General features: G+C 35.9%; 6 protein-coding genes across 7 annotated transcripts in view; 4 read left to right on the forward strand and 2 right to left on the reverse strand.

Moving 5' to 3' along the window:
- The first annotated feature begins 5217 nt into the window (after window positions 1–5217).
- Window positions 5218–34683, forward strand: LOC129278008 (mitochondrial adenyl nucleotide antiporter SLC25A24-B-like). 2 transcript variants are annotated; one of them, XM_064110535.1, is made up of 11 exons: window positions 5218–5512; window positions 7630–7844; window positions 12349–12426; window positions 20806–20917; window positions 21804–21881; window positions 24112–24270; window positions 27937–28089; window positions 28637–28744; window positions 30497–30664; window positions 32513–32660; window positions 33250–33505. In XM_064110535.1, the coding sequence occupies exons 1-11, from the start codon at window positions 5321–5323 to the stop codon at window positions 33420–33422; spliced, it is 1584 nt and encodes a 527-aa protein (XP_063966605.1). In that variant the 5' UTR covers window positions 5218–5320; the 3' UTR covers window positions 33423–33505. The 2 variants fall into 2 exon arrangements, with proteins under 2 accessions (XP_063966605.1, XP_063966606.1); XM_064110536.1 differs by lacking the exon at window positions 21804–21881 and having other exon boundaries at window positions 33250–34683.
- Window positions 34684–42280: 7597 nt separating this feature from the next.
- On the reverse strand, window positions 42281–50492 carry LOC129277633 (DNA-directed RNA polymerase I subunit RPA12-like). The gene is made up of 4 exons (XM_054913786.2): window positions 50310–50492; window positions 46760–46860; window positions 45418–45527; window positions 42281–43999 (listed from the first exon to the last, which is right to left on the reverse strand). Exons 1-4 carry the CDS (start codon window positions 50437–50439, stop codon window positions 43975–43977), a joined length of 366 nt encoding a protein of 121 aa, XP_054769761.1. The 5' UTR covers window positions 50440–50492; the 3' UTR covers window positions 42281–43974.
- Window positions 50230–67135, forward strand: LOC129277634 (3-keto-steroid reductase/17-beta-hydroxysteroid dehydrogenase 7-like). The gene is made up of 10 exons (XM_054913787.2): window positions 50230–50468; window positions 55226–55491; window positions 59268–59471; window positions 59870–59962; window positions 61088–61205; window positions 61597–61712; window positions 62441–62621; window positions 63356–63412; window positions 64549–64647; window positions 65187–67135. Exons 2-10 carry the CDS (start codon window positions 55436–55438, stop codon window positions 65298–65300), a joined length of 1038 nt encoding a protein of 345 aa, XP_054769762.2. The 5' UTR covers window positions 50230–50468; window positions 55226–55435; the 3' UTR covers window positions 65301–67135.
- Window positions 67136–68615: 1480 nt separating this feature from the next.
- Window positions 68616–73843, reverse strand: LOC129277635 (uncharacterized). The gene is made up of 2 exons (XM_054913789.2): window positions 73282–73843; window positions 68616–72967 (listed from the first exon to the last, which is right to left on the reverse strand). The coding sequence occupies exons 1-2, from the start codon at window positions 73829–73831 to the stop codon at window positions 71721–71723; spliced, it is 1797 nt and encodes a 598-aa protein (XP_054769764.2). The 5' UTR covers window positions 73832–73843; the 3' UTR covers window positions 68616–71720.
- A 22508-nt stretch (window positions 73844–96351) lies between these two features.
- Window positions 96352–113139, forward strand: LOC129277521 (peroxiredoxin-6-like). Its single transcript, XM_064110715.1, has 6 exons — window positions 96352–96790; window positions 99776–99932; window positions 100535–100675; window positions 109806–109879; window positions 110844–110916; window positions 111746–113139. Exons 1-6 carry the CDS (start codon window positions 96705–96707, stop codon window positions 111869–111871), a joined length of 657 nt encoding a protein of 218 aa, XP_063966785.1. The 5' UTR covers window positions 96352–96704; the 3' UTR covers window positions 111872–113139.
- A 2162-nt stretch (window positions 113140–115301) lies between these two features.
- Window positions 115302–144179, forward strand: part of LOC129278009 (serine/threonine-protein kinase TNNI3K-like) — a 30575-nt gene continuing 1697 nt past the window's right edge. The window contains exons 1-22 of the mRNA XM_064110248.1: window positions 115302–115348; window positions 120338–120475; window positions 121896–122007; window positions 122863–122966; window positions 123548–123645; window positions 124581–124691; window positions 125373–125471; window positions 126064–126208; window positions 126725–126869; window positions 127357–127461; window positions 128204–128298; window positions 128913–129062; window positions 130738–130818; window positions 133402–133458; window positions 133737–133829; window positions 136134–136191; window positions 136449–136575; window positions 137577–137644; window positions 138091–138195; window positions 139606–139711; window positions 140388–140630; window positions 142938–143048. Coding sequence (XP_063966318.1) covers window positions 120436–120475; window positions 121896–122007; window positions 122863–122966; window positions 123548–123645; window positions 124581–124691; window positions 125373–125471; window positions 126064–126208; window positions 126725–126869; window positions 127357–127461; window positions 128204–128298; window positions 128913–129062; window positions 130738–130818; window positions 133402–133458; window positions 133737–133829; window positions 136134–136191; window positions 136449–136575; window positions 137577–137644; window positions 138091–138195; window positions 139606–139711; window positions 140388–140630; window positions 142938–143048 — 2253 coding nt within the window. The 5' untranslated portion in view covers window positions 115302–115348; window positions 120338–120435. The remainder of the gene's footprint in view (window positions 115349–120337; window positions 120476–121895; window positions 122008–122862; window positions 122967–123547; window positions 123646–124580; window positions 124692–125372; window positions 125472–126063; window positions 126209–126724; window positions 126870–127356; window positions 127462–128203; window positions 128299–128912; window positions 129063–130737; window positions 130819–133401; window positions 133459–133736; window positions 133830–136133; window positions 136192–136448; window positions 136576–137576; window positions 137645–138090; window positions 138196–139605; window positions 139712–140387; window positions 140631–142937; window positions 143049–144179) is intronic.

The raw sequence follows: 144179 nt of genomic DNA on the forward strand, positions 1-144179 counted from the left end.
ATAGAGTTATCTTTACAACGTCGTTAGCCTAATTACTGCGAGTGGATTATATTTATAAAATGAGTTGGAATGTGAACGAGACGCCCCAAAGCCGATGGCACGTGGTCTAATTAGTATTCACTTTCTGGGTTGAGCCAATCATTGTGCTTGAAAACGGGTTTCCCCGAATTCCCGCCCTTGGAATGACTGTGTACCATGTGCGTGACCTGTTAACCTGTTGTATGAATGCGAATCAGCTGGTTTCGTGACCTCAAATATTCTTCATGTTGTTTACGCTGGATGGGGGCTATAAAAAGATCTTTCTGACTCTTTTTTTTTTCAATTTTAATAATCTGTTCGTGAATTTCTGTAACTTGAAAACTGATGCAATTTATTGAATCACGTACCTCGATCTTCCCACTCATGGTGCAAGAAAATATTTAAAAATTTAAAATCGCCAAAATATACATGTAAAGAAAGATTATTCAGCCGTCATCATCAGTAGTAGTATAGACATGTCTATAAATATGCATTCGCTTCGAATATTGACTTCTTCACCAATCCCACACACACGTACGATCTCAACATCCCCTTGTCATTGTCCACGCCACGACCCCTCCCCTTTCGCGCTCCCCCTTCGACCATCCTAGCTACAACCCTCCCCCCCCCCCCCCTCTTCCTCTCTTTCACACACGCTGTATTTGTAGGCCTACATAGTGCATTATTTAAAAATACAAATCTGCTTTCCTGTCAATTAAGCTTTACTTTCAAAACATTTTAAATCGCAATTAATTATAATAAGAACAAAATCGTAATATTAAAGTATGATGAATGACTAAAAATATTTCTCCCGCTCGTGATGGACGCATTCATTATTTTATAGGCGAGTATAGAACAATACAAATGAACATAGCAATAATTGACAGTGATAAACGAATCTTGATTGGATATTATTAGTATAAACATCATCAGCAGAAGTCTTAATTATGAGAGTCATAGTTTCAGTGAGTATCTGAAAACAAAACAAACATGCAAATTATATCGTCTCATGAATACCGATGCCCATTATTTGGAAGCCTCGGAAGTTTTCTTCCGAGGCTTCCAAACAAAGTCGGAACAATCTTTGGATTGAGTAAGGGCGTGGCGTGGCGCGGCGCGCATGCGGTCCGTAGATGTAGTCGGTCATTGACACGCATTCACAAAATGAGGACGAAGCGATCTAGACATTGGAAAGTATGGAGTACATTATCGATGTCATTGATGTGAATAAATCTATAAACTGTAAGTATAAAATGAGATTGAATTTAAATCTTTTCTTTTGACCTTTTTCATCAGTACTTGCCTTTCTGCTTCAATCGATCGCAATTCGCGCAACCGTTACGGCTGTGTGGCCGGAGAAGCATTAAATAGACATAAAATGTGGTGCATTTAGCAGCAATCTAAGCTCGTCCTCGTCGATATTGATATTTTCGATAGCTACCGCGCTCCGCGCGGGAGGGGGGACACCCCCCTCCCGCGACCCTCCCCCCGTGCGTGCTTCGCACGCACCAAGGCCGCTGCGCGGCTTGCGTATCATCGCTTCGCGCCGCCAAGCGTCAGAATGAACCTGGCGAGAACGTTGAGACAACAATATATATAAAATGAATAAACCTATAAAGCAAGAACCTCGAGAATGAACGACTTCAAAATCTTAAAAGTGGTTGTTGGTTAGAATGAGGGGATCGGGTCTGTGCCAGATTATTTTTTCGAGAGGGCAGGATGACTTAGAGGTGATATTTGTTCTGGATTAAATAACGGGGGTAATATACACCCGGATTCCTATTCTTTACTTTCCCTCTTCTTTTTTCTCACAACTTAATAAAAAAAAATGGGATGGTTGCCCCCAATAGCTACGCCACTGGAAACATCTCCAGATTTAAAAGGGAAGTTCATATTATATAATATAACGTGAATGTCATAAGCACATGCATTTCATGCAGAGATTTGCTTGACTGTAAACATTTATTAGTTTGCTCTCTTTTAAAAGTACAATATTTGCATGGCACAACATGTGTTATTGCATATACTGAAGCAAGAGGCTGGATATATTTACAAAGTTTATATATTCATCATATTGTCTTATTTACAAATGGGAATGCAACCATCAATATTTTCCCTAAATTCATATTTGATGATAAAACACGAATATATAAGCCATATATAAATGACTTAATCTACCGTCACACTTCCATTTTATTTCTCAAGAATTTTTTACTGGACTTTAAAGTCTTGGGTTTTAGTAAACATCTAAAAATAATTCAGTTGAAATTTCGACTTTATTGTAAGATTAAGAATAGGTTTATCAAGAAAAAAATGTCCAATTGAATCCAGGGGCGGGGACGGCTCTATAGGTAATTGGCTGTGATGCGACTGCATGCTCCTGTAATATTTCAAGGAGTGGAATAAAGATTGTTTTTATACAAAGAGTGAAAGGAAGTAGGGCGGCGACAGAAAGGGGGAGGGGGTTCTGGGTTGTATTACTCTACTATGACCTGATTATTTTGAATGCTTACCATGCACTGCACGTCAGAAGCGAGACGAAAGTTGAGTCAAGAATGGCACTCAAAGTATGTCATCTCCATGGCCCCGGTAACGATTTTTTACTTTTTGGGGTACTTTTTTTAGCACGGCCCTCGCTTCAAGGGGCCATGGTCACCTCTTCACCGTGAAATAAACTTTTGATAAATATCATGTAGGCCTACTTATCATGATTATGATTATGTCTTTTTATTATGTTAAATCTATTAACACCTCTGTAAAATGCTTAATAGAGATAAATTTGTATATAAGCACTTTATCATTTACCCGGGGGCCAGTCAAATATATTGCTGTATACCTGAGTGAACGAATTATTTCCAAACACCCCTTAAACGAGTTTTTCTCTGTGTGCAAAATAACCCCCTAAACAAGTTTTTTGTGGGCTCCATGCATTTACACATTTTGGCCCCAGAATATGACCCCTACACAAGTTTTCCCGTTTCCCAGGGTAGTTGATTACAATCGGGAAGAACCCGAACACTTTTCAGAAACGACGGGAGGAAAAATCCCGGGAAAAAGCTTTGGAAAAAGGTCAAGTCCACGACAGGAAAATGTTTATTTTGATAAATTGAGAAAAATCAATCTTGCAAAACGCTGAAAATTTCATGAGAATCTGGCTTAAAATAAGAAAGTTGTGACATTTAATAGTTTTGCTTATTTTTTCTCAAAACAGTGATATGCACAACTCAAATGAGACAGTCGATGATGTCCTTCACTAACTATTTCTTTTGTTTTTTATTGTTTGAATTATACAATATTTCATATTTTACAGATTTGTCAATAAAAAGGGACCAACTTAACTGAATCGTATAGTATTAAACTATGTTCATTCCACATGTTCAGGGAGGAATTAATCGTTGTTCCACTTGATAATAACACAGAAAAATATAACATTCCCTATTTCATATAATAAAATACAAAAGAAATAGTGAGTGGATGACGTCATCAGTCTCTTCATTTGCATAACCACCAGGATGTGCATATAACTGTTTTGTGAAATTAAGCAAAACTTTAAAATGTCATAACTTTCTTATTTTACATCCGATTTTAATGAAATTTTCAGTGTTATGCTTATTAGATTTTTATCATTCAAATCAACTTTTTGTTGGGGTGGACTAGGCTTGTCCTTTAACTTTAAATACGTTTGACCCCGCGATTGACCATTTACCAGTCTTTCAAAACCACGTACCTCTTTGTTTTTAAATCGATGTTTTTTGTTTGGCCCGCGTCCAAAACTGAAAAAAAAACACTACCCCTTTAAACGCGTTTTTTTTTTGTCACGCATATGTGTACAGCAATGAAACGTGTTTGAGAGACATGACAGGTCTTGTACTATTCGAGATACCCACAATGAAAATAAGAAGAAAAAATAGTCGTGCCTTTAATTTGGTTATTATTTTTATTGGTACAAAATCACTTCATAAGCATCAAAGTATTTTTTAAAGCTTCCTTATATAGAATCACGAAACTTTTCAGATAGGTAATTTATATGGGCAATTCTATATAATAAGCAAACCTTTACAATAGAGGGAGCAACTCAAAATCCAAATCAAAATTTTTAAAAGGAATGAATCCCCCGCATGAATTCCATATTCGGGATTGAAAAATATATAACGGTCATGTGTTTATAAGACTGGAAAGGTAGGTGATAAAGACATAGGATTACAGAACTTTAGTTTAGGAAAAATAAAAGAATAGTTACAGATTACACCCCGACCCTAATATATTATTTTGGAAGGAAAGACATCAGCCTGAAAATGATGCCACTTAATACAGCTTTTTGGGAGAGAGCTCGCAATTTAATCCCAATTGATAGTCGGGAACATGATTTTGTAAACCACCTAGAACTACCTGTAAAATATATCTTAAAAAAGGTAACCCCCTCCTATTTCCAGTGGACATTATGAGCCCAAACATTTAAAAAAATCATGGGACCAAAAAAAAAAAATCTATAGGCCGTGAATGCGCAAAAATTTAGACTTTTTTTTCATGAAGATCTAATTTTGTGATAGATTTTGACATTAAACTAATATTATTTCACGTGGGCTTTTCTATTTCCTTTTCTTTCAATTTCTCCTTTTTCCTTGGTTGTGGAACTTTTTTGCTTTGGCCCCAAAGTAACCCTCATGACGATATGCAAAAAATCACAATCATACATATGGTAATTTTTACTTTTTTTTTTACACGGTTTTGAAAAAAGGGGGCATGATGCATATATTTCAATGCTGTATTTTTTAAAGGATTTTTTTAACCCAATTTTTTTAACAGGATGAGTTGACCACTCTACTCTTTTGTAGGCCTATCATAGGGTCTGGGGATTTTGTCGCTGGCACGGATTGAAAAGTCCGGCTTTGATTTTTAATTAAAACAATTTCTTGAACTCATGAAGTGGCTCTTATATAAGAACTTTTATCGACCTCAAAATAATTTCCATATACAGGCACCGAGTTCAGCAAAACAAAGAATCCCTCTTGCTAGGGAAAGTCCTATAGAGGTGATAAAATACATCTGTGTATAATATCTTGATTGATTGCTTTAAATAAACTTGAACTTGAAAGTAAAAAAAAATACGGAAGTCAATTTGCTCTCGATCCGATATCCGTACGCGCGCGCGCGCTGATTATTAAAAAAAGAACGTGCAGCTAGCTAGCTAACTACGCTGATGTTGCGCTGCAGTTTACACCGGCCGGCTTAACGTGGATTTTAACCAAATTTTAAAATCACTTTGAGATGAACTGAAATTGGAATTTGTAAGATTTTTACAATGAGTGTCATCGACGTAAATGCTAAAGATGGCACTCCACCCGGACATCACGAGTTGTCACCAGAGGAGGAATTACGATACTCGGAGTTGTTTGGAAAACTGGATGTGGACGGCGATGGACGAATCAACGTTGATGATCTGCAGGAGGGTCTTGTGCGTATGGGAGTGCATATGGTTCCCAATCATGCTGAAGTATGTCCTTGCTGGCTTGAGCTCATCATATTCATTCACTAATTCAGTTAGACTTAGAGATCTAACGTTAGATTGGAATTTGTAATTCTCATTGACGATTTTTTGGCATTATCCTGGTTTAAGTCACCACTCCATTCACTGCCGTTTATTTCGTCAGCGGCGGTGTGGTGACTTCTTTCCTCTCCCATTGTTTTTTACTTTTTAATTGTATACCCACTTGTTTGTCCGGACAAGTTGTGTGTCCGGACGATCAATTTTAGAAAGTCATTTGGAAAAATTTACAAGCGAAGTTTCATCAATTTTTAGTACAAAGTGTTAGGAAATATTATAGAGAACAAAATAGAAGATGATTACAACGATTGAAGTCATATTTTTAGTGTAATCCAAAGACAAAAAAGAATGCTTCAAAAATATAAAGTGTCCGGACACCCGACCCCCCATCCTATAAATGGGGGGACCTAGTAAAAAGCTACGCACTTTGTTTACAAACGATAAAAACTATGCCAATTTTAATATTTGAACAAATTATCTTTCACTAATTCGTGGCAAACATTCCAAAGATCATTAACGAAGAAGGAAATATCACAAAACTCACTAATAGTAATACAAAAATCCTGCCATGTTTTCCGAACACCTCTTGATTTCGCCGCCCGATGAAGAAGGGGTCCTAATAAGCTACGCACTCAATTTATCATGCAAAAATATAATATTTCCTGTGCCTCAATTTCTAAAATATTTTCATATTATTATAATATAGGATAATATGAAATTGAAGCGAATATAACTCCAAAATCCCAAACAGTTGTGGGTATTCTTTGTATTTAGAGATACTGCAGCCTCTGTATAAAAAAATGAATAGGAATTGTTCGTCGCTCTGCAGTCACAATTCCACACACAGAGTAGTGAGCATTTGCCATTAAAAACTGCATGCGCGATGAGTGGTGCGTAGCTTTAGGAGCCCCTTCCATACACAATGAGCGCACACATAACCCAGGAGTCATCCGTGTAATACTAGGCAGACATGGGTACTCCAAAATGGGTTAGAATGGGGTCGCAATAGCACTTGAAATAAAAGGGGGGAAAAATAAATTATTCACTTACTCGATATGGATGAAGGTCTATCGTGACACAGAATCCTGACATCGAGGCACAAACTAACTGCTGGACACTCAAAAAAAAAAAAGTTAGACCGCCATGTCGCGTTCGTTCTCGGTATCGATCGGCCATTTTGTTTTCAATTTTGAAAGGAGAACGAACGAGACAGAACTTTTTCTTTTATTGAGGGTCCAATTTTGTGCCTCAATGTCAGGATTCTGTGTCACGATAGACCTTCATCCATATAATCGAGGTAAGTGCATAATTTATTTTGTTCCCTTTTATTTGGGTGCTATTGCGACCCCATTCTACCCCATTTTTGGAGAGTATCCTCTGCCTAATATTACATGGACGAGTCCTGGGCTCCTGCCCGCTCCAGAACACACACTGACACACACGAGAAGAGAGGTGACTTATTTCAGGATAAGGCCGATTTTTTTTTAATTGTGAGGAATATACGGTCTATGTCTGTCCATTGACATTACCAGCATCTGGTTGTCGCGTACGTTTGGGTTTAGGTAGTCACCGTTAGAATCTAACGGTTAGGCCTTAGGGGTTCAAGCGCGAAGGGCTGAATAACTTAGTGACTAGTGTGCTTTTGAGACAAGGGTGTTGATATCCTATCAATCAAAACTATGTATTTCTCTTGACTCACTTGTTAATGTTATACGATGTTATTTTTTTTTTAAGAGAGCATCACTCCGTTAGATCATCTAACGTTAGGCCTACAATGTACATGTATGATCTGTTCTGTCAAGAATTGTGAATCACTGAAATCAGAAATCATAACAGCTTGTGCCATCACATCAGGTTATCATGTTGGGTCGGGTAATACCTGACCATTCGAGAAAAGGGCCTTGTAAATTCTTGAAATGGTGGTCCAGCTCCAGTTTACCTACTGTTTATAGATTTGAAGGAAAAGAAAAATTATGTAAATTGCAATTTCATGTTGTGGAAACAGATACTTGATGGAAATGAAATTGAATTTTTTTCAAATTTTTGTTGTATTTTATTTTTCACAGAAATTCATGTCAAAGAGCGATCAAAATCAAGATGGACTTTTGGACTTTTCAGAATTTGTTCGCTATGTGACAGAGCATGAAAAGCAGCTTCATCTTGTGTTTAAGAGTGTAGACCATAACCAGGATGGAGCAATAGATGTAGATGAGATCCTTCTTTCTCTCAAGAAACTTGGTGTATCTGTCAGCAAAGAGGAGGCAGATAAACTTCTTAAAAGGTAAATATCTAGTGTGCTACATGTATATGTGCTCCATGTATATATATTTTTTTTTTTTTAATGAGGTGGAGGGGGGGGGTTGATGACCGTCTAGCAGTGTTTGCAAAATTGGGTGGTGGCTGTTTTGCATTGTTTGCAATATTGTCCTTGAGAATGGGATGTGAGTTTTAAAAAACTGAAAAAAGAACCCTGCCAAGATGTGCTTAATATTTTTTTTTTTTTTTTTTTGGGGGGGGGAGGTGAGGTGGGGGGGGGGGGTCAGTGACACACCCAAGTGTAATCATTTAGTTTTTCTCATTAAAAACCTTTCACCTGTGTATAATCTGTCACCTTTGCTGTATGTATTCCTGCACATTCTCATTTCTAGATAGAGATACACTGCAGGACAGCGGTATTAGATGACACAGAATTGGATACTAGAGATATTCCAAGATTTGCATTGAGGGCTATTATTGAACAAATCTTAGATGAGCTCAATATTGGCCCTAGCAAGTGAAGTATTTTGGGTATTCCATGAAGAGGTATTCTACAAGTATAAAGGCCAATATTGCACAAATTGTACTTGTAGAAGATTGCAATATTAGCCTAAACAAGTAGAATATTTCTGGTTTTCTATGAAATAAAGACATAATTTATACAACTCCCAAGAATGTTCTGTATTTAAATCTGATTGGTCCAAATCGGATCTCATGATATTCAGGGATTTGCACTATTGCATCCAAAATGCACTATCCTGCACTCTGACGTCATACCAAATGTACTATCCTGCACTCTGACTTCAGAGTGCAGGATAGTGCGAGGTCTGGAATTATCAAGAATTTAGATCAAATATAGCATTTGGGGCAACTCAGTAACATGGGGGGATGGGTGTTGTATCAAACAAACAATGCACGCATTCTTGTGCATTGGGGATCTAGATAATGAACTCTGTGCTCGGCTCGCCAAATCAATATACGGCACTTGGTCCTGCGGACCTCGTTGCGGTATGTCCATTGGCTCTTGTCGCACGTCGTTCATTATTTGGCCCTGCATGCACTTGCTTACGTGCATTATTTGTATACTATATGATTGTTTATCATCTGTACCCCCCTTATCCCCTAAAAGTGATTGAGCAAAGTCAGTTTATAAAGGCCTCACTTCTTCAAGTCATTTTGATAATGAATACATGTAGTTCATACATGTAGTTCAAATGTGCTTGCTTGTGCATTACATTGTCTACTTTTAATAGGAAATTTGTGCATTCATGGAGACCATGCCCTGAGGTATCATATTGAACAGCAAGTTTTGTACTGTACAGCAGTAGCCTATTTGGTTGTCAGAATATTGGGTATCGTGCAATATGCTCTAAAATATATACTGCACACTGTGCACAGGAATATTATGTAGACCTATATTGCATCGTCAAAGCACCAACATTGTGCAATACTTTGCCTTGCTGTCTCCTATATGTACTAAAGGGATTTTCTTTCAGAAAAGAAAGTTTTGATACCTTTATTTGTCTTAAATCTCAGTTAACCTCTTGTCAAAGACATCAATGTTGATTAATGAAATAGACTGAATGTGTATTCTCTAATTTCTCTTGTACCGGTACTGCTTGAAGTTATATGATTCTCTCTACATGTATATTAGGGCCTACAGTTGTATTAATATAGGCCAGCATCAATTGGTCTTCTTTTACCCTTTATACACACGCTAAAATTTCCTTTAATAACCCCGTACTATAGGTGGGGCTAAATTGCCATTTAGCCCCACCTATAGTACGGGGTTAAGCTTAGCCCACTTTCTTTTTACACAGCATTTTTGCAAAGTGGGCTAACCCCACCTTTAGTACGGGATTATTTGGCCCTGCAAAAAAGCAGGGTTATCCCAGCAATTGTGGTGCTAAGAGCGATAGTACGGGGTTAAGATGGCTAGTGTAAAACGAAAGTGGGCTAGGCGCTCCCATTCATGCCCCGCAACAGAGCCGGCCCTGTTGTCCAATCAGAGGTACATGTAAGCATAATGAATATTCATGAACAGCGAACACGGCGATGAGAGGTCTATCGTATAGCCGGTAAACAATTTCGAGTGAAGTACTTTTACTACGAATGATCGACAAATGTATTTAAAGCGCGCGCGATTTTGTATATGACCCAAATGACCCCTCAGTGCGCTCGTGAATATTCATGAGCTACCACTAGTCCGGGGTTAGCGAGTTTCGTGTGTGAAAAGTAAGCATTCCTTATGTGGGTTAGCAATAACAATTTGGTATACATGTGTGAAAAGGAAAAAAAATAGTACGGGGTTAAGGATAGTACGGGGTTAGCGATAGTCCGGGGCTAAGAAAATCCTGTGTAAAAAGGGTATATGTTTGGCTCTATGGCAATTAGATTTCAATACACACCCACAAGTTTACTGTATAATGGAAATATTGTACACAGTATTACATCTGTCTTCTGAATGTAATGCCTCACACTTCTGATCTATTGATTTGTGTTTATTCTATGATTGTCACCACAAGGCCACTGCTTCCCTGGCCTTGATCAAATTGGCTGGCTGGCTACATGTTCAAGTATGTGCCCTCCATTTGAAAATAAATAAAATCTTTTCCCTGTACATGTATTGACCTTCACAAGTCCTTCAGGTTAAAAAAAATCAATGTCAATGGCATGAATAACTTTGAAAGATGATGCAATGGTCATTTTAAACGGTATTAGCATACATGTACATGTAGCTTGGTTACACTTCATGAAAATTTAGCCTTTGTATTTCTTCATGCAATTGCAACCATGTGGTTGAACTATGATATTTGTATTTTGCAAACAGTCACACAACAAAAGGTGAAAGCAGTTTAGGGAACTTTGTGTAAAAAATGTTGTCCTTATGAAAAAATTGTGGCGAAAAAACCCCCCACCTCCCAAAAATCCTTGAAACAAACCAACCCACTTGCAATAATGACTGTTTCTTTTGGAGAAAGGCTATTAAAGCATGTACGGTAATTGAGCTCCTGATGGAAATTGGAGCTGTACACTGTAGTGTACTTATGTGCATTTATGTTTTATGATGTGTAACTTCCCATTCCTGAAAAAAAAAGAAACCTAAAATGAGATTTTTCCAGACAGAAAATGCTCTAGACCTGTACTTTGGAGAGGAGTCTTTTACTTGAAACACATACATACAGTGTATACGTGTATAATGTCCGCCGGTTTGCATTTCCAATTTTGCCCATATTATCAATTTGTTGTGAGACATTTGCTCTGAATTCATGATGATCTTCCAGGGAAAAAGATTTTCTTATTGTATTGTGTAGGTGCATCATACTGTGCAGTAATCTATTGTACCAGAGAAGTGGGTGTTCCCTGATTGTATATACTGTGTATTTTGATACTTCCTCAGAAAATGGCGGTACAGTGTACATTTTAAAATCAGGGGGGGGGGGACTGCTACAGGATGGACACCATGCTTGTACGTGCATGTATGTTCATGGACTTTATTAAGATGGACCCTAAACAACTTAAGCAGTAATCTTGCTTTGATCTCAGAATGCTCTAAATGTCTCATTTTCCCACCCTAAATAATGTCTGAAATTATTTATTTTCTTGGGGAAATACAGTATTCCACTACCCTTTCCACGCATCATGTGCGTAATGTATAGTGTATTGAAAAGTATAGGGCCTATACTCTTCCTGATTACGCAGTTTTTATGTACTCTTTCGCTGTACATGCATACATGTAGATTGCCTGATTAAAAAAAAAAATCCCTTTTTAATGATTTTGTTTAATGAGCATAGAGTCCACTTGTAATTGGCCCCCAGGTAAACCAGCTCTTATCAAATTATTTCCCACTTACATATATTTGAAAAATACATGTACACTGCCAATACTCAGCCTTATTTTCTTGCCCCCTCCCTACCCCCAGTTATATTGCTTTCATGTACTGTATATTAAAGCCTAGGCCTGCATTTTGTTTGGTACACTCCATTGATTCACAGTGTACTTCTGCATTGGACAGTGAAGCAGTATGTTCATTAAAACCTTGAATGGCCATTTACTTTGTATTTTTGTATTTGTATTTTTTTTTTGTATTTTGTGCATTGCAGTTTATTATTGAGTCTTGTAGGCTTACACATCATTAAACTGCATTTATCACTCGTTTTATTTCAAACAGTAAAACGATGGTGATGGTTTCATTTTTTATTAGCCTTTTCATTTTGAGCAGCGCTTAATGTTGTACTTAAACGCATATTCTACATCTACATGTACATACATTAATATATTTTCTGTTGTTTTACATGTATGTCTCCTGTCTGTCCTTCTGTTCGCATATGCTTTTTAATATTGCTTTCTACATATATGTATTTGTCTTTTTTTCCTACTTTGCTAAAGAAATAACCATTGGTTCATTCCATAATTTACCACCATGATATTCATGTATATTGTATATTTTCCATCATTCTCATCGGTGACTGGTAACCATTCTCCCTGCTCTCCTTCAATCTCTCTCCCTATATCTATATCTACGCAGGTTTAAGGGTTGCAAAGGGTGTCGAGACCACATCCCAAATCATGATCCCAGGCATGGGGAATTAGAGTGTGTGTGCTAGTAAGTTTGTATTGTTCGGCAAAACCCTTTTTGTTCCTGTTTAAGTTTTGCTTTATTGTTAGTTTTTGGCTGGTGTTATCATTGTTGTTGTTGTTACAGTTGCTGTTTGTTTCTTGTATTTTGTTCATTCATTACCAATTCCTTTCATTCATATTGCTATGCAAGAGTTCATATTTTTTCGTAGAGTTAAAATACAAGTTTAGTTATACTGTATTTCAACAGGCCAAAATTAATATTATATTTTTTCAGGGGCTGCTTTTGAAAACCTACTGCCTAAATGAGCTTTAACATTACAGTGAACAGGAATTTTTGGGGCTTTTTTTTTAATTTTCCAGGGCTCTTTTGAACATTTCTTGGGCTTGATTGGCCCAAACCCCGAAGAAATTTTTTCATTGATGTGAAATTCAAATTCACCAGTGAGACAGAGTGGAAATAGATTTCACTGGATGCAGATATTGATGTTACAAATTTGTAAAGTGTTGAGATAGGCTGGAGGTATTCGTGCATTAGAGTCATGATGGTGTTTCACAAAAAGTCTATTCCCTGAACTTATACAGCATTTGTGTGTTTTATAGGGGAAATGCAATGCAGTATCCTCAAATACAGGTTATATACCATGTGGAGCTGGCATTAATTTTAAGCATGATTTTTGCGAAACTTTTTGGAATAGTCTCCATTACTTGAAGCGATAAAATTTGGTCGTTGCGAACTTGCGATGTACATGTAAACTCTCCAGAGAAAATCTAGATCCAAATATGAAAAAATTGGGGTATCCAATTTAGCACCCATACATGTATGAAGCCCCCCCCCCCCCCTTTACTACTTTGCCCTCACAGGCTCACATGAATGACTTAATCAGATAATAAGGTCGGATATTATAGCAGACCAAAATTACATTAAAATGCAAAAAAAATGGTTGCATTCTGCCTGAGTCCTTGATGTACAGTGTACAATGTACCACCTGATCCAAATAAAAAATCTTTCTTGAAAAATACAAATCATATTTTTTGTTCATCATACACACCATTTTATGTATGTATATGGGTATGTGTTCATACTAAAATAATGACAAACACAAGATTTACCAAAATGAGCTCTTTATGTGTACACTGTAAATAGTAATCCATTTCAGAATATTTTGCATAGCTGAAAACTTGCACATCTTGGCTTCATCATGTACAATGAAGGATCATTCACATTACTGTGTTGTATTGTATTGTTTGTTATATTTGCTTTGAACAATGTCTTGCCTGGCTTGGTGTACAACTGATAGTGATACCCTTATTTGTATGCATGAAGATAGTGATTAAATAAATTGCTTTTTACATTTTTCCATCATTTTTTGCATTCTGTTCATGTTTGTATTTGTTTTGTCAGGGCCCTGGGAAGGGCCTGTAAGTACATGTAGGGTGTGCTGGGGTTCTGAAAAAGTTTGACGAGCAAAAAAATAAATGGTTATCACAAAAAATTGAAGGGGAGTTTGGTCAGGAAAAAACCTGACAAGCCCCCCCCCCCCCCCCCCCCGGTACCATTATTGCTTCCAAATGACAGAGATTTGGGTAGAATCTCGTCAGTTTAGCATACCAAACTGATTTCCAGGGGGTGCCGCCTATGGTAAATTACATACGTACAGTGTAGCAGCCTTTATAGCAAAAATCTATGGGGGTGCTTCAGCACCACCATCCTCCCTGCTTCCTAGGGCCATACATTTTGTAGAGGTTTGGTTGTCTATTTCATTGTGCTGTCTCTACCTCTTCAGAACACACGGTTTCTTTATAACTGTATGTAATGTAATTTGTTTTTGAACCCCAACACACTAGTATTTCTGGAGGAAATGTCCCACACAAAACTTGATGAATTTCATATTAGATTCATGTGATTGGTAGTAATCAATTTCACCAAATGTACATCTTTCAATTCACAATCAATTTGGTAAAAACAAGGTATGTAAAAACCAAATTGATTATGGAAAGATGAAAATTTGTTGGAACTTGATCAAGTTGTTATTTTGATAGTGAATAGACTGCAACCCATGAAATATGCAAATCTCACTCCGCCAGTGGATTGCAGGGAGCTGGCCAAGTTGCTGCTTTGTCTTGTGTGATCTCTGAAGTGATATTTCTCTGAAATTTTCAATAGTAGGCGCTACAATACTGTATGTGTCATCAGAGAGTAGGCCAGAGTCAAAATAGTTTTTTTTTTATCCTGGTGCCTGCAGGGCCCCGTGACACAAAGGTTAAGTGATTAATCACTAATTTGAAAGGACAAATCTAATTGGTTCCTAGTCTGTCTACTTTAATAGCAAAAAGCATGTACATCAACGATTTTTATAAGCCATTTCATTTAGCTATTGATCGCTAACCTTTGTGTTTCGGACCCCTGGTAATATTTTGTGTACTGTGAAATGAAGAAATTTGTAATATTCAGTGTCACCAATAATAACAAATTACCTGTTTAAGAACTGAATGTTTTCATCTTCTGTATCTATATGCCCTACATGTACATAAGAATAAGCATTTTCACATGAATATTTAAACCTTTGTTCAACAAAGTAGAACTAATGAAAAAATATTGCTGTATACGATTTCTCAGTTTTCTTGGTTGAAAGCGTTTGAATGCATTGTTGGGTTACATACATGTACATGTACACTGCCATACTTATCCTGATTTGTTTGCAAATCATATAAATGAAACCCTTCAAAAATATCAAAGTTTTGTTGTGCAAAAATTAAAATGGTTCCGGTTAATATTCTAGTTCATCCATCTGTGAATGTGAACAGTACCTGTGACCTTTTTAAATTGACAGCGCTGCACTGGATCAGATACATGGCTGGTGGTAGACAGACTTTAGTCAGTCAGGTGGATGTGAGTGAGGTCTGCAATTGATATCATCATATGGGATGCTCTTATCATCACTACTAATAAATTAACAATCCAAACTCTCCCATTCCCAATCCACGTCACTTACCGGAGTGTACAGTGGTGTATTATGTACATATACATCAGCTGCAGTTCAAGTAGCTCATTTTTAAAAATTTCATTGCCATTCAAACATATTACAAATGTACATCATTACAGCAGGGAAGTGTTATAACACTTCCCTGATTACAGTTATCATTTGCATTATCTTTTGGTAATAAAGAGTCCCAAAGTAAATGTATCGACAATTTTCTCAAATTGGAGTCTAGAATGATATGTAAATGTAGCTTTATAATGTTGGCTTATATATCTGATAGTGGGTCTTGTTACGTATGCATCTGGAGTTTTGATATATGTATTATTCAGAATTTTTATTACATACAGTATCTTATTTCAGCAGATGTGTAATAATTAGCTTGATTGGATGAGCCTGCGCCTATGAATGTTTTAACAGAAATATGGAACAATATACATGTAAATGCTGTGGATCATTATCATCTATGGAAATGAAGAGTTCACATCAAGATAATTATATATGTACTGGTATATCATTACATATGTAGGCTCTAATGTGGTAGACTAATGCAGATCTATATTTTTAAATTGATTATATTGGGATAATTACAGTACATGTATCATATAGCATAGGATATGATGTATGAATTTGAAACCAGTTTAGTGCTCAAACAACTTTGTATCACTGTAAAATCACAGATACTATATGTATTAATTTTGAAACATGATGACATTATTGAGTCAGTTTTTTATTGACCATGAAAACAGTCGTTCGAAATGCAAACATGAAACAGTATATTGTGTTGAAATGTGACCTCTACTACAGTGGCATGTTATATAAAAATGATGGAGATTCATCAACATCGATAAAATTAATTTGAATAGTCTGCTGTGTTATTCCTGTTTTGTGTGGGTGTTAGGGTTTAAGATCCATGTTTGTGATTCTAACTTTAGAGAATCGCTTGAACACGCTCTTTGACATTTTATTTGATGGAGATGGAAGCGCTCTATCCCAGGGTAGTTCAACAGAGTGATGAACTGACCTGGATCTTTATTGACAGGCATGCTTACAATAGATAACTGTGAAAACCAGTAGACTGGAACTTACAATGTGATATTGTTATTGTAGGCGAGTTGTAAGTGTATACCCAGCCCCACTGCATTTTGATTTATATTTTCATTTTCACAGCTTCTGCTCTCTTTCTCTCACCCTCGTGCTCCATGTCTCGCTCTCTATACATACATGTACACCCTTTCACCCCCTCTCTCCCCTATACTATCTTATTTATATCTCTCTTTCTCCATCTCTATCTCCCAAGCTCCTTTTATCTTTTCCTCTTCCTTTCCCTCTGTTTATTTCCCAGCATCTACATGTACCACTTTCCCTCTTTTTTTTTTGGGGGGGGGGGGGTCAGTTGTGACTCTTCAGTTCTGGAAGCATTTTATACAAATGTAGTCATGCATAGTGGCAGACTTGCTTTTGAAAATGAATATCATGCACACAAAGCACAATCTACTTCTGAGTTCATGAGTATTTTTCATAATATAATCCAATGTTGATCTTTAGATCAAGATGAATCTCAAACTGCAGAACATATGTAATATAAATGGATATAGCGAAGCAGAGCGCAGCGAGCAAGGGCCTCTTGAAATCTGAGCCTAATTTCACCGACTTTCTTTTGTTTTTTGTTTTTACCAATATTCCGACCAAAAACTGGTCGGTGAAAACCATCCTATGAGAGCGCGGGCTGCTATGACATATTGAATATTCATGAGCTCATTTTGAATGGCGACCCGTGGATTCTTGGCGAAGAGTGACGATAAAATATCAAAGAGCATTGAAAATGCCTCTAAAATGCTGAATATTGACCGATTTAAGGATTTGCAAGTCGATGAAATTAAATCTGCACTGAAAGGACAAGATTTTTTTGTAAATCTACCCACAGGATATAGAAAAAATGTAATCTTTCATGCGATTCCACTCATTCCACTATGCATCGATAATCGATCTCCGCGGTGCAGTGAGGGAATGCTGGAGTCGAGTTGTTCAGTTGGTGCTTCCCCTTGACTCGAGTCTGACCAGGCCAATCTCCCGGGAAGTTTTGGGGTGGTGATGGGTCTGTTACGGCTAACTAGTAGTAGTAGTAGTACCAGTACTTGTAGCATTTTGCTAGTTATATCCCCTTTAGTGTCCCGCAATTAAATGAATCCCCTGCAGAATAGTGGACTTACTAGTATTCCGAACCCCGGACGAAACAGCTTTGACATTTCATTGGTTTACTAGTTGACTGGTAATATTCATGACTCATGCATATTCATTAGGAAGAAGTTCCTCATGAATATATTATTCAGCTCAGATGTCAAGAGGCTGCGCTCGCCAGGCTTCGCTACGCCCGCCAGGCTTCGCGAATTAGGAAATCCCTCGCTTCGCTCGGGAAGCAGCCGCCAGGGCCTCGACAAGAGGCTAGGTTTTGTATGACACAGTCACATTTCCCCTATGGCAGCCGTATGGCGAGTCAAAATAACTGTTTTTAACATTTATTGTACCAGCTACATGTACTTATAGGTGGTTTGAATAAGAATGAATAAAACTGTTTTTTACTAGTGGTACATGTATGGCCGCTGTAGGGGAAATGTGACTGCGGAATAAGTTGTAGGCCTAATCTTTAGTTCTGCATTGCATATTGTTGCTTTGTCATCCCTTTGTGATCAATTAGTTGTTACAATTTTAAAGTTCAGGTAATTACCAAAGAAATTTTTGACTGCTGTGTACAATACTGAAGTCAGATGATCTTTTTTTTCTCCAAAGATGTCACTTATATTCTTGAGCTCTTTGTCGCTCAAATATTTTGATTTTCTTTGACCTGTTTTCTTGAATTATGATAATATAGGATTTGTATAGCACACATATCCAGCTTGCTACAGTGTAGGTGCTCAAGGCGCTCCTATGGTTTACAATGCTGATTTAGTCGGTGTTACAATGTAGAATTCAAGTAATTTTTTTTCTTTTTTTAATTTTGTATGAAATACTCAGGTCTGATGATACTTTTTTCTTCCTTGACTTCTGCATTATTAACTATAATACTAAGTTCATGTGATTTTTTTTTACTTCAGTGTTTAGTTCTGTATTTCAACAGTTATTAATTTTGAATATTGTAGAGTTCTTTTTTTTACAATAATGATTGATTCATCAGGATCTCTCATTTCATTCTGAAGTTGAATTCATGTGATTGGAAAAATTAAACTTTCTTTCTTTAAAAAGTCCTACATGCACATGTACATGTGTGTATGTTTTATTTAATCGGCTTCAAGTTCTAGAATTTCCATACACAGTAAAAATGGTGTTTCAAATTTGATACAACTCTGTTTACTATCGTTCCTTACAATAGTTTAAAGAGTATTAAACACAAGTGTTTAAAAGCTTAAACAACAAAGTTTAATTTTTAATATTAAATTCTCAATTTGTTGGTTGTTTAAACTTTTGAGAATTAATAACTACTGTAAGGGTTATACAGTACTAAACAGTGTTTGATAAAATTGTAAACAGCATATTTAGGAATGCACTGGTCATTAGATACCGGGGGGGGGGGGGGGGCCTGGAAGTTTGGGTTGATGCAATTGTTTTTTTCTTCTTCTTTGAGTTAATTTTTTTTTCCTTATTCCATTGATACAAGTTTTTTTAGCCCCTTTCAGATGATTTGTCAGTGGATCAAGTTATTTTTTTGAAAAACTTCCAGCACCCCCCCCCCCCCCGGATATCTAATGGTGCGTCCCTTACTGTGTACAGACAGTTAATCTTGTTTTTCAAATTGCTACCTAGTTTCAAAGATTAAAAGCTTTTCAGATTATGAGCCTTGAGGCATGAAATTCCTTTCAAAATCTAGCGCAAAATAAGCATTATTCTTGAATGCTTGTGCACATTATCATGGTTAAAGGAGAATAAAACCCTTGAAACCAGCTGAATCCATATCAAAGAGAAAAATCAAAGAAACATATTGTTGAAAGTTTGAGGAAGATTGAATGAATAATAAGAAAGTTATGAGCATTTGAATATTGAGATCACTAATGCCATGTAGATCCTCCCATTGGCAATGCGACCAAGATCTGTGATGTCACACACGTACAACTCCCTCATTACTTTAGTACTTATTTCACTTATATTCTCACTTTTATAGAGTCTTATCACAAGGTGAGGTGTTCTCTTTATGAGAGGACAAGTACAGAGGTTTCACAACATTATGTCATTGATGAATCGTTTGTCATATGATTAGAATGAGCAAAAAGAGATGTTTTGGGGTATATTTTCAGTGTCCAAAAGGGGAGAGTTGTTCATCTGTGACATCATAGATCTTGGTCGCATTGCCAATGGGAGGATCTCCATTGCATTTAGTGATCTCGACTTTCAAATGCTCATAACTCTTCTATTGCTAGTCCTATTTTACTCAAACTTTTGTTGATCTTAATCTTTGATTTTTCTGCTTTCACGAAAGCTAACTTGCTCCAAGAGTTTCATTCTCCTTTAAGCTCTACATGGTTCCTTGTAAAGGCTCATAATAGTCAGTCAGCCCAGTCCTGTCAATAGAAGGGTTTCTTTACTATCAGGGTATACCCAGTGCTTTGTCTGATAAATTAATGTACTAGCAGTTTTGTTTTCCCCCAAATTTCTGTTTATTGTAAACAAGTGAAATTATATTCCAATTTGTGAGACAAGGTCATACATATAACATCAAGAAATCTATATTAGTTTGTTTTCTGTTCAGTACATTAAATCGCTGTGAGGGTTCTAATTTGGAAAAACAAAATGAGATAGTAATTTTGGCCCTAAGATGCCAGATGACCATTTTTTTTCTCTTGCAGGTTGCTCTCAGTACCTAGTAGCTTGCCATCGTATATTTGTAATTACATCTCTTGCGCATGTTTCTTTTTATAAATATAATGCACAGAAGACATTTTTAGACGATGGTAATCCCTGAGTATAAAAAACCCCAAAACATTATAAGCTGCTGTATTTGTTATTTTGATTGTCATGAATTACTTGGACATCATAATGAAATCGTGACATAAAAAGAATGATTACAATGGACAACATTAGTGATGTCTTAGCATTGCACTTTTTTTAAGACTTGAAGCATGGGGTGAGGATCTTACCAGTTCTGGACACTGCAAACAAAATTCAGGGCTTTGTCACATGGGCCCTGTTTCATTAAATTTGTTATAATAACATATTTGGAATAACAGTTTACAGCTACTGAAATCATTCAATTTGATTGGCTGATAGTAAACTTGTTATTGAAACTCTGTATTTGTTATTATAATGAGTATTTGTGAAATGAGCCCAGATCAGAACGAGGCTGAAGTGCATGTTGAAAGACATGGAAAGTCAGTAAAACAAAAACTATTTAATAATTAAATGATTTCTTCTCTTTTTATTTTTATTCTATATAGTATGGATAAGGATGGAACATTAAAAGTTGACTGGAATGAATGGAGGAATTATCTCTTACTGCATCCCAGCTCTGACCTGCGAGATATATATGCTTATTGGAGACATGCAACTGTAAGTACACAATTAATACCATCTTGTTTGGCTCATACAGGTTGGACAATGGTTCAATTCATTTCATTCATTTCTTATACACGTACCTATCAATGCATTATTTGTACTACAACAAATTTTCGAAACAAAAAAAGAAAACATTGGAGTCTCAAGAAGCTTGCGCATGTCAAGTTTAGGTGCTCGCATACTAAAGAAAAAGTAATCTGGACAACTTGATACTTATTCCGTGAATGATACTATATTACCAATTAAATTTGGGTAGTGACTCAACTTTACAGAATACCCCCTCTTTGTACAATCTGTATAATACAGAGCTGTACCCTGTTAATTGGAGCCAAACTTTTATATTGATTGAGATTTAGGTTTTTATGTAGTTGGGATTAATTATTCATGATAATTTTGCTAGTATCTGTGATGATTTTTTTTAGCATGGATATTTAATTTACTACCTGTATTTTTTAACGATTGGATAATTTAAGAATGTGCTGACATACATGTAATGACATTTCATATGAAGTGCATGTAATACTAGAATATGGTCCTGGGCTGTTCAAATTACATGTAGTTAAATTGCATTGTACATGTATTGCAACAGTCCTTTCAGTTTTGTTATTAGCTGCATGTAAATGCATAGTACATTGTAGATATTTTTTTCATTTTATCATGCCTCTCTGTAGAATTTCTGAGAATGGTCATTTTATAGATGATCCTTTAAATTCAGTTGGTAGTTCTAAGTTCTTCCAAAATATTTGATTTTTATGGAAAAGTCATGCCAGATAACATCACAAACAATATCAACATATATGTGTATATATCTTATAATTTTCAATAGGTTATATTTTTTTATAAAAGAGAATTTCTTTCTTTCCTTTTCATTTTCTTGCAGCATTCCTATTATATAAATTTAAATCAATATTTTCATAGACCTCTAGATCTGGAATGCTTTCAAATTCCCCAAAGACTGGTATGGAGAAATCTTTGTCTGTAAACTTTGTTTGATGTTGCATGCCAGTGCACGTGTGGGTGTGTTTTGAAAACTGCGAACATGTACTTCTAAGATTATTTTAATAAGGTGTGTTCAATTGACTTTTCATAAGATACAATCAATATGAATCACAATTCCAAACATGAAGAGTTGAAGGAATTTTTTCCAACTTGAATCACATGCTTCTGAACTACATGTAGAATTTGGTCAGTTTGTAGTTGGCTGGCTGAAGGGCAGGAAATTTCACATTCACAGCTATTTTGAATTTCTGTTTGGTTAGCTCATGTGTGTGCTACATGTACATTGTACCTAAATGTATGATTGGGGAGGGGTGTTATGATATCCCCCTTTTCCTAACCAGCTGTCTTAGACTTTGATGAATTTGTAAATCAAAAGAGCCCAAATCACCCGGCATCAAGCAGAATAATCTGGAATGAAAACAAAAATCCTGAAAAATAAGGGGGGGGGGTGAATTTACCTTATCTCATCACACACTAGTCATAAATCATGAATGGTTAATTGGATACACCTTGTTCTCTTTCACTATGCAAGCTTTAAAGTGCTATTGACTTGTAGAGATATATGAAAAGTTGTATGTCAACATAGCGAGATACGTTATCTCACTAGGTTGACATACATGTATATGTATAACTTTCCATTCATAAAGTCAACTTGGTGAGAAAGCGTACTGGTATCTTCTTCATCTTGCCATCTCAACAAGTCAATGGTATCTTTTAAAGCTTCCTTACTAATTTTGTGTCATATCGTGATTCATACTATAAATATTCATACTTGTAGGGAAATGAAGAACCAATATTATTAGACATCATCCTTTTTTCTATGTAGGCCTACAGTATTGGTGTACATGCATAATTGATTGTTGAATTTCATTCCTTTGAAAAAGTGATATTCCAGTTGTTGGGAAGATTGAAAAGAAAATACTGTGAGCTCCTAAATTGTTTGTATGTTTTAGTATGAATCACTGAAAAATAATATACAGGAAATTTCTCCTAAAATGCATTAAAACATAAATTACAATACCTAAATTGGCTAAATTTTCTTCAGCTTGGAGAACCTTTCCCCATTGAGGAGGTCTGATTACTGTGCTCTATTACATTTACAAACAACAATTTTTCTCTTTATGTAATTGTATATGCCTGCCATTGCCTGGACAGTTACTTCCACATCTTCTTGTTTGTCAAAAGCAATACAGAATAATGAAGATTAAAGTGCATAGAAATGCTAATTTAAGTGTGTGATTTTGACAGTTGAATTTATTTTGCTCTAACTTTCAACCTAACGCTTCAGACAAATATCAAAATACAAATATCAAAATTGATATTTTCTGCAATATTGAAATGAAAAGGATGCCTTTAAATGGAATGGATTGCAAATACTTGCTCAAACATACAGTACGTGCATTGTAAAATGCATGTACACTTCTTACCCCTCCCTTCCACAACAACAACACAACACCAGAACAAACCCAACTCTCTTCCTTCCTCACATTGGGCACTATAACTTCATTATTGTAATAAATATGAAATATGGGGCAAGGGGAAATGATCGTAAATTTTCAGACGACACATGCATGTTCGAATGTGAAGATGTTAATTGGTATTTTCTGCATTTTTCTTTCGGTGTCCATTATACAGACCGTTATATTCCCCCTTTATCTGTCAAATTCAGTATGCAACATTATACATACGTGTACATGGTGTATCGTGTATTTTTATTTGAGATTTTTAATTTTATCAAGTATTCCCAAACTAACATTTTAATTGATACATTTACATCTAAAATCTTGGTACACGGCAATCACTCAATTTGGCAATATTTTTTTTTCACTACCGGTAGTTTTCATTGGAAAGTGTTTCTGTAGGGTGTACATCATGCAGGTATTGTACATGTAGCAGAACATGCCAGGAACAGTTTGTTTTCATCATGTTTATTAAAAATCTTCTGATTATAATAATATTAAAATGCTTTTTTATGTACATGTATGTTGGAAATACACATTGTTAATTACATGTACATGGGAATAAGAATTGTACTTGCTGTTATATCATCAACATCATCAATGCCATCAATATCTACAGTGTACATCATCATCATTATTTTTATTATTGTCATTATCGATATCATCAATCATTATCATCATTAGTGTTGTCTTGGTAATAATAAAGAATTCTATCTGTTTACACAATAGTTCCTTGACATTGGTGAAGATGTGATGGTTCCTGATGAATTCACTGAGCAGGAGAGACAGACTGGGATGTGGTGGAGGATACTAGCAGCTGGAGGAGCAGCCGGAGCAGTGTCAAGAACAGTGACAGCACCCTTAGATAGGTTAAAAGTTATTCTACAGGTAGGTCAAATTTAATTGTCCACCACTTACCTAAAGTTATACAAATGGTCTATGATCCGTGGAGCAAATTGCAATACGTATTCTGAAACTTTTCTTTGGAGGTTCAAAGTAAGAACTTTGCAAAGAAGATGTTCCATGTCTCAATATTTGCAACCAATTAAAAAAAAAATAGGTCACAGTCACAGACCAATTGTAAGGTGTGCAGTGGCCTTTATATTATCACCACTTTTGTTGGTACTGGACAATAACAGCAACAATAACACCATTTACATATTTTTTGTAATGTAGACTGTAATGCTCACCCCCCTTGCCACAACAAAACTGAAGAAGGTTAGTATTACATGTATGTGAGAGGAAGGGGGAAATCCCTTGTAGGAGTCGGGGAATAATGGTTCCCCCAGACCAAAGCTAAATCAAATTTAAAAAGTGCATTATTCCCTGTTAAATGTAATCTTTTTAATAGACTGGCCATACACATGTAGTCATTTGATGAGAATGTACATGTAGTAGTTGTATGAGCTCAGTAATTCATGTATGATATTGATATATTGCATGCACAGTATATCATCATGTACTACCAGTAAAATCATGCAATATTGTATTTGACCAGCAGAGCAATCTTGGATTTTGGATCTAATCAGCACTATGAAATACCTGCTAGTATTTGAGTTCAAAGTCCATCAGCAGATATTTCCTCACAAGATGTTTTCACACCTCCCTGGCCAGGAAATAGCAAAATAGATTATAGAACTTTCTCTGGCCCTTATATATATTATATATAATATTTGCACATTCAAATCTCCTTGAACCCAGTCAAAGTCCTATAGTTAATGGGTCTGCACTGGCAAGAATTTGGCGTCCTGATAGGAAGAGATGTTTTCTTTTCTCACATAAAATTCAAAGGTATCTACACTTTGTTTTCACTTCACGAGCTAGAAGAAATCCTTGAGTATGTTTAAAGCTACCTTCATGTATTACGTTCACATTCTGTAACATATTATCAAGGGGGGGGGGTGATATGATATTACATGTAAAACTACTTGGTTTTTAAATACACCCCCAAATCTGGAGAAATCACTGCTGATATAGTACTGCTGGTAATTTGTAGACATTTATGTTTATATTTCATTTCATTTTATTTTATATTTTTATTTATTAGTTTATTTCATTATTTATTTGTTGTTGTTGTTGATATAATGAATACTTTGTTTTCACCCTCAAAATACAAGTTTTTTTTTTATTATGCAGGTGTAAAAATACCGATATGTGATAGTATACCTTGATAATATAATTTTAATATTAGTTACTGGCTTACTGCTTTGTCATTGTCTAGAGTGGAAGTTCAAGAATACTGAATGTAAATATTTACACCCATAAATAGGCTTCACTACAACAATATAAAGCATGGTTTCCACATGTGCCTTTACCTTATAACCTACTTGTACATATACATGTATACATATACAAATGTGTGAAATTATAAATGTACAACAGCTTTGGCAACTCTTTTATATACATATTTTGTGAAAGAAATGGATAAAGAGAACAATTGTAGGCGTAGCTTAAATCAAGGTTCCCCAGAGCTATCTGCCCTTTGGAAAAATTGGTAATGCCGAAAAAATGTCTCTGCCGGGAATCGAACCCGGGCCCCCAGCTTTGAACGCCGGTGCCTTAACCACTAGACCACAGAGACGGGTTAGTGGCTAGGGCGACCCCGATAGGTGGGTTTTGAACAATGACAAGCCGCCATGGCGGCTTGTCATTGTTCAAAACCCACCTACACCCGACAAAGGAAATTATAATTGGTATAGTGTCGAAAATCTGTCTATCTGACGGTCAATCGGATCGGAGTCGCCCTAGCCACTAACCCGTCTCTGTGGTCTAGTGGTTAACCCTATAGCACCTGAACCGCCCGAGACCGCCCTTCCTATTACACACTGAACCGCCCTTAACCGCCCGTACGTTTTCTTTGCGCTAGTATCTCTTGTCTATGATTTACCGTGGTAATATTGCGTGTGCATACCGTATAGGTTGGCTGCTATATAGATCTGCATAGAAAAGTGTATGCTCCTATTGAGTATAATAGAGAAAAACCGATTGACATGCATCGGTGTGTAGCAAGTTCCAGACTGTTGCGCAGTCGATCTCAGCAAAGATGGCTCCGTCCATGTCTCGGAAAACCACTTACTTCGCCGAAGAAGCTCGGGCGTTGCTATATGTTCATCAAAACGTTGGATATCACACAGAGTGACATCTAGATGTGAGTTGGAATTAATTTTTGACATATTTGATCCAAGATTTGGCGAAAACTTTAGTATTCTGTCAGTGATACTTTACATTTTTTTGAAGGCGTGGGACTGGGGCGGCTGAAACCCGAACTTTTTTTTTTTTTTCTTCTTGCTCTGCAAACGATTGTCAAAGGTAAATATTCGTACATCTGATTGAACTTTGCCATGTACCATTCTATTCAACAGGTCCTATGCTACAAAATAAATATAACTTGTAATGAACAAAAGTAAATTTATAAAAAACTATTTCAATTTGTTTGAAACAATGCCTACTTATTACCAGTTTTATTGTTTCCTCCAGTGAGTAATTGCCATTATGCATAGGAATCTGTAGGTGCTATAGGGTTATGGCACCGGCGTTCGAAGCTGGGGGCCGGGGTTCGATTCCCGGCAGAGACATTTTTTCGGCATTACCAATTTTTCCAAAGGGCAGATAGCTCTGGGGAACCTTGATTTAAGCTACGCCTACCATTGTTCTCTTCATCCATTTCTTTCACAAAATACATATACACTCTATTTAATAGGGCTACACAATGGTATTGAAATAATGTGAGACTGAAAGTGCAATGGAATATTTATAGTACACGATAGATCACGTCTTGGAATAATAATGTTTCAGACAAATAAATTGGTGAGAAAAGCTTATAAAGCGACCAGAGCCGTGATCCTGGGGGGCTTGTTTCATAAAGAATTTGCGATTGTGATATCTTTGCAACAATGGTAAATAACATTGCAACAGGGTTAAGAAGCCAATCAAAATCTGGGTTTTCTTGGCAGTTTAATGTCAAAGCAATGATGTATTCATTCAAGTTCAAAGTTCAATTATACTCCCGTTCAACTCAACAATAATATCAACGTGAATCATTACATACTGTAGTACAGGACAATACAAATGCATAGTCAATACATATGATAATAATAATAATAATCAGCATTTATATAGCGCCATCTATCTAGAAATATTCTATTCCGAGGCGCATTATTATCATTATTATTACCCCGGCTTTAGCTCGAGCTGCCTTTCAGCGCTCATGCATTCAAGGAATTAATCCTGCCGGGTAATCATTCACCTCACCTGGGTTAAGTGCAGCACAATGTGGATACATTTCGTGTTGAAGGAAAGTACGCCATGGCTGGGAATGAACCCACAACCCTCTGTTTCAAAGTCAGAAGACTAATCCACTGGGCCACAACGCTCCACATAATAAACAAGTATAATATGTATTCTTCCATCTATATTTTTATAAAAAGACTGGGTAGGAAATTGAGGGATCCACTAAAACACAGTTGTTGAGTGTGCAACTTTATATTCAGATCCCTATTATATGAAATGTTGTATTAAAGCAGAATACAGTATGGTTCTTAATTTTTCCTGCAGGTCATAGGTTCTAAGAAGCCCAATGTAGGTATATTAGATGGTTTCAAGCACATGTACCGAGAAGGTGGTATTACATCATTCTGGAGAGGAAACGGTATCAATGTTATCAAGATTGCTCCTGAATCAGCCATCAAGTTCTTTGCATATGAGAGGGTAAATAATATCAATATAATAATAATGAAAGTACCTGAATTACGTAATTTGAAGGATTGAGATGAATTGTTCTGTCTCCTGAGTAATATTTAGTTTACAATCAAACCATGGCTTTGAGTTAACTGGAATATTTTTTCCCCAATTATTTTCCTTTTTCACTTTTGTTTTCTTTGAAATATCCTGAACAAAACTTAAAGACAAAACACAATAGTAAATTTTACATTCTCTTTAAAAATGAATAAACCCTTTTGTCCGTATTGATCAATAGTTAAATGTGCTTTATGAGTGTAAATCATGTTTATATAGACTATAATATAAACCTCATTCATTATGGTCTACTGATGAAAAAGAAAAGCAAACAGTTGGAATAGGTTTGTTATTTGATGAAAGTAATATAGATTTATTTTTTTCAGACATTTAATTTTTTTTATAATAAGATTTTATTTTGAAAAATTGTGAAAAAAAAAACATTCAAGTTTTTATGCAGTTAACAAGATCTATTTCATTTCCTTTTTTCAATGATTATTATTTTTCATTTATATCTCAGATAAAACGGTTATTACACACAGAAGGCAAAGAATTGAAGGTGTATGAGAGGTTTGTGGCAGGAGCATTAGCTGGAGTAGTAGCACAAACTTCAATATATCCTATGGAGGTAAGAACAGGATTATTTCATGTTAATAGGGGCATTAGTAAAAACTATCAACCTAAAAGTGTATATCCCACTGGGGGAAAATCACATAAGAACGAAGATAGGGATGTAAATCTTATATAAATATTACTCATTGCTAATGGAAGTAGTATAAATTATTCACCTTACTTTGTAGTTTGTATAGTACAGGATTTAGAGTGGTTAATGTTGAATAGTAAGAAGTTTGGCTGCATAAAGCCCCATAGTAAGAACAATTATTGAGCAGTATGTATCACCGTCCTATAGAGGGAAGACTGAAGACTGTAGAATATAACTGTAGAATAAAGCTATACTACCCTTTTCTTTGAAGTAAAAAAAATCCTTGAACATGAATCTACATCCTTTTTATTCCAGTGTCAATCTGGCATGTATCCAAATTGCTTCACTAAAAATCACATGTTCCCCTTCTCTGTTGGAGAGCAGCTTCCACATGACTATATAGTCTTCTACAGCAGACTCTAATAGAGTTACTGCCAGAAGTCTAATTTCTTAATGATAATAATGATAATAGGAATAATGATAAAAAGATAAAAACATTCAAAAGGATCAAGAAAAGAAAGAGAAACAAATTGAAGAATTAATGTAAGATAAATACTTCAAACAAAATGTGAAAAGCTGGTCTTGTTATGAGACTAATCTTCTCAGGAAAGCTTCCTCTATCAATGAAGTCATAAGGTCATGGAAAGGACGTCAGAGGGGGTGTGTTCTTGTAGTAATGTACACGTGTGAAGTATAAAGTCTCCTGTTGTATATTCTGGAAATAAGACAGGCCTTAGTTCATTATGAGAGGAACACAGGAGCACTCTTCTCCATATTTGGTTTGTAATATACCCCCCTCCTTCAAAACTATACCGCAAACATTTCACCAAAATTGTCTCTGATACAATTATAAAAATTGCATGTGTAAAGTTACCCCTTTTCTCCTTGAAAGATGTGTTATACGAACAGTACATTTCTATAAATATGTTTCCATAGTGTAATAGAATGTCCAAAATAAAAGAGATTCATATTGAATGGATCTGTAATACAGAGAGGAACAGGTTAAATATATTTCAAAGTCTGTACATTTTTGGTTATGGTGGTTTTTCTACTATTTCCTCTTGTACGATGTACAGACCTATAATAGAGGAACTTCCTTTCGGATAGCGAAACCTTTATTTACTTTACACCATAGAAAGTTCTGCTTTCTGGCTATTCTTTTCAGAGAAGTGGTTTTCAAGGAAAAAGAAAAACACTTGTGTATTTGTTTGCATGTCATGGTATAGGGAAGTGCAATACACTCGCTGTCTATTTCACTTTTGTCTCCTGAAGAACACAAAGAGTTTTGGTCTTCAATAAATTCAAGACTGAGAATGAATGAATCTACATTCATTTTACCTAATTGATCACTTTAAAATAGAAATGTATGCTTGTTTATTGGTAGTATTTAATAGTGAGTATGTTCTCTTCTTTAGAAGTACATGTAGTGAGCAATAACTTATCACATTGAACTCACAGGCGAAGTCAAATAAATTAATTGTGTAAAAAATGCCTTCTTTTGTTTCTCTTATATAGTAAAATTAGTATTACTTTCAAGTATAGCATGGATTCTGGTAATTTGAAATATCCTTTCAGTATTGAAAGGGTAAACACAATTTTTCATTTGCACGCTGTATACTTTTCCATAGTTATTCACCCCCCAATTGCATTTTTTCTTGTACCCGTTTTGTCGTCAAGGTATTGAAGACCCGACTAGCAATCCGCAAGACTGGGCAATACAAGGGTATCTTAGACTGTGCAGTACAGATCTATAAGAAAGAAGGTTTCCGATGTTTCTATCGAGGGTACATTCCAAACTGTCTGGGTATTATCCCATATGCTGGTATCGACCTGGCAGTATACGAGGTGAGAAAACTTTTCTAAACATTTGTACCTCAAGAAGAGATGCTATCAATTGTGGTAAAAATTTCAAAATAAGTTCTAACAGAAATAAAAAGCATTCTTTATTTCACAATCACACGAAATTTTACCTGCTTTTGGTATGCTGTCGCATGCTAGGCTAAAAGCTTTGTGAGACCTTTGTCGTAGCTACGACAAAGGTAGCCTAGCAAGCGAAGGCTTACCAAAAACACGTAATTTTTTTCTGATTGTATGATAATAAACGTTTTTGGTCATGTTTACACACCAATCAGAGAAACCTTTTCAGTGGTCCAAGTTTAAACAGAATCCAGCAAAACAATGCTAAATTGTCAATCTATCCACTGCCAACTCGTCCACTCATCACGTGATCTAATTTCATTTAGTCTAATGCCATTCCGTCTATCAACATTACGTCTAATAACCATCTGGTCCACTAACCATTTGGTCCAATCATCACTTCGTCTAATCACCAGTTCTTCTATTACCATTTCGTCTCAGAACCAATTGGTCTAATATTTTTTTTAATTTTAATTCATTTTGCCCAATTAACACTTAATCTAAATTAGACCAAATGGTATATGGACTAAATGGCTATTGGACGAACTGGTTATTAAACGAAATGGTGAGTGGATGAAATGGCAATTGGACCATGTGGATATTGGACGAACTGATGGGAGACCAAATGATAGTAGACGAATTGGCGATTGGACTAATTGGCATTGGACCAAATGAAAATAAACCCAAACCAATCACGCAAGAATTTGTATACATGTATGAATAAAAAATGCTGATGAATCAGTGAGTTTCTGCTGTATATATATGCTGCTAGGTATTATTAATGTTAGGCCTGTATTTTTGTTGTATTTATTTTTGTTCACATTGAAACAGCACTCTAAAAAGACATTTTATTTTTAATATTGCTATTATTACTTGGCCTATTGAAGTCAAGGGTTCCATGGTAGGTAGAAAAATGGCAACTTTAAGATGATCACAATCTTTGATATGTAAAAGGCCCCTAACCTTTGACATTATTACAAATGATTGATTACAAAATAATGCACTGCATAAGGTGACCATGAATAATTTGCTATGTGCAAGCAAGACCAGGGGGGCCGTTTCATAAAGTTGTTTTTAAGTTACGCATGACTTTATGCAAGACTGGTGACCTGTTGTGCATTCCCTATGTTGCTGACTTTGGGCCAAAGAACCTGGCCGGTATTCATTTCGACACTTAAGCAAAAATTTCAAGTAGTATACTAAGTATTTTGCTTAAGTAAAATACTTATTCATCTGTGGTATTCAAGTACATTTTTTGCTAAGTTCTTTGCTTAAATCTAAGTCAGCCGCTGACCAGACTTGTGTCTGGCTTGCATGCAGTTTACAAACGTGATACGTGCAGTCATACATTCTGCGCACAGATGGATACATACATTGTGTGTTATTTGGCTCAAATTGTATGACGTCACAATGGTTAAGTATTTTGCTTAAATTTGGCTTGATAATGTAAAATACTTAGATGTGATCCGAATACGAGCATTTGCTTAGCCAAGTAAAATGCTAAGTAAAATACTCACAAAATCAAGTGAATACTCAAAGTCATGTGTAACTCTATGAACAGCTAACTACTACTCAGATTGTGCTATTACCTACCAATAATAATTCAATTTCTTTTTCATGAAAATAAGTTAACCAGATTTCTGAGCTTTGAAGAATTATCTGTACTGTTTTGGCTCTTAAAACTTCTATTGTGACGGACACATAATCAGTAGTGTACTATATGTTATTCTGATTCAAATAATGGTTAAATAAATAATGTTTTTTTTTTTTTTACAGACGGTGAAGAATTCCTGGATAAGGAACCATCAGGATTCACCGGTCCCAAACACTGTGGTCTTACTAGGATGTGGTACCGTCTCAAGTACATGTGGGCAACTAGCCAGCTATCCTCTCGCTCTCGTTAGGACTAGATTACAAGCACAAAGTAAGTACTCTGGACTCATTAAATAGCACTTATCGTACACTTGCATACATGTAAATCTACCTTTCATAAGTAGAGTGTCCCTCTTCACATCCCAAGAACATTCAAATCGATAGGGGATGGGTCATTTTCTGTGTTTGCCCCAAAATTTCGGAATGATAAATATAAACAGTGCCCTTCGATTTTGTTCAAGAAGATACTCAAGTCTCATTTGTTTTAACATATTACAATTAGTATTTTGTTTTGTGTAGTTTTATTTTGAGTTTTTACCCATTGTATTTTGTTTTGTCTTTTTGTATAGTGCTTTGTAACTTACGAAAAAGCGCTTTATAAGAAGTAATTATTTCTATTATTATTATTATTGTTGTTATTATTTTTATTATCATTGTTATTTGTATTTTAATCATTCTGCTATGATTTTTATTTTTGGTTGAACATATGGATTATGATTTTAACATATTGCGCTTTTTTATTTTTGTTTGCCTCCATCTGTCTTTCTTGTCCCTCTTTCTCTCTCTGTATCTTTCTCTCTCAACCTCTTCCTCTATCTCTCTTTCTCCCTTCTTTCTCTTACTCTCATTATTATATGCAGCATCAAAAACAACGACTATGGGTAGTCTGTTCACAGACATCATCAAATCTGAAGGCTTTAAGGGACTCTATCGTGGTATCACCCCCAACTTCATGAAAGTAATACCAGCAGTTAGTATTGGTTACGTTGTCTACGAGAACACTAAGACTCTCTTGGGTGTCAAAGCAGTCTGAGAAATGAGACTAACAGAATAGGAATTGTGCAAAGAAGTACAGTTAAGCCATTGCTTCTTGTAGGCTGTTGGTGAGGGTTATGTAAGCTTTGGGAAAGGTCTGGATTCTTTAGTCAACGGGAGGCAATGGGGTTTATTTGCTGCTGGAGCAGAGCTGTGGGTGTGGCTGTACGATTGCTTTCATAGAAGACTGTGAATGTTAGGAGACATGAAGATTGAGGAGATACAGTGAAGGCATGAGATGAGGAGACATTTAACGTGTGTGATCAAGTGAATGACGATGGCTTTATACTGTCAGCAAAGTAGGATACAGAGAGCCTCTCAAGCTTTGGTTGAATGCAATGTAGGAGTGCTTGCCTATTTCCACGGAGTTATAAATCTGAAATCAGTACATCATCAAAATAATAGATGACTCGTGCCAGCTGTTCAAACTGTTAATTTTTTGAAGTATTTTGTTTTGTTTTGTGTTAATGTTACATAGTTTTCCCTGAAAATACTGTTCCAAACAAAATTATTATACTTCATTAGTGTACAGCACAATGATCAGGTAAAACTACTATTCTCTCACATTTTTTTATTGGCTCTGAAAACTTTCAAAGCAAATGTGGAGACCATACCATATGTGTTTTGACTTTTTCAAGTGAGAATTAAAAATATCATTGTTTTTATTTCAAATCCCCTCTTTGAGTGCCCCCCCCCCCTTATGCCCACTTTCAAACAACTGAGAACTTACAGTTTGAACAATGCACCCATGTTGTTTCTTTTAAGATTGGGGATAGGTTCTGAAAAGAAATTACATGGTGAATGAAATTGTAAGGTGTATTTTGCTAGAATCTCTATCTTTTAGTATGTTGGTGGGGCCCTCTAAGAAGTTATCTGATTTGGAATGGTATGAACAAATATGAGGAAATCTTAAAGAAAATAGATTTTAAAAAATGGTTTCTTGATCAGTCAGTACTATGATTTTATAGTTCTTCGTTACGTCGAATCCTGGGCCATCTTACAATGAATTGCAATCTGAGCATGGGGGGTGTTTCACAAAGATTTAAGTAGAGTCACACTTAAATGATGCCGCGTATAAGATATGCAACGCAAGATCTTATTAATTAATATGCAGTAGTGCGCGTCCTCTTGGCATGATCTGACCAATGCGGTCTTGCCTTTTATAACACCCGCAACTAGGCATTTGAATGGGACTTGTAAGTCATAGTTAAGGAGAAATATATTGAAAATCGTAAAAATGGAGAATCATATATCAAATCAAAGGAGAAAATAAGGAGAACACGATGGTGTACATCATTTATCATGGAGACCGATGGAACTCAGTTAATTGATAGTTTAAAGTTCTCTCTCTGAATGCTTCAAACACGCAGAATTACGTCCGCGAAATTGGGGATTTTTTATGACGTCACTTTCTGTACGAGAGGCGTGATTGGCTCTCCCACGTGAAGCTCCACTTGCATGCAAAACCTGTTGCGAGGGTACGTTTTCTCCACATTGTCACTGAATACTTCGATCACGAAATGAAAGAAAACCCATAATTTTATCTAGATTTGGATTTTCAAATTGATGATTTTGAAGATGAAGAGAATGATGATGAAGTGAACAACAAAGTGCTAGCTACACCGCGCGTGCCAAATTGAATTCACGAAAATGACTTACCACACTGTCCAGACAGAGTCTCTTACTTCTGTGACTATGAAGAAGGAAAATAATGATAAAACTGTACTTACAAATAAGTGAATGTAATCCGAACCTGAAGGCAAATCAACTCAACGAATAGCAGCAGACGATATGCACCGCGCCGATGATAAACTTCATGTGGCTGGGATAGATTGTCACTCGTTCTGTTAGATGTAATTTTTATCTCATTAATTTGACAAAATTACGAAACTCGGGGAATTATGTACCTATATAAAAATATAGTAACATCTCGTATAATTTTTAAATTACGATAAAACGTTTTTTGAAGGAAAAAGTTGAGGTAAATTAAAATTAGATGTAAAAGATCCCCAACATGCGTAGCTTGATTGAGAGCTGTGCAACACGTGCATAGATCTACTCTCTCAGCCAAGGCGAGCAAGCAATACGGCATGTTTGTGATTTTGATTACGATCACATATACGAGCTTTTAAAAGGTTTTATCATAATTTAAAAAGTGATACGAGATGTTTCTATATTTTTATATAGATAAATAATTCCCCGAGTTTCGTAATTTTGTCAAATTAATGAGATAAAAATTACATCTAACAGAACGAGTGACAATCTATCCCAGCCACATGAAGTTTATCATCGGTGCATATCGTCTGCTGCTATTCGTTGAGTTGATTTGCCTTCAGGTTCGGATTACATTCACTTATTTGTAAGTACAGTTTTATCATTATTTTCCTTCTTCATAGTCACAGAGGTAAGAGACTCTGTCTGGACAGTGTGGTAATTCATTTTCATGAATTCAATTTGGCCCGCGCGGTGTAGCTAGCACTTAGCAGCTGCATGAGTTAGGTAGCGAATCGGCATGTGATCGTGTTGCAAGTTGAATTGTCCGACTCCTCATCATCGATTCCCCCAATTTACCCCCAACTACGTCACTTTGTTGTTCACTTCATCATCATTCTCTTCATCTTCAAAATCAACAATTTGAAAATCCAAATCTAGATAAAATTATGGGTTTTCTTTCATTTTGTGATCGAAGTATTCAGTGACAGTGTGGAGAAAACGTACCCTCGCAACAGGTTTTGCATGCAAGTGGAGCTTCACGTGGGAGAGCCAATCACGCATCTCGTACAGAAAGTTACGTCATCAAATTCAAGTTAATTCAGAGACCGATGCGAGGCATATTTCGGAGAGGCATTTTGAGCGTTTTTAATCAGCGATTTTCACCTTATGTATTATTTTCGTTATTTTTGAATGACCCACTGATAATCCCCACATCATTACCTTTCCATTGACATATAATAAGACCACATTCATAATCAATATAGTTCTCCTTTAAATCTTTATGAAACACCCCCAGGGCAATTAAGTTTAATGGCTTAATGTAGGTGCTTACCTCAACCATGTTAATGCCCTAAAAAATTCCCTATTGTGGAAGTTTTGATGGTAAACACCATGTATGTAGTCCTGAAAAGGACTGTTTGTTTATCTTTCTTGGTTGTTTGATAGCTCTTTAAAAATTCCCTATTATCAGCAGCGGTTCTTCCCCAAAAAATCCAAAATTGTCTGACAACCACTCCTTAGGGATGGATTACTGCAAGGACTGGTTTCAATAGATTAAAATCAAACTGAAATTGATCTCAATCTCCATCACTAAATTACACAATTTGAGACCAAAATCAGTTTGTTGATTTGAATATAGTAATTCTTTGTAAGGCAAAGCCTGTGGTTCCCTTGATACAAATATTAGCAATTAATCACAAATCTGCATTGGTCAATCAAGATTGTTTTCCAACAGTCTGTTGACCAATCATGATGTTGCTCAATTAATTGCACTCTATTTAATTTATAGACATCATTATTTTCGACACATGATTAGTACAGAATACTGCTTGGCCTTCAATGTTTCTAAAATCAACTAGTTTGTGAACAAAACACACATGTATGCTGGCTGTTGAGGAAATTATAAGAAACTTCTTGGATTTAGCATTTGCCTCTTCATTGAAATGAATGAATAATTGAGGTGGTTAGTGGAGCAGATGTTGAAAACAAATTGTAGATGAGCACAATTACTATATGATGTAGCATTAACTTATTCTCTCTTATTCAGGTAGTTGAACTTTTAAGAAATATGGGATGTATATTTCAATTATCTTATTTAAGATATAATGTTAACTTGTATTCCAAGAATATATCTTGTAGTAGTTATTAGGCAAATAGCTGTACACTAAATGCATTGAATATATGCAATATTCAGTCAGGGGTATTATGGTTAAGTAATATGTAAGAAAAAGATATTGAAATTTATCTTGTATGTCACTATATGTATAGAATTATGATTGACTTGCATGGAACGGAAATACTAACAGTAATATTCTATATATATTTATTTGTTGGTATCGTTAAAACAAGTTCAGATGTATGTTTTTATTTGTTTTGTTTTGTATAAGCAGTATGCAGCAACTCTCGTGTGCATGATATTCATGTGGACGACTATAATAATATTCTCATTCTGATTCTGGTCAGTAGATTCTAGCCCAAGGAAGTCTTGTATGACCCTTATTACCTTGTGGTCAATCTTTTATACATCTTTCTGTTTATTCAGGGTCCTGTTACACAGCGCTTAGCAATGGATCGAAGGGATGATTTTTACAATTGATCATACACAATAGTCAATGCAATCGATTGTAGAAATCAACTCCACAATAAATTGCTAAGCCTTTTTTTTTGGGGGGGGGGCTTTTTAAGGTTGAAGTGTGACTACCATGCTTATGTAACACACAATCATTTTGATTAATATGCAGTAGGGTATGTCCTCTTAGCATAATTTGATCAATGCGGTTATGCCTTTTATTCGGCACGCAACTGGACATTTAAGTGCGACTCTATTAACTCTTTGTGATACACCCTCCTCTGGTCATTATCTTTTTTTAAAACATAAACACTGTCAACATTTTCTGCCCCTTCTATCTCCCTCTCCTCTTCCTCCCACCTCTCTCTCTCTCTCTCCTGATAACCCCCCCCCCCCCCTTCTTTTTCTTGTTCCATTCTCTCCTTATTAGCAGCTTCCCCTATTAGCATTCTCTTGGAAAGAGATTTTGAAAAATAATAGGCTCCAGTTTTGAGATATAGCTGCAATAATAGCTTGATAGCTGGAACTGGGATGAATTATGTTCATGGTTATTGTGAATCAACAACTAATTTTACCACTTCTCATATGTTGCCACTTTTTCAAGGTTCATGTTATTCTTTATATGCAATTTAAACAATGCCTGTTTTAGAACAAATACAAAGTTTTTTTTTATATCAAATTGAATACAAATACCTTTGTTGAATGATTATTTGCTATCACAAAGCGTCGGTTTGAATACTTTTTAATTTACCTCCCCTTTCCCTCTTTTTCTTAAACAAAAAATAATATATCCCTCAAGATCATTTGATTGTATTCCAGGAATGTTTGTATAATTTTGCATAACAGTTTGTTTTTTACAAATTTTCGTGTTTTCTACAAATGAGTTACATTTCATAGCAATACGATACATGTCTTTTCAAGTGCTCACCATTCAATCTATTTATGTTCATGTGTTCCCTAACATATTGAATAATTCTTAATGGTAATTATATTTGTTTATTTGCTCCGCCCTGCAGTTTTGCTGGCCAATTACCCTTGTTCTGTAATACCGGACATCATTGCTTAGTCTTGCTGAAATAGTAGTCTATTTTAAAGAAGGCCCTATTTATGTACTGGTAACATTGAATTGGCTCTGAACGAATAGTGCCAGTTGGTAATAATTAATTGCAAGTCTTTAAAAACATCTGTCTAATTTGAAATTAAATCAGCTTTTTTCCCTTGGTATTTTGTTTCATGCAACCCCCCCCCCCCTAACAAATAACTACCAATGGTTGATGTTTATGGGAAAATTATCATTTTAGATGCAATCTGGAGGTATCTTTCTTTCCATAGAGAAGCCAAGGAAACAATAGCATTTACCAGGGCCCCCATCTTACAAAGATTGATCCAATCAACCTCAAATATATGGAAATCCATCAATGTCATAATTTTTTCTTGAGGAAATTTGCACAATGTCCTTTGAAAACAAGCCTACTGAATTGTCAAGAAAACAGTGAATGTATGAATATACATCATATCCAGAAAATATTTTGAACAAACATGTATTTTAGATGTTGACGTTGCTGGCTTCCCATAGTTGTGGTTGATTTGATCAATCGTAACTATTTATAAGACGGGCCCTGGTTTTTATTTGCACCAAAAGTGAGTGTGTGTGTCTTGTCAATGAGTGGATTATTTACTTGATATTCCACATCTGAATTCACTAAGAAAGAGTTGACTTGAACTTTTTTGGGGGGAGCACATATATGTATGCGCAATGAGGGTTTGTAAAGCATACATATTATATAGTTGATGCACACTTCTCTCTACTCATGATAGTGTTTTATTGAATATAACACAGTGAAACAAACTTTTTCATTTGAGAAATTACAAACACAATCTTGTGGGTGACTGATAGGTGAACGAACAATTTGTTGCGTTATTCACTTTCAATCAATTAGCAACTAGTGGAATGTTATTACCAAGAAGGCTTTATAAATAGTCAGGAATCTCTCTTTCCAATCAATAGTAGGAATTGCTAACATTGTCAGCATATTCTTGGCCACAAAAATACTTTTTGATAAAAAAAAACCCTGGTTCATCCAGGTGGTATTCTAGCTGCATTTTTTTTAGATAATGACTACAATTTTAATTAAAGAGAAAATAAGTTGTAGAATCTTTTGAATTGTGTAAAATTTTCAATTTCAGATAATTCCTCTGGTTTCAATGATCAATGGTTTCAAACAATTTTACCCTGGAATGAATTGTCTCTTTTGGGGCCCCCCTTTAAAATATGGACCCCTTGATGACATGTGATTAAACTCTAGATGTAAGACTGCTGTTAATATGCAAGGCTCATTGCAAAGGGTACTATATTTCTGCAATGCACATTTTAAGCTGTGCCTTAATGATTCATGTATGCTGTTTCAAGTGCAATGCTCAAAGTTCGTAATCGCCTTGTTTTCCATTGAGTAGGAGCCATAGTCTCATCACATTCACCTAATTTATACATATTGCTTGCGAGTTTATTTTGCTTAGCATACATGTATTATTGTAGAAAAGAGAAAGATTACCGTATTAACTTGTTTGGAAATGTTAATCAGTAACTTTCCAGCATCGGTTTGATTAATCCTAGTGTAATTGTACGCTATGTAAAGTGATGCATGTTGGTATAAATCGTAAGAGCAAAAAGTTGAAATTCACTTCTTTATTAAAGATCTCTTCTCATATTCTAACAGAATATCTGTTGTTGCAGTTGAAAGTGCTTATGTGTAAGGCCAGCCTGACATAGCATTGAATTATAGACATTCTTAGGGATGCTATCATGTACAAATATAACAATATTGACATTTCTAAGTGTTATCTTCCTTTTATATGGAAGGATAATAAACTCTTTAAATTCATCTCAGTAGTGAGACTTTTGACTCCAGTTCTGTTCTCCATGGATCTTGTATGTTCAGCAATCATTCTATTTACTGGCTGCTTGAAGTTTGAATTTCCGGTGTTCTATCTTTAGTTTCATTCTATTATATTTATATATATATGAATGAAATGAATTGTCATTTGATCTTTCTCTGTATAGAAGTTGATATACAAATTCAAGACAATTTCAACTATATATATGTGAACAAAACACTGTTCTGGAACAGATTGAATTACACTTTACAGGTATCATTTGATTTTTTAATTAAAACTTTTAAAATATTACAAACTTTTTATTTGGCTCAAGTCATTCATTGGTCTTTGTGTGTGTGTGTGTATATGTAACTAGGGATGAGTGACGCTACACTATAAAACTAAGGACGTTTCCGAAATGGGTGGTCCGTTTTTCCATCCTCTCAAATGGCTGCAAATCAAACGTAGATAGTGCAATAATACAAGAAAATTGCCATAATTTGTGTGCAACTTTACAGCCCTGTTACTACTGATTTGTCATACATGAATGTTCCCAACTGTTTGCTAGACATGGAGTGTGTGTGGCTTTAGAGAGCGTGATATGGTTTTTTACCATCCTTTTGGCAGCAATAAGCCAGTTTGTAGTTGCTTCTGCGCATGATCAGAGGAAGGTAATTTGTACTAAAGTGACATGGTGGTTTAAAATCTAATGAGATAAGCACCAACTTTGATGTCTTGATTATTCATATATTCTTTTGAATTGTGTTTTTCATTCACATCCACAAAAAACAATGAGTCCACGAACGAATGGTATTTCAGTTTGCCGAGTACATTGTACAGCATGCTATAATATGCATTCAAAGTAGAAATACAACAAATACTTTCATGGAGTGTTCACTGGTGTGCTATTCTAGTCACCTGGTCTATTCAATTTCTTCATCCTGCTATGTAAGGCAAGCTTACGTAATAACTTGCTTTGAAATCTGCCTATCATAATGAAATAAATGAAAGGTCATTTGACCAAAATTGTCCATAAAGTAACTACGAACTGGTCTATTAAAAGTATGTGTGGGTGGTTGTGTGTACATTGCATTTTGTAATTTGATTGTGAACATGATACCAAAGGAATGTTGGCAATCAAAGGAAAGTTAATAAAGCCAAGAAAAGTCGTTATTTTTCTAAAATTGGCTAATTTTTTATGGATTAATTATCTACAAGTAAACTTGCAAAAGTTGAGCTACTGGAAACCACGTTAAGCAATTTTTAAGACCATTATGCAAAATGTGTCGTAAATTCACCTCTTCCAAGTCAATTTTTTTTGTGATGCCAAAATATTAAACCGAGGCAATGATACCTAGAGATGTCAAATGTCTCGTACATTTTATATCTGGCAAAGGGGGAACATGAATATTGACAGCATGCAGTAAAAATATGAACCCCAGCCGATTGTTGAGCATGGTGCAAAGTCAAAATGAAAGACAATGGGAATACAATAAGTTCCATCTTTTACATCACCATCATCATCACCACCACCATCATCATATTCAATCAATATCATCAATAATCACAGTGATCTTCACCATCTCAGTGTCATCATTAATCATCATTTCAATAACCATAATCATCATCTTTCTTGCCATCATCACCACCACAAAGAAAATCTATCACACCAAAATAATGAGCACTACTGAATGACATAATTGTCATACTATATACATGTATTTTGTCTAGGAAATCGGTGAACACTTCCCTTTGCCTTGGTTTCGCAAAGACATGCTCATCCCGTGCTGGTCTTCAGTTTGTGAGAATCATATTGCCAAAGCCATCTATCGTCAGTACACTGAAATTGACATTTCACATTGATGGGCTTTATAAGCATATTCAAATATCCATAATGAAGCATATTCAAATATCAATAATGAACATTTAGAATGGTAAAAATTATTGTTCACTCTCAGGCCTTTGGAATGATTATTCATCATTAAAAATTGGACAAGATTGGTTTGTTACACGACAATCATGCTTATTTGACGATGGGCTCATTAGCATTTCTTTTGTATTCTTTGTTGAGATTCTCTCACTAATCCCTCAAATGAGAGTGGATTCAGATTTACACGTGAGTTAATGCGCAAATCGTTTCTGATATGTCTCCATATTTATTGTTTGTTTTCTGCCATAAATGAATGATTTGCTAAGCTGTTGGTTTCAAATTAGAGATGAGATTCCAATCTTACCATGAGTATCAAAACATTTTTAATAAATGTGAAATCTATCTCTGAAAACACGTTTCCTTTTTTGTGAAATGCAATGTATATTCAACTGCACATGACAATACTTAGCAGGAATGGGGCCATACCAATGTGTAAGAAACAACGCACACACACACTAGAGAAAAGTGTGGAACTTGTGAGCACTTAACCTTTTGGAGTACTTTTCATGGTCTCAATAGAGAGTGTTAAAGCTCTATCCAGCTATTGATATCGATGATGCCAATTCATATTCAGAGAAGCTCCAAGACATGTTCCCCTTCCTCTTCCATAGATTGAGTTTGTGCCTGACACTAGTCCATATACTTCCTCTGCACTTTATATCATACCAAAATTCCATATTTCATATATGTATCATTACATATTTAAATGGAGAGTTAGTCCAAAAATAATTGAAAGCATTATGGGTCGCTGATGGAAAACTGCAATTGGATGTAAATCAACAATGAATTTGCAATTGATCATAGAACTTGTGCTTGATACGAGATTGAATTAAGTTCTTGACAATGCCTCTTGGTCTGCTTTCTCTTGTAAATCAAAAGCATGGAGATACCAGTTAGCTCTTTCCACTAGAAACAGTTTCCTAAAATATATATATGCAAATAGCCTTAAGGTAAGACTGAAGTTGGACAACAAGGAATTATCGCAAAAAGTTAATTTCCTGCCATAGGCCTCTGTACATAATGATAATCTGAATACATATCCTTTAAATTTAATGAAACAATAAGAATTTATATTGCAAATTTTTGTGAAATAATGGTCATTCAACTTTTCTTGAAAAAAACAATGAAAGCATACTACATTGTAACAGTCGGCAAAATATTGTTGCATGAATCCTATAAACAATGATGGAGGAAACCTATTCATCATTCCTAAGGGTACATATTTTAAGACTATCGGTACATGTAAGATCAGATTGTTGCATTCTAGTTGAGAATCGAGGACGGTCAGGACCTGTAAGAGGAGATAAGCTCTTGAGCAGGTAGTTGTTCAGAGTGGCTGTGGAATATTGGCTCTAACGGTGCTGAAGGCTGGCACATATCACCCAGAGGTTATATCATTTATTTTCAGTTCATAAATATCAGCACTTTTAGCAGTTCACAGGTAAATAGCAACATCAACGGACATCAGGTGTACTCAATCTCTTGTTTTCTGTAATGGCAAAAAAAAAAGCAAAAAGGAAATGTAAAAGAGAATTGCTCTTACCGGTAATATTTTATATTCTTTAGGGTTTGGGTAAATGATTTATTAAATGGAACACTGGAGGTTACAATTTAAAAAAAACTTTGACAATTATATGCTGACAAATGGTACCTCTAAAATGTGGTCAACTAAAATAACTAAAGAACCATTACAATAAAGTAAAAAGAATAGAATTTGTTTTAATTATGCCATGTCAAGGCATATGACATTAGCAATCCTACTTAAATTCATGAATGGCTAAATCTACTGAAAAATTAAACCCACATTACACACATTCGTATGCAGACACTTTAGTAGTTTCTCTTGCAGTATGTTGTAACTTTCCTGAGTAAAAGCTGTTAAACTATAAAAGCTTAATATGACATGCACAACATTGGCAAGGCTATTCAACAAATTAAATCACTAACTAAAATGTGTTGGGCAATTTTTTAAAAATCATTTATATCTAACATTCTATTAATATTCATTGAAATATTTGTGTGGAAAGAAATTTATGATTTTTGCCAAAATGAAGCAAAAGAGAAAAATCTATTTGTCCACAGCATTACATTTTCTTTGGCTGCTAGTAAGTCACCCTTTCCAAAGATCCCGCTTAATCTACACCCATTTTTTCTACTTTTTGTTGGTCTCATCTCAGAACATGGGTTAATCCTAGTTCATCTACACCAAGTTATAACTATCCCATCTAATTGTCACTTTAAAAAGCCTTTTATCACTAATGTGCATTTAGGCTATAACCGTTGCATCTATTACCAACTTGGTCTAATACCACTAGAATACATGTATATGATTAGATTAATGATCTACATTTTCATTTTACACAGTGCGAAAAAGTAATTTGTGAACAAATTTTCGGCATTACTCCTATGTGTTTAAGATCGCATGCTCGATCTGTAATGAAAATGAGAAGTCAGAAAAAATTGGAACCAGTGGGATTGGAACCTGTCATCTACTGCTTTCCGGGCAGCGACTCAACCACCAGGCTATTCTGGTTCACGGCTTAGTCACGATGAACTGGAATACAAATACCCTTGATCCTCTTCTTTCTGACTCATTAATATGCAAATGCAGTCCGCCGTGGACAATAGGTAGTAAATAAAGAGGCTTTAATAGGAGGTAATAAAATGCCGAAAATAAGTTCATAAATTATTATTACCTCCTATTAAAGCCTCTTTATTTGCGAAAAAGTAAGTGTAGACAAAGTGGGAATTCAACCACCTAAGCATTAGACCAAATGACAGCTAACCCAAGCGAGTCTTAGACCAAGTGGCAATTAGACCAAATTTGTTTTGCCCATCTGACATATACAATCTGAGAAATAGTCAAACTACTTGCAGACCAAGTGGATATAAACCAATCTGACATACTTGCAACTTGGACAGAAGTAGAAGATTGTTTGTCCTTCATCGGCTGATCTTGTCTGACTAGTATGAAAGTGAAGACCATCATGGCCGCAGTAAACACATGCTCGATCAACCTGATAAGAAAAATACAAACTGAAATTCTTAGCAATATACAGCATCATCCTGTAATAGCAATACATGTATTGAGATAATTATTGAACAACTGATCAAGAGACAAAGGTAAGATTATAAAACAATGAGAAAGAATCCTACATTACATGTAGGAATGATAGGATATATGAGCTAATACTCTATACTTTCTCATTTTGGTGTGAATAAGACTAGAGGTCCTTTAACACCTGCTCACAAAGCAGGAGCAGTCTGTAATATGACATTTGAAAATCTCAAACAAAATATAATATATTGGAGCGTTGTGGCCCAGTGGATTAGTCTTCGGACTTTGAAACAGAGGGTCGTGGGTTCGAATCCCAGCCATGGCGTAATTTCCTTCAGCAAGAAACTGATCCACAATGTGCTGCACTCAACCCAGGTGAGGTAAATGGGTACCGGTAGGAAGTAATTCCTTAAAAAGCTGTGTGCGCTATGAACGCCTAGCTTAGCCAGGTAATATAGGAGCGCCTTGAGCACCTAACAAGGTGGATATGTGCGCAATATAAATACCCTATATTATTATTATATCTGTCTCCAGTGATATGATACACATTGATCCTTTTGGAATCCTAGAAAACAGTTTTTAGTATGGTTTAGAGTGTTTATACTTCAATTCTTTAAGAAACATGCTAATTGGGAAGGTGCACAGACTGGCCCTTTAATACTGATTTGTATTTCAGTGGTATTAAAAATAAGAGACGTACAACACAATAACAACACAAACTTAAAGTTACTTGTTACATTCAGGATACCATCCCTGAATAGTAAACTTTACAAGTAGTTTTCCCACTCTGTTCATACAAGGCAGGCTTGAACTGAGCCAATCCCAATCCAGCCATACATGTCAGCCTGTGCAAATGAGAGGATAGGGCAAGCTAACGTTAACTGAACTAAAGATCTTTAGTATGGTGAAGTAGTCAAAGAAACAAGATAACATGTTAAATAAGCAAATCAACTAACTTAATAATATATCTAATCAAACCAAGTGAACTATTTAATGTGAAATGAAAGTGAAATAACCACACACTATGCCTCTCTAAAGTGAAGGAGCTCATTTAATTTGACAGCATGTTTGATGTGAATCTAAATGACAGTGCATGCTCAACTGAAAAATATTGAAAATCCAATGTGTTAGTTTGTTAATATAACTTAGCCCTTTTATTGAGGTGTAATAATTTTTTATTTGGATACGTACCACAGGTCCTAGATCTTCAGCGCGTGGTTCTTTTCTCTTTTTCCCTTGCTTGCGCTCATTCACAGTTCGATGAGAGTAATAAACAACATCTTTCCATGTATCTGAGGGGGAAATAAAACATACATCGTTTTGGTTTGATAGAAAATTTAAACTGAGCTTTTTCAAACTGACCTGCTTTCATCGTGGAAGCCTGCCCACCATCTCAGCAATGTCGGAGAAGTTTGCCGATAAAAACATGAATACACGAAAAAAAAGTTCCCCATCTTTTCAAGTGGACATTACTTCTGGATGATTGACCTTAAATAAAGTGCCCAAATATTATACCATAATTAATTTAACTCCCTCCCCACAGCTAACAGGTTCCACATGGGTGTCTTGCATGCACTGATAAATGAAAATATATTACAGAGCTAAAATCCATGATCGTGATTTCCCGAAAGACCCGAATCCCACATGACTCAAGTTAATGCTGGACTCCAAAAGATCGATGACCAAAAATATAATAATAATAATAACTAGCATTTAGTACGCTCTCCATAGTTAACAGATCTATATCACAGCGTTTACAAACGATTTAAAACAAAAGTACATAATAATTACAATAGAAATACACGCAAAAGAAATTGATCGGAAAAGAGGTATGTATATCCCATAACGGGATGATTTTTGCTCGAAATACAGCATATGGGTTTTCCTGGCATGGCCCGAGGAGGGAAAGTTTACACCTTTCTAAATAAGGCACTCTCCTAAAAATTATCGGACATCTTAAAAGAATTTACATTACACACATGAGCTCACTTAGCAGAGCAGAGCGGAGGTGTGCAGAGTTGAGCAAATACTGGACTGATATATCCGCTGTTTTTTCTGAGTTCTTTAAAAGAAAATGATTTTTTTTTTGTCCTCCTCCTACACAGACGGAGGGGATGCCGCAGAGCATATCCCTGAAAGAAATAGACTGATTTTTCGGTCTAAGCAAATACATCTGATGTTTATTCATTATAGACTAACATTAGGCCTAGTCCTACTTGGAAAATAAATAGGGCTTCAAGTTATTATGGCTATCACCTAATGGAATTGGCACGTCTTAGCCTAGGTCACTGAAAAACAAATTGTGTCAATAGATGGATCTAACATGATCCCACAACAAATTGGCTTTCCAAAGAATTGTATGGGTGTGTTTTTAGATTTATCGAAGGCATTGGACACTATGGATCATGATAATATTAAACAAGCTTGAGCATTATGGCATTCATGGGGTAGCCTTAAATTGGTTTGAAAATTACTTAAAGAATAGATTACAGTTAAGTAATGATCAATGGAGTTAAATCACAATCTAGGAAGGTGAATTATGGGGTACCCCGAGGTTGATTCTTGGGTCCCTTATTGTTCTTGATTTATATCAATGACATTACAAATTCATCATAGTTGTTTACATATTCACTTTTTGCTGATGACACTTGCTTACTCTCCTATCACAAAGGTATGCATAATCTTATATTGTCGACAGATATTGAAGTTCAAAATATATTTAAATGGTTTTGCTGTAAAAAGCTTTTATTAAACGCTAGTAAAACACAATATGTTGTATTTAGAACAAGGGGTAGAAGAATGCCTGATATATAGATTCATTATCAATAGGTCATCAGAATGATTAGATTAATCATAGTCAAGATGTGCGGTTTCTAGGAGTTGGAGATGATCATTTATCATGGAAAAATCAGGTCAGCAATGTTTGTACCAAGATTTCAGAGTGTTGCCGTGATATATGTTGCGTTTCTTTTTACCCAAACAAACTTTAGTAACTCCATCATTGTGCCTTACTTAATTTATTGTAATGATGCGTGGGGAAATAGGAATCATTTAAACAAACTATACTGATCCTTCAAAAGAAAGTTATCAGACTCATTACATATTTGAATTACAGAAGTCCCTGTATTCCTTTATTTCTGCAGCTCAACATTCTGCCTCTTTATGATTTAATATCCTTGAACTGTTTGATATCCATGTACAAATCACAATCGACTCAAAATTTGTCATTTTTATCAGATGCTTTTGTTGTTAACTCCAGGATTCATACGTATAATACACGTCAGAGAAATCTTATCCATCAACCGTTTGCAAGAACTGCTTTGAATTCATTTGTGATAGCTTGATTAAAGAATGGAACATATTACCACAAAGCATAAGATCCAGTCCAACACTGTAGGTGTAATTGCTAGATCTAGATTTTTAAAATATGGCACTTTTTGTTGACGTAGATGCCGCTCTTAAATGTGATGGTAGACCGCAGCTGGCAGCCGTCTGTTTCGAGGAGTTTTTTAACATTTTTATTTTATTTATTTCTCCTCGTGATTTCCTCGCAATCGTGCAGCCACCATTAGGGGGTTAATAATGCAAAATCCCCCCGATGAGGCTCATCGATTATTGTATTTCATAAAAGTACTGTATATAAAAAGAACTGGACCAAAATAAAGATTATCATTCGGTTTTGGCCTGAAATGCATCAAAACAGGAAAAAATAAACTTTAAAGGGGAAAAAACAGTGACTTACTACGGCTGTCGCGCAACTCCCACTTCCCTTGTTTATCCAAACTTAACACATAAACATTTGAGTGGGCGTTGTGGCGTGCCCCTGTAATCCAAGCTGTGGGGAAGTTACAAATTGATGCAGAGGTTCGGACCTGTGTCACGTATTTCAGATGGTGACGAAAGGTCGGTCCCAGACGTAAATAATCATATCTGATTGATACACGTCTGACAAAACTCAAATACACACACAGTCCCTGTACAAATTGAGTTAAAACTTCGGTCTCTCTACACCCGTATTTCACTCCGTTTCCATCCTCCGGTTATCCTCAAAATTGGTGATTTTGGGTCAGTATCTATTCCCTTACACGTATTATTCACGGCCGATTTAAAAACATCGCATGCGATCGGCCTTGACCTGCGGCCGATCGCGATCGCATGCGATGTTTTTAAATCGGCCGTGAATAATACGTGTAAGGGAATAGATACTGACCCAAAATCACCAATTTTGAGGATAACCGGAGGATGGAAACGGAGTGAAATACGGGTGTAGAGTAAGATATTAAGTTATTCATCTTTCTTGTTATAAAATTTTTTTTTTTTTTTCTTTAATTTTTACGATAAACATGATTACCATCCCCACCTTTGTGACTCAGTATATCCGAACTGGTTCACCGTCTCGAAGTTCGGGTAGGTGGATTGTACTAGTGTAGCGGTAGTGAAGTGGAGACTGCACGAACTTCGCTCGAGGTAGCTGGGCCCATGAATGTTGTTGTTCGTTGTGGGTAGTTTCCAAAACAAGAACAAGCTTCACCGCGCTGATCGCTTCGCTAGACTCTAGAGCTAGTGGGTCGCTATAACAAGCCTAACCCAGAGAGCTCCAGCCCGCTAAGCGGGCGCGGGCCGGAGCTCCCTGGGCGGAGTGCCCCGGCTGCCCGGCAGACGCAGGCAGCCAGCAGATACGTCTTCAGACTCGACTCAGACAGAGCAGCGGGTCAACGTACGTTTGCCGTCTTCAACTTACCTGTAGCATTAGTTTTAAAGTCACAAATTTTACAAAAGACGTCTAATGTGCCACGCTTTGGAAAAGGTAAAACTGTGCCACATTTCGGACAGATTTCCTTGGCAACAGAAAAAGTTGTTCCAGTATCCATCCTTCATCCAATTGATACCGTACCGCGTGGTAATGAAAATATACATCGGATACGAATTTTCACGTTTAATGTGGGCGTGGTCGTAAGGTTAAAGAGATTTGTACTAATATTTAATTAGATCTAGGAGAAACTTTCCCTACAACTCATGGAAACGGAAGGTGAAGAACTCAATCTCTCTTTCTGCTGAGCAAACGAACTACGTACACTAGATGGTGCATCTATCACAAATTCTGGCATGGGAAAACTATCAACCTTAAGAATCTCTACCCCATCTTGGGATCCTCCATCAACCAGGGGCGGATCCAGCTTTCGCCAATAGGGGGGGGGGGGGGGGGACCGAAAAATATTGGTGGGTAGTCCGAACTAAAGACTGAAGTTTTAAGTATATGTTAGTTTTTATTGTTATAAACAAGATATCTCATGTGGTATTAATATATAATGCGAGTGCGAAGCGCGAGCTCAAATTCTTTGATATCTTATGTCCTTAGACCTGAAGATTCTGAGCAGTTTTTGTAATCATGAACAAAGATATGTTCAATTTAACAATGCAATATTATCCAACTAAACAATGCGAGCGCGAAGCGCGAGCCGAAATTTTATTATAGTAACGTGAAAAGGGACTCGATAGTTTTTAGTGATTAATGAAGAGGATACAAGTATCACCAATTAAATAATGAGAGTGTGAAGCGCGAGCTAAAAAATTTTGATATTCCGACCTGAGAACTGGACTGTCTAAGCGCATTTTTATTAAAATAAAGAACAATTAAAGCTGTGTGTCTAAAACAATTAAATGCGTGCGCGAAGCACGAGCTTAATTTTTTGATATACTGACATGATACAGGAGTATTTTTACAAATTTTGGTAAGAATTTCCAAAGAGGATAAGTATCTCACAAATCAAACTATGCAAGCGCGCATAGCGAGCTAAAAATTTTGGTATTAATTAACAATTTGTGTAAATCAAACAAAATAATGAAAGCTTGATGTGCGAGCTAAAATATCGTGTGCAAATTGATTTCAGAACTGGATATATTAAGTGCCATTTAATCCTCTTGAATGGGATTCATTACACAGGCAATGCGAGCGCGAAGCGCCAGCGATTTTTTTATATAAAGTCTATTTTCCAATTCTTCCCCTCACCTTTTTCTTGTTTCCTTTCGGGGTCGGGCCGGCTGTTACGATGCTGTGAATTACACATCATGGGTATAATACCTCTTTCTTACTTTTCTTTCTGTTTTTCATAGTTTCTATCAAGTTGGAGTACATTTTTTCTGCAGGTTGTCAAAAAATAGGGGGGCCGGGGCCGGCTCGGCCCCCTCCTGGATCCGCGCCTGTCAACTATTATCAGACAATCATTAAAGGACAAGTCCACCCCAACAAAACGTTGATTTGGATAAAAAGAGAAAAATCCAACAAGCATAACTCTGAAAATTTCATCAAAATCGGATGTAAAATAAGAAAGTTATGACATTTTAAGGTTTCGCTTAATTTCACAAAACAGTTATAGGCCTATGCACATCCTGGCTGGTATGCAAATGAGGACACTATGATGTCATCCACTCACTTTTTCTTTTGTATTTCATTATATGAAATATGAAATATTCTAATTTTCTCCTCATTAACAAGTGATACAATGATTAATTCCACTCTAAACATATGGAATTAGCATTGTTTGATACGGTTCAGTCAAATTGGTCCTTATTGTTAAATCTATAAAAAATGAAATATTGTAGGCCTATAATTCAAACAATAAAAAACAAAATAAAAATAGTTAGTGATGGACATCATCAACTGACTCACCTAGTTGTGCATATCACCGTTTTGTGAAAAAAAGCGAAACTTTAAAATGTCATAACTTTCCCTTATTTCATATCTGATGTTGATGAATTTTTTAGCACTATTTGACTTTTCTCTATTTATTCAAGTCAGCATTTTCCTGGGGTGGACTTGACCTTTACAGGACAAGTCCACCCCAACAAAAATTTGATTTGAATAAAAAAAGAAAAATTAAACAAGCATAACACTGAAAATTTCATCAAAATTGGATGTAAAATCAGAAAGAAAGTTATGACATTTTAAAGTTTCGCTCATTTTAACAAAACAGTTATATGCACATCCTGCATGGTCGATATGCAAATTAGGAGACTGATGATGTCATCCACTCACTATTTCTTTTGTATTTTATTATATGAGATATGAAATATTCTTATTTTCTCCTGATTGTCAAGTGAAACAACAATTAATTCCTCCCTGAACCGGGCCCTGAACATGTGGAATTAGTATTGTTTAATATATGGTTCAGTCAAGTTGGTCCTAATTGTCACTCATGGACCTGGCCACGGAGGATTATCTATTATGGGGGTGCTGTGACAATACTCAGCACCCCCAATATAAAACAAAAGAAACAGTGAGGGACATCATCGACTGACTCATTTGCATGTTGTGCATATCACTATTTGTGAAAAATAGCGAAACTTTAAATTGTCATAACTTTCCTATTTTACATCCGATTTTGATAAAATTTTCCGCGTTGCTAATTTGATTTATGTCTATTTATTCAAATCATCATTTTTCTGGGGTGGACTTGACCTTTAACCATCAGAGCATGGAGCTATTACAGATAGCTCCATGATCAGAGCACAACTTGTGACATTGATCAACATATCTCACCCGAACTCGGCTCACCCGAACTCAAGAAAGAAACTGATTCGAAATGTCCTCTCTGCCATGATGAGGATACAGTGACTCAGGTTATTGCTGCTTGTCCGTCAACCCTCCATCTATACGCACTGATCTTCTGGCCAAAGTGAGCAAACTCTTACGAGATGCTCTTCAATCCTCTCCAAGAATTAGGCCTACTCTCAACACCCAGGATCCCTTTGAAATTACTTGCGCCATTCTCTTGCCGTATATATTTATGGCCCTTCCCTTCCTCATCCTGAAAATGACTCTTCATTATAATATATAAAATTCATGCCCATAGCCTGTACTCTTCATGCTAACTAATGAGCTAGATTTCATCCATCTATGCTATTGACCGCGATTTATCGCTAATCTCCGAAGAGCGGAGGATCAAAACAGATCGAGAGAGAGAGATATATGTCCCTATGTTCAGGGGCGGATCCAGGATTTTCCAAAGGGGGGGGGGGGCAAACAGTGGCGTAGCTAGGATTTTTTTCCCGGGGGGCACTTGGGGGTCCTTGCTTTTTCAGGGGGGGGGGGGCACCGACCATTTTTCCGGTGTGTGTGTGTGTATGTGTCACAAGGGCGGATCCGACTTTCGCCAATAGGGGACGGGGCCCGAAATTATCTTCACCTATATCAGTCACTTCTTAGTTTTATTCTTATAAAACAACATAAACATGAAATAATCTCATAAGCCTGATAAAAAGTGCGAGCGCGAAGCGCGAGCGATTTTTTTAAAACTTTCTTTTTTTTTAAATTTAATTTTCTGGGCAATGTTATGTGTGATCCTGAACAAGATTCGTATGTAACTAGATGGCTACTGCGAACGCCAAGCGCGAACAGAAATTTTTATCAACTGTTCTAGCATTATCGAAAATGGAACTGTTAAGGACTGCTTACAGTTACCCACGAAGACGGTATATATTTCGATAATGCGAGTGCGAAGCGCGAGCAATTTTTTTTTTTACATTCCGACCTAAAAAATGGCCATTCTAAGCACTTTTTGTATTAATAAATGGGATAGGTATGTAACTAAACAATTGATGCGAGCGCGAAGCGCGAGATCGAGGAAGAAAATTGAGATTTTAGACCTAAAAGCGGGACATTCTATTCATATTTTGTAAATCATAAATAGGATATAGTCAATTGGGTATCATTAATAATGCGATCGTGAAGCGTGAGCAGACAATAAAATTATTGATATTCTGATGTGATACTGGATAATTCAAGTACATGTACATTTTAAATAAAGAACATGCAGGCTATCGCGCGTGTTGTAGACCTAGAATCTGGGCATTCTGAATACATTTGTTTGATGGAACATTATGGAATACACGTAGACAATATGAACTTCGCAAATCGAACAATGTGACCACGCAGCGTGAGCTTAAAATGCTGATATATGTAGACCATAAAACGGACATTTTACTTAAATTTGTAAATGAAAAAAAAATAATGAAAGCTCGATGTCGAGCTAAAATATGTTTTGCATATTGACTTCAAAACTTGCTCCATATCAGCCTATTGAGCAAGATATGAATCTCATCGAACAGGCAATTCTGGCGCGAAGCGCCAGCAAAAATTTCGTATAGTAACATAAAAAAATTTGTTTTTTTAATTACATTATTTCATTCACTCGTCTTCCTCCTCTTATTTTCTTTTTTTCTTCTGTCTTTCTTCTTCTTTTCCTTTTTCTTTTTTTCTTTTCTTCTCCCTTTTTTTCTTTCTTTTTTTTTGCTCTGCCAATTTTTTCTGGGGGGGGGGCACCGGGGGGGCACACCAAATCTCAGGGGGGGGGGGCACGTGCCCCCCAGGCCCCCCCCCCGTAGGTACGCCACTGGGGGCAAAGCTTTTGGAGGAAAATTTTGACACACAAAAAAAAGGTTTTCAACCAAAAACTAATGATATTTCGACCCCGAAGTAAACATTTGACAAGCCCCCAAAAAAAATTTTAATAAATAAAAAAAGGTCTTCCATTTCAAACTGAGAGGGGCACACCTCTCTTTTGATGGCATTTTTACATTACAAATTTTGATTTTGGTTCTCAAAAGCACATGCCCCCCTGGATCCGCCAGTGTCTAATGATGTTTAATCAATTTCAGAATCACGTTCAAGAAGCCCGGTCAAGAAGTCGGACAGACAGAAAAGCTAGCCAAAAGCCCCGGAGTCACCTATTTCAATCATCCGAATTAACTACTAAATTAAGACTCTTACATCGAATTGCGAAGACTTTTTTAACTGAAGAGCCAAGGGCAAGGCGCAGCTAACAACGGTATTTTGACCAGTGACAAGAATCGATCTGCTTTAACACAATGGTTAGCCTTGACAAGAAAGAAAGGAAGGTTGTGCTCATAACTGGGGCTAATGCGTGAGTATAAATTAATGAAAATCATTGTCATTTCAAAGCTGAAACAAAGCTAGTGCGCTTTTGCACCCTGTACGGTACCGGTATCCAAAGAAATGAAGCATATTCCTTGTCAACGCAGGAGCAGCAGGCGGGCGAGCGGGTGCGGGTTTACGGGGGAAACTGCTTCATTTTATAGGGCGGTAGAAAAGTGCATTAGCGCCAATAAAACCTTTTATGTTGCTCCACTTGCTCGGATATCAGGGAAAATTTTAAAGTTCTGCATAGTATTTAACAGTATGTTGGGCTTCCCCATGTCCGGCACCTAACTTGCCTAAAAATTGAACTTTTTAATACTAAATAAAGCGGGGCTCCTGGCTTAAAGCCGGGAAAACATTGCTAATAATGCTCTCCAAACATTGCTCTGTACTGCAAGTAAGATCATTTTTCATTTTCTAAGAAGTTGGCGCGCACCGCGGCGGGTGGCGCAACTATTAATTTAGTAAGCCAGGGTCTCGTTCAGAAGAGGGAATTTCTGACTTGACTTTGACTCTTTGTCTTTTGGGAAGAGTTCCATTCTTTGAGTCTGACTAGATCTAACGTTAAAGATCTAACTTTACATGTGCATGTAGATCTATTCTATCTTAGGCCATATGGACCCTCTAAAAAAAAATTTAGTAAAATTTAAAGTGAAATGAGGAGAAGGTCTAAGATAAATAGTATACAGTAGATCCAGATCTATCTCAGTAATCTAGCACTATTTTCTAGAATAGATGGGAGAGTGGAAATAGAATCAATATATGGTGGCTTTATTTCGTCAAATTTTCGGGCAGTATCAGTTTCCTGTATGATGGGGTGACCATAATTTGCGCACGTTTTAAAGATTATCATTTTTTTTTAAGTTGATTTTCAATAAAAAATTTCTCACAGTTCACACAAAATTAATCTAATAAAAATCCTGAATACCAGATGGAAGGCAAGATCCCAAAGTAAAATTTGCTTGACGGAATTATACAGTAGGTCAAGGGTTTTCCATGTCAAGGCGATCGACTAGTGCGCGCTCGGCTAAAAAAGCGTCATAAAAATAGTGTGACCTTAATTTGCACATGATCATTTGCATAGCTTTAGAAACGAAATCAAGCAGACAAAGGTAAGATAATTATATCAGATGGAGGTTAAAATGTCATAAATTTGGTTGGTATCACATTTTACTTATTTGGAGACCTGCTTGCAAACTGGTGCTTGTCAAGAAGATCTAATTTTCTCTGAGATGTTTTGCCAATATTTTCACAAATTGAGACCCTACCTTCAAGAAAATTTCCTAACTATTTTTGGTCGCATTTCATGAGTTGGGTATACAAAAAGGGTGGCGGATGAACAATTTCCCACACGGTGCCATGGATAAATTCAATATACTCAATATAATATGTAATATGACTCAGCCTCATATTTCTAGGCAGTTTAAAAACAGGGAACAACTAAATGTTATATAAATTTGGCAATTTTGAAAATATGCAGGAATGAAATACATGTGTATTTCAGCTCTGATCTGCAACCTAATCAATTAGTAAACTGGAGAAATTTGGTTAATTATCTAATTTGTAAACTTAATTTTTAGTACAAAAGTTGTGTATCATTGCAACAAATATTTTACCCATGATGTAGTCATTTTGCCAAGCATATAAACAGTGACAGGCATTTTGGGGGGCAAAAATGTGAAATGAAATATGCATACAATAACCGATAATTATTCAATTTTTGTTACAGATTTAATTATTGATGTCACAAGATTAAAAATGCATAATACTAAGGTGATCCAATGTTGCATTAACTTTTTACACCATTTTATGTTCAGCAGGTCCAATTTTGAGAAAAACACATTTCAAAATTCATATTTACATTGATGTCTATTTAATAATTAGCTGTTAATTAGTCATTTTAAGGAAAAATAAAGGTATTTGAGGCTTCAAACGTTTCCATTATTTACAGAATGGTAATACCTATAACATATTTACATATTAAAAATAAGTAATTTTGGGTCGCTTTTTCTGATGGTGATATCAGTTTTTCAAGATAATAATTATATTTAGAGATATTCGACCCTGTACAAAATTAGGCAACACGCAAATTAAGGTCACACCACCATAAGCGTCCATAGACATCAGTTTATTTAGTAAGTAGGGTCTGTAAATTCTAAACTAGTTGAACTTTCGGCTCTAATCGCTTAAAAACCTTTTCCGGTATCAGTGCTTCTCGCTAGCATAGCGGGAAGAGATCTTGACTGCAGTTCCAAACTTCTAACGAGATGAGTTAGAGTCCCAAGTCCAGGGGGGGGGGGGGTTACTTGAATTATAACATGATACCTATGTGCCGCGCCAAAGTCGAAAATGGGGGCTCTGGAACTAAAAATTGGTCTTAAAACGGGGGTCTCTTTTGGATGATCTACGATTGCTAAAAATGCAATGCTCCTGAACTGACTACATAAAAAACAGGGGTCCCTGGAACTTATTAGACCACCTGGGTGGTCATATTATTAGATTCTGTTCGAACTCATCTTGGGTGGTCTTTTTATTTGATTCTGTTAAAAATCATTTTGAGATTGTTACCACAACTGGTATTTATCTTTATATACTTGGGCAACTCCATAAAATATGTGCGTCTGACCCCCTATATGTTTGACCTTCATGAAATTTTCTGTCCCGGATTTCTGGTTCTTTTGATAGTCTGCCATGCTCTCAAATGACCATGACTTGGTCAGTTAATGAAGTGAAGTAAGACTTGAGAAAAATGGGGGTCGGATGTACAAAAAGGTTGATCATTTTATGGAATTGCCCACTTGTTCCTTTTTTTGGCACAGTTGGTTTCTGAAGTATTCATCATATGCCTTTGTCCAAATCTGAATTGAATTCTTTTGAATATTTTCTAATTTTATATACATTTAATTAATAGTGAGTTTGAGGGCTACATTTTTTTGTTCCTACCTATAGAAGGCCTTACAAAATATGCTCAGAATTAAAATATTGTGAGCAATTTTGTGGTTGACAAATATAAGCCCCAAGATTATAATGAAAATCAAATCCTACATGAAAGGAATTTAATATTTTTCACTATAAAAGTGATTGTAAAGACATTTTTTTTCAGTGTGTTGTATGCTGCATAGACTGGTTGTATACAGACTGCAATTAGTAATTGAGGACATGGTTATTTTTATAATAACCTCTTTTGATTTCTCCATTCCACAGAACCAAGGCTTCATAGAACAATGCCTACTGGGAGCATTTGGCATAATTTTTCAAAAATCAATTTGAGTATTATTCAAATATTGCTTCATGGAGTACTGTGAAATTCAGTACATGTATGTCTATTTTGCACCATTTTTTGGATGTCATATCATGAGACATGTGGATTCTACAAGAACAGTGCTTTACTATCATTTCATTATGATCTGAAAAACAATCAGACAGATTAATGAAGTAGTTTATGAGATAGGAAAATCTGGAGGTTTCCCCGATCAATCTAGATATATTATGGGTATTTAGACTAGGCTTCTCAACTCTGTCGTAGGCAGAAGGTATTTGGAAAATAATTTATATATTTCTTTAAGGAGACACAATGTATCTCTATAGGATTAAATGTTCTCTTTTTTAAATGTTATCTTTTTTTCCTTAATCTAGAGGGATTGGCTACAGCTTCTCAACTCTGTCTTAGGCAGAAGGTATTTGGAAAATGATATATATTTTTTAACGAGACACAATGTACCTCTATAGGATTGAATGTTCTCTTTTTTTTTCTTAATCTAGAGGGATTGGCTACAGCTTAGCAGACCGTCTATTAGCTTTGGACATCACCATCCTGATTGTCTTAGCATGCAGGAATCTATCTAAAGCTGAGACAGCCAAGCAGAATCTTCTTACTTCTCACCCAGATGCAACAATAGATATTGTACAGCTCGATACAAGCAAACTGAGTTCAGTCTACAAGGCTTGTGCTGAGATCAACAAAAGGTAAGTCAGGGGCTTTATAAAGAGATATGTACTGTAACTTATGATTTGCCAAAGACTTTACAGTTATGCCCTATTGAACAACTGAATCTCATGTACTTCTTTTTTTTCATTTATTGTTTCTTGTAGTTTTTTTTATTGAAATCTTTGGTGACACTATCATTGTTTTTAATCAGTAATGGAAAAGTAATGATACATTTATTTTTTTTTTCCAGCGGTCAGTGAATTTTAAAAAAAATTGCGTGGCAGATGTCAAGGGAGGGGGGCTTAATACCCTACTCCTCCCCGTCTAGATAGGGTTAGTCGATGTATATTTTGTTATGTCAGAGGTACAAACAGATTGCCTTTTGATTAATCTGCAGGATTTTTGCTGTTTTGTTGTTTATTTTGTTATTTTTCAGATACAATCGACTTGATTACCTGTATCTTAATGCTGGTACCATGCCCAATGTAACATTCAACTATTCAAACTTCTTTAAGAGTTTTTTAAATCCGTAAGTATGTGCGCCATCTTAATAATAATAATAATAATGATAATTATAATATTAATGATAATGATGATTATGATGATTTCAATTTCAATTCAATTTATTTACACTCTCAATAAAAACATGAAAAACATACATAAGGTACATAAGTAAAACATTGTGACAACATACAAAAAACATATTTATGAGAATGAGGGGCCAACAAAAAAGAGCAGATAGCCTTATTGAGCGTTGACCCAACAACTATAAGACAAAATCAATAAATATTACAAAAAAAGATAACATAAATGAAAACATATATTAACACATACATTCAAAATATATAGCGTAGTTATACAAGCAAATTAAGAATACAAACTTAAAAGATGTAATTTATAATAACGTTTGAAAGAATTGATGATAATGATAGTAAAATAATAATAATTATAATTTTGCTTATATAGTGTCAATGAGTATCGTGTCTCTTTGCACTTTAAATAGTGTGAAAGCAAAACAAGAGATGTGGAGAAGAAAAGAAATGACAAACTCTATTTTATCTGACAGTCACCGTATACTTAAAAGTCAGACTTCTGTGCTATTCAGCCAGTCAAAATCAAGGAAAGTTGTTATATCTGGCAGTGACAACTTGACAGACAACTTACATTGGTGAAACGGTCCCCAGATGCCCTCACATTTAAGATATATGACAATGGTTGAAATACACTGTATTCAGCCCTGGACATAGTCCCATACATTAATTTCTGTGTACAGTGAAAGTATCTCAACCCATTTCAGATCATTTGGGTGATTTAAAAATATATCATATTATAGATCTTTTCTTACATTCATTGCAATCATCAGCACCTTCCTTCCTATTCATTTTAAGATTGGTTCTCACAAGTTGCTGTCCGATCATTTGTGACTAGTTTGTAACATTTTATTCTGCACACGATTGCAACAGCAGCAAAGAATCACTTGAAAAATTGTGAAACCTCAGTCCGTGTTTCTTCCACAAACTCTAACCCTGACTATAACCCTACATGTAGACCAGGGCCCCGTAGCACAAAGGTTAGCGATTAATCACTAATTTGAAAGAACAGTTGATCACTAACCTTTGTGTTAAGGAGCCCAGAACTTCTCTTTATCTTTCAGCTTGAAGTTCATCAGAATTTTATCGACTGGTGAAGGATTGCTCAATGTCCAAGATGGGACCACAGAAGATGGACTAAGAAATGTATTTTGTACTAATGTTTTTGGACACTATGTACTGGTATGACATACATTTCTGTAATCATTTTTCATTAAGCAATATCTGTATACATATATTTCAAGAGTGCGTATTTCTAATATGGAGTGGCATATCTTGAACGGGGCTAGGGGGCATGTGCTCCGAGTGCCACTTGTAGGGATGGGGGGGCAAAAGTGATAAGAGAAAAACTGAAGCAATGAATGAAAGTATAAAGTGATGAAGAGAAGGGGAAAAAAATAGTACTAGCCAGTCCAACCTCGTATGAATAATTCCCCACTATACCTTTTCAAGCGCTGTAAATTTATTTGTATTGTATACTATCTGTATGCACAATGCATTATCATTTCAGCTCAAAGTATCCATTTAGATTTGTTAAAATCTTGTCTTTGAATATTATTTGATGGTTTTACAGATTCAATGTCTAATGGACCTTCTATGTGCTAATGGTGGCTGCCAGATTATATGGACTTCTTCCAGCAATGCATCAGCTGAGCTATTCAGTATAGATGATATACAACATGAAAACGGGTATGGACTCACAAATATTACTTTCATAGATGGAAGAAACAGAAAGAGGAGGAAGGGGAGGAGGTAGGGTGAGGAGGATGAAAGGTGGGCATCGGCAAGGAGGAGATCTAGATGATATGACCATGAAATTTTAAATTGTGATAAATGAAGAAAAATTATAACATCATTATGCTGAGAAAGAGGAGTGGAGGGATGGGAGAGAGAGGAGGAGGAGAAATTAGAAGAAGAGGAAGAAGAAGAAAAGGAAGAAAAAGAGGAAGAAGAAGGAGGAGGAGGGAGAAGAGAGAAGATATGACCAGGGATTTGTATTCCAGATTAGTGCAAAAATAACAACATCTGTTCTCATTTTGTACCTAAATATAAGAAAGAATATATAAAAGTGTTTCTTCTGAGCCAGGAATGTAGCATAGTTATTTGGCTCAGTTTTTACAGTGGTGCTAGAAAGTTGAACCCACCACAAAGTGCACTCCATCATGCGGAGTGTAGTATTTTATCACCTGACCTCACAATTGAATAGATTAATAATGTAGTTCTTGTATTGCGCATATCACATCAAGTCATAACGTCCCTATGCGTTTCCAAAGGATTTGAATATTATTACCCTGGCTTTAGCCAGGCAGAAATTGAACACTTAAATATGTTCATTTTCTGGTGGGGTTCATTAACTTTTTAGCACCCCTGTAGGCTACATATCATTTTTACAATTTTTTTTTGTCTTTTATCCACAGACCAGAGCCCTACAGCTCCTCCAAGTATGCGATAGATCTTCTAAGCCAGGCATTGAATGACAAGTTGAATTCTCAGGGTGTTTACAGCAGGGTTATGTGTCCTGGATTCACATCTACTAACATGACATCACCTATATTACCAGGATGGATGTGGTCTCTTACTACTCCACTGTTATATCTGGTAAGGATTGTTTAGCGCTCGTACTTTAGGTTCCGTCAAAGTGGTATGGCAGGATCTGGCTTTGCCCATGAAATGTTTATACTCCCTTTTTGGCATTGGTGCATTATGGCATAATCATCCACATGCCCTCCCCCTTCTACAAGAGCACAAGTATGGGCAGTTGTCCCTAACTGTGTCATACAAAGAATTTGGTCAAATAAGTATATTTGTGGCCATCCAGCTCGAAACCCCAATATAAGTTGGCTACAGATTTGTTAGTTTTCCATACAGTTTGAAAGATTTATTTCCTCAGTTTCAAAATGATGGTTATCCTGTTGACATTGGTTGATTTTCAGCAATATAGTACTTGGTGGAAGAAATAAGAAGTAATAAGAAGCAGAGTAAGAGAAAGACATTCTTTAGAGGTTCATATTCACCCAGTCATGAGATGAAATTACCATAAAGTCTGAAGAAGTATGGTATAACAAAAATGCTTGTATCTTGGCTTAATTTGGTCGAATTATAATGCATTATTGTAATTTTAGGTAGAAGAGTAACTCTTTGAAACAAAATGATTTTGTTTAATGCAAAGTCCACACCCGACCAAAAGTTTAATTTATTAAAATGGAAAGAAAAGGAAAAAATGGCTATTCAATTTTATATACATAAGCAACTAATACATATATGAATGCAATGCTTTATGTAATGGAGCTCAGACATTGATCAAATTTTCTTTTTCTTTTTGTTATCGCCAGTTTCGAGTTGTAGCACCAAGGCTTTGTATAACTCCTTATAATGGAGCTGAAGCATTGGTAAGTATGGCAAGTTTTTATACGCTTTGGGTTTTTTAACTTCTTTGATCATTGATAATGGGTGAATTTTAGGTGAGGTAATATTAGATTTCCTTTGGAACCACTTTGTTGTCATGTTTGAATACGGTATATTAAGGATGGTATACTAACTCAAGCAAAGAACTATATATATTTCTCTACATCTGCATTTAAGGCGATTTTTTTTGTGTCTTTCAATGTTCGTAATGCGCCTTAACGCCCTCTACCTTCGTCTTTACATCTATATGTGTATTATGACGGAATAAACCCATTCATAGACTTTGCCCTTTCGTAGGATGTATGCATATATATATATATATATACAGTTGAGGCCAGAAGTCTACATACACCCAGGAAATTCAAAGAAAAGTTGACACTTGCCAAACATCATAAATTTTACTGTATCTTATAAAATATTAGTGCTATCATAACGAATTTGTTATCAAACAAATGAGTATGTCATGCACCTTCATCACATTGATTTGTCATCAGGAGCTGAAAATGTATAGGTGTCTTTTTTCCCCAAAAAAATCTTCATATTTTAGACAAATTAAAAATCAAAACTTGGCAACTAGTTACTTCTCAAAACAAGCATTTCAGATTACACTTTTTGTTCAGTAGTGACATATCATGATAGAAAATGTATTTGTATATTTCTATAAAACAATGTTTGAAATTATAAGAACAAACAATAGAATACATTTAGCATGAATATTACTTTTTTTCTTCAAAGAAAATTCCACCTGAAATATGCTTTAATCGAAACGGCATCCCAATCATCTGAAAGAACGTAATACGCTCTTTCATTTGATACCAAATTCATCATGGTAGTATTTATATTTCTGAAGATATAGTAAAGTTTACGATGTCTGGCAAGCAAACAAATTTCACTGAATTTCATGGGTGTATGTAAACTTTTGGCCTCGACTGTGTATATATATATGTAATTTTTTTTATTTCCAGGGGCTTCGTTTCACAATCTACTGCCTTAATCTGCTACATTGGAAAAACTTTAACATCGCAATGAATGGGGATTTTTCCAGGGCTCTTTTTAGCATTTCAGGGGCTGGGGGGAATTGAATTGACTGTTATGTGTTTCTTTTTTTTGTTGTTGACAGGTTTGGTTATTCAGTGCTTCTCCGGAGAATACCAAGTCTGATGTGAAGTATGTCAGCCATTGCTCCGTGCTTGGAACTAGATATGTGCACACTGACAAGGTATTACATTATTCAAAACTGAGTAGATGGTATTTTGAAGTCAGGTGTAACTCAGAACATGGTCTATTTGGGGCTAGTATCATGGAAAGCCATAAGTGAGGAAAGTTTGTTTACACCATTTGTTTTCTTATGTTTACTTTGTATTTTTGTCATTCTTTAATAGCGAAGAAAACAATTTGATATTTCCTGACAGTTTTAAATACTTTACTATGGCCATCCATAATTAAACCACAACTTCAAACCATAGTTTAAATCAAACCAAAGTTTGATTACGGCCAATGAAATGAAAAAAAAATATACATGTATATTTATGCTTTCATTGCAAATCTCAAATGTAAATCAAAGCTGGAGTGAAAAAACAAATGAGAAGCACTGGAAGTGCATGAATGTTTGTCATGGAAATGTGTTATGTTTCAGTTTATTCATATTTTTTCTTTCATTTGATTTTGAATGATGCTTTATTTTTTTCTCACCTCCCTGCCACCCCTCTCTCTCTCTGACTCACCCTTCTCTTTATATCCTTTTCTTTCTTTATTCAGCTCGACATGAATCCAGACTTTCCAGAGTTATTATACAAGAAGCTGAATGCTTTGGAGCAAAGCTTTAGAAATAAGTTTTCAAATGGTGCTCAAAACAAAGTCTCCACATCATGACCTAGTAAATGATCTAGATGATAACTATTATTTAATTTAAAATCATTGACAAGCTTTGAAAATAATTATATAAATTGTGTATGAAGTAACAAGAATCATTCCAAGACTATTTTCAGGGAGAAATTAAGGTAAAATTGAAGCTTTTCCTTCCAAGTTTTCTTGCAGTTTTGGATTGCTACATCACTGGCCAAAACTTTTATAATGGTAATCCGTATTGACAGATTTATTAATGATTTAAGGACAGGGTACAGTATTTTATAAGTAAAATTTAACCGTTTGCTCACAGCACAAAGAAAAATCTGAAGAATTACCTCAAAATTTTCAGCTGCTAACTGCTGCCTTCTTCAGCGATGACCGAAGTGACCCTATTTGACCTAGTGACGTAGCGATCGATAATCGGGTCTGAAGCTTGTATTGCCCTCCGTCCCTATTGAGAGGTTTGAACGCCTGGATGTAAATCGCTTCTTTCACACCTCTCTCAACGTAATGCAGCTCCCTGTCCAGCATTTGTACCTTGCTGATGTCCACATGAATTGATGTGAATGTGCTGCAATACTTCAGAAGAAATGGAGTTAGTGCGTCGGTGTTCAAGGAATCTGGTCCTAAGGGAACGTTCTGTTTCTCCAATGTAAAATTCCTGACATTAACCCTTAGTTGTCTGTCCTTGACAAGGAATCAAATAAATAGGACAAGTGATATCCTTAGTATTTTATGTTCTTAAAGGTTCACAGTAGGGTCCTGTTTCATTAACCCTTGTTAAACCAATAATAACAAATGCTCAATTTCTATAACAAGTTTACTATCGGCTAAACAAATCAAGAGATTCCAGTAGCTTTTAACTTTTACTGCAAATTTTTAATAAAACAAGTTTGATTAAACGGGTCTCGGGGCACTGCTATAAAAGTGCGCTTCTCAGCATTCAGCAGATAGTGATGTTCCACTCAATTAACTGCATTTTTATTCCCAGTAAGCAGTTTGCGATGGAACAAAGTAGTTTGGTGCTTGTCATGCTATGTTAAAATAACACTGGGTTTGTACCCTCAATAAAATTGACTTTTGATTTAATTCCATTCATGTTTTCATTACAAGAAGTAGGAGAGTTAAGTTTGTAAGATCAATATTTGGTTTTGTATACCAGTATCATTATTCAGGTCTACTTCATTAGGAATTTATAAATGTAACTTACCGTTCATGAACCAATAAATTGATATACGAGTTATCAATGCTGCATTATGCTTATGATATAAAAGGAGTAAAATATAAAGGCAAACTGCAGTAAATCTGTGCTAATAGGTTTTCAAGATAATGTGCTTTGCATTTAATGCTAATGGGACAGATTTATTTTTAAATTGCATAATTTTCCTTGCATTTGATTTTCATGAATTTAATTCACCATTATCATCTTTATAATCATTAAAAAAAAATACTATGTGACAATGTTGATGTTTGAATATCTTGTGCTGTTAAATGTGCAGTATTGCTATTGATCATGAAATAAATTTTTATACTGATTCAAAAAGCATCTTTATCATTCTATTGCAAGTAATTACTAAGTAAGTTCTAGTAATTCCCTTCTGGTGTCAAAACGTGTGGGCACAGGCTAAACAAAGCTGGCATTTGAACTACATGTAACTCTGCCCAAGTCAAATCTGTTTGACAGATGCGAAATTCAGTCAGACCGCAGGTCCCTATGCTAATGAGCAAAAAGGCCAGATTTATCCAAATCATCTCGTGGCTGAATCCTCCTTGCAAAATCTCGTGATTCGTGAGATTTTCTTTCTCTAAGAATTTACCTGTTATAACCTCAAGTTAAATAAAATATTATTGCACCATCAGATAGAGTAAATGTTATTCTTTCATATTGGTCATTTATTTTGTATACAAAATTTTGATAAATAAGTAAATTTCAGCCCTGAATATGTGCCTCAAAACTGAATTTTCTTCCTCTGTTTTCTTTTGCAAATTGTGCAAAACTTTTTTATTTTGAGCCTCAATGATATATATATCACCATAAAGCTTAACTTCTGTACTTTCTCACAGTGCCACTCTTGATATGCGCCACCTTTTAATCGGGTCAAGATCACACTTTTCCCACCAAGGTACAAGACGAGATTTCAGAAATTTTGTACTTGCATGAAATCCAGAGTTCTGATTGGCTGGATAAGGTTTACAAAACAGGTGCGGGTAATTTGAGGAGATTACCACAAGGGAAGTGTGACCTTCCCATGAACCCAGGCATTTGCCAGTGTGTGGTCTCTTTGACCAATCAGGGTGCAGTATTCTTGTTTTCAAGCTGCTTTATGTACTTGGCCTATGAAAAGTGTGATCTTGACCCGATTAAACCAATTCTTATTTTGAAACCTATACCATTTTAAAGCATACATATTCAGCTTTATCATGATTTGAATATCATTTGGGCTCAAACAAAAATAAAGTGTAAAAATAGCAGCTTTTGTCAGGTGAAAATAATTATTTTGTAGCATATTTTTAGATCAAAATTTTAACCTATATTACAAAATTTTTGAATAAATTTAAACACATGACCTGAAAGAATGATTCTTCTTCTTTACAATGATACCAAAATCATGAAATTCGATGCACAATTAGAGCAGCAATGACCAAATGAAGAGGTGTTTTGGTCGGCATCAAGCTCATTAAATATGCAAAACATCTCAAGTCATGAATATCACTTGGATGAAAGAAGCCACTTTCTTGGGACCTGCCGTCTGACTGAAATTGTACTTACTTAGAAGAGGTATTACTCTGATGGAAGGTTGAATTTTTATATTCTCATTAAGTTTATATGAATGCTCTTTGTTCACAATATATACATATTTTTTCTGAAGCGTAATCATCAATAAGTTGCTATGATAGCAACTCTTGCAGGAATGTCAACTACCATGACAACAGTGAAAATTTTGCTTCCTAATTGGCTTTTCCATTGAAAGTTGACATTCCAGCATGAGTTGCTATCATAGCATTGATTTATGAAATGGGATCCAGATGTTCCTTGCTATTAATTTGGAAAATTAATAATTTCTCAATATTTATTTAGTGACCACACCTACTTGCCTCAAAGTGTTTGTAAATTTGCATCCCATGATATCCATTCATTGTGATCATTAATTTGGAGGATTTCCTCCTTTTTATTAAAAGAGAATTCTTTCTTTAAAGATTACTGAAAATTTTAACATTTTTGGTTACTTTGCTTGATAAATTAAACCTGTAAAGAAGGATGTAATAAATTCCCTCGGCTGGAGATTTAGTCATTTCAACCAGAACAAAGATCACATTTAAATATTTCAGGGTCACCCACAGATTTTCATAGAAGTCTTTGCTTTATTAATCAACATTTGATATACATTATATATCTACAAATCATAAATACAGCCTGAATAATTACAGTCCAAACTCGCTTCCTTGGTTGAGTCAAGTCTGGCGACAGTGACTTGACACAATGGTAAGACAGTGATGACATTTGCTCCTGCGACAATTGCTCCAGGCTTTATTTCGTCTAAGGGTTAGGGGGTAAATTGCCACTTCATCTGTTGTCAACTCGTCTACTCATCACATGGTCTACCTCCAGTCTAATGCCATTCTATCCAACATTTTGTGTAACAAACATTTGGTCCAATCTTCACTTCATCTAATCACAATTTCATCTCGTAACCAGTTGGTCTAATATCCATTTAATTTTCATTCATTTCACCCAATTAACACTTCGTCCAATTAGACCAAATGGTATATGGACTAAATGGCTACTGGATCAACTGGTTATTAGAGAAAATGGCAATTGGACCATGTGAATAGTGGACGAACTGATGGTAGACCAAATGATTGTAGACGAGTTGGTAATTGGAGAAATTGTCATAAGACCAACTGAAAAGAAACCAGGTTAGGGTAGGGTTGGGGTTGCAATAAGGATTTATAGGGTAGGGAATCGTAATAAATACAGGGTGGAAATTAGTCATTCAATTACTATGTGGAATTTATAGCGGAGCAAATGTCAAGGAATCAGTAAGATACCTTACAAAAATTAAAGATACATGTAATATATATGCAGAAATCACAAATGCGCCTTTTCACCACTTATCCTCACAGTCATAGACCAACAATGGGAATTAATGTGTAAGACACATAGGTGGCCCTTGGCTACTGGTCATTTACTTTTAATTTCAACAAATAGTAGTCGGTGTGTGTGTACGCAATAAATTGCATGTCTGTCCAAGGAGTGCTGGTAACTCCTTTGTCTGTCCTCAAAGAAATTATCATCTGTATTATGGCTAAATCCCCCATCCTGGGTTTAATATCAACAAGGCACACTCATATTTTCTTTAAATGACAGCACTAGCAAGGCACTTTAGCCCAAAGAATATCTTTCCAATTAATATGCCACATTTTAAATGTCTATGCCCCGTTGCATAAAAGTTTCCATTATGGTAACTTTCTCATCCAATGGAATCTTTCATGGAATCCTTGATTTTGATTGGCTGATGAGCCTTCTTACCATGGTAGATACCATTGGATGGCAAAGTTACCATAATAGTAACTTTTATGCAACGGGGACCTGATCTTGAATCTTCTTGATAGCTGACAGCTTTATTTTGCATGTACTACAAACTGAGCAAAATCACCATGACTATAATAAATGCAAAGGCTCAGAGATGCATAAATGTAAGTGCATCTAGATATAGGTTACACACTATTCTTTTCCAATGACCAATGGAGCAAAATATCAACATTTAATGTAGCTAACGGTATGCAATACCTTTTGACCAATGGTATCGCAAGCTTCTTACTCTTATCAAATTAAAGTCTATTGTATCTCATTTTTACAGAGAAGAACAAAATGTTTACCGGTACTATAATTTTTCATTATAATTGAACGCCTCACTTCAAAAGGCCGAAAAGAAATTTCATTACATAGTTTTCACTCAATCATATAAAGCAGTTCTATATGTCTGACCACTATCAGACATTTCCAACATTCAGTAACATACATACAATGAACTACTGTATGTGAACCTTAATGCAGATAAAATGCATGTTAGACCAAGAATAAGTTTCTGCACGTGCCAACTACTCAACAAAATTTTGCAAAATTCATTGTGCAAGCATCCAAATACCAAAAAAACTTCTTCAACACTTCAAATTTGGGTGTGATGCATTGAAACCGTATGAATGCTGGTTCTCTAATGCTGTAATTTCCAACACAAAAATTGGTTCATTATAACTCGTAACTAGTAAAACGATCTGTAAAGGCCACCGCACACCTTACGACTGTTCGCGATCTGATTTTGGAACAAATCGCATTTTGCTCATTTTCTGAAAATGTGAATGGAACATATCATTTTATTTGAGGTTAAAATTTATTGAAAGAATACTAATATAAACATTTTGAAAGATTGCAAGCCTTTATTTTGGAGTAAAGGCCAAATTAGTTTCAAATCATAGCCAATCGTACGACTGCTATGACGTCATTACGACTAGATATTAAATTCGCTTTTATTCTAAGGATGATAGCATAGTTACAGATTTGAACATAGGTATTCGTACAATGATTTAGAACATTACACAGTAAGATATTCCAAGTCTGAATATTAGCATCAAATTCTACCACATTTTATTCTGAAATGTCGCCTGCCAGGAATTCAGCCTGCCAGAAAAATGCGATCTGAATTTATTTTTTTTTAATGTTATAGAAAGAGAAAATTCAGGGACTTCTTTTGACACCAAGGACAAATTTATATGGTCATTTGATATTGTAAGGATTAAAAGATAAATCGCAAACCCTTATTTGTGTGTGTTGAGATTGCTGTTTCCCTACTTTGCAACAATTTTTCACCAATATCTGATTTCCAAACCTTTTTAAAAATCATACCATCAGAAAGAGCATCAAATTTCCTATTAGGCACTATATGGACAAGTTTTTTTCATCAAGAATAAAATTGAAATAGCTCTCAGACTCAAGCTAAAAATTTGGATTTGAGTCAGTCCCATTTTTAAACTACACAGTCTATGAAAGGAAAATGATAAAAATTGACCTGATTTCATTCTTCTTTTTTGCAGCCATTTATTGGATTTTCCTAAAATTTTACACTTTTATCAGTCTGAAGGTTATTTCTCTTCAAATCCGAAAAGAAAAAGTGATATCTTTTTTGAAAAATAAGAAAACATTTTCTTTCCAGACACCCTATTTCAATGAATAATCAACAATATTAAAAAAAACCTGGGATGAGTGCAAATGTCATCAGCATGTCTACTATCAGTTGTATTTGCATATATGATTCTCAACACTTATCAGTCAAAGCTTGCCTATTTCGTCATTTTGTGTTTCAAAGTTTAATACAGTGCTTTCTAATTTTCCTAGTGTATTGGGAATCATCAACCATGAATTTGAAACATGGACTTTGTCAAGTACTATGAAAACAGATTTGCTTTTTCTTCTACTTTCTTGCATCCTGACATCGAGAATACTGGGTTATTTTCTGGGTAAAATACAAGTTTATCAGCAATCCATTGAACATCATTTTCATTCAAAGTCACATTCTTCCAGGTTAATGTTTGCTGAATACACATGATGACATGCTTTCTTTCTAAAGGGAGAAATGGAATGTGATGATCCACAACTGCCATTAATTTGTCGTGGACTTCGAGACGTTGGACATCATGGTCTTCAGAATTTTCACTCTCTGCTGTATACTCTTGAGTGATAGGTACTTTAGTCATGACTGGCTCAAGTTCTTTCAGAGTTATATCCTCTCTGTTCTTGCCCCGTTCTAAATGTGACAGAAGGTAGTCTCCTATGGCTTCACTTTGCAGATTGGTCATAAGAAAGAGAATCATTTTTTGCTCCTGCGCTGCCTGTCTCGTTCGAATTCCAGGTAAAGTCAATGCAACTGCCTCCAAGAGGCTGGAAGAACCTACATAGTCTATGTCTTCGATAATGTACAACCCCACTGGACATGTCCTGTAGTTGGATTTTCCTTTATCGATGAAATCCTCGAGGGCAATGGAGTAGTCATATGCTGTCACAAGGTGTTCTCTGACTTCCAGGAAAGATGGAAGGAACTTGTAGACGCATTGGGATTGTGCTTCCTCCGGAAACATCTTATTTCCGATAAGCTCGGCCACAAATGTTTTACCTACACCAGATTGGCCATGAAACATCAGAACCAGTGTCCTATCCCTTACATCTTTTGAAAGGATTCCTGACAGCAATTGCGGTAGATGTGAAACAACAATGGATTGTCCAAAAACTTGCGACTGAAGGATGGAGTGCAGACTCTCTCCACCAGCAACAATGACAGGGCTACCTCGGTGCTGCGCAACAATCCACAGGCTGAGGTAGAACAATACAGATAAGGAAAGCACCACAAAACACATGATAATGAAACATTTGAAGCAAGGACAACGACTCTGAGTCATCATTAGATCATCCTCTGGATGATCCTGTTCCAAGATCTCTGTGGCTCCTCCTGCAAACCTCACCTTGGTTCCCTTGTCCTTTCCAGATATCTTTCGCCTGCGAGGACCCTTCTTCTTAAGAGATGAAAATGGCGTGTCACCTCCACTGCTGATTTCTCTACTAGGACTTGATGATAGAGCAGATGGTGGATGACTAACGCTAGAAGGCTTTTCACTGGAATCAAAGAGAAGGCTGCGACCTGTAGTGATACAAATATAGAATCAAATGTTATTCTTCACTGATTAGTTGTTTATTTTGTACATTCTGGACATGTCTAAATCAAGTGTGTTATGTTGAAAAGTTTGCTCCTTGGTTGAAATATTGTGTAGATTAACCTAACCCTTCCATGAGTAAGCTACATGTACTTTCTTTGTATCTCTTCATTTCAGTTTGCCTAATGTATGTTCTCTGAATATTTGTAAACAAAAATCACTCTTTGAACAGATCAGAGCTGAGGAAGGTATAACACCTTTTGAACAAATAAACATGACTGCATTGATAAGCGATATGTACCTGGAAAATTTAACGAAGAATTTCCAATCCCTCCTAACCGAGGATATGGAGAAGAATCCGACCCCATGAAGCTGCGAGAAGATGGCTTTGAGCTTGAGCTTGGACTGTATGGAAGAGAGAGATGCTTGATCATACTTGGTGACCCTTTATCAGATGGAGACGGCAGAACAGCTTCCATGGAAGCCTTCAACCTCACTACAGTTTTACCAGATGGACACAGCAAAACTTCTGTTGTTTTATCTAGAGACACTGAACCCTCTCCATGTGGACTCTGGATCTTCATATCATTGTGCTCATGACAGCTTTCGATCAGAGTTCCACCCAAATGAGTCTTTATGGAGGGAGAAACAGGAGAGAGACAATGTCCTTTGTCATCATCTGTAGTGGGCCACAACAAAGCCAAGCAGTCACTCCCTGGAGTGGAGAGGCCCTTTCTGGACTTTCTGCTGGCAGGAAGAACCATGATGGGAGAACTCTTTCTTGGGGAGTCTAAACTGGAGACAGGAGGAGGAGTTACAGTGGTGCTTCGACCGATAGTCAGAAGACTCATTCTGCAATTTTCAGTGCTGTGGAAAAGAAAACAAAAAGAAGTAGATTCCTATTTAATAATAATAAAAAATCATTAGTAGTAATAATAATTGATAATTATGATTAAATATAACAACAATAAAAGACAAACAGACTGGTAGGATGATCTGACAGTCTCACCTGCGATTACAAAATATAGTAGTGCTGACTTTGAGAACAAATATGGATGATTTAATTTTCCAAAAGAGAGAGAGAGAGAAAAAACAAGTGGAACGCCCCTGGCAGTCTCGCCTGCATTACGTGATTCGATATAGCAGCAGTGCTGACCTTGAAAACAGCTATTGAATGATTATTCAAAAAAGAAAACACTCACATGACAATAAAATACTATGCCCATTGACCCAACATGACCTTTGACCATGATCATGTGACCTATATATAAGACGTGTGCAAAACATACTTGATTACCCTTTTGTCTAGAGACAGTGATTTTCTGTTTCAAAAAATGGTCTTATAAATTCAGTTCTGACAATCTGTAATCCCCTTTCAACTTTCTAAAAATGGAAATTCCATTTTCTCACTGAAAATGTACACAGCAAAAACCTGAATTCCGTTTTGCAACGGTGAATTCCATGAATTTTATCATGACAAGTATAAGAACCAAACGGTATTTCCGTTTTTATTTGAACCAAAAATCATTGTCCCTATATTATGTCTACGTTTCATAAACTATAAGTGTAGATCCATACATACTTTCTAAGTTATGATGACAATTCCACAAATACTCCCAAGATTATCAAAGTTTGTTGACCCTAAATGACCTTTGTCATTGGTCAAGTGACCTGAAACTCACACAGGATATTCAGGGACACTTAATTGCTCTTATTGTATAAATTTCATGAACTAGATCCACAATTTCAAAGTTATGACAATTCCACAAATACCCCCAACATGGTCAAAGTTTGCTGACCCTAAATGACCTTTGACCTTGGTCATGTGACCTGAAACTCGGGCAGGATCTTCAGTGATACACTATTACCCTTATGTCTAGGTTTCATGAACTAGGTCCATATCCTTTCTTAGTTATACTGTCATTTCAAAAACTTAACCTTCGGTTAAGATTTAATGTTGACGCCGCCACCGTCGCTGTCGGAAAAGCGGCGCCTATATATAGTCTCACTCTGCTATGACTAAGTTATGACGACATGTCAAAAACTTAACCTTGGTTTAATAAGATTTTGATATTGATTCCCCCAACATGGTCTATAAAGTTCATTGACCCTAAATGACCTTTGACCTTGGTCATGTGACCTGAAACTCAAGCAGGATGTTCAGTAATACTTAATTAACCTTATGGCCAAGTTTCATGACTTAGGTCCATATACTTTCTAAGTTATGCTGTCATTTCAAAAACTTAACCTTCGGTTAAGATTTGGTGTTGACGCCGCCGCCGTCGGAAAAGAGGCGCCTATACATGTAGTCTCACTCTGCTATGCAGGCGAGACAAAAATAGGATCAGAAAAATCAAAACATAACCAGACAAAAAAGATGTGGCGACATGCATTGCAGCGGAGCGCTATATTCCTGTGAATGAACAAGCTCCGAGCAAAGTCCTCATGTTGGTTGTCAAAGTACGCTGATTATTTGTTTTGATCTCGGACTCGGACAAAAGCGGTGGAAGGAAAAGATAAAGGAGAAGAAAATTATGATTTGTTTATATCTCCGATATTAGCGGAAAAGGAGGAGGAGAGGATGATTTGTTTTCATCTCCGATGTAAGCGGAGGAAGAAGATGATGATTTGTTTTGATCTCCGACATAATCGGAGGAAGAAAATGATGATGATGATGATGGGTGATGATTTTATTTTTTCGACAAAAACGAAGGAAGAAGAAAAACAAGAAGATGACAATTTGTTTTGATCTTAAAGCAGAGGCAAATAAAATTAAGTTGAACACGTCGACATGCGCGATAATGTTTTAGACGTGTTTTGAGGAGCTAGAGAAATCGAACAGAAGTGTCCAACAGAATAATGACCGATCGGTGGACATGTTTTAAAAATATTTTGAATGTAGGTGCTAGCGATTTAAAATAGATATTAATATATATATTCTTTAGGAATGATCTCTAGCTGCGACATCTTAAGTTAGAGTTTACGATTGCCTCCGCAATCACCACGATGTTGTAAAGAAGGTGAATATTAAGCCCGAGTCATATCGATTATTTCAGAAACCGGTGTTCGACGGCTTTGTGCCGATCGAACATCGATGCATCAACGAATGCATGGCCGGTCAATTTGAGGCTCTCGCGTCGCTGAAAACAAAGATTATTGCCCCGTGTTTGCCGCAATTTGATGGTTATTTAGCCAAGATAACGCCTTGTTTACAAGTCTGCAATCGTCGCAGTCCTCTTTCCCTTATTATTTTATTTTAACTATCTTAGGAAAATATACTTGAGTGTTTTGTGTATCATTTTAAATCAACCTACATGTATGTCATTTTTTCAAGTTAAATGCAAACACATCCCATCCAGAGTCACATCACATTAATTGTTCACACATACGTATGTAAGTAGAGTTAAATTTCTAGACGTCAAGTCGACTGTCGCATACACGCTCTCTCAAATTGACTCGATCGACCCACTTGATCCACTCGTGCTGTTGCTCTCATACCCACATTTTTCTTGATCTCGAATCTCCCGTACTATTTGAAATACATGCACTAAACTCAACCATAATCACATCACATCGTTTGCAGGTAAGTTTAAGCAAAGGCTAACATGGATCCATGGCAGGGTGCTCACATTTTTCATACTCTCTTATTTCATTCACAACAAATTGTGTAAGATGAATAATCAAAGTAACTTGAATGAATGACATAGAGTATAAAACTTTACAAACTTTAATGAAAAAATACAAAGTCACAACGGGCTTCAATTAAACAATTGTTTAGAAAAAAAAAATATGAATACAGATAAATATCACGTCATACATTACTCAACTTTGCAAAGTCATTCGCCATTTAAAGTGAAATGTACGATAGGCGACTTACTTGTTTCCATTTTTAGTTAGAAAATTATACTCGATCTAAAAAAACAATTTTTCAATAATTATTTAATGGATGAGACACCGAATTTTGTTTAAGTGGCTGAACTTCGGTGTACATGTACATCAGTTTTGAATTCTGAAGTCTAAAAACAATTGATACATTATACGAAAGTGTAGAAAGTTCGTGGAAACAAATATTTGTGAGTTGTGGCGGCTTTCACTTCAGTAATATCGTATTCACCCCTCTTCAAAATTATCTAATTTGTTCTTCAAAATTTCAAATACATGGAATGAGTGAATCAACAATATGGGAAGTAGACATGACCAACAACTTCCTTTCTCACTGAATGGCAGAACAACAAGTTACTATAGGCAACCAAGGAGTTACCAACACTCTTTGATACAACAGAACAACTTAAAACGTAAAGTATACCTATTTGATTTCTTTCTAATCTTCACCATTTGCTTAAGTTCACTCTCGAAGTTATGAGGTTGTTTTTTTTAAACTAAACCCAAGTTGTTAAGAAAACCATTTGAGGATACGGAAATAAATAGCGTTAATAAAAAATATCCATACTTAAAACAACTAGCATGACATGAAATTAAAACAAAACATAAATAACCATATATCATACATTGCTGAAAGAATCAATATAATACTGAAAGAGTGAAGAAAATTCAAGAAACAAATGCAAACCAGCAGATGAACGTCCAAAAAAAACAACTGTATCTTCACTGAGACTTTTATGGTAGCACTAAAGCAATGTAAGAGTAAAACGTATCAGGCATAAATATAAATGTTAAACAGTGAATAAAAGGACAAGAGTCTAGTATACATGTATAGAGTTTTTAGGGGCAAGTTCGTACTTGGGCAAGATCGACAAGTCAACAATAGGCCCATATGATCCAATGAGTCTATACGATGCGCTTGGTTCATGGTTTTCCATTAGACTTTATATTTCATGCATGTGGTGTACCAATTAGGTTAATGTCATATCACACTTTCACTTAAGGCTTCTTTGTACTCGGCTTCTATTCTTTCAGGTTCTTACTATGTTCCCAGCAGAAGAAAACACTCTTTCTGACGGAACAGAAGTCGCTGGTAATGTTAAATATTTCTTCGCCAACTTTGCAACAAGTGGATATTTGTCCTCGTTGTCTCTCTACCATAGTAGTGGATCAGGTCGCTGGAGATATGCGTCTACTTTGTCGACGACTCCCGCTTCTTCCTTGCCTCTGTCATCTGCTGCTTCCTTTGTTCCGGTGAGCAGAAAGTCAAGAGTGGAACTAGAAGGTTGATCTTCATCTCGTCCATCTGTCCTTTGTCGTTTGGGTACGGGCGGGGGAAGTTCTTCTCGGATCGCGGAAATAACAGCTTTACGTGTAGAAACGGCAACAAACGACATGCTAATATGGCTTGCGTCTAGAGCAAATGCTTTCAGGGTGGGCGTTACTGGAGAGGCCTCCGGCGTTCCACAATCTGTTGCCGGACACAGATCAAATCTGTAGAGATGTAAACAAATAAAAGACAAGAACAATTCAATGAATTGAAGATATGCAAGAAATATTGAAGTTTCTAATCAAAGCTCACGAGTCACGAAGAAATGTATTATATTTTATTAAGTCTGCAAATTTAAATTACATATTAATTATCAGTTATTCAAGCCTTGAAGATTCGCTTAGAGTTATTTTATGTTTCAACTTCATAGTGTTTTTGTCAAAGTGTTTGTAATTATCAAAGCATGATCTTTTTCTACATGTATTAACCTTCCAGTTTTATCTTGATTTTATGTATTAAAAACAATAAAACATACTATTCTCAGTGCTTGTCGATCTCTGCTTTTTTTGTTATACAAAATTATGAAACATGAGTTGTAAGATTTGTAAATATTATTGGCCATACGAGGAAACGTTTAAAAAAAAAAAACTTACAGTCGGAGTCAACTCGTCAGCAGCTTTCCGTTTGAAGGACTGTGCACCAGGTAAGTCGTCTTCACCAATGGTGAGATGATGATCGAGGATGCCAGCCATAAACTGACAATGTTGTATGCTCTTCCCCTGACCGGACAGTAGTTGCGACCTGCAAGAAAAAAGTACAGTACACGTAAGTTGTACATACACTACTAATTGGGGTTAGACTAAAATATGAATTATGAAAGAACAAATGTATATATTCTACAATTAGTACATCAAAGTACATTTATTTATTTCATATAAAATTTGTTTAATTCCAGTTATTTCTTCAATCTTCATAAATATATGAGAAATTATATTTTAAAAATAATACAATTTGATTTTCTAATCACTTTCAATCATTAATCACTTCGCTAATTTTATTATAATCAATAGAATATTGACACAGCCCAAAATATACATTTGTTGATTTTTTTAAAGTATTTATGATAAATAGTGATGGTAGGTAGCCAGAATTGTTTTGTGAAATTTCATCCAATATATTTGGATCCTAATTTCTTTAAACAGTTGTAACACATAAATATGTATATTCACCTTGAACGGTTCCAGGCTGTCGAGAAGACCTAGCAATCGCCACTGTTGATCTGTTAGTTCTAGTGTCCAGGCATCTGTTTGGCTGATGTAACGCTGGTTACTTAAGACTCGACAAACGGCCCACCTCTACTCATTCAGGCAAATCAACATGTCGAATGTTGAATTCCAACGACTTTTGACCGCTTGAATTAGCTTGTGTTCTGTAATTCCCATCTGCTTCTGTTCGGTCTCCAGGGCGTTGGTTGCAACCACGGAATACTTTAATGAAATGGCCAACCAGCCTTGTTGCGGCAGCAGACATGTTCCTATTACTCAGAACAGAGTTCATTGCCGAGTTAACACATAACTGTAGTGTATGGGCTGCACAGCCAATGTCATGAGAATGGATTCCCTCCCCAACTCGACGTACATTAGCAGCGTTGTCATGGACAACGCCAGCAACTTTGTCCATAAGGCCCCACTCTTCTGTCACACGCCTGAGCTGGTTTTGTAGGAACTCGGTTGTGTGGCGCTGAGGCTCATCGTCGTCTTCGATGCTCCTTATGGGTCTTGTCTCCAGGATAAAGTTTCGCCTCTCCCACCTGTCGCCAATTGTATGGGCAGTGACTGTCATAGTCCTTTGTTCCAACACTTGTCCAGCAATCTGTCGTCAAGGCAACGGAGGGCACCTCTCCAAGCAACTCTCGGACACTTCTCCTCTTCACGTCATATAACGACTTTAATCTATTAGTAACGGTACGCCTGGTGGGCATGCTGTAACCTGGTTCAAGGGTTCGAATGAGTCCCCGGAGCCCCTCTCCCTCCACACAACTTACGGGTAGCCCTTCTTTCGCAACTAACGATACGATGCCTTCCGTTATTTCCTCACTCCTCCTTGGTGTGAGCGGGGTCTTGAAGAAGGTTATAGGTCCTTGGCGTTGGTCAGGTGCATTTACGGTGTTCGAGTGTTTCTTTAAACGATGACCATTCATCATAGTTGTGGATCCTCCCGTGTACTTATAAACTACATCACACAGTTTCCACTTCACACTGGAATCTGATGTCTTAGCGAAATACTCCCACACCTTACTCGCTTTCCCCATTCTAATTCCCCCAATCAATATACACCAATGACAAAAGTACTTAATTCTTAAATCCTAATCTCCGCACAATGATTAAAGTGAATTAACGTATGACGAATGGACTAATGTTTGGTATACTGCTATGTAGTTGAGAACAATTATTTAAATAGCTGTTAATGAAGTGAAGGTCAAACACAAAGTAACCTTAAATCCTTCTTGTGTATAGTGTCATTAGCCATTACACGCATCGGCCATTGCCTCTGCCTTGTTCGAGCAGATTAACGAGATTTGGTCTTTTTTTCAAGTTTGCACCAATTAATCCGCCTTTTGTCATCCTCCAATAAGGCACACACTCCAAACCCCCATTCAAGGCACACACGTCAAAGCACACGCCAAACACACGTTCAAGGCAAGCTCGTCAGGGGGATAAACTTGGAGCTTTGGTTAATTTAATCCAACCTTTGAGTATGTGATGGGGGCGAGGCCGGGAATGGGGGGGGGGGTAGTCCCTTCAAATGTCTTTGCTCCAATGTCTGGCTGATTAATTTTTAGTCGCATCTGAACTTTAATAATGTAATGCACAGAAATAGAAATTACCGTAAGTAACGGACTATAAACCGCACCCGTGGATTAACCGCACCCCCAACTTTGGACAAAAAAAAAAATCCTCACATTTACATGCATATTTGAGGTACGAAGAAACAAAAACTAAGTTAAAGATTTCAAAGTATCCAAAGAGATTACCGGTATGCGGAAATCTGCTGTTCTTGATCAATTCATCAACGAATGTTAGCAAGAAAGAAAGGTCCCGACAATATTGGCCACTTACACACTCACCTCACAGTCACAGTGCACACACACAGCACTGCCGTTCTTGTACATTGCAAACTACGATACGGTACCAGTACATCTTATCAAATTATGATCTGTGTCTTTCCCGGCGTAGGAGGAAGAAACATTCACATTTCTTGCATCACAACCTCACAATCACTTTCAGAATTTGTCTAGCATTCGATGTCTTAGCATGAATTTTGGATACAGGATTACAGGAAGGTTCAAGAAACAAAGAAATTGGCATTTTTTCCAGTTGTTTTTACGGCTTCGTGCCGTCTCTCTCGTGCGTGGTGTACATGGTATCTTATGAAAAGCAAACGGGAAAGAAAAAATAAGCTGACGCGAAACGGGACGGGACTTTGGAGGGGAGGGGTTAAAGTGAATAGCGCCAGCTTAAGTCGCACTTTAACCACAATACAACGCAAGCTAGCTCAGCTCATAGCTCACTCAACTCTCGCTCAGCTATGACAAAATATTACCGAGTATGCTTGGCGTCTCTTTGAACTTAGCCAGGGAACTTCGCTGCTTTAAATCGAGAATAAAGTCGAAATTAGTGTCATGAAGGTGGGTGCGCTTGTTATGGACAATATTTGATTATGATCGTAATAATCGCTTCTCATTACCGCGGCTCATACCCCTCTAAACGACATTGCCCTGGACTGCTACGCCCGGCCACTCGAAGTGTTGTGAACTGGCAGACGTCTTACGTGTTCAGGAGGGGATACGACGGGCTGGCTCAGACCCGTCACCGTGGATAAACCGCACCCCTGACTTTTGCTTCTATCCCGCCGAGAAAAAGGTGCGGTTAATAGACCGTTTCTTATGGTATACTATGTCTGGGAAAGTGGGGGGGGGGTATGTTACATAACTTACGTTCAGGTGATTCCTTATTCAAAACTAATGTGTCTCGTTAATGGGTAGCTCCAAACTCTATTAGTCTCCTAACAATCAATAGATTGATGTACACCTGGTTTGTTCTTCATGGGGAGATTGATGATGCTAAAAGAGCGTCAGCAAACTTATATGATGACCATATCAACTTAAGATCAGGAGCTTGTTATTTTTTTCTGTAAAAGAAACCACCCCCTCCCCCTTTGGAAAATCCTGGATTCTCCCCTGATTAGACCCACAGCAGGGGCCGCGGAACCGGGGGGGCTTCAGCCCCCCCCCCCCCACTTTTTTCCAAAATTGTGTACAAAAACGTAAAAATTACCATATGATTGGGATTTTTAGCATGGTCAGCCCCCCCACTTTGAAAACCGTTCCGCGGCCCCTGCACAGTAAAGTTCGTTATTCCAAACTTCTGTTACATTAATAATTCGGAAATTAATGCCTAACTTTGTTAAAAGTATTTCTATCGTCAGGTTCATTAATCAGAAAAGAATAAGGGGCTTCTTCATCAAGAGTCCCATATTAAACAGAAAATTGACAAAATCGAAACAACTGAATTTCTCCTTTATTTTTTTATTTCATACAAAAATGTCTTATTTCATTTCAGTTTCACAACTACTAGTATCCCTTTTGACTTTGTATCAATATGAAACAAAATTGCAAATTTGTCTTGATTGAGGCTATCAAGACTTCCTTACCAGAATGCATTACGAGCAAAGTTTCATCGAAACCTCAACGGTCAGTGGTCCAAACGGGTTGATGAGCCTCTATGGTTTCGTGAGATCTTTTTTCTTTTTCGATTTGTCACTGTCGAACACCATAAACGTAATGGAGGCAGTTGGATGAGGTTCACGTTGAGAAATCGGTGAGTTTCTATTCATTTTTTATATCATATTTATTAATTTAAAGTCATATCCGTCAAAATAACATTTTACATCAACGGATCAGTTCAAGTATGAACTGATTCGCGATGCTTTGGGCAACGGATGGGGGGAAATGAGCAATGTATATTTTAACAATAGAGAGGTATACAGCCGAGAACGAGGTTATATTATAACCTCGTTCGTAGGATGAGTGATATGAAGGGCGGTTCAAGACTCCAATGTTGAAGAAATATGTCAAAGTATTTAAAAAAGACATCATCATGGAGTCCTCAAGACTAATAAGTAATTGCGACCCCATTTTTTAGAGTACCTATGTCTGCCTAGTATTACACGAACGAGTCCTGGGCTGCCTGGGTTAACGTTAGAGTGTTTGTAAAGTTATTTTATTGATCTCGCTCGCCAATTTAACACGGTGACGGATACGGATTACGAGTACGAGAATGTCTAACTCGAACTGGCTATGTCTGTTGTGTGTGATGGCTGATGCCACTCACACAAGCATGCGAGGTTAGTTATACTAACCTCGCACAACGCATGTCATTTCATAATGAATTTTGACGTTTTCATTCATCACACGAATGTGAGAGAATGACACACGCCAAAATCTTCACAATATACTAAATTTATTCATCTAAATCTGTTCATTGAATTAATTTTTAAAATATGCTCCAAAATATTCATAAAAAGGGATTTTAAACGCTTACCTTCAAATCTCAGCCAAGATACTCCGTCCGATCCTTAATACTGCGGTGGAAATTACGCAAACAACAATCGAAATGCGAATTTTTCTTATCGAACAGTCTAGATTCAAGTCGCCGGCGCATAATAGGAAATTGTACCAAAAAAATCAACAGGCATCTCACGTATAATCGCTGATGGCGCTACATCATAAAATAACGCTGAACAGCGAAAAAAATGCGGAGCGCCTAGAACGCAACCAGCAGTACAGCTGATCTGACGTAAACAATGTAAACAAGCAACTTTATTAAATAATATCGCGCGCCCTCTCTGTGTGTATAGAGAAAACCAGCGAATTGGCCGCATGCCTGCTTCGACATCAAGTAAAATCATCGATATTATATACCAGAAAGACAGAGAGGAATTGAAATTGGCTTCATATCGTTTGGTAAGTTTCATATACAAAGCTTACTTGATTTATACTCTATTTCTAATTTTAACATAAAAATAAAAGGCAACAATGTTACTGCAAGTGCCGTGCCAGTGGTTATCCTGTGCACGGCGGCGGTAATGTACCCATGCCATGGGTGGGCTGATGCTGATGCCTCATTCTAACCACTCATCCAATGAACAAGGTTATGATTCTAACACTACAATTTAGTATCCATGCTCTCATAATCGATTATGATATTGCCTTATTGGCTTTGTAAAATTACTCCTTAACGTCTAACTTTACTGCTAGTCAAAATATTTCAACCGAACTCACATAAGGTCGCATATCGATTGATAACTAAAAGAGATTTAACAAATTCGATGTACATGCGTGAGTCACACGATACGATTCCAAGTGACATTCCAACAAAGAAAGGCTGGTTTCTTACCTTCTTGTATTCATAAATCGAACGGTTGCTCTCTGTATCTTCCCAGTGAGACACTGCTGCCCTAATTTTTATTCAAAGAGTTTGTTTCTAGTTAAGAGGGCCTAAAATAAGGGTGGATCATCTGCCTATCTCAGAAACTTTACTGTCGACTGTCGCGGTGTTTGTTCGTGCATGTTCACACCTGCTGCAGGTCTTGCAATCAATAGTGATACCGGTATTATTATCATGTTTTTTTTTTTTTTTTTTTTTACGTCAAAATCTATCCATACCATCAATTTTATTTTATCAAAAGTGTTTTCTTTCAAGATCACTTGCTTCGCTCGCTCTCATCTCCTTAGAATTTTATTTGCTCCATCCACCTACCATGCTCATCCCCGGCCCCCAGGGCCCCATCAATTTTTTTTTTTTTTTGCTCATTAGCTAAGCAAGCGTACGTAAGTTTAAAACAGTGCCCAAAGTTCTTTGACTTTGTTGGTGAAGTGAAACCTTTCCCCTGTATACTCAGTGTGTGACACTGATGACCATATTCCCACCTGCCAAAATTTTCCATATTGGACCATGGACTTGTTTCTCGTAGGCAGGGGCGGAAATCTCTCCCAAAAGGTAGGGGGGACACAGGGGCGGATCCAGCCTTCGCCAATAGGTGGCCGGGGCCGGGGGGGGGGGGGCGGAAATTTGTTTCAGCCATATTTTCCCCGATCGGCAGCTCGATCTAGAAGATGATTTTTGTTTGTTTCTTTGAAGGGGTAGTCCTCATTAAGTCACTTCTTAGCTTTATTCTTATATATTAATATATAATATCATAAGCCTTATTTATATGATGCGAGCGCAAAGCGCGAGCTATTTTTTTTGGAAATTTTATTTTTATTTTTTTTAAATTTGAACTGATTCTGGGCAATGTTTGTTATCCTGAAAAAGATGTGTATGCAACTTAATAATTACTACGAACGCAAAGCGCGAGCAGGAACGAACTGATGGAAAAGATACCTGTTAAAGTAGAATTTAACAATCAAATAATGCGAGCGGGAAGCGCGAGCCGATTCTTTTTTACATTTTCACCAAAAGAATGGAAATTCTAAGCACTTTTTGTAACTCAAGCAGAATAGGTATGTAAGTAAACGATTAATGCGAGCGCGAAGCGGGAGCGGAAAATTTCGAGATTTAGTTCTATAATATTTACTGAACGAGACACTCTATTCATGTTTTGTAAATCCTGAAAAGGATGAGTATTAATAATGCGAGCGCAAAGCAGAAAAATTTTATATACGTTTTGAACTGGTACCTGTGGACTGCTTGCACTTAGCCATGAAGGCGTTATATATTTCAACAATCAAAAAATGCGAGCGCGAAGCGCGAGCTGAAAATTTTTGAACTTTCTAAAGAAAGAATGGAAAATTTTAATCAGTGTTTGTAAACGTGAACAGGATAGCTATATAATTTAACGATTGATGCGAGTGCGAAGCGCGAGCAGAATTTCTTTTTTCGAGATTTAGACCTAAAAATGGGCCACTCTGTTCATGTTTTGTATATCATCAAAAGGATGAGTAATATGGGGTCTTCCTACATTAATAATGCGAGCACAAAGCGCGAGCAGAAAAATTGGATAATGATTTAAATTAGAGAACAAGTTGAGTATCTGAATAAACATGCCCGAGCGTGTTTCATATTAAGACCTAGAATCTAGGCATTCTAAATACAACTTTAATCATGAAAATCATGAAACTTTGATATTCCGATCTGAAAAAAAAGTAAATTTCAGCTTTATATTTCAAGCACTTTGAAGAAAAATTGTAAGGTGGATATGGATCGCACTTAAAAAAGAGCTGATATTATTATTACCTTGAGTTTTGACATAGGACCGGGACATCCTTACGACATGTCATCAAATGAAAATAATGACCATCTTCCTATTCCTCTTGCTAACAAAAGGGACAATTTAATTATCAAATTAATTAATAATGCCTAATGATGGCGCGAAATCTGATGATATCGTGGCATAAAAACTGGACATTTCATATTTGTGATTATGAATAGGATGCATCAGTTAATATATTTTAAACCATTAATGCGAGCGCAAATCGCGTGCTAAATCTTTTCGATAAACTGTCATGAAAAGGGGATTTTAAGTAGTTTGTTGTATAATCTATATTGAAACATTTATATAACTCGCCAATCAAATTGCGAGCGTGCAGCGCGCTAGCTGATACGTCTTGACAATCAGACCTGAAAAGGGAAATATTTTGAAAACTTTATGGAATACACATAAATAATAGGTATCTGATAAATCAAATTTTGAGCGCGCGCAGCGCAAGCAGCAAATGTTAACATTCAGACCATAAAACTGACATTTTTACAGAGCACTTTTTAAAAACCAATTTGTAAATTACACAAAATAATGAAAGTTCGTTTTCCGAGGTGAAATATGTTTTGTATGTTGACTTCCAAACTTGATATTCGAACTCCATATTGAACAAGATTGGGTAAATCCCCTAACAGGCAATGCGAGCGCGAGCGAAAATTTTATATAGTGGCATGAAAGATTCTTTTAATTTTCCAAGTCTTCCCCTCATCTTATTTTATGCACTCGTCGTCCTCTTCTTTTTCTCCTCTCTTTTCCCTCCTTGTTTCCTTCTTTCTTTCCCTTTTTCATATTTTTGCTCCGCCAAGAGGGGGCGGGCCCCTCGTTCCCATGGATCTGCCTATGGGGACAAGGGGCGGGAAAATTTGACAAGCAAAAAAAAAAAGTTATCATCGCCAAAGTAAGGTCATCTCGTCCCAAAATACATGTTTTATTTCGATTTAGAATGATGTATTTCTTACCATCATAAAAGACCAAAATAGTAGGGGGGGCATTTGGTATTGTGTCCCCCCTACTATTTTGAGTAGGGGGGACACGTCCCCCCCTGTCCCCCTGGGATTTCCGCCCATGCTCGTAGGCCTATATATTTAGCCCGTCATTTAATAAGGCCTGATTAGGGTTCGAACGATTTTTAAAGTGGGGGTGCTGATGTAAATTTGTAAAAGCTAGCCCCAAAGGGGGGGGGGGGAGTCCGTAAAAATAGAAGTCAAATTGGTCCCGAGAAATTTGAAAAGCCCCCCAAAAAAAGGGTTTAACTATATTGACAAAATAAGGTCATTTTTGCGCTGCATTTTTACATTTTTACACATCTTCCAGAATACCGGGGATTGCTGCCTATGGAAAAAAAAACACACTTGGGGGCCCATGCTTATATGTCTAAATCAGCTTTGGTAGTTTTGCTTCCAATATTTTATAAAAGGTCAATCTCACTCAACAGGCAATTTTTTTTTTTTTTGATTGATTGATTTTATTTGGCAAGTCACCATAACATATATACAGTAGCATTGAAACAACAGGCTTGCACAGGATGACCCATGCACGAAAGCTCGAAAGCTTATTTCCAGTGGGGTCCTCAATATACAGAATTATGATAATAAAATGGTAAAATTATACTATTTACATATTAAAAATGAAGAAAAAAATCCGAATTTACTATTACCAATAAATAAGATATATAATCAATAAATAAGATATATACAAGAATATAACGAAGAAGAAGAAAAGAAGGAGAAGGAAGAGGAGGAACAGAAGAAGAGAGGGGACGAGTAGTAGAAGGAGACGGAAGAAACTGATAACGAAGGAAAATAAATCAGGAGAAGAACAACAGCAAAAACGTGACGACAATAACAACACGAAGAAGAGAATAGGAAGAGATAAAAGAAATAGAAAGAATACAAGAAAGGACATATCGAAGCTTCAATCAAACTATGTAAAATACATAATAATACCTAGTAGAGAAGAGAAAAGAACTAGGTCAGTATTCAGGCTAAATCAACCGTACAACATATCATTTGCATCTTCTTTTTGACTCTCAAGTGAAAGATATTCTTTCAATTTCCTCTTAAAATGCAAAAAGTTTCTTATTTCCTTTATATCATTGGGAAGGGAATTCCAATGTTTTATAGCATTGTAATAAAATGAGTTACCAATACTACCTATATCCTTTCTGGTAAGCAAAAATTGAAATGGCTGTTTCTTGTATTATAGTTATGTATTTCGGTAACTAGATTAAAGTTTGATCCAATGTAATGATTCGATCTATTATGATAGATTTTATGCACATGGTGCAAAATTAACTGTTTTGATCTTTTGTTGACTTCAAGAAAACCTGCTCCAGAGAGTTCGGTGTAGCCAACATGGGTTCTGGGACCAGAACAGCTAATGAATCTAACCATTTTATTCTGTATAATTTTCAACTTCTTTTTATCGAGTTCGCTTATGCCACTAAACCAAGCAGGGTTGGCATAGTCAAATAAACTCTGAATAAGAGCAAAACAGAGAATACGCCTTGCTTTTTGATCCATACAATTTTGATACCTGTACAAAAATTTCAAACGGGCATTCGCCTTTTTTACGATTGATTCTACTAAAGATGAAAATGAAAGGGAGCTAGTCAACTCAATGCCTAAATACTTTACAGATTCTTTCCTCTGAATTATCTTAGTATTGTATGATACTTCAAATTCAAATGAAGTTTTATGATTACTCTTAGAACAAAACAGAATGCTTTCGGTTTTGCCTAAGTGTAACGATAATCTATTATCAGTCATCAAATCGACACATGTAGACAGCTGTTCGCTAAGTTTTTCCTCAACAAATTTTGGGTTGGCATTTGAACAAAGTAGTACGCTATCATCTGCATACAATAATAATTTACAGTCTGCTTTTATACAAATAGACATGTCATTGATATAAGTTGAAAAAAGGATTGGGCCTAAAATACTTCCCTGTGGAACTCCACACGTTATAGGCATAATTTTGGAACAAATATCGCGAATAGCCACTACTTGATGTCGATTCGACAAGTAGGATTTGAACCATGCTACAGTAGCCTGGTTAAAACCCATTATTTGTAATTTTTTCAATAAGATGCCGTGATTAACTGTATCAAATGCTTTTTGAAGATCTAAGAGTACCATCCCAACGAATTGTCCCTTAGAAATATTTGTTCTCAGATAATCAGTCAAGTGAATAAGGCATGTCTCAGTCGAATAGTAATGTCGAAAACCTGACTGATATTCGTAAATCATATCATTTTCTTTAAAATATTTTTCGATCTGAACACATACCGCCTTTTCTAGAATTTTGGATACTATGCTTAAAACACTGATAGGTCTATAGTTTTCAACAGCTGTTTTATCTTTCTTCTTATGAATAGGAGTTACTTTTGCAATTTTCATATCCTCTGGGAAAGTGCAGGTAAAGATATATAGATTTATCAAGAAATTTAATGGTTTGTACAAACTCTTTGCTCCTTCTTTTAGAAATTTAGCAGGTATCAAATCTAACCCAGTGCTTTTTGATACATTTAATTTACGCAACTCATTAAAAATGAATTGATCACTAACAGGTAATAATTCAAATTTATCTTGGCTTATACCTTTTTTTTCATAAAATTCACGAATGTTTTCACTGTCTGCACTGAAAATGTCTTTGCAAGATGGAAGTTTATCTACCAACGTAGCTGCGACATTTGTAAAATAGGAATTGAATTCATTGAAAATAGTGATCTTATCATGACATAATTCTCCGTCAATTGAAACGACTAATTCTTGGTCCTTTCCATTTTTCTTTTTTAATCCCAAACTTTTTAGATTCTGCCAAAGTCTTTTAGAATCATTTTTATTTTCTTCTATTTTATTTTGTAGGTATTCTAATTTGGCCTTTTTCACCTCTCTTTGAACCATATTTCTTAATTTCTTGTATCTTTTGGAAAGCGTGTCATAATCCTGATCGCTTAGATTTTTCTTCATTTTTTATACGCCACATTTCTTTCTCGAATAAGAGAAATAATATCTTTAGTCATCCAGTTTTCTGATCTCTGTTTAATTCTAATCCGTTTTTGAGGCGCTATCATATTCAACGTTGAAATAAAAGTATTTTGAAAAACTGACCAAGCCTTATTTACGTCAGTGCATTGGGTTAAATCTGACCAATCAACGGCAGACAGTTTAAGATTGAAAGATTCTTCGCTATATTTTTTCAACGATCTGATATCAGTGGTTCTGTGAACACCTATAGCCAGCCTAATTTTCTTTCGTGTACAGAAAGTAAAAGAATGGTCACTTATACCAAGATCAATAACACCACTTTGACTTATTTTTTGTTCGTTATTACAAATCACATGGTCCAATAAAGAAGAACATGTGTGAGTGACACGGGTTGCATCTTTGATGAGTTGGCTAAATCCATGAAGACTCAATAAATCAGTATATTTTTTAGCCAGTGGAGATTTCTGAAAAAGACAAACATTCATATCGCCTAAAAGTATAATTTCATCATCTTTCTTTAATATATCGAGAATATTTGACATCTTCTCAATAAATTGATTGCTTTTCGGAGGCCTATAAATGACGCCAACAATAATTGGTTTTGATCTTGGTAGAAGCAAATTAATCCACAGTGATTCAGAATCACCTGTACTTAAATCATCTATGATATTGAATGCAATATCATTTCGGACATAAAAACATACACCACCCCCAGAGCCTGATAATCTATCATTGCGTATTACTTTGTATCCATCTATATTGATTTCTTCATCGTTCACCGAGTTATTTAGCCATGTTTCTGTGAAAGCAATGACTGCAAGATTCTTTCTCTTAAAAAGAATTCGAAGTTCTGAAATTTTTGGTAGAATAGATCTAACATTTAGATGTACAAAGTGAAGGCCTTTTACAGCAAATGTGTTTTCAAAATCTTGATAAAGTAAACTTGAATCCTTCGAGTTTTTTTGTTGTAAATTTGGCTCTGGAATGTTTTCGGGTACCCGAATTTCTTTCTCACAGTTTACAATAGTATTATTGTAATCGTCAAATAAAGATTCACAGAAAGATGGTAAAAAACAGGTTGAACAAAACCATTCCTCATCGGGGCTCAAATATAGATTTGAATATATTTCCAGGCTTATTTCTTGACAGTGAATATGATACCATCTTTTACAAGTGGAACAAAGAAGGCCGTACTGATTTGATTTTACTGGTTTTTCACAGTTTCCACATGGAAACTTAAATTTTGGGCCTGGGTTTGATTCTATATCACCAGCTAATAAGAGAAGAAAAACAATGATTTTGGTCACTTCCGTATTCATTAATTCTATGGAAGGGATCCATTTGTTTTGGGATATATCATTCTGAAGTTTATTTTTTCATAACAAATCGTTTTGCAGGTAAAGTCGTGCATAAACACAGAACTCACTAGGTCAATTGATCTGTTATATAAATCAAAATTTCCCATTTCCATCTTTGCCATCATAGTATCATATTCTTCCATCAAATCAAATAGGTATATCAAATAGGTATATAGGCAATGCGAGCGACATTTTTATTTTGATAAAATTACTTTTCTCTATTTCTTCTGCCTTAATCAATTGCCCTCCTTTTCTTCTTTGTCTTCTTTACATCAAATTCTAAAAGATAACATACAAATAAAACAATTAACTACAACAAATCTTTTAGGTGTACTCAGCATTGATGACCACCTTTCATGGATTGACAATATGAATATTTAGAAACGTTGGTATAATAACAATGGGCGGAAATACCAAGGGGGACAGGGGGACGTGTCCCCCCTACCAAAAATAGTAGGGGGACACAATATCAAATGTCCCCCCTAATATTTTTGGTCTTTTATGATGGAGAAGAATACATCATTTACATACGAAATAATACATGTATTTTGGACTAAATGACCTTACATTTTGGGTGAAAACCTTCTTTTTTTTGCCTGTCAAATGTTCCAGCCCCTGGTCCCATAGGTGGATCCAGGGGGGCCAGAGGGGCCCGACCCCCCCCCCCCTATTGGCAGAGAGAAAAAAAGGAAAGAAAGAAAAAAAAAGAAGGAAAAGAGAGGAGAAAAACAGAAGAGGAGGAAGACGAGTGAATAAAATAAGATGAGGGGAAGACTTGGAAAATAAAAAGAATCTTTCACGTCACTATAAAAAATTGGCGCTCGCATTGCCTGTTAGGTGATTGTTCAATATGGAGCTTATAAATACCAAATTTGGAAGTCAATGTATATTACACATTTCACCTCGGAAATCGAGATTTCTTTTTTTTTGTGATTTACAAACTGATTTTTTAAAGTGCTCTGTTAAAATGACAGCTTTATGGTCTGGAAATTAACATTTTCTGCTCGCGCCGCATGCGCGCTCGTAAATTTCGATTTATCAAGTACCTATTATTTTCGTATATTCTATTTAGTTTTAAAATCTCCCTTTTCAAGTCTGATTGTCAAAACGTATCAGATAGAGCTACACGGTCGTATTTTGATTGGCGAGTTATGTATGTCTCAATATTGATTTTCATGACAGTTTATCAAAGATTTGGGCTCGCGATTTGCCCTCGCGTTAATGGTTAAAAAAATTTAACTGATGCATCCTATTCATAATTACAAAAGTGCTTGAAATGTCCAGTTTTCAGGCAATAATATAAGATTTCTCGCCCTCATTAGGCATTAATAAATAAGATATTAATGTAATGATTAAATTGTCCCTTTTGTTTCATCCCGCGCTTAGCAAGAGGAATAAGAAGATAGTCATCATTTTCATATTTATTTATTTATTTATTTTATACTGCAGGGTAGGCCTGTTCAGTTCTTAAAACTGCTTTACAAAGGCGCCCTGCAGTTTAAAATACATGTCAAGATAACTATGAACAACAAACAACATCAAAAATACAAAATACAAAATATCTAACATCAGAAACAATTAACACCAAAATATAGAGTGGGAAGTGACAATTTAAACATACATAGCATTGTAAATCAATGGAATATCATTTCGCTCTTTATCAATTCGTATGAAAGGCTTTGCATAATTTTTTAAAAACTAACAAGGAGGTACAAACTTGTAAATTTGAAGGAAGTGCATTAAATAATTTGGGTCCGACATAATTATGATGACATGTCCCAGGGACCGCGGAACCGGGGGGGGGGGGGGGGGGCTGGGGGGCTTCAGCCCCCCACTTTTTTCAAAAATCGTGTACAAAAACGTAAAATTTACCATATGATTGTGATTTTTAGCATGGTCAGCCCCCCCCCCACTTTTGGCTCAGCCCCCCCACTTTGAAAACCGTTCCGCGGCCCCTGTGTCCTAAGGATGTCCCGGTCCTATGTCAAAACTCAAATAATAATGAAAAATATCAGCTCTTTATTAAGCGCGATCCATATCCACCTCACAATTTTCCTATAAAGTGCTTGAAATCTAGAGCTGAAATTGACTCTTTTTCAGATCGGAATATCAAATAGTTTAAGCTCGCGCTTCGCGCTCGCTATGATTTTTCATGATAAAAGATGTGTAGAATGCCTATAGATTCTAGGTCTAAATCTGAAACACACGCGCACATGTTTATATAAATATTCAACTTGTTCTCTATTTAGATCATTATCAAGTTACAGATCACAATATAAAAAATTACCTTCTCGCGCTTTGTGTTCGCATTATTAATGTAGAAAGATTCCCTATACTCATCCTTTTCATGATTTACAAACATGAATAGAGAGTCCCGTTTTTAGGTCTAAATCTCGAATTTGTCCGCTCGCGCTTCGCTTGCATCAATATTGTATAGTTATATAGCTACCCTGTTCACATTTACAAAAAATTATTAAAATTTTCGATTCTTTACATAGAATTGTCCATTTTTTCAAGCTCGCGATTCGCGCTATATATATAGCATTATTTGATTGTTGATATATGTAACGTCTTCATGGCTAAGTGCAAGCAGTCCTTAACAAGTACCTTTTTGTTCAGTTCAAATTAAACGTAAATAAACATTTTCTACTTTCAATTTGCGCTCGCATTATCAATGTAAGGAAGACCCCCAATTACTCATCCTTTTCATGATTTACAAAACATGAATAGAGTGTCTCGTTCTTAGGTCTAAATCTCAAAATATTCCGCTCACGCTTCGCGTTCGCATCGATTGTTTAGTTATATACCTATTCTGTTTAAGTTACAAAACGTGCTTAGAATTTTCATTCTTTAGGTGAAAATTTCAGCTCGTGCTTCGCGCTCGCATTATTTGATTATTGATATATGTAACTTCTTCATGGCTAACTAAAAGCTGTCTTTAACAGGTACCTTTTCCATCAGCTAATTTCTGCTCGCATTTTGCGTTCGTAGTAATTATTATTTGCATTCACATCTTAGGATAACAAACATTGCCCAGAATTAATGTTCAAATTTAAGGAAAAAATACAGAAAATTTAAACAAAAAAATTAGCTCGCGCTTCGCGCTCGCTTTATATAAATAAGGATTATGATATCATATATATTTATGTTGATTTATAAGAATAAAGCTAAGAAGTGACCATGAGGACTACCCCTTCAATGAAACAAACAAAAATCATCTTCGAGCGGCCGATCGGGGATTAAAATATGGCTGAAAAAAATTTCGCCCCCCCCCCTATTGGCGAATGCTGGATCCGCCCCTGTGGTCCCCCTACCTTTGGGGACAGATTTCCGCCCATAATAAACAAACTCAAATGGATATTTCACCCTTACATTCTTAAATCGATATATTCAACGATAGTTCTATACCCAACTCAGTAAATTACGGAATTTTCGCCTGGGGAAATAGTAAATTTTTAGTTACAAAAAAGCTATGCATACGCGGATTACAAGTAAGGTTAATTTTAGACACCATACAGATGGCCTCTTTTTTACAAACAATATATAATCCTAAAAAATATTATTTATTGATGAAATCTTGCGATACTAATGTACCAGTATAAAACCACGAATTACCTCCAAGCTCCAGTTTTTAACGATATAGTCGAGCAAATAATAAAATTCACCATTACCCATCCAGACACTAAATAATTTATATCACCTGCCAAAGACTCGTACAGCACTTTCACAGCCTCACTTTCATATTCACTGTCCCCAATTTTTGTAATTTTCTTCCTTTGAATAAGAGATATAGGCCTACTTGTCCTTTCGTATCTTATTCTTTCCTCGCGGATCCCCATCCCATTCATCTTGTTCAGTCATATTTTTTTCCCCCAACTCACCCATGACATGCATTTTACTCTGCTTATACTCCCTAATATCTCCTATATATAGGCCTACCATGTTTATGTTTTGCTTTCTGTTCGAGAGATCAGCGTCACACAATTCTCGCTTCTCAGCTGGTCTCTTTTTCATTTCTTTTCTTTGGCTTTTTGTCATATATATACAACCATTATATACTTTTTTTAGAAGCTTTTGATTTATCAATATTTGTTAATTGTATATTGTGTGTATTGTTACTTCCAATTTGAAAGTGTAAGCTTATATTGATTTACGCAATTTTTCTTGTATTTATATTTTGTAATTTTGATTTGTATGTCAAGAAGATATGAAATGAAATAAATAAATTCAATTCAATTTCTTCATTTTTTTCCTTTTTTTTTTTATTTTTATTTTATTTATTTTTTTTTTTTGGGGGGGAGGGGCGATAATAGTAGGGGCAGCCACTTCAACCCCAGAATCCTCGTATTTACCAGGGGCCACGGAGCCGGAAGGGGGGGTCTTGAGCCCCCACTTTCTTCTAAACCAACCTATACACGTGAAAATATAATTTTCTCCTTTTTTTTAAATTCAACCACACCCCCGCCCCTCCCACCTCCGCCTCTCCATTATGGCTCACCTCAAGGCTAGGACCAAACGTTTGAGTTGGCCGGTCTCTGCCATTGCCAGATTGCACTGCACTGATTAATTTAACGTTTTCGGGACGCTAAACGACCACGCCCACCTTTTGGCGCGCAGCTCAGACTCGTATGTACCGTGTATACGTGTCTCATATGCATGCGCAGCATAGCGCTAGCGTTTTTAGCCTGGCCGAAATTAATTGCCGGTATTGTGATTGTGCGTGGTGCATGCGGGCCGTGTCTAAGCTGAGTAGTGAGGACGACAGGATCTAACGTCGAAGGACTAAGTTAGGACTAGGAGAAGTAGAAGACGTTATCGAGTGGAATTAGAAGTTACTTCCACAGTTCGATTCCCATCAAGACCTAATCATCTCTATCTAGATCTACTTTTCTTTTTTAGTGCAACCATGGTGAATCTTGGTGAAATATTCCCTACCTTTGCGGCTGATACCACCATAGGCCAAATCGAATTTCATTCTTGGCTCGGTGATTCGTGAGTTTTCCTTGTTTCTTCTCTCTCACTCGGAAAGATGGGGGTCAGGTGTCCGGACACAATTTTGAAACCTTCTCTTTTGTATTTGGATTGCACAAAAAATATAAATTCAATAGTTGTAATTTGTTTCAGTTTTGTTCTCTATAATATCATGATTGCCTAAGACTTTGAACTAAAATTGGTAAAACTTTCTTGTTTGTTAGTATACCCAGTTGTTGTGTGTTACGACAGGTTGTGTGTCAGGACGATCAATTTTAGGTCATTTGAAGAAATTTACAGGCGAAGTTTCATCAATTTTTAGTACAAAATGTAGGAAATATTATAGAGAACAAAATCGAAGATGATTACAACTATTGAATTCATATTTTTAGGGTAATCTAAAGACAAAAAAGAAGGCTTCAAAAATATAAAGTGTCCGGACACCCGATCCCCCATCCTACTTTTTCAAATGGCTGTTTAAAATTGATTGTCCGGATGCACAACTGGGTATTTAACAGGTCTGCAGTTTAATCCACCTAAAAATTAACAGTAACACCATTCATTCCAACCCATTGCCAGTTAGTTATGTACATGATGTGTGGCCTATGTGTGTAATTGTTAATTGCAATTTGTGCTTATAAATAATTGTCCTCTATAGGGATTAACCTGGCTTGAGGACTCCATGATGATATTTTTTAATATTTCGACATAAACTTCTTCATCATGGAGCCTTGACACTCTTTCCATAGACGCTGCAGCGAGACCTACACACCCGGATGGATTTCCCTGGGAAATCCATAGTTAAAGGTCAAGTCCACCCCAGAAAAGTGATTATTTGAATAAATAGAGAAAGATCAATCTAGCAGAACACTGAAAATTTCATCAAAATCAGATGTAAAATAAGAAAGTTATGGCATTTTAAAGTTTGGCTTATTTTTTCACAAAACAGTGATATGCACAACTCGGTGACATGCAAATGAGAGAGTCGATGATGTCACTCACTATTTCTTTTGTTTTTTATTGTTTGAATTATACAATATTTCATTTTTTACAGATTTGACAATGAGGACCAACTTGACTGAACCAAATAGTATTAAACAATCCTAATTCCACATGTTCAGGAGAAATTAATCGTTGTTTCACTTGACAATGAGGAGAAAATTAGAATATTTCATATAATAGAATACAAAAGAAATAGTGTGTGGATGACGTCATCAGTCTCCTCATTTGCATACTGACCAGGATGTGCATATAACTGTTTTGTGAAATTAAGCGAAACTTTAAAATGTCATAACTTTCTTATTTTACATCCGATTTTGTTCAGTGTTATGTTTGTTGGATTTTTCTCCTTTTATTCATATCAACTTTTTGTTGGGGTGGACTTGTCCTTTAAGAGGGTGAAATTGGTTTGTAGGGGTGAATTTTATTTATCTATGAACCTTCATGCGCCTAATGCGTTTAAAGTGATAAAAATTATTTCACTATAAATGGTAAAAATGAGACGTTTCTTACCAGACCGATCTCGTTTGTCAACAAAGCAAATACAATAGACCTGACCCTTGAACCGCTTCATTATGACGTACATCCGATTAGCGATGCCGTTTTGAAGAACAATTTATAGATAAAAATTATTATTTCACAAATACTAAAATTTATATTGAAATCCATCCGGGTGTGTAGGTCTCACTGCAGCGTTGAACTTATGGAAAGAGTGTCAAGGCTCCATGATGAAGAAGTATATGTCAAAATATGAAGAAAAAAACATGGAGTCCTGAAGGCTACTAGGGATAGTCTCTATCATATTTTTTTTTAGTTATGTAGTACATGTAAGTAGGCCTAAGTAACAGTGGCCTAAATCTCTAAACTAAGTTTGATCAGTGTAGGGGTCTTGACTATTAAAGTTAGTTGCATTGCTGATTGTTTGCATCCACCAACATCATGTTGGTGTTGACTCTATGCAACATTAACAGAGCATGTGCTCCAAATGACTCTTAAAGTTTATGCTGGTAATAGTAACAAGAAAAACCCAATTCCATTCATTTAATGATCATTACATACCTATTCCTAACCACAGGGCTATATTCTGAAAATTGTCTTTTAACAGTAGATCTACTAATTCAGATCTACTGTAAGTTTAATCCCTATTTTGTAGCACTTGTTGATGCACTTGCCCTAAGAATATCAATTTCTGGCTGCTTTATACTTGTACATGGTAAGCTAGCCTTGTAAAAACAAAGTATATTATGCAAGAATAGTGTAAGGTTTAAATATTGTAGATGAATCATGATAAAGTTCTATGCTGTTACTCATAATTAATCATCAAGCAAAGGGAAAATAAGTGAAGCAGTAGAAGATGCAAATTAACTGAACAGAAGCTGAAGAAGTCTGGTACAGTGCACTGATTTAATATCGGGGCTACTTTGCCCCAACTCAACTCATGATCATTGAGCAATATACATATTAGGAATAACAACCCCAAAACCAAAGAGAATGGAAGGTGCGAACTAAAATGTAAGAACCCAATTCATAAGATAAACCAATAAGGAGATGAAGATGTCTGGGTGATTATGTAATAATGGAAATAGAAACCAAGGAGTCTGGTGAAGGAATGAAGATGACAAAAGAGAATGAGAGGAAAGGAATTCAATGTGGACAAGGATAAAATGGTAACTGAATATCATGAAACTCAAATAACCTATTAAAGTTCAGACAGCAAGGGCAGTGCTGAAAAGAAATGCAACTGAACTCATGTCTAGATGGAACAGAATATGTAAAACAGCTGAAGAAAACTCAAGTTAAAGGAAATAAAAGTTCACTTCACTCAGCAGCCAAAAGCTAGACATGCATTTAATATGAATTATCAACAAACCTACCCAATGGATACCCATTTTATTTTTTTCTTTCAATCAAATGAAAATTCATGAAATTAATCAATATGGAGTCAATTGTGTAGACTTTAACTTGGTAAAATTTAAAATGATTTCTTATTTATTTTCTATTTACTAGTTGGGGAATTCTCTTCTCTCATCCTGCGGACTACACTCCAGTATGTACCACAGAACTGGGAATGGTTGCCAAACTGACAGACGAGTTTAAAAAGCGAGATGTGAAGCTTATTGCTTTGTCATGTGATGATGTAGACAGCCACAAGGGATGGATTGAGGTAAGACAATGAACTCAGTTTCTCAAACATCAGCTTAAATAGGGAATTTGACACCTGGAGGAAGTTGACAATGGTGTCTTTCCCCAAGAATGGAATGAATTTTTTACCATTCCCATTGGTTTTGCATCTTTATTGATCGTAAACAAAGAAACTGTAAAAAGAAAAAAGATTGGCTAGGTATATGCATTGAATAGCACATAATAAAAGAGAGCCCAAGACATGGCCACATTACCTCAAGCAGGGCAGATAATATTAAATATTAACAAAAGTACCAAAAGTTACAACAATCTTTGATTTGACATTTACTTACTCCAGTAGGGCAGATAAACATAATGTTATGTACAGTAATATAAATTTACCATCTGGAGCATTTCTTCCTAAACTGTTGGCAAAGATTTTTAGCCAGATTTGGAAAGAATTTTATTTTATGCAGCTGTTTGTCAGCTTAATTTCAGCCCCAAAATACTTCTTGCCTCATTTTTCTCTTTCTCTGCATCATAGTAGGTACAGTATTGTGTGAGCTTGTCACACCATCTTTTAAGAAAGAAATGAAGTGATTTAAATAAATCTATAATGAGTTTTCTATCTATATCTGATTGCAGGACATCAAAACTAATTCTGGCTTCTCGCAAGATTGGCCATACCCAATTATTGCAGACCAAAAGCGTGATCTTGCCGTCAAGTTTGGTATGCTTGACCCTGATGAGAAAGATGATGCTGGAATGGCTCTCACTGCTCGTTGTGTAAGTATATACGGGCCTTTTCATTAAACCCCATCTGAGTCATTGTTATAGTATACTTGAGTATTACTAACATTCCAATATGGCGAAAGTGTTGTGATCATTCAATGAATTTTCAGCTGTTAGAAATCAAACTTTACACTTTATTAGCTCCCTCTTTCTGCAATGTTTTTAATGTATATTTAGAAATAACCCTTTAACCACTAATTAAACTTTGAAAAATATTGAATTTACCATTCAGATACTTAAAAAAATAGCATTTTAACCGGCAAAGATTTGATTTTAACAGCTAATTGGAATGAAACTAATATCAGCTCCAAAGAAAGAAGTTATGCTTAAAAGTGTTGTGTAACTTTACATTTGTAAAATACCACCAATGGGATATTGTGTTTTACAAATAGAGCATAAAGTGTAGGCTATATACTTGTTTTTATGCTTGTCTGTTTCTATATTCAAATCTGCATCTAAGCCAAAATTTTCAATAAGTTAATATAACACGAAAATTTTTCTGTTATGTTTTTCTTTTTATCAAAGTTTTTTCTTACCAGTTCTTTTGCAAAAATACCCACAAAACCACACAAAAATGAAAAAAAAAAGTTAATCTATTAATGCTTTAAAGTGATTTAGGCAATAGGAAATTGAATTAAGGCATCACAATTTTCAGAATTTTCAGAATATGAAAATACTCTAGTATACGGTAAGTGTGTTAATCAAGTGAACATTACTTTAAGAAAAAAATAAAAATCTACATAATGTGAGTTGGATCACTAACCCTACTTGCATAATTCTATTACATAGTAGAATAGCAGTCCTTTTTATAAACTGTAGAAAAAAAGAAAAAAACAGATTACATATAATTTCTCGATCATCTAACCCTTAAATAATAATCTAGCTGCAACTCTTTTTATCTCTCTAATAGTATTACATGTACTTTAAGCCCTCTTTAAATACATTCCACCATTCGAGAAACTTCCAATCAAACAGTACTTTGCTCTATGTACAGATTTAAATGAAAGAGCTTACCCAATTAAAAAATCTGGGTATATTTAGGCTCTTGTGCACATATATTCCTGATTTGTGCTGAGGTTTGCATATGTTACATAATATAAATACATGTAAATGATTTCAAGGCCACTCTTCTGTTTGATCAAAGTCTTTATTCTGGCTATCTCTCTTTCTTAATTTTTTTTCTCTCTCTCTTGCTCCCTCTCTCTCTTGCTCTCGCTCTCTGAGTCTCTTTGAATTCAGCAGAAATTTATGGCAGTCATTTCTTACACCATAAAGAATATGATTATACAAGGCCCCATTTATCTTAATCAAATATTGATTAATAAAGGAAGTAATATGATCGATATCACTTCCCCCTTGGAGTTCATGGTATGTTATTAAAGCATGTATTAAGTTTTGAATCAATTTAGAATAATATATATATGTATGTATATTTTCCTGTGGAAACATTTGACAAGCAAAAAGAAAAAAATAAGGACATTTCGTCCACAAAATTTGACAAGCAAAAAAAAAGGTTTTCAACCAAAAAATTAAGGACATTGCGTCCAAGAAAAAATTTGATAAGAAATTTGCTTTTACACTACAAATTGTAATTGTGCCTCTCAAGGGGGGGTACAAGCCGGCTGTGCCCCCCCCCCCTGGATCCGCCAGTGTCACTAAACATAGAAAAGCATGTGGGACAGTGTATTAATATTGCTTCTAAAAATACCAGACATTTGATGGAATTCCATGCTTATTTTGCTCATTTCTTGGCAATTATGCATTTCCTTCCAGAGCTTTTTGGCATACATACAAACACTGGTGGTAATTTCATTGGATTGTGTTTGAACTCATTTTGAGATCTTTTCCACAACTGGTATTTATATTTAAAGGGCATTTATTGAGAAAGATGTTACATAATGTACCAAGAGAGGGAACTAACGTCTTCAGTGATTTCATGAAAATAGCATTTGGCTGATTAAAAAAAAATACTTAAATAGTCCTACTTTATGTTTGTTACTAAATCAATATGACACAGTCACTTTGAATAGCACAAAGACTTAAACTTGCATTGCATACAGTTCTTGAGCCTTTAATACCCATGATGCAACAATCCTCTAAAATATGCCTATTACTATTCCATTACTCAAAAAATTTGCCAAGAAGCAATATATATCCAGATATCATTACTTTTTATTTTTCAATAATTATAGAATGACCATAACTAGTCAGAAGTGTAGTGTATACACAATGAAATCAGATAAATCAAGGAATGCAAATATTAGTATAACCTTGAAAAATTTGCAAATAGTAGTGTAGTTCAGGATGAGTTCGTGTACTACGTGCTTTGTGTGCACATGCCCCACGCACATGTACTGTGAAGAACGGAAGTTCCCAGGGATGTCTCAAAAAGTAATAGGGAGCTGGAAGACATTGTACACTTTTTTTATGAATGCAAATTTAGTAAAGAAATTTGGAAGAAAACAGAAAATTGGATTAATGAATGTACTCAGGCACATGTTAAGTTTAGTTTGAAAAATGTAATCTTTGGTTTTGATGAGAAAAGAAATGATGCATTGAATTGTTTGGTATGTATAATCAAACAGCATTTATTTTTTCAAAAGTTGAATAGTAAAAAACCAGTGTTTACATATGCAAAGAAAAAAATGATTCAATATTATGAAGATGAGAGATATATTAGTTCTATATCGGGTTTGTTTAACAAATTTAATACTAAATGGATGTCACTTCATTCTTTATTTACTTGAGAGAAATGTTTATAAGTATTATTATTGTTCGAGTTCATTTATTGATTGTGTAATAATGTTGGCTTTTGTATATTTTGATATAATGTGATTCAATAAAAGGCCTTTGGAGGGCTAAAAAGTTGGGGAAAAAAATGTTTCACAAAGTCTAATTAAAAACCACTTACATTTTAAAGCTTATACAGTATAAATAATTAAACAGGTCCATTTATATATATGCGCCTACATATTACCCATACCCTGAGTGTTGTATGCTCCTAGCTGAGGGAAATAAAACATTTACAGATCATGCACAGGGGATGCATGCTATATGTAGCTTTCGTTTATCCATCAATAGCATGAAGTAACACTGAGCATCGGCACCTCATAAGCATGACATCAATTGTGATGTGTTTAGATTATTTAGATTCTTCCTTTAATATGGGAGCCATCACACTTGGAACGTTATGGCTAACTTATGCCAACGTATGTAAGGCCAGCCATATCATCACATCCTGTAGATATTTATTTATTGATGTCAATCAAAAAGTCAACAATTTTTATGAGAATTGTAATTTGTTATCAGAATGTGACTTTCTTCACATCAGAAAATTGATTGGTATCATGCATCAGAAAGTCCATTGCTTGATATAATTTAAATAATTCAAAATGGCTTTGCATACATTACACTGGCTGAACATCCAAGCCTGGCAGCTTAATTCTTCATAACATGAAAAGAGCTTACATGTAAAAGCTTGCATTGATTCTATTTAACATTTTCACAGTGTCAGGTCAGGAGTTCCCTTTAAATACAATCTCTAACATGTATTTGCTAGATTCTTTGCCATATTTTGCATGCGGTCTGCATAATGCAGGCATGTTTTCACAGTTCTGGTTCTATTGACTAGAATGCAAATTCCATGGTATCTTTTGTGCTTTGGAAGCACAAAAAGAGGCTGGACACTCAGCATTCCAATTCAAAAGCTCATGATATCTATAAACACAGTGCAGAAAATCTACAGGTCAAGGGATTCACAAAATGGCCCAACCAACAAGGGGTTGTGAAATGGGGGGGGGGGGGGGTGCAGATTGATTCAGCCCTCAGTAGCTGTATTAAAGGACAAGTCCACCCCAACAAAAAAATTGTTTTGAATTAAAAGAGAAAAATCCAACAAGCATAACACTGAAAATTTCATCAAAATCGGATGTAAAATAAGAAAGTTATGACATTTTAAAGTTTCATTTAATTTCACAAAAGAGGTATTCCGGTCGGTATGCAAACGAGGGAACTGGTGACATCACTCACTATTTCTTTTCTATTTTATTATATGAAATATTCTAATTTTCTCATTGTCCTGTGAAAAAAGTTTTGTTTCTCCCTGAACATGTTGAATTACCATCGCTTAACATTTTATGGTTCAGTCAAGTTGGTCCTTAATTGTAAAATCTGCAAAAATTGAAATAATATATAATTCAAAGAATAAAAAGAAAAAGAAATAGTGAGTGAGGGACAACTCGATTGTGCATAACTTTTGTGAAAAATAAGCGAAACTGGAAAATGTCATAACTTTCTTATTGTACATCTGATTTTGATGAGATTTTCAGCATTCTGCTTGTCTGATTTTTCTATATTGATTCAAGTCAACATTTTTATGAGGTGGACTTGACCTTTAAAAACTACCATCAACTTGTGATTTTACATAGATTCACCACCAAATCTCAATTTTGTATTTGTTATGTTCCAAGGCCCCTGCCAATGGGGTGCATGATGGTGTGTCAACAGTCAATTTATGTTTAATTCAATAAACTTCTCAACTCTTGCAACAGGAAACAGGCTAAATATTAACTAAATTCAAGTTTTTAATACATTTTAAAAATTAATTACTTCTACCGGGTTAAATATAGAGAAAAAGAATCTGATTCTTCTATGAGTGCAGTTGTACACGTATGTAAACTGTACTTTCTTTTGTGCTTCGATCGTCTCTGCTTGAATGAATTAGACTACCCCATGGCAGGTAAATCTGCTTTATTGTGTTCTGTATAACAAAATGACATTAGTTTGTAAGGCTCAAAGTCCATACAGTGGTACATAATGATAAATGTGTGTGCATGCATGTGTGCAAATCACCAAGGCACAGTGAGCTGAGCTCTGGTTAAAAAAAAGGTCAATGTGAATTATAATGAGTGTCAATTAATATTTCAATCTTAAAAATGCAAAAATGAAGTGGACAGATCTTATTTGAACCAATTAATTGTGTGTATTTGGGATTACTAAGCACCTCTCCTAGTACTTTTTTTCATTTTTGACTTGCCTGCATTTCAAAGCGATCTTAGATGCCTTGTTTTCCAGTGGCGGCAGTGTCGTCTACATTGAAATCTTAACCAAAGTTAAAGTTTTGAAATATCTTTACTTAGAAGAAAGTATACAGATTTATTTCAGAAAACTTGGATAAGAGTAATCGGGTATCACTGATCATCCCGCCTGAGTTTCAGGTCATTTAGGGTCAATGAACTTAGACCATGTTGAGGGAATCATTGAAATCTTAACCAAGGTTAAGTTTTTGAAATGTCATAACTTTGAAAATACATATATGGATCTACATGTAGTTCATGAAATTTGGACAGAAAGTAATCAAGTCTGGCACGAGTCTTAGGTCACATGATCAAGGTCCAAGGTCATTTATGGTCAATGAACTTTGTATTTAATTGTCATATGAATGGAGTTTTTTTTGCATAATTATTCGTCTTTGTTGTTATTGATTTGTTGACGAAAGGGACATCGATTCAAGAAATTTAGTTCCACCGTAATTGAGATACAAAGCCGTAAAGCTTCATTATTCGATCTGCAAAACAGAAAATAATGAATCATAAATCTCCATGTATTAACTGGAATGCTTGAATTAAATACTTCTTGACAGAACAGATTTGTATTGCCTTTAACCTCTTCACGTAATTAACCTCAATCTAAGCCTTAATATTTTTATTCCAATTTGCATAATCTCCTTTGACTAATTATCTCAAATATCCAAATTAAGAAAGTGGCATCGACTCACAAAATACCAAAGTAACTCAATCAGGCATTAATGCTGTTGAGTGTTCAATCAAATGGACTGTTGAAAATAAGTAGAAACAGTCCTATACTTTCACTTGCACCTCTAAATATTAACCTTTCAATTGCATAAGGCCAAAATAAATTGAAATTGCATGTGCTTTGAAATAAATTCGCATATACATAACTTCACTTCAAAGTTGAATTTACTTCAATTATTTTACTCTTTAAACTTCAGCTGATTTTAACACTGAATTAAAATAAATGAGCAACTGAGGCTCGAGTGCTGGAATATTTAGATAAGCTCCAGCTTGTTCTGTTCTTGGGTTAATTCATATCTTAACATAACTATCAAATTGCTTGATTAGTAGCAATTATAAATTCTGTTTCTCATCACAGATTAGTTGAGATAAATTTCATGTGACCATGTCAACTATACTCCTTTTGCAGTGCAAAATTGACTTTCATTTTAACCTAAAATTATATGTAAATTACAGCACTAAATAAACCATTTTCAACTTCTACACTTGAGAAATTAATACTTCCTTAATTAATATTTACTCCAAAGCTGCCAAGTAAAATCTCAATGCAAACCACCATTGCATTCCAAAACAACCTAGTGCACACTCTAGTGCATTTCAATTTTAATTATATTAATATCTGCCAAACTAAGTTACTGACTTGGCCATTCTGTTAAAGTTGTTAACATAGCATCAACATTTAGATGTATCATGAGCAACAAATCCTCGTCTTTACCTCTCCAAAATGTCTTTCAAAATTTGGTACCTTTTTTCCACATAAATTTCATCCCCAAATCAACTGTTGGAATATGAACCAAACAATCATAATTTTCATATGCAACACTGATATAACTACTCATTCGTCCATAATTTTTCCACTTGAACATGACTGGGCGTGGCAATACTAGCACACGCTGAAATGATTTACATTATTATGCAAATGAGGTTAACCGAGTTCATTCGGGTTTTCTGACTTGGGCCTATATATGCTCGATTTAAATTATGAGTTCTAATGTCTTTCTTTCTTCATCGCTTACTTCTGTGGCAGAACTAAAAGTCTTCATTCAGAAATTCTTGTTTGTAGCAAAACAGACGAATTAGCGTCCATATTTCAGCTCCGCAATCTTCCGTAGCCTGCTCGAGTAACGTTCTCAAGGACTAAAACATGGCGAAAAAGCGAAAACAGTAAACAAAACTTTCACTAACTGCGCATGTCCGTTATGGTGCCCTCAAATCAAAGGTTAAAGCAAATGTTCATCAAAATTTTCTATCACATGAATTTAAGCTAAATCTCTTCGCTCTGCGAAACAATTATCAAAGTCAGCACTGCTTCTTTATTGAATCACATAATGTAGGTGAGACTGCCAGAGGTGTTCCACTTCATATATATATTTAAAAAAACATTTGAACATGAACATCTTGTCTGATCTCAGTAATGAGATTAGGGTTAGTCAAAATAAAAAGACCATATCAATTATCATGAAATTTTCAGCCCATTCCTTTTTTTCATGTTAACAAGACAAGAAAATATTTTTTTTTTCATCTGACATGCTTCTGTAAGATTGTAAAAATACATATACACCCACCATGAAAACACTTTATCACTTTCAAATCATCACTCACTCTAGAAAAGTTGGAGGAAATACTTGTCCATGTTCCTAATATAAACTGGAAGAGAGATACATGTAAGAGATACTTTTTTAATGGATTTCCCAAAGATAAATGATTTGTAGAGGAATTGGCAATGTACACATATGCGAAGATTATAACCCTAAAATTATTTTTGGACAAGTTTTATTTGCTGTTTGTTAGGTGCATCTTACATCCATATCTGCATAAAATTTTAACATATTTACCTGTTTATAGCAGTTGTAGCCAAATAAGAGGCAAAAAAAAGGGAGAAAAGAAATCTAAAACAATAGAGGCTGTGGGTTGACATTAATTATGCTTCTAAATAATTTCACATACATTTTTTGTTTGCAAATCATCTAAATATATTTAGATTTGTGGTCTGGCATGGCAAGAAAACATTACAAATATTACAATGGGGGGGGGGGGGGCAGTCAAATGTTTTGCTGTACACATGAGTGACCAAATTATTTCCAAACACCCCCTAAACAATTTTTTCCTGTGTGCAAAATAACCCCCTAAACAATTTTTTTTTGCGGGCTTCATTGACACATTTTGGCCCCTAAACATATATGACTGCCCCCCCCCCCCCGGATAATTCTATTACGATACAATATATTTTGCATACCAGTCACTGATGGACACATTGTTGCTTTCCAGCTAGTGGATCTAATGAAAATCACATAATACTCAAGAAATCCAAGATGGTGCTTGTCTCATCGAAAGTCTTAATGATGCACCCCTTGGCGAAACTAGAATTCCCCCACATAGGACACCCCCCCCCCTCCACACTCAGTACACTGAAATTACCTATGCATGTCCAAGGCACCTTGAAGCCATGAACAGGAGAAATATTTTGGAGTAAATCTAGATCACAATCACAATAGGTTTAAGTAGCCACTGGACTCCGCAAATGTTACATAATCTGTTGATAAAAACTGGTATTTGGTGCAATAAATTAGGCCCAGCTTTCAGAGGTTTGCTTTAAAAAATTACTTTATTTGCTAATAAGATGGGTGTGAACAGACTACAGATTCGCTCTGTAAAAATGGTATCCAAGCTTCCCTCCTTTCAATCAAACTAGTACTATGTGTTTACCTTTTTGTGAATGAAGAAAAATAAAAGAATTGTATTTGTTGATACTCAGAGAGTTAGCTGTTGATTTTCAAATGCTACCGTATTGAAAGCTCCAGCTTCTATCCAATTCTGCATGGTTTGACAAACAATATTCACCCTGCTATTATCTCTGTGGTACACAATTTCTTTAAGCCCATTGTTTTCTTTTATGCATGTATAACCACACTACAAATTAGTGAAACCTAGATGAAGTTTTAATCCTGGTATTGGAAAACACCACATACATTTCAGTGGTTTACGGAATACCATGTGTTGAGTCCTGGAAAGGAAAAAAAAATGGATAGAGATATAAGACAAAACAAAAGGCGAGAAATTGGAGGTCCTGGAACTCCTTAATTTGAAAATATTTTGTACTCTCAAATCAGAAAAAAAAAATCTCCAAATCTATTCAATTTACAAAATATTATATACTTATTGTTTTCCCAGCCAATGTTTATTATCATTTTTACTTTAAATGACCAAAATCATATATCTTTAAAACTGGTCATGATCCATAGATGCCAAGTGTGATATACTTTCATTGAATGCCATTAACTAAAATATTGTATATTTTTATTTGCATATAGGTGTTTATCATTGGACCAGACAAGAAGCTTAAGCTGTCCATCCTTTATCCAGCTACTACTGGCAGAAACTTTGAGTATGTATAGTAGGCCTATCGGAAGGGCAGCATTAGCTTCCTCGAGGGGATGGCGACCCCCCAAAAAAGTCGTATTTGAATAAAAGAGAAATATCAAACCGAAATTCCAAAAACCAGTATGGTTCTGGGCCTTGTTAGCCCCCCAAGAGAGACGCATAAATATCGTCAAGAGATAGAAATTGGCTTGGCTTTGGTCATGTTTGGTATGATATGTTCATGAAGACCATTCTTCAGGGCACTTTCACACATAAGGCCTGTATTCTCAGAGGCAATTGTACCATGGTATACAACCATTCATTTAAAATCAGAATTTTCTTTAGCGTACAATGATGTCAGAAGTATAATTATGTAAATCTGCACCGTCCATGGTTTTGTACCATGGTTCAATTTTAACCTTTTCAAGAATAGGGCCAAAGTTAATCTTGAATGTATTTATATATCGGGGACCCATTTCATGCAGAGTTATAATATGGTAAAATTGTCATTACGGTAACTACCATGAAAACCTCGATTGTGATTGGCTGCTGAGCCCTGTTACCATGGTAGCTGCCACAATGGCAAAGTTCAACACTTGTAAGTCTTTTATGAAACAGGCCCCGGGAGAACTTGTGAGCAAGTCGGAGAGCAAGTTTGATTATGTAGATCAGCCCTTAATAGGCTGCCGTCTCATTGTACACACTCCCGTCATATTCTTGTGTGCACTCTACACTACAGTCCTCAATGGATTTCTTCGAATTTATTTTGTATGGGCCTATAAGGGTATATATATATATATGTAAAACATGGTAACATTTGGCAATGCTGCCCCCATTGTTTCATCTTTTACAGGCTAAAAAGGCTTATCTGCAGTTGACAGGTCACATTTCATCAAATTACCATTCGCCTGAGTAATCCATGAATCAGATCAATAAAGCAATGGTTTTCGAAGTCTCTAATTTTGTTTTCTTTTCTTCTATATCTGCAGTGAGATTCTCCGTGTTATCGACTCTCTCCAGTTGACAGCTACGAAAAGAGTCGCAACCCCAGCAAATTGGACGGTATGACATGAGATCTAGTATTTTTTATTCAATTTCATAGAATATACAAAATATAAAAGAGACAGGCTCTGTTGAATAAATGCATAAAAATGCACCTATTGTTTGTCTAGGAAGCCACCAGCTTGTCAAAAACAAACTGTGTAAATAGAATTTGATGTAATGTAGACTAGTAGACATTTTATTGCTATATTTCATGCCAATGAAAATTTTGTCATGCATGTACTAGGGGTATAATGATGTTGCAAGACTGTCGTGGTCACATATTTAGGTTAAAATAAATACCATTTGAAGTCAGACACTTAAAGTTTACTTGCAAGGCTTTTTTTTATGAACTCGAACTTTCAGTTCAGGCTTGGGGAAATTGTCTTGTTATGTAGCAGAAAAAGGGTCCTTTCTTATTTTCAGCCTGATTTCAGGGGCTGCTTTTCACAACTTACTGTCTATGTCTGCTATATTGGATAAGCTTAAACATTGTGATGAATTGGGATTTCCATGATTCCTTTTTTGTGATGTAGCTGGGAGCTTGACCAAGAAGAGCTTTATATACAATTAGGATTTTGAATATTTTTCCGTGTCGTATTGACAAACAATGGGCTGGTTTTTATTCAGGCCTGCCGCCCTGCAGATCGTAACATGACAAGAAGACAGGAGGTCCCATTTTCAATTCATTAAGATGACTTAGTTGGAGATTGAACCCAAGACCGCCCATTCATGAGGCAGGTGCTTTACCACTGAGCTACCATACCTGGTTATATTTATTTATGTTATTTTAAAGGGAATATTTATATATTTTGTATTCTCACCTCTCCTATGTCTTTTGTCGTAACAGAGTGGCAACGAGTGCATGGTGCTTCCAAATATTCCAGATGAGGAGGCTCGAAAGCTCTTCCCGAACTTTAGGAAGCAGGATGTCCCATCAGGAAAGAACTACATGCGATTTACCCCTCAACCCTAAAGTGACTTTTTCACCAAGTCAAGTCTTCACAAAATGAACACCCGTTCATGTCATTTATGAGTATTCTATAAAGTGAGAATTATGTACGTTTTTTTTTATTGAAATGGAATTTTAAAAATAGAGCTCGATTAACATTTGATTTCTTTTCAAAACAATAAATTGGATTGAAAGGTTCAAGATAGATTAGAGATGAATATTTTTCGCTTATCTGCATTACAATTATTCCTTAATCTATAATCTTTTAAAACATACTAATTTGTTTAGTTTAATTTGGTGGTTTGGTTACTAATATCCATACCCTTTCCTCTGTTTAAAGTACTTTTCTAAAGAAAGTAACAAGAAGGATATCAGTACATGTGTATATGTATGTGTGTGTGAGTGTTATGAATAAATGATTAAATCATGTTATATTTTCAAAGAAGATTAGTTTATTTTACCAAATTAGAAAATATCTTGAAGAAGTCTTGTTTCTTAATACTGGTACTAGTGCTGGATAATGCATGATAATTATTACACATTCCTCTTTAAAAAAATATTAAAAAAATTACTAAAATGCTTATAAATTGTCGCCACTTACAGTGATTTATTTACAAATTTGTTTGTGAAGTATCCAAAGATTCATTTACAGTAACGAGAATAAAGATATCCCATATTGCAAAAGAATATTCTGTCATATCTGCTGTATGGAGAATGTAAAATTTCTATGTGATGAAATGTTTGTGGTAAAGGGAAGGAATGCACTATGCCAACTGTTATTGATGGTGATATAAATAACTGTTCAATTTCATGCTTGGATAGCCACATTTATTTTGTACATCAAACCTCTACAAATTGTAGAGAACAGATTTGTATAGACCCAATATCCAATTCCAAGGATATCCATGAAAGCTTGTTCATGATCTATATGAACTTTTAAAATCTTAAAATCACAATTTGATTTAGGTTTGGAAGGATTTATCAACTTTCAGTCCTTTGGATGGATGGGATAACTAAATCACATCAATTATTGCAATTGCAGTACTTACTTTTTTATGATGCAGCTGAGTCCATCATGTTCATTACTTGAAAAGTGGAAAATGTGCCTTTGTTATTTACACATCACAGGTGTTGACTGTCTTTTCACAATAATTGTCGTAAAGGAGAAATCATGTCTTAGGGTGTTTTACATAAAGTCGAAAGATTAGATGACCTTGAATAAGGTTGTGCCTTCTGTTCAAATAAACGGATATGTGACTGTTACCAAAATAAAATCCATTGGAAAAGCAAAATTTGTGTTTTTGTTTCATTAATTGTTTTAGGATGAGAAGGAGGAAGAGGATGATGAGAAAGGGGGGGAGGAGGGGGAGGAGGGGAAAAAAGGGTGGGGAGGTTGAAGACGAAAGGGGATAAGGAGCAGTTGTGGAAGGTGGAGGATGATGAGAAAGACGAAGAGCATGAGGGGGAGGAGTAGAAGAAGGAAAGGGTGGACAAGAAGGGGAAAGGGAAGAGAAGCACTGGAACAGAAAAAAGCAGAGCAGAAGAAACTATAATAGAGGAGGGTGTGAAGCTAGAAGAAGAATAATTAGCAAGCAGGAGTGTTGTTCAATGATTTGGAATTTTTGGATCAAGGAGAGGGGAGCAAGAGTGAAAAAAAAATCAAACTTTTAGTCATGTTCTGCATGCCAAATTTTCATACAGAATTTTTTTAAGTAGAGAATTTTATACATTTTAAAAGTATTTTTATGCCAATTTTAATGGTTTTATAGTGCTTTAAATTGTTAAAAAAACACACCATATTTTGCAATGCGTAATGTGAATTTTTCAAGTTTTCAAAATTATTTGTGGGGTCAGTTTTGAATCGAAATGGGGGTGAATTGCCCCACCCCTGATCGATGCCTCTGGAGCAAGAGAAGGAAGAACATCAGGAACTGGAAGAAGAAGAAAAGGACAATGATTGCAGGGAAAATAATGAATTTTTACATGTTACAAAAATAACCAAGGTAAAAATAAATATGACAACAAAGAACAATGAAATAACAAGAGGCCCAAATGTGAAATACATGTATTGAAAACAATCCCAGAACCAGCCCAGAATATTTCCCAAAATACTTTATATCAAACAGGTTCATTAATATATCAATGAATATATCAAACTTAAAATGCGATGAGACAAATATCTGACGGTAAAATGCATAAAACATATAAAGGAATCATAGACACTTGAGCAAAGCAAAAATGATAAAGCAGAAGGATTTTTCACAATGTGGAAAACAATATCACAAGAAAAAAAGGTTTGGAGATCATTGCTTGAATTGGGCACACCTGAAATATGACTTCAGGTGTTAAATGATATGCATATCAGTTGGGGAGCAAATGTTCTTTTATAGAAAATAGGCCATAGGCAAAAAATAAGGGCATTTTCTTTTTTGGACAGATGAGGGCGAAAAGTGTATAGTAGTTATTTTCCGTATAAAATCAATTAAAAACTGATGGATAACTCATATTCAGTTTTGTCAACACAATAACACTGTTCTTTGACTCCAGCGCCCGATTCCTAACCTATTAGCAGCTAGGGCTAGGGGCCACAATGTGGGGGGGGGGGGGGGGGGGGAGCTCACCATGCACAAAAAATCACAATCAGATGTGGTCATTTTTAATTTTTTGTACAGGCATGGTTTTGGGAAAAAAGTGGGGGGGGGGGGGGCTGAAGCCCACCCAGCCCCCCCCCCCCGTTTTGTGGCCCCTGACTGGAACTTAAGGGGTCTTAATGTAGAGATGGTAGAGATAAAATAAAATGGACACTGAGTTAAAAGGGGGTAGGCCTATATATAAAAATAATGCAGCAGACATCTACATCAAAGCGGAAACTATAAGCACAAATCAGATAAAATGGTCACAATTATCAATTAAGTTATAGGGCAATTTATCAGGCCATGGAGGTGGCAATTCTCTATTGGTAGATAGTAGATATACTGGTGAAAGTTATCTTTTGTCATTGTGATTAAAAGGTGTATTAAATTGTAAAAAAAACAAAAACTTGACTCAAAGAATTCCCGCACGGCGACAAAACTTAAGAATGAAACCAAAACCTTCATGTGCACTAAGCTTAGTCTAGAGGATATGAAGTTATCTAGACGACCCCTAAAAATAATGACTAAACTAAATAAAAAATGAAATAAGGACAAAGATCGGCATGCATGATTCATTTATATATCTAATACATTGTAAAGCAATAATTTTGTTTGGGTGGGGTTATTGCAGGGTAGAAAAAAGCATTAAAAAAATTCTTTGTGACTTCACAGTAGGGCAGGGTATTGATGAAAATTGATGCTTTTTCCCCTTTTCTTTTTCCGTATCTTTTCATAAATTATGCGTGATAACCAAGCTGGATATGGGGTTTTGTTCAGAATTTTTCATTTATAATTTGTACAGTTCATTGTCATTGGTAATCGACGCGACTCATCTTCTATCTATAATATCTCTGACTCTGTCTCTGTGGTAAGAATTTAGAGTATTCATCTGATTAATTTAAAGGAATTGTGATGTTTATTTCATGATATTATTTATTGGAGTGCGAATAGTATGATTGAAAAGAAGAGTGATCGCTCTGTATCGGAATTTTGAGTTTCTGATTGAGAGTACCGGTACTTGGAATTTAGACTTGGAGCATCGCTCTGTGTCTGTGACAGACTGGCGCTGCGGCACTGCTGCGAGCCTACCGTACTTCTGAGTGTCGGCCGTCGGCTCGCCGCGGGGGCGGAGGGATCGGGACCCCAGGGCAGGCCGGGCTCGGGCTGGTGCTCTGTCTGATACTAGACTGAGTATTTTATTTTGAGTCGGATGATGGTGGTGAAAAGGCAAGAAATCTTCTATTAGTCATTATGAACACCTTTGTTGCTCACAGCTTCATTCCAGATGCCTTTAAAGTTTAAATATGGAATTATTCTACCACTACACAAGGGGAATGGTAGACCTCTCACTGATCCCTCTTGCCCGGGGGGGGGGGGGGGGGGGGGGGGGCCACTTACATTGACGAGTGGATACCATGCGCGACCCAAAAAACACGTAAAAAGGATGTCTTTTTCAAGATAGGGCACGTTACGTACGTAACGTAATATTAATAAGGGTGTCAAAAACACTAAAATAATGAAAAAAGGGTATCTATTTCGCTAGGAAAGCTACGTGTTTAGGGTCAGACTTGCGAGGATATAAAAAATTAGGACTAAAATGTTTTATAAAGGATGTACTTTTTGCCCCAACAGTCAACACTACGTGTTTATTTGCGCGAGGTGTGGGAGATGGGCCGTACTACTAAACCCAATAATGTAGGTAAAGGTAAAACCGACGACCAACGTCCGTGACATAACAATTACTTGTTTAGGGGTTCAATTCAGGGAATTCTTGCCAAGAGTATCGTTTTGTTTCTAATCCTTGTTAAGGGTAGGGTTTCACACGCCAATACTTGTTAAGGGGTGCATTTTCAGAATATAGAAAATACGTATTTAGGTAACCCAGAGAGCTCCCGCCCGCGCAGCGGGCGGGAGCCCAGAAGCTTACCGTGTATTTTACCATTGTCACCGGACTAGGGTGATTTATGGTCTAAATATTTCTCCAAATGAATTGTGAAAACAGAAAGTATACAATTACCACGATTATATGGATGAAGGTCTAACGAGTGGCAGATTCCTGACATCTGGGCACAGTCTGGAACCTCAAAAAAACGAAAAGTTCTCTCCTTCTACCCCGTCTCGATCGGCCATTTTTGTTAAAAATCGTAACAAAATGGCCGATCGAGACTGGGTAGAAGGAGAGAACTTTTCGTTTTTTTGAGGTTCCAGACTGTGCCCAGATGTCAGGAATCTGCCACTCGTTAGACCTTCATCCATATAATCGTGGTAATTGTATACTTTCCGTTTTCACAATTCATTTGGAGAAATATTTAGACCATAAATCACCCTAGTCCGGTGACAATGGTAAAATACACGGTAAGCTTCTGGGCTCCCGCCCGCTGCGCGGGCGGGAGCTCTCTGGGTTAGTATTTAGGGTGCTTTTCGAGACCCCATGGTCGCGCATGGTATCCACTCGTCAATGGAAGTGGCCCCCCCGGGCCCTCTTGCTACAGAGGAATAACCCTGTCATCTACTTTCTGCAAAGTATTGGAGTTGCTTATAAAACCCAAACTTCTAGAACAGCTTCATCAAAGAGGGATCCCTGATGAGCTACAGAGTGGTTTCCAAGAAGAGCACTCCTGTTCCCTAACAGCAGCCTCTCTCAACCTCATCATCGAAGCTAATACTAAACATGGTACTCAGAACAACGTATGCATCATTCCTCGACGCTGCCAAGGCATTTGACACAGTGTGGCACGATGGTCTTCTTTACAAGCTCTATCATGATGGGGTGACAGGTTATCTGTGGAACATCCTTTTTCAGCTGTATCAAGGTCTTCTTGGAGCTTTTGCATGGAAGGACAGACAGAGCAACTGGTTTCCTATCCGACAAGGTGTACGTCAAGGAGGAATCCTCTCTCCCCTTCTTTATTTGATCTACATCGATGGACTCATACAGAAGCTGAGGAAGAGTGGCATAGGCTGTAAAGTACTTTCCAGATACACAGGAACTCTTGTGCTTGCTGATGACGTAGTACTCCTCGCCAACCTCCCTGAAGATCTACAGCGTATGCTTGATATTGTCTTGGAGTACACCAAACAGTGGCACTACACCATCAATCCCTCCAAAAGTGCTGTAGTGATTTTCAACTTAGGACGTAACTCTGCGGATTTCCAATGGCACTTTGGTTCAGACATCATTCCTGTTCAGGCCTGCCATCCTCACCTTGGTGTCTTGCGCTCCTCTAATAAACTGAATCGCACCCATGAGATCTTTCAAAAGGGTAATAAGGCCCTGTACAGCTTGACAGGTACTGGTGCTTACCGGAGTGGTTTGTCCCCTGTCATTGTTTCCTCCCTGTGGAAAACATTATGTGCGCCCAGAATGTTGTACGGATTTGAGGCTCTTAACCTACCGGATAGAGATAAGAGGGCCTTGGATGTGATGCAGAGCCACCTTTTCAAAAAGCTACTTGGTCTTCCAAGGACAACTGCACAGGAGGCTGTTCCTTTGCTTACAGGGATTCCCCTTGTATCTGACTCAATTAATCCCCTACATCTGCGTCTTCTGGGAAAGATTATCTCTCTACCTCAGGACAGAATTGAGCACAGGATCTTTTCGAGTGTTGTCTGCCAGGAGCCTACTATTCCTACCATTAAAGTACTCAAGGTTCTTCTAGAGAAGTACAATCTTCCATCTCTACCGGATCTCCTGCAGCAAGGTTGCTCGTATCTGACATGGAAGAAGAGAGTAACAAATGCAGTGGAAAGTAAAGTCCTTGCATCCCTCTCCGAAGAAACCTCCCTTAAGTCGTCCCTTCTTCTGTTCCATGATATTGACTTGGTGCTTCCCTATCATGTATTCCCGTCCGTCATTCACCCTGCACATCTCCGGATAGCCATCAATATGAAAGCTCAGTTTCTTACCAGCACCTATCTCACCCAAAGTCGACTGTGCAAGATCTCCAGACTAGTTTCCGACCCAAGTTGTCCTGCTTGCCATGCACCTGCGGAAACTGTCTTTCACTTTGTTAGTGAATGCATAGCCTATACCCATCTTAGAAATAATCTTCTGAAACATTTTCCAGAGGATGCCATTAAATTTCAAATACAGACTCCTATCTTTATGTTGCAAGAACCAGACTTATCCTCCTTGGTGTCATTGGCAATGTCTCGTATCAGTTTCCTGACTTTCATCCTGTTACTCTTCAGTTTGTGTTTGATATAAATTTCTCAAGACAGCGCCTTGTTGATCAAGCTGCTGCAAACAGTGACTAATAGCTCATTATTTTACCATGCTGCACTGCAACTAAAGGCTTGCAGTTCTCCGGTGAACGGAGGAATTCAACACAGAAGAAGAAGATGTCCCTGGCTGTGGTCACACATGTCTACTGCTCCAGTTTTGGTACAGTCAGTGTGCCGCCGCCATTTTGGCCCCGAACTTTAAATCAAATCAGCACTGTCTTGGCATAAGTTACTTGAACTGAGTTGACCGAGTCGAGGCTCGAGCCGTGCGGGACGCCAGCAGGCAGCAGAAAAATATGTCTAAGTTAAGTTAGATAGGCCAACGTTTGCCCCGGGGACCTCGACACGACACAGTACACTGTGTTCGGGCTGCCGCAGTAAGGCCAACGTTAGAATCTAACAGTTAACGTTTAGACCAAACTTTTGCCAAAATTACGACCAGTACGACAATACACCAGAGACGGTGGCCTGTACGTAGGCTGTACTGTTTCCACTTCCAGAATAAGAAGAAAAACCTTGGTCTCTTCTCAAGCTAGTCTACAGTCTACAGAGTTAGTAGCTAGACAGTTATATCATAACCTTGTACATAGAATGAGTGGTCTACAGTGAAAGACTAAAAGTGAATAATGACTAAAACTAAAAGTGAATATGTAATTGACTATGCTGATGGCAGGAGAGTATTATATCCTTCTGTACGTTAGCTCTGTCAATTAACTTTCAATCAAGGTGTGACTCAGATTTTTTGCTCTTTATTGTTAATGTTACCAGTCAGTGAATCACACACTGCGATTTGCAAGATGACAGTGTATATGATTGCGTACAAGGATGCATCATTGTAGTAAATTGGAAAGACTTCCATATGTCCCCTCCAATAATTAAAAAAATTATACGACAAAACCAACTATGTTTTTTATCTTTTTTCTACTTCCGGTTGGCCTGAGATTTGAACGTCTGGTTGCAGAAAGGGGCATCTCCAGTCTATCGCCTTACTCATGAAGCTAGCAGGTATAGCTGAAAGCCATTGGGTTCACAGTCATTATATTATGACTAGTCTAGTCTCCAAGGCCCGTATTCTGAAGTCGGGTTTAACTTAAACTCAGGTTTAAAGTTGTGGTTTAAGTATGGATAGCCAATTGTTACATAAATCACTAACAGTAGAGATATCATATTTCAGCTCATTTGGCTCTCAAATCATTCATAATTGTCTAGGAAACTTGTATAAATAGATGATTGTCTTCACCATCGATGAATCAGGAAAGAGCACAGTTAACATAAGAAACATACAACTTAATAAAAATTTTGACACTTTTGGCTTCCCATAATTTTAGCACAGAGTTAGACCATGGTCTAAGTTAAACCTGTCTTCAGAATACGGGCCCAAAGGTATAGGGGATTTATCTTTCTGACTAAACCGATGCACTTTTCCTTCCTAAATCTCTTTGATATATGTTAGATATGACTTGATGAACCTTCTTCATATTTTTTTTCAGTTTTACTGGAGGGGACGTATGGAAGTCTTCCTAGTGAATTTTATGTTTGAGGCATAGCTTTGCTCCAATGGATTTTTGTGTTTGTACATGTAGATCCTATATTTACAAATAAGGATATCTCTCATTTGTATTGTTGCATACAGATTGAAAAAAAAGAAGAAGAAAGATCTGCTTATTACATTTCAAGTGCTGCTATTCACAGTGATGATAATATCTACTGGAGTACACTTCCCATGATGCCATGGGTGCTTACAAGTCACGTCCAACTTCTTCTTGTGCAGGTTAGTAAAATGTGCTAAAGAGAAACAACTAGAGTTTAACAGTTAACCCATAGAGGGGGATATACTGCAAAGAAGACTTTTACGAATTCTCTTTATCCTTTTGGTAGTAATCACACATATGGAATATGTGTGTGTAGAGAGAAAAATGTACTGAAAATGTTGATGCCATCCCCATTGCAGTAGGATAACATTTCTTCTTAGAGCATATTAGGTAAATTCAATTTAAACACTTTTATGGAGATAACTCTTGATAGTGACAGAACAAATGCATAATTCAATTTTTCCAAGGCACGCAATTCCAATTTGCCTCTTCAAAGTGCAGTGAAAGTAAATCAGCTGCCACTTTGCACCACTTTTTTCTTTTTTAAGGACAAGTCCACCTCAACAAAAAGTTAATTAGAATAAAAGGAGAAAATTCCAACAAGCATAACACTGAAAATTTCATCAAAATCGGATATGAAATAAAAAAGTTCTGACATTTTAAAGTTTCGTTTAATTTTACAAAACAGTTATCTGCATATCCTGGTTGGTATGCAAATGAGCAGATCGATGACATCACCCACTCACTATTTCTTATGTATTCTATATATTATATGAAATAATAAAAATGTTAATTTTCTCATTGTCATGTGAAACAAAATTTTATTCCTCCATGAACATGTGAAATTACCATTATTTTTACAGTTTATAGTTAAGTCAAGTTCGTCCTTATTGTCAAATCTGTGAAAAATGAAATATTGCATTATTCAAACAATAAAAACAAAAGGAATAGTGAGTGAGGGACCATCATTGACTCTTTCATTTGCATATAACTAAGTTGTGCATATAACTTTCTTGTGAAAAATAAGTGAAACTTCTTTTACATCCGATTTTGCTGAAATTTTCATTGTTATGCTGGTTGATTTTTCTCTATCAATTCAAATCAACAATTTTCTGGGGTGGACTTGACCTTTAAAAACATTGGTGTACAGTGACACTTGATCATAGAAACCTTAGAAATTCAGGTATTGTTAATGAAGTGAATCTTTCAGATAATATAAGTTTTGACTTTTGATGATGATTATTACTTTACACATTTTTCTTACAAACAATCATGAAAGTTGAGTTTCCTTACACCCGGCACCCTGTATATTGCAGTAGACTAGTTTCAATACATAACTTTTGGCTTACCATTAGAATCCAATGTCATGTGATATAATGTATCGTGTGTGTAATGCCTCGTTCTAACACTACAGTTAGTATCGATGCTCTCAAAATAGATAATGATATTGGATTGTAAAGTTACTCCTAACTTTTAAGAATGTTCAGCTTTATGAAACACCAACCATCATGATTAACAACAAATTTAATTGAATTGATTTTTGAGATGGAACATTAAGTTTACAATTATACTCTCATTTCTTTTATTTACTGTTTTCAGAGGAATGGCATAAGAAGATAAGTGAGAGCTACGCTGTGCTGGAATCTCGTATAAAAGATGATTTAAATCCTAAAGACAGAGAGCAATTTTCAGGCATTCAGGAGGCGTGCTGGTAAGATATAACTGTTAATAGACAGTAATAAGAGTTTAATTCACGATTTTAAGATTTAATTATTGTGACACAGATCTTTCAAGAGAAAATGATACTTGTTTTGAAAGTTAAATTGCATACTCACTTCTTGGGATGTTGTAAAGCAGTTTATGATGCAATTCAAAATGCATTTTTTTTAGATTGATTGATTGATCTGATTTGTTTGATAGCAGTGGACTCAAACTATAGAACGAGTGTGAATTTAGCACCATGTGACCAATATAGGTGCTGAATGAAGTGTAATGTAATGTGCTTAACTCATTGTTTCAGATCACCTATTCAAAACCACTTTTGTGAAATTGGACCATTGAGAATTGAGATCTGTTCTACAATAAAACTACTGCTTTTTTAAATTAAATTTTTGAATTTTCAATATAGTGATGTCTGATGAGCCATTACAAAAAAGTTTGTAATTTAGTAACTCTGTAATTCTCTGATGGATTTTTGTCAAATCCTCAATGTGGGCCCTGTCTTACAAAGAGTTACGATTGATCCGATCAACCTGAACTGTATGGAAATCCATCAGTGTCATAATTCTTTTCCCAGGAAATTTGCACATGTCTTTTGTAAGCAAAAAAAAAGCACACTGAATTTTCAAGAAAATGTATGACTTTACTTCATACCTAGAAAATATTTTGAACAAACATGCATTTTAGATGTTGACGTTGCTGGCTTTTCATAGTTGTTGATGGGATCAGTCGTAACTCTTTGTAAGATCTGTCTTGTAATCCCCTTGCAGGAACCTACAGTGTAATCCTGATAGTTTCAAAATTCATATTCAACATGCTTCCTTATCTATTGATATTCATATTGCAGTGCTGGAGATACAGACAGGGTACTGGAACTAGCTGATGAAAGATGTATGATTAGTAAAACAGAGAATGGACTCACTCTTTTGCATCTTAGCTGTATCTCTACAGGTATGGATACCCTTGAGATTATATACCAGTCTTGCTTTGTATATGGTTGGTTAGTAGAGACAGTCATACCAAACCTCACTAGGTGTGAGAATCTCACATATCTTTCCATCTCTATCTGCATTGTTTGTAATAAATTTCCTGACATAGCAATTTAAGCAAAATAAAGAGCCAAACAAAGGAATAAGCCCCCTCAAAAAAGAGCTCTGATAAAGTCTTAGATATTGTAGTGTCATTTTTCTCTGCAAATACAAAAAACTGAAATAGATCTAGTGATCTGGATATCAAGAAAATAGATTATTCTATACATGTGTAAACCTTCATTTAATGACAACCCTTATTGACAGAGTTTTGGCCAGTGAGAGGCACAGTAAAGTCTAATTTTTCAAATCAGCTAATCTGATTTTTTTTTTCAAGCTAAATACTCATAAACTTTGTTTTTGTTTTTGTTTAGCGTATAGGGTTTACATATGGCTTGGGTTGGGGACTTTAAGCATAACTCTAGACAGGATTTACCAACTATTTTGTTAGATTATTTGGTTTTTGTTCTACAATTGCTTCAATTTCTCAATGTTTTCTTACAGGGTCAAAGCCGTTTGTGAAATTCTTAATCCGTGCTGGAACAAGAATCGGAAGTTTGAGTAGGAATGGTTTCTCACCGTTACATCTAGCTTGCTATCAGGTATGGATTATGAGATCTCACTTAGTTTATTGAGAAAAAATGTAATTTTGTAAGAGGCAAAGACATACATGAACTATGTGATCATATAGTTTTAAAAAGTTGAGATGAAATCTGTACATATGGATAGCTTACTACCAATTTGAGATGGAATTTGTGTATAGATAGCATATTATTACTCAAATTTCCTGAAATTATTATCTTCATTGTCATTGTAACCATCACTAGCATTGTTTTTATAGTCTTTGAAAATCAAATACACTATCATTAATTGTTATTTGTGCCATAGTTTATTCATAATTTGGATGAGAACTGTTATTGTAGTCTTTTTCTTTCTTTGCTCTGCATTCCATTTTATCTCAGATCATATTTGACCGTGCTCTCTCTTTTTTTTCTATTTTTTTTTGTTCTTTCTTTCTCTCCCTCTTCTTTTCCACACTATCTCTACGTGTTCTCTTTCTTTCTTACTTTCTCTTTATTTTCTCTTTCTTCTCCATCTCCTTACCCGCCTTCTCTTCCCCTCTCACTCTCTTTCATGCTTTTTCTCTTATCTCTTCTTTCTTGCTATCCCTCTTACCCACCCTTTCTTTCCCTGCTCTTTTTTCCCCGTCTTCTTTCCCTCTTACCTGCCCTCTCTCCCTGCTCATTTTCTGTCTTACCCACTCTCTTCCTATTTGCTCTTTCTCGCTCTCTTCATACACTTTCTCTCTCTCTTTTTTTTCTTTCTTGCTCTCCTCTGTCTCACCCACTCTTTCTTCATGTTCTTTCTCTTTATTTTTATTTATCTTGCTGTCTCACCCACTCTCTCCCTATTTTCTCTTTCGTCTTTACCTCTTCACTCTCTGTCTTTTTCTTTCTTGCTCTCTCCCTTTCCTTTCTTGCTCTCTCCCTCTTCTAACCTGCTCTCTCTCTCTCTTCCTTCCTTTTCTTGCACACAGGGTGATGTAGACTTGGTAAAGGACTTGTTATTAGAGGAAGCAGACCCAGCAGTTATTGGTTACAGTTCAGTTACTCCCCTTCACATAGCAAGCTTGAATGGATATGAAGAGGTATATAGTATGACCCATTGCATACTACATGATCCAACGAGGACCTGATATTTGAACTAATCTAGTTTTACCTTTTGTTCCAAGAAGTGAAATTATTAAGGGAGGGGGGGGGGCAGTTGCCTCCCTAGAAATTTAGAAAAATAGCATTTTTTTTACTTCAAATTTTTGTGAAATTCACCATAAGTTCGCATAAAAATACTTTAATTTCATTTCAGAAATTAAAAAGTGCCCAGATGTAAAGCTTGGTTGCTTTGCTCCCTCACTTTCAAGATTTTTGAAAATTTTGATGATGCGTTTGCCCCCCCCCCCCCCCCCCAGAATAATAAATTGTGACCTTAAGTGTAAATTTGTATGGGCACCAGTGACTGGTGGAAAACAACTGAGGATTCCCCCTGGTAATGCATGAGGCAGCGTTCTCGTGTTTGTTTAACAAATTTGTTAAAATAGAAGAATGTTAAGGAACATACTGTAATCTATCTCTGTCATGTTAATATTGTGGTATTAATGATGTACTGAAGTTTGTTTTATTTTTGGTATTTCCCTTCCTATTTCTTTCTTCCTTATTCGTCTGATTTGTTCGTTTGTGCTCTTATCTCCCTTTCTCACTTGTTGTTTGTTTTGTTTCTTTTTTTCTTCAGTTTATTAGAATTCAGTGAACGATATTGTTTATTATTTTGACAGATTGTTGAACATCTGATAAAGTGTGGATCTAACATCCATGCTAGAGACACTGTTAAGTTCACACCATTGCATATAGCATGCTACTTTGGTCATGAAAAGGTTAGTCTTCTCACTGTATTTGTTCTTCTTCAATATCCAATATACCACTTTACCAAGCACACTCTGAATAAGATACTGATATACTTTGTATTATGTGGGTTATAATGATGATAAAAATTAACAGATTTAACAGATAGGGAAGCTGTTTCATCAGATACATAAAATGCTTGTCACGTACTCGAGCTAAAGCCGGGGTAATAATAATGATAAACAATGCGCCTCGGAATAGATTATTTCTAGATAGATGGTGCTATAAATGCCTATTATTGTTATTACAACCATTTTATAAATCTGACTGCTAGATCTGACGTGATATTTACAAAGATGTAAATTACACATTGGAAATGTATACTATTGATATTTTTTATAGCAATTATTCAAAAGTTTCTAAGAACTTTGCACAATGTTTTGATTAATTTGATTGAAAGAAAAGATAAGAGGAAATATCTATGATATTGACAAATTACAATTACAATTTTCTTATCAACTTTCACATTATTAATAAAGCAAATATTCTTTAATTTGTATTAGAGGTGGCAAGAAACACTTGGGTAATTTCTTGCTGCCAATTATATTTTATCCTTTCTTTCAGGTTGTGAAATGTCTGATTAATCATGGAGCTGATATCAACCTTACTGGTGAGGTGGGTGATGTGCCTCTTCACTTGACCTGTGTCAAAGGTCATCAGAGTATCACAGAGCTTCTGGTCAAAGGTCGTCGTAATAACAAAGCAGATGGTAAGATGGAGTCAAGATTGATATATACGTTTGGTATTTACAATGGATTGCACCTTTTTGCATTTTAGAGCTTTCATCTACAAGCCTACCGTCGATATATGATTATACATAGGAAGTGCAATTTTCCCGGATTTCTCTGGCTGCAATGTGTGGTCAGCAAAAATTAGACTCCTTATTTCAACAGTGATTTTTGTTCTTGGTAACAATTTGTCTAACAGAGAAATGTAATTGTTTATAATTTTTGGTGATTTCAAAATCTTACAGCACACACTCAATTCTTAGATTCATTATAATAAACATTGCCCATTCTTTTCTTCCTGTAGGTTAAATCCAAGGACCAGGGGTCTGTTTCATAAAACTAGTTAAAATAATAAAAAAACAATAAACGGTAAACTGAAGTCCTTTAATGTGATAGGCTGATAATACTTATGTTATAGAAATAGTGCATTTGTTATGATAAAAAGTCTTTACTAGACCCTGAAATTATGTTTATTTTCAAACATTTACACAATTTAGTGAATGCCCAGGACAATGAGCAGCATATGCCGCTTCATTTCAGCTGCCGAGCCGGTCACCTGACCTCCGTAGATTATCTCCTTCAGCCTAACTTAGGGACCAAAGCCCATGAAGTGAATATATACGGCGATACACCACTACATCTGTGAGTGCCATTTGTTTTAAGTACCTTAAAATTGTAGTTCTAGGCATTGCAAAATCCTCATGATACAATAACTCATGCAGTGGTGAGCTTTGCACAGAACTGTCGATTGACGCAGTATAATGTACAATATTTGTTATACCTAGCCCACAGTTTTGCTTTCTGAAGTTGACGTCAGAGACTCAACTGCATTTGGAAATTGAAAAACGGAGTTGCCAACAATAGGCTGAAATCTTTGAATATTTGGATTATGGCTTGGAAACGTGATTTTTCAAAAGTTTAGGCATACAAATTTCTTCCATAGAAGATACATGTATTCTTTCAGATGAAAGACCTTTGTCTCAGAATTGCATAACCTCTTCAAATGGCAATCTGGATCCCACTTATGTGTAATTGACATTTGAAGAGATATGATGTGCATCACACAGGTATGAAAATGCAAATTTTATTGTACTTATTGCAGAAGACCATTCTGATCTTTTCTTCACAGAGCATGTTACACAGGGAGACTGGATATAGTCAAGTCATTAATCACAAAGACAGGAACTACCAGTCTACTTGTGGAGAATATATTCAGTGAAACTCCCCTACACAGGTACTGTATGTTATCATCAATTGGAGTAAAATCATCAAAATTGGCTTGACTGACTTATATTTTCTATCTGCAAGGGACAATGAATTATTTTAGTGCAAAATGTATTATTTGCCGTGATTTAAATGAAATCATGTAATCATCTGTGTATTTGGAAGAGGACTGCAGAGTTTATACAATTTGGAATTTTAATGTAAGGCTATTAAAGGAAACAGGATAATATAACATGGCCACTCACATAAATTGCCAAGTAGCATTACCATGATACTTTGTTGTATTTTTAGTGGAAAGCTATTAAGGATTAGAAATACATGGTTCAGAGGGGGAGGGGGTTTTGTGACAAAAACATATCAGACCTTGTGAATTACTTCCGCACGTCAAAACCATTATGTACATAATGGCACATAACTCGTTCATACAGGCCGATGATTTATGAGTAGGCATAATAAATGAATGTCTTTGTTATAAAGTGGAAATTAAGCATTTGCCCCTCCAGTATCAAAGAACATGAAGAGTCCGTTTCCATCACTTTTATCTTTGGGACAGGTGGGCAAATACAAATTCCATCCAGAATTTGTAGAAAAAGTTAAGCATTAAGAAAATTTAGGGTTGGGGTGGACGATCTTCCCTGAAAAAATCAAGGTCTCCTCCCACTTCTGATCGCCGCCTATGCATGGTTTGATACAAATAATGTTGCTACGTGTTTATTGCTATACTTTGTTTCTGTATTGATTTCTTTTGAAAGTGCCTGTACATATGGTAAGAACCTAGAGCTTGTGACATATCTACTAAGTCAAGAAGGTGTTAATGTGACTGTACAAGGCAGAGATGGTCATACAGGTAATAAATCAATATTTTTTTTATTTAATGATAGTTGTAAAAATTGATATAATTGTGATATTAAGTTGATTTCTAAAGTGCTCTTGCATGCTTTACATAAATGACAAGTGGAAGGTAAAATCAAAGGGAAAAAATGATATAATTTTGTTTTATTTAAAAAAAGTGTTGACAAAAAATGACTCTGGGAAAGGCCAGATCCAGTTCTGCTTCATCTGGTCCTGACAAAGAAGTATAGCTTTGATTTATATTACATGAAATAATAATTATATTATTCACAATATGGCTTTGGAGGTTCTTAGTTTTGGGGAAAATCACCATATTTTAAAAGTAGTACTAGTGATTGTATTTAGGGCATAAATAGCCACAAGTCTGTTTTTCCCTCTTTTTGCATAAAGAATGAACAACTAGAGAATTAAAATATTGTAAATGCAATAAGAAAGAATTATGCCAATTTTCTTAGGTATAAAATCTTGATTATGAGTCATCCAGCAATAGGGAGAAAATAAAGAATGAGAATATAAAGTGTAAACACATGAAACCATCATATGTACATTTGTTCATTTCAGGCCAGATTTCATGCAAGTAATTACCTTTACTCCTTTCATTCTTTGAAGCTCTACATAGTGCTTGTTACCATGGGCACTACCAGCTCGTCCAGCTTCTATTAGACCAAGGTGCAGATCTGAATCTAGTGGCATCAGAACAGAATGGTGATTCTGAGAAAGACCAGGAACAGACCTGCTTGGTCTGGGCCTACCAGAGAGGTATTCCTTTGATGTATATAACATGAAACAATGATTTAACATTAAAATATTGACTTCTTTATGCACATCTTATTTGTGATGTCACAATAGAAACAGGCTTAATTGATGTCTTATTAAACTTTCGTTAGATTTGACCTTCAGCACAAATGTCCTCTTTTCAGAGATCAAAAGCTCTTGTTTTATTTACCATGAGATAAAGAATCATGTGAAATTGCAAATTAAATGTTATACAAATAACTTAAATCATAGCTGGGAGCCTATTTTCAGCAGCAGCTATGACTATTGCTGCTGGTCTTCCATGGGGCCAGGTCTGTCAGGACAATGTAAAGAATTATTTATAACCAAACAAATCATATGAAATTAAATACAATCTGTCACATGTACAAATTACAAATCAAAGGAAAATAACCAGATGAAACAAAACAAGAGACAGACAAGTTAGTGGTATAACATAATAATGATATACTGTGTTTAGATCATGTAGGTGAGCTGTGAAGTTAAAATAGGTAGTTGTCATAAATCAGCAGGTGTCAGCAAGCTCTGTACACAATTCTTTTACAAAGAGATTTTTTGGTAATGAAAGCATATTTTCATGACAGAATATGGTAGAGATCTAAAATCAATCTTTAAAATATTCTGGGGTCATAGTTGGTGAACTGTGTAATAATACCACATCAGCTTCCCCTTTTGCGCCAAGAAAACGTGCCCTATCAATTGTGGCTTTGGATTTTGAAGATTGATGCTAAGCTTTTTCTCACAGACCTTTTTCACAATTCTTGATGTATTTTCATTTTCATTGTTATGAAAGCCATGAAAAATACGGCAATACAGCCTCAAATATTGTTCAGCTTCATCTTGTTTCTCATGCTTGCAATTTCCTTTTTCACCTTGTCATTTCTTTTAACTGTTGAAGATATCTCAATGTTAAGACTCTTTCAAATTTACTCCAACTTTCTGAGTAATAACAGTGGTTAGTTCATCTCTGAGAATACGGTAGCTGTTATTTTACTCATAAGTGTGTCAAAGACTAAAGTTGCCACTCAAAGGCATTTGATACATCCTCATGTACAGCTGTAGTATACTCAGAATGGTCATCTGCCCCACGTCTTGAGGATTGAATATGGTGACAGAATACTCAAACCTTGAAATCTGGCTAAACATTTTGACAGCTTTCTTTTTTGTTATGTTTTCGAAAGCTCCTTGATACTTGTAGCTTATTTTTATCAGAAGTGGTTGCCTATTATGTGGAAGCATCGTGTTGGAGCGGTTCTGACTCTCACTTTGTAATTTGAGGGTTATTCGTTTGAATCCCACCTGACTCTAGTGTCCTTTGGCATGTTGTAATTTCACACTTTGACATTCCCCATCCAGATGTAAGAAGGTACTAGGTAGGTTGCAACAGCATATGTAGTACAAACAATTGAGTTTGGAAACTCTTGGAATGCTTCCCAGGGAGAAGAGAAAGTGAAAAATTGTATTCGAATATGCCAGGATCCGATGTACAGTAATTTGAGACATTGTTTTGTATTTATGGCTATATTTATAAAAGCAGCTTCTTCTTAGTATTATCATTATTATTACTCTTGATATTTAGCTTCCTTACACTGTTTTATATGGATGGAGCTGTATACCTTTCTCTATTAAATTTGCTCTGTTTGTCTGTATGTACCTACAGGTCATGATGCCATTGTGACATTACTGAAGCATCACAAAAGACCCCAAGACGAGTCTGCATGTGGAGACTACTCACAACCAGGTAGAGGTCAATGCACTTTTCTTCCCCTCACATGTTACCACAATATGCAACAGTGCTGGGAATCGCTTGAAATTTCATTTGGGAAAGATGTTGAATTTTGTGATCTGAATTTGTTGGTCCCATGGATTCAAAATCATGTCTGTGAATTCTGGCTGACATATTTTTTTTCCAGGTCTTACCCACAATGGACCTAGCATTTTCCTTTTCTCAGTCCAGTTATGATGTATCATTGTGAATTAAGATAGAGGGAAATCTAATTAGTATATCATTTGAAGTTTTACTTGAGGATAAATTCCCCCTTGGAGTTTTTAGCTTTTATTCCCATTATTTTTCCTGTGTTGCAAAAGCTGTCAGTATTTACTTTTATAGGCCCATATTCTGAACGTGGGTTTTAATTAGACCCTGGTTTAAAGTTATGGTTTAACTATGGAGAGCCAATTGGGGTGCTAATCCCTTACAGTACACATTCAATTTATTAACTCATAAGACACCCAAATTGTTCATAATTGTCTGGCAATGAAAACTTAAGTATTTTCCTTTATTATGAAAGCAAAAGGACACAAAATAGTAAACATAAGAAATATACTATATAAAAATAATTTTTGAAATTTTGGCTCACTATAATATTAGCACAGAGCAGTCAGACTGCAGGTCCCAAGAAAGTGGCTTCTTTCATCCAAGTGATATTCATGACTTGAGATGTTTTGCATATTTAATGAGCTTGATGCAGACCAAAACACCTCTTTTCATTCGGTCATTGCTGCTCTAATTATGCATCGAATTTCATGAATTTGGTACCATTGTAAAGAAAAAGAATCATTCTTTCAGGTCATGTGTTTAAATTTATTCAAAGATTTTGTAATATAGGTTAAAATTTTGATCTAAAATATGCTACAAAATAAATATTTTCACCTGACAAAAGCTGCTATTTTCACACTTTATTTTTGTTTGAGCCCAAATGATTTTTATATCATGATAAAGCTGAATATGTATGCTTTGAAATGATATAGGTTTCAAAATAAGAATTGGTTTAATCGGGTCAAGATCACACTTTTCATTGGCCAAGTACATAAAGCAGCTTGAAAACAAGTATACTGCACTCTGATTGGTCAAAAATACCACACAATGGCAAATTCCAACGGTTCCAGTGCCTGGGTTCGTGGGAAGGTCACACTTCCCATGTGGTAATCTCCTCAAATACCCCGCGCCTGTTGTTCTGTGAACCTTATCCAGCCAATCAGAACTCTGGATTTCATGCAAGTACAAAATTTCAGAAATCTCGTCTTGTACCTTGGTGGGAAAAGTGTGATCTTGACCCGATTAAAAGGTGCCGCATATCAAGAGTGGCATTGTGAGAAAGTACAGAAGTTCAGCTTTATGGTGATATAGATATCATTGACGCTCAAAATAAAAAGTTTTGCGCAATTTGCAAAAGAAAACAGAGGAAGAAAATTCAGTTTTGAGGCACAATTTCAGGCCAGAAATTTACTTATTTAACAAAATATTGTATACAAAATAAATGACCAATATGAAAGAGTAACTTTTACTCTATCTGATGGTGCAATAATATTTCATTTAACTTGAGGTTAAAACAGGTAAATTCTTAGAGAAACAAAATCTCACGAATCACGAGATTTTGCAAGGAGGAGGATTCAGCCACGAGATGATTTGGATGAATCTGGCCTTTTTGCTCATGAGCATAGGGACCTGCGGTCTGACTGAGAGTTAGGCTGTGGTCTAAGTTAACCCTAAATAGACTGGGCTATTTTGATGCCTAAGAAGACTGGGGGGGGGGGCTGATTCAGCCCCCCCTATGATCTCGGCCGTCGACCGCGCGATCGCGACGAAAATTGGCACGGGCATTACCCATGGCATAATCTCCAAGACTGTAGGATCAAATTTTCCGAAAAAATCTCATAGTTCATTAATTATGCTAATTTATGCGTAAAATCAAAGATTTGCTCTAATTAACTAAATAAGGCCTCTAAACTGCTAATTTCTTATTCACAGACTCTTTGAAGGATTCTGATCAAATGTATTTAAAAAAAAATTCAATATCAAAGTTCTTTTCTTATGTATTTTATTGTTTTTAAAATTTCTTATGTATTTCTTTGTTTTTCGACTTTTTGTTTTTTATTGGTTTTTTCAATGGAAATCGTCCGCCACTTTATTTTGACCATAAACAAGATGAAATTAATTGAGTTTGATTAGTAAAATTGAAAAAAATTATACATTTATGAATTTTGGCTAAAAACACAATTTGCATTGGATTTGTACACAAATTCACGTTTTTGAGCAATTTCGGGTCGACATGCACTTACAAAATGTTGCGTAATTTTGGAACCATGTACCCGGGCGTCGCAAATTTGGTCTCAAAAGTTGCGCAAGACTTGAAAGAAAAAAGTCATAGAACGGCGCGGCGCCAGCTTTTCGCGTTACAGATTTATCGCGAAAAATGTCGAGGGGGGGGGCTGAATCAGCCCCCCCCCCCAGTCTTTTTAGGGTTAAGCCTGACTTCAGAAAACAGGCAAAAGAGATCGCTTGTATTACAGGTATTGATTATTTTGTTTCATTGATTTCTAGACGGTTCTTATGTCTCGGTTCCCTCTCCGTTGGGCAAGCTGCGGTGTATTACAAAAGGTATTACAAGCACACTTATAACAATAATAATAAGTCATTTATTTAATATAATTTTTACATAATAATTAGATGTATCATACCTTATCTCTAAGTTCATTTTGAATAAGCCTCATTTTATGCGTGTTGTGATCCTGCCTCTATTATTATTATTATTATTATTGTATATTGTATGATATTGATTTGTAATTATTTTGTAAAGTTGAAATAATGTGAACTGAATTGAACAGAATGGATATATATATGAATGTGACAATGTATTCATATTTTTTTCTATGCAGAGAAAATAAATGTGTTACAACTAAGGGCCTCTCTGCCTAAGAACTTTCACTTGGATATAAATGAGATTGAATTCCTTGAGACGATTGGGAGTGGTAAGATCGGCCAATTTGTTCTGTCTTAGATATATATACCTTAGCTTGTTCTCCCGGTTCTAATATAATTGCAATATCCCTCCAATCCACCCTATCTCATGCCTGTTTTTATACACACTGCAGTTTAAGTCCACTCCATTTATTTTTTACATCCTCCTTCCAGCTGATTATTGGCTTACCTGTAGGTCTAGTTCCCTCTACTATAGCCTGTAATCTATGCAGAGGTTGCAGCTTTTGTCTTTGCTATTAGCAGTCTGTACTGTTCTGCGAAACGTCAGCACTACGTCTGATGTGGAAGACTACGCACAGCCACTGCATATATACTCCGGTCTTTTGTTAGTTGTTTTATTTTCATTGACAATTGTCCGGTGTCCTCGCCGAATCCTGACGTTCATGTGACAGCATCAGACACATAAAAGGCAAAGGCAAAAGCTACATACTCCGCATCTTTATATGGTTGTGGTGCCTGTCAACATGTCCAAATTATTAGGATTTTGTCTCCCTAATTATTTCTATCATCAAAATATATAAATGAAAATATTTGTTTTTATTTTTGTACAGAATACAGGTTAATAGCAAAAAGAAATAGAAAGAAAAAATGAAAGCATAAAATAATAATTAAAAAAATAATGGTTAATTCAGAATAGACTAGATAATAAAACAGGCTCCATGTTAATATCATCATCTATCATCCAATAGATGGGTCTTTGTGTGTGTATTTCAGAATTTCTTTGGGGACCACCCATTGATACTGAATGTCTGTAGAGAATGCATTTGCTTGTTTCTCTTTGATTATAATCTTATTACAACCTGCCATATGAAATCCATTTATAAAAAAAGCCACCTGTGTATAAAAAAGTCATTTTCTGGTATCCCAATGAAATCATTTTACACAGGTTTTACTGCAAAAACACATCTTTAATTTTTGTCTCGCCTGCATAGCAGAGCGAGACTATACATGTAGGCGCCGCTTTTCCGACGGCGGCGGCGTCAACATCAAATCTTAACCTAAGGTTAAGTTTTTGAAATGACATCATAACTTAGAAAGTATATGGACCTAGTTCATGAAACTTGGACATAAGGTTAATCAAGTATTACTGAACATCCTGCCTGAGTTTCAGGTCACATGACCAAGGTCAAAGGTCATTTAGGGTCAATGAACTTAGACCATGTTGGGAAAATTATTTTCAAAATCTTAACCGAAGGTTAAGTTTTTGAAATGACATCATAACTTAGAAAGTATATGGACCTAGTTCATGAAACTTGGGCATAAGGTTAATCAAGTATTAGTAAACATCCTGCTCGAGTTTCAGGTCACGTGACCAAGATCAAAGGTCATTTAGGGTCAATGAACTTTGGTCAAGTTGGGGGTATTTGTTGAATTACTATCATAACTTTGAAAATATATGGATCTAGTCCATGAAACTTGGACGTAAGGTTAATCAAGTATTAGTGAACATCCTGCTTGAGTTTCAGATCACATGACCAAGGTCAAAGGTCATTTAGGGTCAATGAACTTTGGCCAAGTTGGGGGTATTTGTTGAATTACCATCATAACTTTGAAAATTTATGGATCTAGTTTATGAAACTTGGACATTAGGTTAATCAAGTACCACTGAATATCCTGTGCGAGTTTCAGGTCACATGACCATGGTCAATGGTCATTTAAGGTAAATGAACTTTGGCCGTGTTGGGGGTATTTGTTAAATTACCATCCTAACTCTTAAAGTTTATGGATCTAGTTCATAAAACTTGGACATAAGAGTAATCAAGTATCACTGAACATCCTGTACGAGTTTCAGGTCACATGACCATGGTCAAAGGTCATTAAAGGTCAATGAACTTTGGCCGTGTTGGGGGTATTTGTTGAATTACCATCCTAACTCTGAAAGTTTATGGATCTAGTTCATAAAACTTGGGATATAAGAGTAATCAAGCATCACTGAACATCCCCTGTGAGTTTGAGGTCACAAAACCAAGTCAAAGGTCAGTTAAGGTCAATAAACTTAGGCCATGTTGGGGTAATTGTTGAAGTGCCATCATAACTTTGAAAGTTTATGGATAGAGTGAATGAAATGTGGACATGGGTGTAGTTGACAGTCTTAAGTCTCCGTTCAAATGTCATTTATGGTCAATGAACGTGGTATTATGTCATTATATGAATGATGTTTTTGTAAATGATTATTTTATAGTAGTTTTCAAAGTTAGCACTGCTGCTATATTAAATTGCGTAATGCAGGCGAGACTGCCAGAGGCGTTCCACTTGTTGTAAATCAAACATGAATATTCATTTTTTATTCCTAGGATCCTTTGGGAATGTATATAAAGGCTACTGCAGAGGAAAAATTGTTGCAATAAAAAGGTAAGGAATGAAATCACTATGCTCTCTTTATCGGCAACAAAATGAAAATGCTGAAATCAACGTTTGAAATGCAAATCAACAACTCTTTTATAAAAACCTTGCAATTGTTTATTTTGACTTGTGTTGATTTTTTTAACAAAGCAACAGGGTATAAACTAATTGTTGCAAATTTGAGAACGGAAATATTATTAGTTGAAATCTTTAAAAAATTGTTCATCTCTGTGAGTTAATCAATTCTCATGATACTTTATTCCCAGATATCGTTCTAGTGCTTTCAGTGCCAAGTCAGATGTTGATATGTTTTGTCGAGAGGTATCTATTCTTTGTAGATTAGACAGCCCTTATGTCATCAGGTTTGTTGGAGCTTGTATTGAGGACCCAAGTGTAAGTATGCTTTGTTTATTCTGTTTATTTATTTATTTTGTTTGTTTATTTATATTTTGTTTTGTTCTTTTTTTCCATTCATTCATTTATTCATTTTAATTATATATTTATTGATTTTATTTATTCATTTATCTCTCCATTTATATAATTTATGTGTTATTTATTTATTTCATTTATTAAAGGAGAATGAAACCCTTGAAACCAACTGAATCCATATCAAAGAGAAAAACCAAAGAAACATATTGTTGAAAGTTTGAGGAAGATTGAATGAATAATAAGAAAGTTATGAGCATTTGAATATTGAGATCACTAATGCCATGTAGATCCTCCTATTGGCAATACGACCAAGATCTGTGATGTCACACACGTACAACTCCCTCATTACTTTAGTACTTATTTCACTTATATTCTCACTTTTATAGAGTCTATCACAAGGTGAGGTGTTCTCTTTATGAGAGGACAAGTACAGAGGTTTCACAACATTATATCATTGATGAATCGTTTGTCATATGATTAGAATGAGGCAAAAGAGATGTTTTGGGGTATATTTTCAGTGTCCAAAAGGGGAGAGTTGTTCATCTGTGACATCATAGATCTTGGTCGCATTGCCAATGGGAGGATCTCCATAGCATTAGTGATCTCGACATTCAAATGCTCATAACTCTTCTATTGCTAGTCCTATTTTACTCAAACTTTTGTTGATCTTATTCTTTGATTTTTCTGCTTTCTCAAAAGCTAACTTGCTCCAAGAGTTTCATTCTCCTTTAATTATCGACCTGTTTATTTTTATCAATTCATTAATTCATCTGTTTCTTTATTTATGTAGATAGAGGTGTCCATTATTTGTATACACCTTTTTAGCCCACTCAAAGTAAACATTTTCTAAAATATTTCCCGCATTGTAAATGTTCTTTACATTACAGTGCATATTGTCAAAATTCTCCACATTCATGTATTTGAATAATTAATCCTGGTTCATTTATTTATTTTCTTGTAACCAGCACTTTGCAATAGTCACACAGTATGTGGCAGGAGGATCTCTGTTTTCATTACTTCATGTACAAAAGAGGTTGGTAATTAATGTTGTATTTTGATTAGATAGAGATGTTGATGATAGAAATAATGATAATAAGATAAGATAAGCATTTATTGTCTCTGTAAAATAGTGAGAAATTGATTTGACAAATATAATATAACTGATGACAATGAAAGTTATGATTATTATGAATATAAAGATGACAATTTTGCTGGTGATGATGCAGATAATGATGATAATATGTATAAAATATATGGTTCCAAAGGAACTGTTGCTGCACTAGGCCTATGAGCCTCTCTGGACAGTATGTGCGCTCAATAAGATATCACCATTATTATAATTTATTATAATATGATGACTACCAATAGTGCTACTGCTGCTACAATAGCAACAACTACTGCGGCTGCTGAAGTGCAATTTATGAATTTGGGTTCCCACTGTTTAAAAGGGATTTTGTATATGGTGTGTTGTTTTTCTAGAACTATTGATCTCCAATCCAAGCTAATGATAGCTGTTGATGTGGCCCATGGCATGGACTACCTTCACAATCTACCACAGCCTATTATACACAGAGATCTTAATAGGTAAGTCATGATTCGATTCAAACATTTCGTAATATAAGTGTCACCAACATTCATTACGGGTCAACAAACTTGCTTTTCCCTATAGTCGAGCTGCCAAGTAGTACAGATTTTCCGTATTTAGTACTGAAAAATTAAAGAATTCTGATGGTTTCATGCAAAATACTGATTTTCAAAGTTTCAGTTTTATGTGTTGGCCTATGTGGTATTTCTTTGAAAATACTGATTACCTCACCAAAATACTGATTTTCAGCTTTTATAATACTGAATTGTTCTTGTTCAGGTTGGCAGCCTTGATATAGATTAAAAATTTAACACTTAATGAACTATTTTAATAAATGAGTGATTAATCCTAAGTGCAGAGAGGAATATGAATTAATCAGTAGTCCCAGAGGTGTGGTCCAAGAATGTTTAAATGAGGTTTGTAATCACTTCGATATAGAAAAATGTTGATTAATTCATGGTGTTGAACTTATGTGGTTGACAAATCTTTTAATATTAATGTGACGGAGTGATGTCATAATAAGGCAGCAACTTGCATTTATGTATTATGAAAATTTCATGTCTTTGATATGGGAGCCATTGTCACATTTATTCCTTGAATGAAGTGTTGCCAGAAATGTATTTGTAAATATTTTGGCATTTTGAATGTTTGCAAGTTATGGTTCAGTTTTACTGAAGTAAATTAAGCTATGATCTCTATTGCAAGAATCATACAGCAAATTATTATCTGTGATGAATTGAGAGATTTGTGACCGATTTTAGAACTTACCAACCAACTTCCTATGGGGGCTGGTGCCCTTATATGCTAGAGCTCCTGTGAGTACTGAGCTGACCGTGCTTGCCCCTTAAATTGTCAGTGAATGGGGCAGCAAGGGCACCAGGCCCCACCAGGATGTAGCTGGGAATTTCTGTGGTGATGATGCAGGATGGTACTTGTAGTGATTTAAGATTTCTATTTATATCTATATTTGTAGTTGTTTATAATATATACGTGTATGAAATAGTTGTATCTCTGGATGGCGTGTGCGCTCAATAAGATATCACTATTATTATTATTTATTTCTGTCAAGAAGGAAAAATAGGCCTCTTCCTTACCAAATTTTGGTCTGAATATAACATCTTCATTCTTGAAAAGGAATTTATAACTGTAATGTTTCCATTCATTCCATTGAAGTGGCATATCAGAATCAATCTCACCAAAAAGTGTTCCTCTCTTTGTCGGTACTGGCAAATGTCATCAATAATTTTGTTTATCTTGATTATTATCTTGACAAATATTACACATTTTGATCAATGCTTGATTTGTGATTCTACTTTGATAACAAATTGTATGATAATTGGACATTCTTATCATGCAATAATTTTACATTATGTATTATGATGCTGTTTTGATTTTGTTTTTCAATCCAGTCACAATATTCTTCTGGATGAGTTTGGACATGCTGTGGTAGCTGATTTTGGTGAATCTAGATTTGTGAAGTCTATGCATGAAGACAACATGACCAAGCAACCGGGAGTAAGCTTCTCATTTACAGTCATTCATTTTTTTAAATAAATAATTATAGGATGCCATTTTGGCTGCATTCTTCCAACCTGCCAAATCAACCAGATCATAACATTGAGATATTGTGCAGAAAATGAAAAGGGAAAGTCAGATTTAGATCAAGCCTAACTTACATTTTATTTTGTTCCTTATTTTCTGTAGATTAAATAATTGTTCTTCACGCACAGACATATCAGTTTTGAAAAAAAAGTTACTTTTCCCAAATGTTGGAACTTTGAAGATTTACAAAGGTAGTTTTAGCATCTCTTTCATTTTTTTGAGCAATAAAATAAGTGATGTCTTTGCACACATAGAGCAAATAATGGAAAAAATTTCTTGTAATTCTTTTTTTTTTGCACTTTATTCAATATTTTAATGGAATTTTCAGTAAATGACGAATTTGAGCTGAACATAATGAGTGCAATATCAATATTTTTCTCTATTTTTCTTTTATTAGAACACCCCCATCAGCAGTGTGAACTTCCCCTTTTTAAAGGAAACCTCATTGGGTTGTGTTTTTTTTCTGACAGGTTTAGAATATAGTAAAGTTCAAAATTATCAGCCATAATGCTGAGATTGGGAATTCCAAAAATTTGTCAATTATGTTTAGATTATTAACCATTTAAAAATGTTATCATTCATATTATAGAATCTTCGCTGGATGGCACCAGAAGTGTTCTCTCAGAACACCAAGTACAGCATCAAGGCTGACATCTTCAGTTACGCCCTCTGTATCTGGGAGCTTCTCTCCGGAGAGCTACCCTTCGCTCACCTCAAGCCGGCAGCAGCTGCTGCTGAGATGGCGTATCGGAGCACCAGACCGCCCATAGCCATCTCTATACCAAAGTCCATTGTTAATATACTACAGATGATGTGGAGTCCGATTCCTGAAGTAAGGCTGGGTTATCGGTTGATTATTATTATGTATAATGTCAAACATTTGTGATTGATCTAAGCAATCTCAACTACAAAGTTAGTGAAACCATCAAGTCAAATGTTTTTGTTATTTTGTTTCTGTGAAAGTATGATGAGCACTTTTGCATGCATCATTCTTTTCTTTTCTTTTCTTTTTTAATTATCAGCATGCTCTTAACAGAAGGACAGTGCTTTATCTTTCTAGTGGGGCATTACAAGAAACTTTTGATCAATTGCAAATCTATTAAGGGTCTCCAGAGCTTCCAAGTCTCCCGGATCCTGCGGGAGAATACTGGATTACGATCCAATCTCCCGTTCTCCCGACCCCATGCCAAAATCTCCCGGATAATCAGGATTTTTAGCTGTTAAATTGTAAAATTCGTACAAACGACTGTTTAACGAGTCTAGCATGTTCAACTCCCTAACACCCACGTGGAACCTCCTTATCACATTTTCATTTTACCCAGTAACTTCTACCAGTTTTTGTATAATCGTACATTGATTTCGCATGTAAATAAAGATAATTTTACTGAACGACTGGTGAAGTAGTCTAACAAGCCATTTTATTTCCGGGTTCTGCATGTGTGTGTGATGAAAACTCTTCAGCGGTACTCCATGCACATGGCCCCCGATGCGCCCCGGCGCTGCGCCAGGAAGCTCCGAGAATTAAAGTTCACGAGCACTGCGAGGCATTTTTCGTAAGCTTGCGTGCGCCTTATTCGAGCTGAAACTGTGGATCAACGATGGGATTAACAAGTGGATTACTTTTTTACACCTCGACTTTCAATTTCAGGAATAATTTTATTGACAATCTTGAAGAATTAGAAGCAAAGTGGAGATTTTTTCGCCTACTTTCACTTGGGTTGATCGGATTCGAACATTTTCTCTTTCGAGTTTCGTGAGTGAGCTAGCCTGGCGCTGGCTGGCTGAGCTGTGCGAAGCACGCCCCGTCCCGATTCATCCACACTACAATCGCATCGCCAGTGACCATGGAGATCATGGAGATGGAGTCATCCAAGACGACAAAATACTTGTCGAAGTATAAAGATAGTTTTCAAGCAGAATGGGACTGTGTGACAATTTTCACAGGAATCCCTCAGAGACTTTAACAGTCCACATATAAAGCTCATTTACCATGTTTACCACTTCTGCAGCCCCTTCCCCCTCAGCTCTGGCCAATTATAAAGGTATTTTCATGTTGAATTCATTCTTTTATGAATTATTAAAAAAATCTACTGTATTGCCTGAAGTGTATATTTAGTCAATGACAATTCATGAATTCTCTCTAATGTGCATTTAATCTATCAGAATTTTTTTTGATGGTTTAGACAGCTGTCGGTTACTATCAAATGTTGTTTCCTAATGTGTTTTGCTACCCAAAACTCCCATCCGTGGGACAACGTTCCGCCGCTCCCTCACAAAATCATACCTCCGCGAAATCTACTGGATTCTATCATCCCAATGTTGGCAGCTCTGGGTCTCCACATCAGTCGTATGTCTTGCAATCAATTGCAAATTGGTGATTGATTGCTGAATTGCTTCCTGTGAGAAGGAGTGTAAATAATTTTCTTCATCTAATTTTGTCTTTCGATTGTAAAACTGCACCAAAAATTTGAAATTGATTGCATATACCTTCTTGTAACACCCTTTTGATCAGAATTATTATATGGTGGCTTTATGTAGTTCAGATCTATGAATTAATGAGATTGTTTGGGTGATATATATATTGAAAAAAATAAATGAAACAAAAACTTGCTCAAACTTAGAAAAAAAAGAACAATGACACAATGTAATAAAATATTCCAACAATGTAATTCTGTACAGCCATGTATAGGGTGTCCTAGCAAAAGATTTTACACCATCGTAAAGTTTAGTTTTTACTCTTTAGTTAGATGTATTATTGGATGCATAAAGTTTAAATGTCATTTATTTATAAAGTATCGAAATTCAAGCATTATTTCAAAGAAACAGAACTTTGTTATCTCCTAATCATTCTCTGTAACTGAGATATCAAATTAAAGAGCAGATGTTTAAAATTTTAAACGTAATTTCTTTTTGAAATTGAGATACCACAAGCCTAGTGAACTTTGGTATCCTTTACTCACTCATCCATGGATGAGGAATCATCTAAGTTACACTAGCTGGAAGAGGAGACTCTAAGCTTGACCATGATAGGTCATTTGTCTTGTATTCGTGGTTAAAATATGATAAATCGATCGATAATTCTCAATTATTTTTTTTGTGGGATGCACTGTATAGTCTGTTTTTATTGTTGTTGTTGCAGGAGAGACCAACATTTGCCCAGATCATCCCGATGCTGGATGAGTGTCGTCAAGAGTACCTGGCCGTAAGCAAATCATTGTCTGGTGTGCTCAGCATGTTGGATGCAGAATGGGTAATGTGTGGCATGCCGCCCTCTATTGTTCTTAACCTTTAATACTAATTACCAATCTACCCTAATTGTTTACCTTTTATTCAACAAAAATGAATTAACATTCGTGATGAGATCTGGAAATAACTTGACTAATTTGATGGTACAGTATGAAAACATGAAATTCAAGGCCTGAGTTTTTAGCACATATGATAACACTGACCGGCATGGTGTGTAATTTAGTAAGACTCTCCAGATGTGTGCATCTTATGTTACTCTTGAATTAAGATGTTATCATCGCACTTTGTTCAAAAGCTATTTTAGTCTCATCCATCTTTGTCTGATCCTGTTTCATCTATAAGGCGTTTGTCTGATAACCATTTAATATCAGTGACACTTGGTTCATTAACAATTAGCTTATCTCCAGTTAGAATCAATTGTTTTGTTACGGTTTTACCAAGGCTGAAATAGACCTGTGATTTGTGCATTTGGTAACACATGTGCCTTCACTCCTTTGCATTAAACCAGAGAGAATGATAGACCACTGTGTCCTCAACAGCATGCATTTTAGTGTTTCTCTTTCAAAGTGATTACAAACCTCATTCAAATGCTTCAGTTTTTCTGAAATCTCATTTGTAGTTCTACTGATTAGTCCTAATACTTTTAACTGTACTTGATATTTAATATTTATTTAATATTCATTTAATTGTTTAGTTTTCACTCACGCACAGCCTCCTATGATAATGAACAATATTGATGTGTATATAATAAAACACACAAATTGTTTTGGGTCTTCACAAAGCCGTATTTGACCTTTAATTTGAGTGTTTCATAATATATGTGTGCAACTTGCTCCCTTATTATGACGCCATCCCTTGGCGTTAATCCCGAGAGATTGGTCGACCAGTGTACTCCACACCACGTTTCTCTTACAAACACTACAGTTTTTATGGGATCTCACTCACTTACAGTTCTATAGATCAAATCTTATTCATGCATTTTATTTGTCATTACTCTTGGCGCTTGCTATCTAGGAAAAAATAGTTGACCTGCAAGGAAAATGTCTCTCAATGTGAATGCTTGTGGCACATGTATTATGAAATGCACACCTTTTACATATAACAGGCCCCTCATCACCCATCAGTACCTTGGATG

Source organism: Lytechinus pictus, chromosome 15, assembly GCF_037042905.1.
Source record: "Lytechinus pictus isolate F3 Inbred chromosome 15, Lp3.0, whole genome shotgun sequence".
NCBI lineage: Eukaryota > Metazoa > Echinodermata > Echinoidea > Temnopleuroida > Toxopneustidae > Lytechinus > Lytechinus pictus.

What these genes read in the sequence shown, in the direction of transcription:
- LOC129278008 (XM_064110535.1), top strand. Translation starts at nt 5,321, where the DNA reads ATGAGTGTCATCGACGTAAATGCTAAAGATGGCACTCCACCCGGACAT. An exon ending in GCAGATAAACTTCTTAAAAG is followed by an intron (nt 7,845 to 12,348) that starts GTAAATATCTAG and finishes ATATCTACGCAG; the next exon opens with GTTTAAGGGTTGCAAAGGGT. An exon ending in TTCAAATTCCCCAAAGACTG is followed by an intron (nt 21,882 to 24,111) that starts GTATGGAGAAAT and finishes TTTACACAATAG; the next exon opens with TTCCTTGACATTGGTGAAGA.
- LOC129277521 (XM_064110715.1), top strand. Translation starts at nt 96,705, where the DNA reads ATGGTGAATCTTGGTGAAATATTCCCTACCTTTGCGGCTGATACCACC. An exon ending in TGGCTCTCACTGCTCGTTGT is followed by an intron (nt 100,676 to 109,805) that starts GTAAGTATATAC and finishes ATTTGCATATAG; the next exon opens with GTGTTTATCATTGGACCAGA. An exon ending in ACTACTGGCAGAAACTTTGA is followed by an intron (nt 109,880 to 110,843) that starts GTATGTATAGTA and finishes CTATATCTGCAG; the next exon opens with TGAGATTCTCCGTGTTATCG.
- LOC129277634 (XM_054913787.2), top strand. Translation starts at nt 55,436, where the DNA reads ATGGTTAGCCTTGACAAGAAAGAAAGGAAGGTTGTGCTCATAACTGGG. An exon ending in TGTGCTGAGATCAACAAAAG is followed by an intron (nt 59,472 to 59,869) that starts GTAAGTCAGGGG and finishes GTTATTTTTCAG; the next exon opens with ATACAATCGACTTGATTACC. An exon ending in GATATACAACATGAAAACGG is followed by an intron (nt 61,713 to 62,440) that starts GTATGGACTCAC and finishes TTTTATCCACAG; the next exon opens with ACCAGAGCCCTACAGCTCCT.
- LOC129277633 (XM_054913786.2), bottom strand. Translation starts at nt 50,439, where the DNA reads ATGGATACTGGAACAACTTTTTCTGTTGCCAAGGAAATCTGTCCGAAA. An exon ending in CTTTAAAACTAATGCTACAG is followed by an intron (nt 46,861 to 50,309) that starts GTAAGTTGAAGA and finishes TTTCCCCCTCAG; the next exon opens with ATACATGGAAAGATGTTGTT. An exon ending in CTGAAGATCTAGGACCTGTG is followed by an intron (nt 45,528 to 46,759) that starts GTACGTATCCAA and finishes TTTTCTTATCAG; the next exon opens with GTTGATCGAGCATGTGTTTA.
- LOC129277635 (XM_054913789.2), bottom strand. Translation starts at nt 73,831, where the DNA reads ATGAGTCTTCTGACTATCGGTCGAAGCACCACTGTAACTCCTCCTCCT. An exon ending in TTCTTCGTTAAATTTTCCAG is followed by an intron (nt 72,968 to 73,281) that starts GTACATATCGCT and finishes GTATCACTACAG; the next exon opens with GTCGCAGCCTTCTCTTTGAT.